Here is a 111,378-nt window from a genome sequence, read left to right as displayed (position 1 = left end):
CGGGGCCGCAATTTCTTTTTATAAATTGGAGTGGTGGACTTTCAATCTTCATATCTGAAGGTCTACATTTCTGGGCATGTAGAGCTTTCATGAGATCTATATTTCAGATTCTATACAGTGACGCCAAGAGCAACTTCACTATGTCTTCTAGTATTTGAATTTGTGCCATCATTAGCAACAGTTCAAGATCCAATTGCAGAGTTACTCAGATCTATGTTCTAGATTCTAGATTTGAAGAACCATAACTTCTCCAAACCCAGATCTCATTTCGTCAAAATCAACCATCCACTTGCCCCTAGAATTATCCCTGATCTGAAACTACTTAAACCTCTTAATTCCAAACTAAGACTCCTCATCAAATCACAATAAGATGAGCTGTAATGAAATGGGGCTTGTTCATTAGCATAATTGAAAGGGAGACTCAAGAAAGCGGTTGCTTCAAGTGGAGTCAACCATCGGACGTAACAGCCAACAAGAAAAGAACCATAGGAAAAGAGAGCTCAACGAATGATTGAACCTACACCAAAACCATCATTTATAAACATCCCCATTTGCCAATAATGGGCGATGGAAGGAAAAAGAAATAGAAAAACATATTTTTTCTTTTGTTTCTTTGTTGTATTTAACTAATCCTGTTTAGAGTCTTTAGACAAAGAAAGAGAATTTTTGTCAGTGTTCATCTATTTCAGTTTCGGTGGAATTTTTTGGAACTGAAGAATGAGTCATTGGTTGGTTTTATAAGGACTTACCCAGGTTCCAGCTGAAAGAACAAGCTGCCCTTCTCTTTCTTTTTGTATTGAGTTCATCAATTAAGGTTAACAATGTTGATTCACAATTTTGGTTTTTTTCCATCGTCCATCTCTTTAACCTAGAAAATTTCTAGGTTTTGGTTTTTACGTTTTTGTCATATAACCTGTGTGGCAATATGGTTTTATAAAAATATTTGGAGTCAAGTATTGACGTCTCACAAAAGGTGCATTAATGGGTGGCCCTATATATGTTATGTGGGGCCAACCAATAAGGTATTTATATGTAAGTTTTGAATGTTCATGGAGGACATTTGGCAAGGAGGTCAGGAAGCTCCTCAATGCTAGATTCATAAAAAAAGTAGAGTACCTGAATTGAATAGTCAACGTAGTGCTTGTCAAAAAGGCAAATGGGAAGTGGCACATATTATGCATTGATTATACCGACTTTAATAGAGCCTATTTGAAAGATAGCTTTCCACTCCCTATAACAAATCGATAGATAGATGTCACCTTGGGGTTTGAGTTACTTAGCTTCATAGATGCCTACTTAGGATACAACCAAATGTATATGGATCCTTTAGATCAGGAGAAAACTACCACAGTAACTAAGACTGACTTGTATTGTTATAAGGTCATTCCCTTTGGCCTTAAGAATGCCGAGGTGACTTGACTTACCAGCAACTTGTTAATAAGATTTTTTTTTATGATTTAATTGGAAATAAAGTATGAGTTTATGTAGATGACATGGTCGCTAAGAGTAAATTTTTTTGTTTGCATATTGTCGATCTTATCGATGTGTTTAATGTTTTAAGAAAATACAACTTGAAGCTCAATCTAAACAAATGTGTGTTCAGCATCAAGTCGGGTAAGTTCCTCTATTACATGGTTATTCGACGTGGTATCGAAGCCAATCTCGAGAAGATCTAGGCAATCCTGGATATACAACCTTTGAGGTCTGTTAAGAAAGTCCAAAGACTCACAAGTTGAGTCACCACCCTTAATTGCTTTATGTCCAAACTAGCATGACAGTGCATACCCCTTTTCTAAGTCATTAAAAAGCTAAAGACTTCCAATGGACCAAGGAGTGTTAGCTTGCATTTGACGAGCTCAAGCGATATCTCAACTTGTCATCGTTATGGGAAAATGCCAACAGCCTCAAATGGAAAAATGCCATTCCATAAGGAATGGGAATAGGATTGCGATTCTACCCAACTAAACAGTTAGCCATTCCGATTCCAATTCTAGACTCCTATTCCAATGAACCAAACAGGGCTGAAGTTCCATATGGGAAGATCACAGTTTATCCTTATTATTTATGTGGCTAGTTATGTTATCACTAGGGATGTCAATGGGTCGGGTTAAATGGTAAACTCTGTTTGACCCAACTCTATAGGGTTAGATTAGGGTCAACATATTTGGCTTTAGGGTCAGTTAGGGTTTTGATTCTTCAACTCGAGTTGGGTTCAGGTTTTGGCTTTTAACTCTAATACCCTAAAAGTTTAAAATTTATTTACATGTTGGTTTTGATTTTCTTATTTTTTTTTAAATGGGAAAAGTAACACCTTAGAATCTATGAAACAATTTCCTAACTTGGATTAATAGATTTTAGGTCTTCAAAATGTATTAAAAAAATACAATTGAAATGCTACGAGTTAGGTCGGGTCAGTATCAGGTTAGACCTTATAGGGTCAGGTCGGGTTAAAAAATTATGTGTTTTTAAGGTGGGTGGGTCGAGTTCGGGTTGAGGCATTATAGGGGCGGGTTAGGGTTGAGACAAACCCGTACCAAAACCGACCCATTGACATCCCTAGTTATCACCTCAGCACCTCCTTTCTATCTATCTAGGAGAAACATCCTTTCAACAAGATGCTTCGTTATACAATATGGATCTAGAGCTTAGAATCTGCATTTGTTTTTTTTTTAACTTTTTGAATTTCCTTTGTTTTAAACATTATAAAGCGAATTCAAACTTCATATAGGATTTGGTAGGGGTGCTCATGGTTTTGGTTAACTGAATTGTGGGCCTATTTTTAAAACCAAACCGGTATTATCGATTTTTGGAAAACTGGTAACCAAAATTGACCTATTTTTTAAACCAAACCAGTATTACTGGTTTTGGGAAACCAATAACCGAAGCCGATTGATTAACTGGTTGACTGGTTCGATTAACCATCGATTTTTTATATTTATAGTATATATTATAAATATATATAATAAAAAACTAGATATATATAATTATATTTTAAATAATAAATAATATTATTAATTATAAATATATATTTATATATAATACATATTTATTAATTTATAATATATAATATATGCATAAATTTATATAAATATATAAAAATATAAGTGTATCGGTTGGTTTCGGTTAACCGAAATTTTCGATTCAATTAAGTTTTTTTCTTTGGTTTTTCTTACTCACATACTAAATGGATTGGATCCGGACTAGAATGGATCCAAGTTAGACCGATTATAGCCCTATCTCGCAGTGCTTTCTTCTGAATTTTACCAGATTATAAAGACCAATTTCATCAGATTATTCATTTTAATTTCCATTGCATTAAATCTTTTGACATATCATGTCGCGAGGAAAAACGAAAACAAAACCTTTCATTTCCTACATTGTAATTTTTCAGTGCAATGTTTCCAATTGATGATGCGAAGGGAGAAATTAATGTCTCTGCATGTATAAACAATGAGGACCTGAAAGAATGTAGATTAAATATCATCAGCGCTGAGAAACTTACTTCCACGAAACAAAGAGAAGTCTTACATTTCCGCACGTTACATTTAAATTGACTAAATGGTGCACGCGCATTTACAAATTGACTATATAGTGCAATGCCGCCCCACATCTGTCGAATAGAAAAGTGAATAATAAAGGGAGAATGACGGTTGAGTTCAGGGTCAAAATTTTTAGGCCCAAAATACAGTTGAGGTGGGTGTCAGCTCGAAATTGATATTAATTTATGGGCGGGCATTAATTTATAAAGTGAGGGTTTTTAATATTTTAAATATTTAAGTTTTACAGTAAAATTCAGAAATCTGCATTGGACCTATCCATACTTCTCCCAATAAAACAACCCGTTCATACAAAATTGACTCGTAGTTGAAGACTAAAGACTTCAGAATTGACTCGGCTAATAATTAAATTCCCTCCTTTTTAAGGCTAGCTTTAGGCTACATATATATTAACCAAATAGCAGCAAATTAAACAGAGAAGGATGGAGATGAGGTGTAGTTGGTGTTTGTATAAGAAGATGATGTTGTTGTATTTCAACTCAGAGACTCACTACTCAATCATCCAAGCCCAAAAAAGGTACTACTGTATGGAGGACGAAAGGATGGTTCTTTTACAACTCAGAGACTCGCTACTCAATCATCATCATCCACAAGTGTTGTCAATAATGGATAAATGAGATAAAGGAGATGATTGTGGTAAATGGAAAGGGGTGGCGTGCGACTTATCTTCTACTCTATCCCCGGTGGTTGGGATTGATATTTCTTATGTGAGGTATGGTACAGTACTAGGAAAATGGTTGGATTATGCCAGAAGGTACATACGCAATTAATGTAATTTTTTGCTTCTAATATTTTTATGTACGTACATTAATTTACTATTTACGTGTTGTTTGGCATACCTTTTTTGAAAGATTTTTTGGCAAATTTGATAGCCAAAAGATGATGTAAGTTTTTGTATTATGATCTTATTTATGATTTTTAAAAACGAACCGGTGATCGAACCGATCAGGGGTCCGGTTATCGATTCGAATGGCCCGACCGTTCGACCCGAACGGCCAACCCATTCTGACAAAAAAATTAAAAAATTGGAAAACGGTCAAAACCGTTCGAACGATTAACCAGCCGGTCCAACGGTTTGCTGACCAAAATCAACGGTTTTGAGAAAAAAAGCGATTTTGAAGGAAAACGGAACCAATCACCTGACCAGTTCCCAATTTTTCTGGTCCGACAGTCCAGTTCAGTTTTAAAAACAGTAATCTTATTAATCTGAAGACGTAATAAAAAAAAGTTGAAAAACCCCATTTGAAACTTCCCGACAATAGCCCAAAATGGGCTTTGTGCGTCTTTTTAGTAACGATTAAATCTGTTTTCAACCAAAATGCGGGGTGCTGAACTTCTAAACAGCCGACAGCCTGCGCGGTTAAATATCACAATCGACTCATTCAATATTTCTACTTCAAATTAATTTCAAACAATGCTTAAATTAATTAGTATTAAAAATATTTATATATTTATTGACTTGTACAGCATTATGCCAATTGCACAATCTTAAGACATTGGACCTGAGTGATAACAATCTTGGCGATGATGGACTCCCTGAGTGTGTGTAGGGCGTGCTCTCCCCTCCTTGGAACAAGTGGACTTGAGTGGGAATCAACGTCACATCTCCTCCTCACTGTTAACAAGTGAGTAATTGTTGAATTTGTTGTCGAACTACTCTTATTGACAATCATACTCTGCTTTTATTTAACTTGTTTTTGGTGGTGTGTTGTCTTAGCACTGTGTGGAGCCAAAAATCTCTCGCTGGATCTAAGTCGAAATCTTCTAACAGATGACAGCAATGTTAATTAGTTTATTAACATTGCTAATTATAATGTATGCATATGCAGCTCTACGCAAAGCCAACAATCTCAAACATTTGGACCTGTCCTCCAACAATCTCGATTTTGGTAATAATGTTGGAAATGTATTACCAGTGGGTTGCTGATTATTCCGTAATCTGGAATCACTTGATTTATCATGCAATAGTATCAATGATTCATCAAATGTCTTTAATAAAAGTATGAAGACATTATTAGTTATTTAAAAGGGGTCATTGATCCTCTTATAAATCTATATTATCTTTAACATTAATTAATTAATTTATTTATAATGTCGATGGGTTCATGCATTATTGGGTTTGGGGTTTGGGATATATATAACACAATTTGTCTTTTATTGCATTGCAGCACTACCCCCTTCATATTATATCACTTTACTAATTATTGCTTTGCAATTAAAAAGTAATATCATCAAAATGTTTATAATACAACCATTTGATAAGCTCCCAAATAAAAAAAGGCATTTTTATCAACCGAGGGGTAGCTTAGCTCAGCTGGTGTGTTGGATGAATTATTCTAGCGGTGGTGTGGTTTTGAAGAACCTTTGGTGTGATGTTGTACCATTCATCAACCCCATAAGGGAGTCAGACAGTGATTAATAGCCACAACAAGGCCGTAATACTCAGCTGCGCTGCTGAGATTTCTACAAAACAAATGAAAAAGCTCCTAGGGTGGATTGAAGCTCTGCTTCCAAAACACCCATGCCACACCCAAAATAACCTACCTGTCACCTTCAGCATACAACCATATATCGGAAGCAGAAAAGGGGGAATGGTACCCCTGCATCACATGGTTCCCTTGTAGAGGGTGTTCAATTTCAATCCACTTTAATTGATAGCGCCTCACACCATGAACAGAGAACCATTACAACTAAAAGAATCTGCATTCGTAAGAGTTAAGACCATGTAAAGAAACAATTCGATTAATCCAATCCAGGATCCTATCAGCTGGAATAAATCCTTGCCCAAGAAAGATGGTAGAGTCACACAAATTAAGTAGGAAGCAAGCATAATTGCAATAGATTAACCTATTAGATCTCCCTTGCTCCGGGTCTAAGATCTTGAATTTATGACAGGCCTCATGCATATGTCTTACAATTTGGTTTCTTCCCTTAACTTCCACATGATTCTCTGCTGGTCAACCCCCTTCTATTTATAGATAACACCAAAGCAGAGTGATTTAGACTTGATAATGGTCACATATATAGAGACTTTTGGACTTTTTTCTTAATCTTTGGCCTTGAATACCAAGGAGTAATATGCCTTCACTGTCTACCTGCAAATTACTGGCTGATAATTAATTAAATCGTGGGATGTGGGTTATTCTCATTTCTTAATAAGTTTTCCCACTTGAGCCCTGTGCAGCTACAGTGGTGAATTAATATCTCTCTTCATTGGAAATAATCTACTTGTCACAAAATGAGCTTCAAAGTTTTCCAACAGATACCAATTATATCAATGCCATCTCTTCTCATTTAATTAAATAATTCATTAATTAAATGTTTCTTCAATTCCTACATATATATTGGAAATGTTTTTATCGATTTATATATATAAAGTGCTCTCTCTTTTTCTTATTCCAACAAACAAACAAACAATTACCTTTGGAATGGGAATATTTAAGTAACGTATTAAGGAAACATATGATATTAAAGTAGTTGAGACTGGATTCCTCACAAAATTTATCCTCACACCATCCTTACAACACTTACATCAAAATAATGAAACTTTAGGAAAAGTTTTTATATTTTACCCTTTATATTAAGATAATGGAGACATATAATATATAGATTTTTGGACTGCAATCCCCTTTAATTTTTTTTACAACCCCTCCTACTATACTAGTAACCCCTTTATAAACCATATCCTGCCCATGAATTTGGCATCAATCCACGGGCAGGATTCAGTCCACCCCTAGAAAATCTTAGCTCCACTTAGGGGTGGACTGAATTATAAAAACCCCTATAATAGAATGCCCAAAAATGAGATTACCCTGATTAGTTGGAAAGATTCAATCACGTTCCTCACTCAGTACTTCAGTGTAATGTATTTTAAGACTATTCATTCTCCACCAATAGACAGTAAGCCCAATCAAATCATATAACCTAGTAGGTTGTACACAAGTACATTACAAAATTGATTGTTCCGATTATTAGGGACAACAACAATAACGGGAACAGTTTTTTTTCTTTGGTAACAGTAAAGGATTTAAATGGCCAAAGAGTCTTTTGTATAACATGAGATTAAAAGCAACATCAAAATCAACCTATCTATTATAGAATTCCAATTTAATGAAAATTTTGACTTGCTTCTTTCACTCAAGTCCATAAAAGACCTTTCATTTTAAACTTAAACAAATAGAACTAAAGCTTGTTTTATAATTGTACAAAATAAATCAAAACAAGATTTCTCTATAGTTTGTTTCTATGATGGTTTTTAAAATCGGATTGGATTAGACGGTCGGATTGGAAAAACTAGAAACCAATTAGGTGACCGGTTCCATTTTTCCCTAAAACCGGATATTTGCAAAAAACGTTGATTTGGTCAGTAAATCGTTAATCCGAGCGGTTAAACCGTTCGAATCGTTCAACAGTTTTGATTGTTTTTTATTTTTTATTTTTTTATTTTTTTGTTAAAACAGGCCGACCGTTCGACTTAGGAACCAGAGCCCTGACCGGTTCATTCTTAGAATCGGTATTAAAAACCTTGGTTTCTATATAGAGAATCTTCACTCGTAGGGTCTTGTAGCATCCAAAAGAAACAACCAATTGAGAAAACTCATGTCGGTCCCATGCCCAAATTTTAGAATTAGTTTCCATAAAAGATATGATGAAAGCCTGATTCGTTGCTATGTTCAATATATAATGATCACTTTAAGAAAGAGAAAATAGTTTAAGCATAACTATAAAATTCAGATTAAATCTAAGACAACCAACCACATGAATAATTTTCTTCTGAAATAAAATATGAATAGTTGTTATTGATTTGTTGGATTATTTAAGACTACAATATGAATCATAGTGGAAACTTGCCTCCTTAAATTGCTCTCATAGGCTTTTTTTTTCACATGGATATGCAGAGTTTCTTACTAATAGTTTATATGAGAAATAAAATAAAAAAATCAGAAAAAAGATTTAGAGAGAAAAAATAAATCAGATAGGAAGAGAAAAAAAAAAGGAAAGAGAGGAGCTCAATATCTTCTAGAGGGCTTCTGCATGCGTTTCAGGTTGAATAAGCTTGGTTCCGTATAGCAGGACATAATTTAAGGAATGATAACCCGGCCAATTTTGTTTGTCCCTGATCATTCAACAGCAGATTGATAGTGGGCAAATGAAACACTTGACTGACGCTCTGACACTGAGCCAAAGAATACAGATCCGACCCAACTTGACTAAGATCCAAAATGGATTTTTCCTTGCAAAGCAGAGTTGAAATTCACACTTTCTCTAGAACAGAACCATGTGTGTGTGTGCTTCTTCTAACGTTTAAGAAAGTTACTGTTAGAGTGCTAACAGTAACAAATCTCTGCAGCATGGATTTAGGCGTACTTGGACCTATTCAGTCCGTTAAGTCAGAGACAAGTGTTCCCACTAGATAGGATTTTCTGCCCAAGCTTTCTCAACTACCTAGCCAAACCATTGATCATATCAAGCAAGTGGAGCTGACATGGCAACAGTATGTTTATCCAATAAGAGTGAATCAAGCTGTAACAGTAAATAACACAAGTGGAGAATAAGACCTATGCTTTATTTAGCAGTAGGAACATTTTTACCCATTGGTGTAGGCTGAGCCATCGGCCGTAGGATTTATCCATACACCAAGGTTATCCATTTGAGGGCATCTGGCCACTCACACTAACATCTCCCACTTGGCCATTTATGCCAGAGACATTTGCTAGTATTTGAGACCCAAACTGTAAATGTGCCTCTTGAAAGTATCACCTGCAATAACCTTTGTAAATGAGTCAGCTAGCATACCTTTTGTAGGCACATAGTCTACCTGGATTTCCTTCTTTTGGTAGATATCAAATAAATATCTGTACCGAAGTTCTATATGTCTTCCCTTGGGGCCAATTTTGCCATTCTTTATCATCTGAATTGCAATTTCATTGTCATTATATATTTGTGCTGGATCACTTTGCAATTCTCTTATTTTGAAGTCTTCTAGAAACCTCTTTATCCATACAGCTTCTGAGGCTGCTATACTGCAAGCTATGAATTCAACCTCCATTGTGAATTTTGCAACACATCCTTGCTTTTTGCTGGCCCATGAAACAGCTCCTCCTTCAAAAAGGAAGACATATCCAGTAGTTGACTTTCTTTTGTCAACATCCCCTACAAAATCAGCATCACAATATCCTAATATTTTTAAGTTATCACAACAATATGTTAGCTTAGTACATTTAGTTTCTTTGAGATATCTAAAAACTCTCTTTAAATCATGCCTAGTGCACAACATGGCGTACATTAGGCTGCCCACTACTTGAGCATAAGGTTTCTTAGCCATTTCATCTTTTTCTTGTTTAGTCATTAGATACATATCGTTGGTCAATTTTGTGGACTGAATTATTGGTGTGTCATCAGGATTACACTCATCCATTCTACATCTTTTAAGAATAGTATCTATATATTTTTCTTGAGATAGTGAAAGTGTTCTATTTTTCCTATCTCTTTCTATTTATATCCCAAGAACAAATGAGGCATCTCCTAAATCTTTCATTTCAAATTGGGATTTCAGCCAGTCCTTTGTTTTTTCTATCATTTCTGTCAATTAGGATATCATCTACATAAAGAGATAGTAATATAATGGAGCTCCCACTATTCAAGACATATACACAGTGATCAAATGTATTTGGAACAAAACCAAGTTTTATAATGGCATTGTGAAAAGTGTAATACCACATATGGGGAGATTGTTTTAATCCATATAATGATTGTTTTAGTTTATACACTTTTATTTCTTCCCCTTTTACTATATACCCTTCTGGTTGTTGCATATACATGTCTTCATTGAGTTCCCCATTTAAAAATGCAATTTTTACATCCATTTGAAATAGTTCCCAATCAAAATAGGCTACCATAGCAAGTATTATTCTAATAGATGTAAATCTAACAATTGGGGAATAGTTTTCTTCAAAATCAATTCATTCTTTTTGTGTGTAGCCTTTTGCCACCAATCTTGCTTTATATTTATCTATTCACCCATCAGGTTTTAACTTTCTTTTAAGTATCCATTTGCACCCTATAACTTTCCTATCCTTGGGTGGTTCCACTAAGTCCCAAACTTGATTCCTAACCATTGAGTCAAATTCTTCGTCCATGGCTATTTTCCAATTTTCATGATCAGTAGAAGTCATTGCCTCTATAAAATTTGGATCAGCTTCACAATCTGTTACATAATCATTTTGAAATGAGTAGAAGTCTTTATATCCAGAAGAGGGAACTCTTTCTCTTTGTATTCTAGTTATTATGTCCAAATTAGGAGGTTCAAAGTCAATAGGACTTTCAACAGCCTTTTCTTTTTTCTATCTCAAAAAGGTCAACCAACTTCTTAGGATTGTTAGGATCAATTTCATCTTCTAAAAATTCAGCATCCCTACTTTCAACTAGTTCAAGGGAACCATCAGATTTGTGTCTCACAAATCTATAACCGTTTGATGTTTTAGAATACACAATAAATGTTGCTCTAAAGCTTTTAGGATCCAATTTGTTTCTAAGTTGGTTAGGTACCCAAACATAGGTAGTAGATCCCCATATTTTTAGATTTGTAAGATCAAGTTTTCTACCTGTCCAGAGTTCATAGGGAGTTAGTTTATTAATCTTTGTAGGGACTCTATTTAGTATGTAAACTATGATAGATAAAGCTTCCCCCCAAAATTGGTACCTAAGTTCGAATGACTTAGCATAGATCTAGTCATGTCCAAGAGGGTCCTATTTCTTCTTTCAGTCACCCCATTTTGCTGAGGTGTGTAAGAAATAGTTAATTGGTGTATAATTCCGTTTTCTAAACAAAAACTATCAAATAGTTCGGAAATGTATTCTCCACCCCTATCACTCTTAAATATTTTTATTTTCTTTTCTGTTTGGTTTTCATTTAAGGTTTTGAATTCTTTGAATTTATCTAGAATATCAGATTTTTTATTTAATAAATAAATAAAGCCAAATCTTAAAAAGTCATCTATAAAAGTTACAATGTACTCCATCTTCCTATGAGTTTTCACATTAAGTGGTCCACAAACATCATAATGAATGATTTCTAGGAGTTCTTCAGATTTCTTAGCTTTTCCAAATGGTTTTCTATGCATTTTTCCTTGCAAACAAGGTTCGCAAGTTTTAAAAGCTATGTTCATTCGAGGTAACAAACTATTGTCACACATCCTTTTAATTTGTCACTATTTATGTGTCCAAGCCTCAAATGCCATTTGTAAGAGTCTAAATCGACAAAGCACAATCAACATAAGTAGAAATAGTAGAAATATTATTATTAATAGAAAGTCAGTACAAACCATCTTTTCTCACCCCCCATAACAGAATTTTTCCATGTTTTCCTATAGATACCTTCCCACTCCTAAAATGGACTTCAAAACCATTTTCATCAAGTCGAGGTACAGAAATCTAATTCTTCCTAAGAGTAGGAACATACAAAGTGTCTGACAAAATGAAATTGATTCCATCCTTTACAGGGATTTTTATGGTTCCTACTCCTAAGACATCACAATAAGAATTGTTTCCCCTGAAAAGCTTGTGCTGACCATGTTGCATTTCTCTCAAATCAGTAAAGAATTCTTTTGATTTTGCAACATGTTGAGATGATCTGGAGTCAATCCACCACGAGTTCAAACCAGGCTTTTGTTTTTTTTTGAGGACAATGGTATTTGGAATGACCCGGAGTTCCACAATTATAACAATTTATTTTCTTCTTTTTGTTAAAATTATTCTTTTTGAACCATTTACCCTTTCCCTTTTAGAACTTGGGTTTGGGTTTCTCACCCAATTTAAACGGTTCAGGTGGAGTAGAACTAGTTACTAAGGCATGGGAATTCTTCTTTTTATTTCTTCTCTCGGCTTCAATAGCAAGTAACATGGGTAAATTTTGCATAGTGACAGTTGTACCGGATAAATTAAGTGAAATTACTACTTGTTCCCATGATTTAGGTAAATTATGTAGAATAGTAGAAACCTGAATTTTGTCAAGTATAGGATTACCAACAGTAGCCAATTCTTTAGCAGTAACAGTCATTGTATTAACACTATCAGTAATGGAATCTTCTTCCTTTATCTCAAAACTATAAAATTTTTCAATGAGAAGCTGTATATAAGATTCTGTTACTTTTCCATATGTTTTAGTAACAACATCAAATATTGTTTTGGTGTTTTATGTTCTTCAAATAAGATTTCAACATCAGGTTCCATAAAAGTCAAAATAGTAGAACGAGCAATTTTATTATCTTTCTCATACTTAGCATATTTTCTAATCTCAACAAGAGAAGCATTTTCAATAGGATTTACAGGTACATCAGTATCTAATAAGTAATCCAAATCATTTTGAGCAAGACTGTGTCTAATCCTTCTCTTCCAAGTAGAAAAATTAGTGTCATTTAACTTCTCAGTTTTACTTAATTCAATAATAATAGCCTTACTTGCCATAATAGAAATAGCACACACAGGTGATCAATAAGTAAAGCAAAGAAGGAAGTACTTAGCTTTTAAGGTCAAATGTAGACTGATTGTGGACTGCCTTGTCAAGTCTCTACTTGGCGTCTGTCATGAACTGGTATTTATAGGTTCAAGCCACTCCTCGATTTAAGCCACTCCGCAAATTGATTCTCGTGTATATTTTCAATAGGTGCCAAACCAGGAATCAAAAAAAAAAAAAAAACAAATGTAAAGAAACAAATAAGTGGCTGAATCGAATATTTGTTTGAGTTTATTTAATTGGCTTAACAAACAGAAGTAAATAAGTAAATAATTAAAGTGGCCTTCGAACTTACAGAGTTCGTATTGGGAATGCTTGTCCACTTGGGATTTTATTGTGAAATCACTTGATTCAGCCCAACTTCAACCCAAAAAGGTTGGGAAATCTTGAACGAACAGATTAGGCGATTGTAGCAGTGTCTTCGTTTGTGATGGAGCTTTCAGGATCAGATTTTCTGATTTTCCAATTAACTTGCGGTGAAGAACAATGGCCTCTGTTCTGCTAGCCCCAACCAGATTTTCTAGTCTGCTTGTGACGAAGAAGACGATGCCTCAAAAATACCAAGGATGGCAGTGCAGCCTTGTAGTGATGATGGCTTACAAAACAAATTACCAAGCTGAGATTTCCACCACACTACAGGAAAATGGGGCTATAGCTACGGCACTTTAGCTACGGTCAGAAAAACCGTAGCTAAAACATGGGATATAACCACGGACAATCTAATGTCCGTTGCAAAAAGTTGAGCTTTAGCTACGGACAATTGGTCTGTGGTTAAAAGTTATTCTGTCCGTGGCTAAAAGATATTTATGGCCACGGTTATAATGCATCTGTGGCTATAAGTTATAAAAAAAGTAGAAATTAAGCTTTAGCTACGGTTAATTTGTCTGTGATTAAAAGTTATTCTGTCCGTGGTTTAAAGATATTTATAACCACGGTTATAATGTATCCGTAGCTATTTATCACTATAGCCACGGATAACTAAAACTCCATGGCTATAATTACGAATTTAATCATATTTAGCTACAATCATTTTATTCCTAGCTCATAAATAATAATCATATAATATTCATTTAAAATATTTATTATTTATTTTTTTTATAGTAAATTAATAATTAAGAATTTATTAAAGTAAATGAAAATAATTAACAAATTATTAGCTCATTATTATTGCATAACAATAATAATTAATGATTTCTATTTAATAATAATTAAACTAGAAAATAAATTATTAATAATTTCATAAGTACATTAATAAAAAGAAAATAATTTCTAAAATATAAACAAATAAGTATTGATTATTACTTGATTAATTAAAACTAATCATAAAAAATAATTTAATTATTAAGTAAATTAATAACTAATAGAAAATAATAAACTATATATGAAAACCACTAATAGTAAACTAATTAATTACCTATGAATGAAAATAATATTGACAATTAAACTAAGTTATTTAAATTCATAAATAAATTATTAGTAAAGTAATAGTTATACAATATAGATAAATAATTATTAATTATTATTTTATTAATTAAATAATAACTAATAAATTATTTCAACCACTTTACCAATTTTTTGCCTCAAAGTGTAATTTTTAACTTTTTTTATTTGTGAAAGATGAAAAACTAAAATAAAATATAAATAAATCAATATATTCTACATATTTCAAAACAACATTATTTATTCTGTATATAATAAAACATATAACACTAACCAATGTTTAGAAAATTGGACAAGACTAGCTAGTAAGATTATTGTTAAACCATGACCCAACCCTTAACCAATTCATTCATACACCTAACCCTATTTACTCCAAAAAAAGGCCAAAACCGTCCACCAAACTGGTCTAACCCAAGAACTAATGAATTGGTCTTGGGTAACTTTTTTGCTACCTATGTGTTTTAAAGTATTGAAAGCACCTTACCCTGCTATTTTTGCCATAAAACAAGGGTGATCGTTTTAGTGAGTTGGAAAATTTCGCTCTTGGACCTAGATTTTGTGTTTAAGCCCTAGTTGAGGCATGGACCCTCATTAGAGCCCCAAATTTTAGGGTTGGGCATAGGCCTAATACTTTAAACCTGCCTTGGGTTTAACTTGACCCACATATATTTAACTATATGTATATTATAGATAATATATATGTTTAGGTTCAACCCGACGAACCCAATGTTCATGAACTGATTAGGTTGGTTATGGTTCTAGGAATCGGAACCAATGAGTTTATTCTGGTTCCGGATATATTGTCGTGATTATCTGAAACAATTCAAACCTGAACCAAAAGTCAGATTTCTTCTCTTCTCCCCTCTTAGTGAAAGCTTTTTGTATTGCTACATTCTTATTCAGGTCATAGTGACCAAAATCTAATATTTAGTCTATAACACCGATGACATAGAGACAACAAACACATTACAACCAAAGGCATGGGTCATGGCATATTTGGTGTTTCATTTTCCATCTCAAAATGCAAATGTCATGCCACAAGCAATGAAAGATAGGGGTACTCAAATTTGGTTACCGAAATGAAAACTAAATCGAACCAAACTAAATAAACAAATTTAGTTTGATTTATTTGATTCTTGGTTTGATGGTGGCTTATTTGGTAGGATCTCTAGTAGTTGTAGCAAAGACCTAGGATCAACTTCCGTTGCCACTAGGGTTGGGGGATATGGTACCTCCCGTTGTGTAGCCCCTTGAATATATATGTATTAATAATAATAATATATTATTACCAACCACCCCATCAGTATTATAAATATTGTTATTATAAATTATTAATATAAGATTAGTGATTATAATTAATAATTACTGTTATTATAAATATCGTTAATAAATAGATATTGATATTAATTTTACTTTAAATTAAAATTATAAATACTGTTATTAATAAATTTAGTAATTATTGTTATATTAAAAACAATTAAAAATGTTATTAAAAGTATTGTTATTGATTGTTTAATAAAATATTATAATTACTAACTATTACTGATAAATACTGTTAATTTAATTTAATTTAGGTAATTATTAATTTAATAAATATTATTACTAAATCCTATTCATAAATTTAATAAATATTGTTATATTAAAAATAACCAAATCTTTTCAAAATCTAGAACAGTTAGAAAGTTTGGATCTTTCTCAAACAGACTAGATGGAAGGATTCCACCTCAAATAACTAAACTCCATTTTCTTTCTTCCTTTAGCGTGGCCTTCAATAATCTCTCAGGCAGGATTCCTTATGAAAGTAACTTTCTCACTTTTAATGAGAATAGTTATATTGGTAACCATGAACTCTGCAGACCACCATTGCAAGTCAATTGTTCGTTGTTCAAGAACCAGTCATCGGGATCCTATGGCAATGACCATTTAGGCCGGGAGAATTTGTTAGCCAAGGTTATGAATGGAGATTTGTTTTTCTATTCATATGTAGCTATTTGTTATGCATTGGGGTTTTTGGTGTTATTATTCCGCTGCTTGTGGGTAAAAATTGGCGTCGGAAGTACTTCAGTCACCGATGAGTGCATTGATAAATGTAGGGAGTAGCTCTTTTGATTTTGATCATTTTATGTATGGTGATGTTGCTTTCAAATTATTAGGACAGTGTGCTTATAAATATATAATATTGAACATGATAGATGTAGAGAATCTCAATAATTTAGGCCCCGTTTGGTTTGTAGGAATAAGGGTCTGGAATTGGAATTAAAATGATCTATTCCAATTCCAATTTTTTGGTTGGGCGGGATCAAAATCTCAGTCCCATTATTCCTATTGGAATGGCATTCCCCCATTTGAGAGAATAGCCATTCCCTACCCCTCTCCTGGGAATAAAATCCCATTTCTGTTTATTCCAATTCTCAATCTCATTTTTATCTAAACCAGAAAAATTTCAATTCCAATTCCAACTACAACCAAACAGGCCCTTATTTCTTTCTACGTTATGAATTGCACAATCCGTCTTTAATTGTTTGCTTGCAAAGAGTCGTTAAACCTAGATTTGTCAAACATTTAAAGAGCAGTCTTTATTAACTAGCAAGGGAAGGTCATCTTAAGCTTGCCATTTGCTTGTTTTGTTCCCAATGATTTGGGCCACATACGTCTTCTTGGATGAAGATTGAAGACTTAAGACCCTGTTGGATTGCCTTGCTCGAAATAAGTGTGGCTATACCCAAATATCAATATGACTAGATGCAACTTAACCATTAGATTCACTTACCACCTCAAACTGATTTTTGATTCATCTAAGGGTTGTTTGCCTGTATATATGATTTTGTGTTGTTAAGAAAAATTATAAATATTGGCAAACATAATGGTTGGTTTTGATTCCTTGAATATTGGCAAAAATAATGAATTGGCAATTTTTTACCAACTTCCTGCAACTACAATCGTAGATTAGACTAACTTTTTCTGTGATGGGGTTTTTGTCCCGAGCTGCTGCTGCCAATGAGATCTGAAATTTTCGGAGACTAATAATAATCCACAGCAATTGGATAACATTGAAACTAATGGTAGTAGACATTTCAAATCATTTTTCATTGAGTCATTGTTACAAAAAAAAAAAAAAAAACTCAAATCTAATTTATTGTTCCAAATCTCTGTTTTAAAAATTAATCTAGAAATAAAATCACTTCTTTTTTTCATAATAGGTCAGCAATTTAACCATTTTGATCAAATGGGTCAACCTATGACGATAAGTTAAAATAATAAGGGGTAAATTAAAAGCCCCCCGGTTAGTGACAAAGACCTTCCTATACTTTAATTTGCGACAAAGATCCCCTGAACTTTAGTCAATAGACAAAGACCCCCTTCTATTAGTGTTCCATCAGTTAACTTTGAAAAAGGTTCTCGTCAAATTGTTTAAAATTTTTTAAATGCCTAAAATACCCTTTTCTTTAATTTATGAAATATCTTACTTTTTTGGGTAAATTGCTGAAGTCTCCCTTGAAGTTTTTGACCATTTCTAAACCCTCCCCTGAAGTTTGGTAATTACAATCAATTCCCCTAAACTGTATGATATAGTTGCAAGTAGATCCCCTCTTGTGAGAATCTTCTAACAAGAGGCAAGGAAATGTCTAAAATACCAATGCAGCTATTATTGAGGCTGGTTTCTATAGAAAAAAATACAAATTTTATAAACAACAAAAAAATGAAACTTTAAAGTTGCAGCTTTACCTTTGAGTGATTGATATGAAGGGCAAATTTTAAAAATAAATCAATTTCAAAAAAGAGATTGAAAGGGTTTGGACTAACAGAAAATTTGAAAAATAAATATTTTGGTCAAAAGTAAACCATAGGTCTTTTGGACATTTTTATGTCCCTTTTTAGAGAATTCTAACAAAAAGGGTCTATTAGCTTGCAATTATGTCAAAAAGTTCAAAGGAGATGATTGTAATTACCAAACTTCAAGAGAAGTTTCAACAACCAAAAACTTTAAGGGAAGATTCAGTAATTTACCCTACTTTTATTATACTTTGTACTGTTCATTGTCTTTCCTTAAATTATTATTAGTATTTTTCTGTTCCTTTTTGGCTTTAAACGCCGAATTAATCTCAATATTTAGAACTGGATGCTAAACTCCTCCACCCATCAAGACCTAAGCTTCCCTTCGTCTTGGATTCCTAGACGAGTTTTCAGAGCAAACAGTTAATATTGATCATAGTCTAGTAGTTAAGTCAGGCACTTGTGTAGCTCATTAGAATTAATTAGTTTTGTCTACAATATTCCAAGAAATAAAAACAGCTATTCAGAAGTTTTACAGAACAATTTCTCTGTCTTCAGTTTTTCTCTTTTAATTTATCTTCCTATTCTTTTCTTATCTTTAGGAGATAAGATAAGTTACAATTCAATGGAATACAGATTTTTTTTTATTTCCTTGATCGGCAATTTAGAGGATCAAAATGAAGATTTGTTATATGAACAACAAAAATAGAAACTTGATATGTTTATTGAGAATGTACAAGATACATTGACCATCCAACAGAGGAAGGCTAATGAACAGAACTAAAGTGACCTCCACAGACCCCAACTCAAATCAAAGCATTGATGAACACCTATGTAGAGTCTGAATCAAACTCGAAGCATTTCTTCTAATCATCTCATTCTTACCTTCTAGTAATCCAAAACAAATTTCTTCACTGTCCTCGCTCTTAGCCTCCCAACACATTTTTTTGGCTGCAAGAACAGAGTGAGTTCAATGTGGATAGCGCATGCTATACACCGCGTGGACTTCCATTCAGTAACACTCTGACCAAAATCCAGACAGAACCATCAAACTTTTCATTACCAAATTCTGGCCAACAAGCTCAGAACCTCAACAACCCTTTCGATACTAGAACCAGCCATTTCGATCAGAATTGGCACCGATCCAAATTCAACAACTCTCCTCTTGTTATCAGGGAAGGAACATAGGGCGTAAAGAGCCATCACTGCTTTTTTCTTCCCCCTCCTGTTGTCATTCCGAAGGAGCAAAACAAGACCTCAAATTGCAAACGGGAAGGCACTGATGGTCCCCTTGTTCACTTCCACAATGGCTAGGTTCGTCAGCATCGTTGTTGCAAACGGGCTAAGCACAACAAAGTAGAAATAACCCGCTGACCCGTTAACCCAGAAATCGTTGACACATTGGAATGCACTGTCTATTCGAATTGAATGGTCGAACCATTGACCCAGAAAGCGATGGACAGAACAGTTTCTGTTAAGGGACAGATTTTAAAACCTTGTTCAGACGTGTGTTCTCCAAATTTTGAAAAAAAAAATGAAAAATTAAAACAGAAAAATTCCCATTAGTACCATATACTTTGGGCCTAGTGCTACTTTGGTCCCTGAACTTTAAAACATAACAATTTAGTATCCACACTTTCAAAATGTGTCAATTTAATACCTACCGTTAACCAGCCGTTAAGTGGCATTTTGAAAAGACACAATTGTCCTTCTAGTGTCATTTAATTTTCTTTATCAATCATCCAAACGTTGATAAAAAATTAACAGTCATAAATCCTTGCCTTTTATCTTCAAGAAAGTTAGAATCACTAGAATGCCCACTGAGATGTGACCCCAACTTTCTTGAATAGAAGAGGTAAGGATTTGGGACTGTTCATTTTTTGTCAACATTTGGATGGTTGATTAAGAGAATTAGATGACACTCGAAGGGCATTTGTATATTTTCAAATGCAATTTAATGGCTCGTTAATAGTTGGTATTAGCACCTGATTTTTGCTCAGTCCCTTTTTTAACTCATCTCCTGCATATCGGATGCCTAATCGGATCACACCAATCTTTTTATAACATGCCAAAATCCTAGGAAACCAAATTTTAGCACAAATGCCCATAAATCCACCGTCAAATCTATGTGATTCTATTTCAACGTATTTGACACTACGATGCTTTTCAAGCCTAAAACCTGTGATTTGTACATGCCTGACATGATCAAACCCTCCCAACAGCCCCACAATCCCAACCCATACCTACCTACCAAATGTCATCCCAAAATTCCCTTGTTTGACGTATCTTATTGATCAAAACTTACCTATCATGAATCTCCATCCTCCAAGCCTTGTTTGACCAATCATACCCCACCAACATGTTCAGGAACTCAAAAAACCCCAGCACATCTTAATTCACCCATTTGACCATTAAACTAGGAAAATGCCATTTCGATGCACCATATTGAATTGCCACATCAACTGTCCCAACCTAGGATCTCAAGAGGGCGGGGATTAATGTCGGCTCCTTACTTGACCCCATTAAAACACATAGACCAATGAATTTAAGCCTAAATAGTCTTAAAAATCTCAAAATACCAAAAAACCCCAACTTAAAACTAAGAATGGACAAAACCACATTCAAAAGTTCATCAAATTTATGTTTTTTTGCCATTGTCAGCCCCAAATATAGGGCTGCAACGTATAGAATGCCCCAAACCCTCGTTGGATGCACGAAATCCATAAAAATCCTTCCAAACTCGAGAAAATTTGTTGCACAAAGAAGAAATGGTCAATTGCAGGCCTTTTTTTCTCAAAATCTTTGCTTATTTCAGTGAAAGAACTCTACTGAATCATGAACACCATAACTGGACAAATTGCATACCAAGTTCCCTCTCTTTTCCTCTATAAATAGAAGCCCAACTCGAGCTGGAAGAGAGGAGGAGCAGTTTCCCAACTTCTATAATACACACATTTTACTTGAAATCCCAAAATCCCTGAAGACAAGCTCAAGTCTCAAATTTGTTTCCCCTGTTTTCCAGACTTACACAAAAAATGCTCAGCCCAGCTCCGTACCTTGCTCAAGCTTTGTTTGAAGTCTGTTTTAGCTATAGGAAAGTTTGTTTCAATGTTGCACATGAGAGGTAAGTCTCTCATCCCGTTGTCTCTCTGCTTTTAGTTTAGTTTTAGATTGCTAAAGTCTTAAAACCAAGGGAAACTTGCATTCCTAATTTCCTCCAAATTAGGAAAAAGAGGTAGAGAGGTGAGGGTCTTAGGGAAACCAGTACCTAAGACCTAATAACATCACCTTAAATCAATTTTGGGCGAAGTTGGGAATGTTATCGCTAGATTTTAGGAGCTTTGAGCAATCCTATTAATTTGTGTTTCGCTAGAATTTGAGCCCAAATTACTTTCATAATGGGCTGCTATAGCAGATTCAAGAGAGGGGTAGGGGTGCCTAACACCTTCCCTCTTTCAATCTTTGGGACCCAAAACCTTTCAGTTCAGTGCCTTTCCCATGGAGAATGAGGTCGCTATCAAAGAGATAAAGTTGAACTTTCAAATCTGAAAATGAAGTCCCATTTCCTCTAAAAATTGGTGGCGACTCCATCTCTTTGAGTCAGTCATGAGCTTTCTAGAGCTCACAGTTGGTTAACGGTAGGTATTAGACTGGCACATTTTGAAAGTTTGGGTACTGAATTGTCACGCTTTAAAGTTTGGGGGCAAGAGTGGTACAAAGCCCAAAGTACAGGGTACTAATCGGAAATTTACCCAAATTAAAATAGCTAAAAAACCAACATAGATGGCTCTATCTGTTTAAATGAGACGTGTTTTCAATTAACATTATTCTAGGAGTGGAGTTAACCACTCCTATTTTTTAGTTAGTAGATAGAGTTGAATTTTGAAGGTGGGCTTACCCACTCTCACTTTCCTAATTTCTTGGGCAAGAAAATTGGAGATTACCTTACTAGGTGGCAACTCCATGGTCTTCTAAAGGGAATCTTGCACCCCCTCTAAAATTGCTCCATTGGGATAATGGAGCACAAAGAGGCCATCTAACGTGGCATAACATTAATTTAATATATATAGATAGTATGGAATTTTCAGAAAACCGAAATCTTAGCCAAATTATATTGCCTAAACAAATTATCAGATACATATCACATCGTGATGTCGTATGACTTACTATAAATATTAACTCCATTGACACTAAACATGATTTTATCCATTCCTAATTACACTTCAGCTCAAAACTCCTATCATACATAACCTACTCTTAATAACAAGAGGATGATATCTCTCTCTGGCTTTCAACACATTTTGATGATGCTTGAACTGCTCCAAATCCCTATTGGATGACATCTTAGACAAAAATCAAATGAGGTTGGTAGGTCGGTTCTACAAGACAAAAATGCGTCAGAGAGCCCAAGGGGATGGGGAATCATAGTAGAAAGTTGTGTGCGTTCTAGTACGTGAACCTTCTAAAGGTGTGGAATAACCTTTATATAGATGTCGAGGCACGACGTTGCATGTCCAACACATTTAGAGACGATAGGGCCTATCTGCTTGTTGTTTACGGAGCATGTCTCCATAGTGTGTTTGGGAAGCGCTAAGCGAAGCGAGCGGATAAGGAAGAACGTGCCACGTAGGTCGGCTAGTTCCTCGGTTCATTGGAGTGGTAAATCAGTCATTGGAGCACTTGGGTCTATGCCCTTGAAGCGGCATAAGCCGAACTACTATTAAGAGATCTGTTGAGTTGTTGTCAAATGATGTCAGATTCATGGTGGGTGGCATAAGCCGATCTGCTTAGATGAGGTCCATCCATGTATGACATTAAGGTGTCATAAAACAGTTCATACTTTACATGTGGTGGTCCATAATTGGAGGGCCAAATTACCCTTCATCAATTGCCCCCCACTCCCGAACTCGAGGTGTATAGATCGGGCGAAAGGAGTAACTCTATTGAGGACGATTTTGGCCCAACGCTCTAATGCTGAATTCTCGTCAGGTCATGGATCCAAATCGATTTGATTCACCTTATTTGAACCATTTGACAGGTTGCATGGCGGGTACACGTGGACTTGACTCAAAGTTTAGGTGTCATAGATGTAAAAAAAATGCACTAAACTGATTTTTGGGCCTTGGAAGACAGACTGTCACACCCTTTTCAGCCGTTGGATCCAATTAATCATGACCATTGATGAGCCATGTTTCCCATCTATAAATAGTGGAGCCTAGGGGGTCCATTTTCACTTGTCTTTGGCAAGAACTGCATGGTAGAGAAGTCAGAGAAACTAGCATGTAGTAAGTGAGTTCAATGAGGTCTGCGGAGTCAGTTAAGTTCCTTAGCCCTTTTCGGTAAGTCCCTTTTTTCCCTTTCTCATTTCCATTATGTCAAACTCATCTAGTTTTGAGTCTGAGGGAGAGGAGCAGGTGGTCATTCCTACCGGGGAAGGGTCATCAACCTAGGAACAATGAGGATCCCATAAAGTGGCATCAACCTCCCACAACAAGAAGTCTGAGTTTGGTCAGTCTGAGTCAACTCACCGAAGACAATCTCTAGGGGTTAATGCAAAAATACTGAATCCCCAAGGAGTTCAATGTCTTACTCTCGAACCTCAAGATGCGGTCATAGAACCATGAACCGCACAAAGTCTATGTATACGAGCAAGCCTTGGTGGTCAGTCTTTGGTTTCCACTTTACCTTCTCATTCCCGAGGTCTTGAACTACTATGGGATAACCTTGGGTTAGCTCCATCCGAACTCCATCGACATCCTAGTCGGCACCATCTTGGTTTACCACCAATTTAATTTTCCTTTAAACCTCAAAATCTTCGTTAGCCTCTATCAAATAAAAACCCAGCCAGCGAGAAGGGTTTCTTTTACCTATCTTATCACCCTAAGCATAAGTTGTTGGGAGGCTACCCTTCTAAAGTGTTAGCCTAGAAGAGGAAGTTTTTCTACATCGTGGCTAACAGTAGGGGTGCAAGTCGGGCAGGTTAGGCCAAGTTTATGGTCAACCCCGATTTCCCCAACCTAAGCCTAGCCTGCCCTGTAATTTGATGTACTCGGGTTGGGCTCGAGCTCGGGCCGGGCTCGAGTTGGTCAATGAACCCACTCTAAAATTATACATATATAAATGTATTTATGTATGTATGTAAATATGTATGCAAAAAATCTATACGAATATGTATATATATATATATGTAAATATGTATGCAACATTTACATATATACACATAGATATGTATAAATGTATATAATTGGGCCAGGCTCAGGCCGGGTTCAAACTACCTAAGGGCTAGGCCCAAGCTTGGCCCAAAAAATAAAAAAGCCTAACTTCTCGGGCCCAAGCCTAGCCCAAGGACCAAAAATCCAAGCCCAGCCCATGTAAAACTCCGGGTCGGGCTGGGCCCACCCAAGTTGCACCCCTAGCTAACAGAGGGTATTTTTTCTCCCCCGAGTGGAAAATGACCCTTAATGTAAAGGAAGTTTCCCTAGGCGAGCAGCTAGAAGCTTAGGGGAAGGACTTAATGAGTAGGAAATTACAAGCCAGTGAGTTTTTGGCTAAAAAGGTGCTGGTCCAAGCTGGCCTAAGTCCTGTGAGTAGGTTGTCACACCGTACTTGGGAATTTTTTGTTGAATTTTCACTTCAGTTGTTTGGCTAACCCACATTTAACTTTTGTAGGAGAGGTGGTAGGAGTTAACACATCTGGCATCTTGGGAGCATTAAAGCGGAAGAAGAGGAAAGTTAAAGACACTTCCCAGGCTACAGAGGAAGAGCAGCCAAGGTCGGAGGAGCGGAGACATGGAGGTCATCCACATAGACCTTGTTGAGGAGGAGAGGCCAAAGAATATGCAGATGGAGCCTGTCAGCGGTGATGTCCATTCTAGCGAGTAGACTTACTCGGTCCCAAGCACCGAGGCAATTGAGATGTTAGGACCTGTCGTTGGCGTAACTAAGACATAGGCTCCTAGGTTGAGCCCAAATTGGACAATGTTGACATCTGACAGAATCTGGGACCCAAAGGTGGCACTCGAGCTGGGTAGAGGGTTCCTCCTCCCCAAAGATTTGAAGGACTATAGCAACTAGGCTACCTTAGTGCTCGATAGGAAACTGATCCGAGCTATCCTCATGGTGAGCCCAAATTGGACAATGTTTACATCTGACAGAATCTAGGACCCGAAGGTGGCACTTGAGTTGGGTAGAGGGTTCCTCCTCCCTGAAGATTTGAAGGACTACAACAACTAGGCTACCTTAGTGCTCGACAGGAAACTGATCCGAGCTATCCTCTTGGTGAGTACTTGGCATATTTTCCATTGTTCCTCTTGTTTCTTTGTACAAACTGAAGTAATCTAATCTCTTTTACAAACAAACAACATGACCCAAGTCCTACTGGGAAGGGTCAATACTTCTTCCCATTATTGTGAAGCTAAGAGGAAGGACACAAAGAGCCTTTGCGCACAACTGGTAGGGGCCCGAACAAGTGTCCAAATCATGGAGGTCAAGTTGGAGTACTGCCATGCAGCTCTAGAGCAAGAGAAGAAAAGGAGAGCTGAGCTGGAATAGTAGGACATCAAGCTGACAGAGCGGAGGTTGAAATGCACTGAAGACATCTGAGCTGCAAAGGTGAAGGGTGTCGAGGAATATCACAACTCTGACTTGTGCCAGCAAGAGAAAGACAAGTACTCTATTGGCACTTTGAGCAAGGGGTTCAATTTGTGCCATCAACTCTTCACTTCATTCCTCCCCAAGTTCAACGTGGACAAGTTGAAGACCTCAGCTATCATTGAGAAGATGGTGAAGAGGATCAACGAGGAGCCAGACTCCGAAGAGGAGGAAGAGGACGGCGAGGACGATGAGACTAGTGGTGGCAACGACGAAGAGACGGTGACTGGGAGAATGACCTACCCTTCACTGACGGATGACTTTTCCCTACCTCTTTTCTTGGACTTTGTAAATATGAACTAGACATGTTCTAGGCCCTCGAGCTCAGTTTTCTCCTTTTGTTTCTTTTGCTTAAGCAATGAAACGGACTTCTTTATTTAACAGTGTGTCAACCTGTGCCCATTTTCCTTCAATTTTTTCTAAGTAGTAAAATGAACTAACTTAGTCCAATAAAAAAATTGATGTACTGAGGTACTCGAAAGCAATATGAACAAATCTAAGTGCCAAAAGTGGGTCAATTAAACCAAGTTGTGTAAGCGGAGGTCACATAAATTGAGCCAAGATTCTCATCCCATGTTGAACAAAAACCGGTAACTACTTTGACAAATAAGTTGTAAGTCACACCAATGTGCTTAGAGCTTTAGACATAGTACCTTCTTAGGTTTTCAGCATTCCATGTATGGGGATGGACCTCCCCTCTAGGATTTTGAGCTCGTAGGTGCTAGGCCCCAATGCCTTAGTCACTTTGTTGTTGTGGAGACCTTCCCAATTTAGACCAGCTTCCTGTAGCTCAATTCAGGTACTATGACGTCTCGAAGTACAAGGTCACCAGCTCGGGAGCAACACCTTTTAACTTTGTTGTTGTGGCATCAAGCTACTCTCCGTTGGCAGGTAACAGTTCATATTTACAGTTGGTCCCATACTTCCTCTATCATGCCCAGGTTAATTCGGAGTTCATCATCATTCTCGTCTTCATCGTAAACTCAGACTGCAAGCTCGACACATCGATCTTTGTAAGGATGGCCTCTTCAGTTCCAAACGTCAGGTTGAAGGGCGTTTCTCCAGCTATAGTTCTCCTTATAATTCGTTATGCCCATAGCACGCTAGGGAGTCAGTGAACCCATTATCCCTTAGCTTGAGTGAGTTGCGCTTTCAGGCCATGTAAGATGGTTCTATTCGTCACCTCAGCTTGCCCATTTACATGGGGATGGCGACAAAAGTGAAGTTCTATTTAACCCCTAGCTCGAAACACTAGCCTTGGAACTTGATATCTTTGAATATCTTCTCATTGTCTAAGATCAACATGTAAAGGAGTTCGAATCGACAAACGATGCTCTTCCAATATAAGTTTCAAACATTTCAGGCTATGATGGTGGTCAGTGGCTCAACTTCCACCCACTTAGTAAAAAAATCTATGATGACGACTAGGAAATTGCATAGCCCACTTGCTGGTGGGAAGTGTTCAAGGATATCGATTCCCAATTGAGCAATCGGTTAGAGGCTAGTGGGGTATTGCAGGTTAGACACTAGTTGACGGGGTATGTTGGCATGACGTTGGCATCAATCACATCGTTAGAGAGCTTTCTAGGCAAGCTTTCTGCCCCCTTGGTGTTCACTGCATAACCCTTCGTAGATCTTCATGAGCACCTACTCCACTTCGGTAGGTCGAAGGCATCGTAGGTAGGGGAGAGTAAATGACTTCCTATATCATTGCTCGCCAATGATGACATAGCGAGCTGATTTCCACTCGATCTTCTAAGCTTTGTTCTAGTCAACATCTTGTGGAGAAGGTACTTCACAAGCAGATCCATCCAGCTCAGTTCCATAGCCTGCATGGCAGCGACCTCTACCTCTATCACATTCTCTATCCTAGGATGCATCGGGTCCTCAATATAAATTTTCCTCCATGTGTTGTACGTAGAGCTAACCAACTTTGAAAACACATTGGCTTGGGCATTCTCGAACCTCGAAATTTGATGGATGGAGAACGAATCGAACTAGTGTATGAGCTCATACACCTTTACCAGGTACTTAATCAACATCGGTTTTCAAGCTTCGTAGTGTTCATTGACTAGGTTGACAATGAGTTAGGAATCACTGCAAACCTCGATATTCTTTGTGTTGATTTCCTCAACAAGGGTTAGATTGATGATTAGTACTTTGTACTCAGTCTCATTATTCAATGCTTCAAATTTGAACCTGAGCATGTATTCCAGCTTCACCTCGTCAGATCTCAACAAGATGAGTCTGGCTCTGCTCCCTTTCTAATTGGATGAGCCATCTACGTGGAAGACTCCAGGCTCTTCTTCCCATTTGGGTGAAGGCCCCGCACTGGTGTACACCTCTGAGTTCGCTATTGGTTTGTCTAGTTTCGAGGTCAACATGCTGAATGTACACTACACACTAGTTCGACAGCCCACTTAGTCAATCTTCCTAACACCTCAGGTTTCTACAACACTTGGGAGAGAGGTCGATTGATGAGAACAACAATTGTATGGGCTTGGAAGTATGACCACAGTTTCTAAACTGATATTATCAACACAAAGGCAAGTTTCTCGATATTTAGGTACTTGGTCTCATCCGCGTGTATGACTCTACTTATGTAGTAAACAGATCATTGCACTTTGTCAACAATTTGGACTAGTACCGATTTGATGACTTGCCAATATATGCAAAATGAGTTAGTCCCTTGGCTCAGGCCTTGTCAATAAGGATGGCAAGCTGAGACATTGCTTGAGCTCGTCAGTTGCAAGCTAACACTCCTTGGTCCATTGGAAGTCTTTAGCTTTTTAATGGCTTGGAAAAGGGGTATGCACTATCATGCCGGCTTCGACATAAAGCAATTAAGGGTGGCAACTCAACTAGTGAGTCTTTGGACTTCCTTAACAGACCTCAAAGGTTGTATATCCAGGATTGCCTAGACCTTCTCGGGGTTGGCTTCAATATCACGTCGGGTAACCATGTAATAGAGGAACTTACTCGACTTGACATTGAACACACATTTGTTTAGGTTGAGCTTCAAGTTGTATTTTCTTAAAACATTAAACACATCGGTAAATTCGACAATATGCAAACAAAAAAATTTACTCTTAGCGACCATGTCATCTACATAAACTCATACTTTATTTCCAATTAAATCATAAAAAAAAATCTTATTAACAAGTTGCTGGTAAGTCACCCCGGCATTCTTAAGGCCAAAGGGAATGACCTTATAACATTACAAGTCAGTCTCAGTTACTACGGTAGTTTTTTCCTGATCTAAAGGATCCATATACATTTGGTTATATCCTAAGTAGGCATCTATGAAACTAAGTAACTCAAACCCCAAGGTGACATTTACCTATCGATTTGTTATAGGGAGTGGAAAGCTATCATTCAAGTAGGCTCTATTAAAGTCGGTGTAATCAAGCGATTTGACAAGCACTACGTTGGTTATTCAATTCAGGTACTCTACTTTTCTTATGAATCTAGCATTAAAGAGCTTCCTGACCTCCTTGCCAAATGTCCTCCATGAACATTCAAAACTTACATATAAATACCTTATTGGTTGGCCCCACATAACATATATAGGGCCACCCATTAATGCACCTTTTGTGAGAAGTCAATACTTGACTCCAAATATTTTTATAAAACCATATTGCCACAGGTTATATGACGAAAACGTAAAAACCAAAACCTAGAAATTTTCTAGGTTAAAGAGATGGACGATGGAAAAAAACCAAAATTGTGAATCAACATTGTTAACCGTAATTGATGAACTCAATACAAAAAGAAAGAGAAGGGCAGCTCGTTCTTTCAGCTGGAACCTGGGTAAGTCCTTTTAAAACCAACTAATGACTCATTCTTCAGTTCCAAAAAATTCCATTGAAACTGAAATAGATGAACACTGACAAAAATTCTCTTTCTTTGTCTAAAGACTCTAAACAGTACGATTAGTTAAATACAACAAAGAAACAAAAGAAAAAAGATGTTTTTCTATTTCTTTTTCCTTCCATTTCATTACAGCTCATCTTCTTGTGATTTGATGAGGAGTCTTAGTTGGAATTAAGAGGTTTAAGTAATTTCAGATCAGGGATAATTCTAGGGGCAAGTGGATGGTTGATTTTGATGAAATGAGATCTGGGTTTGGAGAAGTTATGGTTCTTCAAATCTAGAATCTAGAACATAGATCTGAGTAACTCTGCAATTGGATCTTGAACTGTTGCTAATGATGGCACAAATTCAAATACTAGAAGACATGGTGAAGTTGATCTTGGCGTCACTGTATAGAATCTGAAATATAGATCTCATGAAAGCTCTACATGCCCAGAAATGTAGACCTTCAGATATGAAGATTGAAAGTCCACCATTCCAATTTATTCAAAGAAATTGCGGCCCCGTTTGCAGTCTTTCGGCTGTTTACAAGATGGGCGGATCGAGTCTTTTCCATTTGATTTGACAAGCACTACGTTGATTTAGATCTTCCCAAAAAAATTTGCCAAACAGCTCATATATCAATCTTTCAAAGTTTTAGTGGGTACGTGTAGTCTATCTCAGTCTCAGGTGTGGTCCGTGTGGAGAGAGAATGTGGAGACAAAGAAAGAGAGAGAAAGAGAAATATTCAAGTGTGGAAAGAAAGAAAGAAGAAAAAAAAAAAGAAAATGCCATATTTCAAAATTTTAATGAATGGTTGAGGATATTTTTGTCTGTTACATTTTATCTTTTAAATTTAACCATTGAAAGGTCAATAATGTATATATAAGTAGGTTTTAAAAGTTCAAGGTACATTTAAATAGTATCTTAAATGTAAAGGGCATACATAAGTAATTAACCCTTTTTTTAATAATGGACATACAACAAAAACAAACCTAGAGAAAAGATAAAAGAAATACACTTCAACAAGATTTTTTTTCTTTATCTAGAGCTATTTGTTAACTTCGTCCCTAGATCAGGTCAAATTAAGATTGAATTGAAAAATGCAAATATAAAAAAAAGGATAAATTTTTTAAAATACGCTTATGATTTAGTTAATTGACTAAGTATACTCTTACTGTTTAAATATTGTCAAACGGTAACCTTACTGTTTATGGCAATTGAATAGTTCTACCCTTATCAAACGGTAACCTCACTGTTCATCACCCCGCTGCAAGCAGGGGACCCTCTCTCCCCTGTTTCTCCCAGCTTAGGGCACAAGTCGTATATCATAAGTTCTTCACCATGCATGTTAGGGAGTGGTGGGTAATGCTACCTACTTCTGTTTCCTCGTCATCACCAACACCTCCGCCTCCCCCACCACCACTGCTATCATCGTTCAGAGACAAGAGACGATGCCAACGAAGATTTCTTAGGGATGAGAAATTGACCAAGGGCTTGGAGAGACTTAATGATGTCACCGAAATTTTTAAAGATTTCATCAAAATAAATGAAAAACTGATTTCCTTGACCGTGGATTCTTGATTATAGATTGTTGATACGCTCAAGTTATCTAACAAGAGGGAGAAGGATCTAGAATAAGGAGAAGAGAGAGAGAGAGTTTGTTTGTAGAAAAGCCAATGCCAACTCCATTCATTCAGGCTATATTTATAGCCTTATGGTGCTACAAACTGGGAGTAGAAATTGGAACTACTGCCCCTTAATCTTAGGAGCTTATCAACAAAAAAAACAGAATGCACTTATCTAGGAAACAGAATGCACTTATCTAGGAACAGAATTGAAGACTTATCTAATGCACTTATCTAGGAAACAGAATGCACTTATCTAGGAACAGAATTGAAGACTTATCTATTCTAACGGAATTAAAACTGAATGGATAAGGCTTATATCCCAACTAAGAGCTAACATGACCGGGTCTTCTGCTGCTATCCACTTTGACTGGGTCTTCGGCTGCTGCATTCATGCACGTATCATTTTCCTCCCCCCCTGAAGGACCCTTGTCCACAAGGAAGTCGGGATAAGATTTTCTGAAGTGCCATTCATTCTCCCAGGTTGCATCCTCAGCTGGCGCCCCAATCCATTTGACCAAGACTTCGGATTTTGGGTGGTATTTGCCCTTGTGAATAATACGACGATCCAGGATTGCTTCCGGTTGGGGTAGGATGGTCGAAGTATCCGAGATTGGAGGAAGCTGAGTGGAAATAGGGGTGATGGGTCCCAAGTGCTTCCGCAGCAAACTGACATGAAACACATTGTGGATTTGAGAGCCGGGGGGCAAGGCTAAGCGGTAGGCTACTGGACCAATCTTCTCAATGATTGGGTATGGCCCAAAATAACATGGGGCGAGCTTCATGGAACGCCGAAACGCCACCGAGGTCTGCCGGTAAGGCTGTAGCTTCACATACACGAAGTCACCTGCTACGAACGAGACTTCTCGTCGGTGCTGGTCCGCTTGACATTTCATCCGGTTCCGGGCTACCTAGAGGTTATGTTGTAGCTCGCGTAGGATGATGTCCCGGTCACGCAAGTATTCGTCAACTGCCCCTACTCGAGCTGTACCCGGTACATAGGTCAGGAGACTAGGGGGTGGGATTCCGTAGACTGCTTCGAAGGGTGTCATTTTGGTGGAAGAGTGAGTGGAGGTGTTGTAGCTGTATTCTGCCCAAGGAACCCACTCTAACCATTTTCGCGGCTGGTCACCTGCAAAGCACCGTAGATATTGCTCCAATGTTCGGTTAACAACTTCGGTTTGCCCATCGGTTTGGGGGTGGTAACTTGAGCTCATACACAATTTCATCCCATGCATCTGAAAAAGTGTCTGCCAGAATGAGCTGATGAATACCTTGTCACGGTCGCTAACAATGGATGTTGGTACTCCGTGTAGGTGGACAACGTTGGCAACAAATGCCTTCGCGACTGTGGTGGCAGTGAATGGGTGTTTTAAGGGAATGAAGTGGGCATATTTTGTCAACCGATCCACAATTACCATGATAACCGTGTACCCATTGGAGGGAGGCAATCCTTCAATGAAGTCCATGGAGATGTCTGTCCACATTTGAGTAGGAATTGGTAATGGCTGAAGCAATCCCGTTGGTCTCATGCAATCTGTTTTGAAGCGCTGACATACGTCACATTGTTGCAAGAACTCCTTCACCGTCTGACGCATGTGGGGCCAAAGGAAGCTGTGCTTGATGCGAGAGAGGGTCTTATGAAACCCAAAGTGTCCCCCTACAGGGGATGAGTGGCAGTCCGCCACCACCTTTGAAATCAAGGTGGAGGCGGGGCTCAAATAAATCTTGTCCCCCTTGAACCATACCCCATCCCATTGAAGCAACTTGTGGGAGGGTCGCCTTTTCATCAATTCCCCATAAAAGGTGTCTTGTTTGACCTCTTCTTGTAGCGTCGGCCACCAGTCTGTGTGTGGTATAGAGATGGAAAGAAACTGAAATTCAGCCATACGTGACAAGGAATCCGCACCTTGGTTCTCAGCCCCTTTTTTATACTCGATCTCATAGTCGTAGCCCAGTATCTTTGGCAGCCACCGCGTTTGTGCCGGTGTGGTTATCCTCTACTCGAGTAAATATTTAAGACTTTTTTGGTCGGTGCGGACTGTGAATGGTTTCCCAAGCAGATATGGGCGCCATTTCTTAACGGCTTTGACAATAGCTAACATCTCCTTCTCATAGGTGGATAATGCCAAGGCTGAACCTTTCAATGCTTCACTAAAGTAGGCCACCAGTCGGTTTTGCTGGATGAGGATGGCACCAATTCCGGTTCCACTCGCATCGCATTCAATCACAAACCGTTGGGAGAAATCTGGTAGACGTAGGATTGGCAGTGAAGTGAGTGCCTTCTTCAATTGCTGAAAGGCCAGCTCTGCTGCCTCGTTCCATTGAAATCCCCCTTTGGTCAACAGTTGGGTTAAGGGAGCTGCAATGCTTCCGAAGTCGCGGATGAACTTCCGGTAATATCCTGCTAACCCGAGGAAGCCACGGACCCCCTTTGCTGATGTCGGTGTAGGCCATGCGAGAACAGCTTGTATTTTGGCTGGATCAACGAACACGCCTTGTTCTGAAATCACATGACCCAAGTACTCGACCTGCAAAACCCCAAATTGACATTTTGACATTTTTGCAAATAATTTGTTAGAGGATAATACAGTTAGAACAACTCTCAAATGAGATAGGTGGTCTTCCCATGATTTAGAATAAACCAGAATGTCGTCGAAGAAGACCAAAATAAATTTCCGGAGGTATGGGTAGAAGAGGTCGTTCATGAGGCTTTGAAAAGTTGCAGGTGCATTCGTCAAGCCGAACGGCATCACTAAGAACTCGTAATGCCCTTCATGTGTTCGGAAAGCCGTTTTAGGAACGTCTTCTTCTTGCACTCGAATCTGATGGTATCCCGACCGTAGATCTAGTTTGGAGTAAAATTTGGTGCCGTAGAGCTCATCTAATAATTCATCAATCACGGGAATGGGATACTTGTTTTTAATAGTGATTTCGTTCAGTGCTCGGTAATCCACGCAAAACCGCCAAGCTCCATCAGCCTTCTTCACTAGCAAAACCGGCGATGAGAATGGGCTATTGCTTGGTCTTATCAGCCCTGTCTGCAAAAGCTCCTTCACCATCTTCTCTATTTCGGTCTTCTGGTAATACGGGTATCAATATGGCCTCACACTCACCGGTCCTTTGTCGGGAAGCAATGCAATCTAGTGGTCATGTGGTCATTTAGGAGGCAGGCTTGTGGGCGGCTCAAACACATGGGAAAATTCGGTGAGAAGGTGGTCCATCTCGGGTGGAAGAAAACCTGGTTGGCCGCTGCTATGTAAAGGAACTATTTGAAAAAAAAAATCCCGTACCTTGTAACCCATTGCATTCCTTGTTGGTTAAGGCTTCGATGCTGGCTCGTCCCAATCCTTGGAAGGTGCAAGAGAGTCCCTCCTTTTTGAACGTCAAGGTTAGTTGTTTGTAATCCATCTCGACGGGTCCAAGCGTCTCTAGCCACTGTACTCCTAACACCAACTGGCATGCTGCGACGGGAAGAACATAATAGTCAGCGGTAACGGGGTGTCCTTGAATGGCGAGGGTGAGAGATCGGCACTGCCCCATGCACTCGATCTTTTCACGGTTGGCCACCATAACTTGAAATTTCTTGTCTCAGTTCACAGGCAACCCGAGCTTGGAGACGATGGCTTGGTCAATGAAGTTGTGGGTGCTGCCGCCGTCAATTAATATGGTCACGTTCTTGTTTTTCAGTTTCCCAAGAACACATATGGTTTGCGGGTGCTCAGCTCCTGCAATAGCGTGGAAGGAGATTTCAGGGATGGCTTCTTGGTTTTCCTCCTCTGAATCGACAGTCTCCGCGTCCGCCGATTCCGGATCCTCAATCATGAACAGTTGTGGACGTGCACAACGGTGGCCGGAGGTGAACTTCTCATCACAGTAGTAACACAGCCCCTTCTCACGACGTTCTCGCGCCTCCTGGTTGGTGAGTCGCCGGAATGTTGGGGAAGGAGCACTGGAAACCTGGTTCGCGTGCGAGCTTGGTGGAGGCCCAAGTACACCGGCCATGGGGTTGGGCGACGCCTTCTGGGTTGTCATGGCTGATGGGGATCGAATCAATTGGCTAGCTCTCCGCTGTAAGTGATTTCGTTCCTCAATTAACCGGGCCACTCCAATCGCCTCTATCAAAGTTCGAGGCTGCTTGATCTTCACATCTAAACGAATGTCATCACGAAGTCCTGCAATGAAACAGCCAATGAGAAAGCTCTCGGGCAAGCCGTCAACTTGGTGAGAGAGCCTCTCGAAGGCTTCTTGATAAGCCGTCACAGTGGTGGTTTGCTTTAGGCGGGTTAATGCCTCTGATGGGTCCTCGTAGTCGGTGGGGCCGAACCGTTGTAACACCGCTTTGGAGAGTTCTTCCCATGTGAGCGATCCGCGATGCTTGGTCAACCACCTGTGCCACTGTAAGGCGATGCCTTCCAAATGGAAGGAAGCTAGCTGCACCTGTTGGTTCGGAATAATATTTTGAAATTCAAAATACTGCTCCGCCTTGTAAATCGAACCGCTCGGATCATCCCCATTAAATTTTGGGAATGACAGATTGACGTGTTGATGAGGGTGGTCATGGGTGGACCTTGAACGGGAAGTATGGGGGTGTGAGGATTCTTCATAGGCGAAGGGGTTGGTCTCGGGAGTGGTATTGGGAGTGGTTCGTGAGGCTCGAAGGGCTTGGAGTTCAGTTAACACTGCTTGTAAGACAGTGTTCATTTGGTCGAAGCTCGACTCATGTCGTGCTAAGGTTTCATTGACCTCATTGTGGAACTCCGCATTAGTCTTTTCACGGGTGTCCATGGTCGAACCGGCTCTGATACCAATGATACGCTCAAGTTATCTAACAAGAGGGAGAAGGATCTAGAATAAGGAGAAGAGAGAGAGAGAGTTTGTTTGTAGAAAAGCCAATGCCAACTCCATTCATTCAGGCTATATTTATAGCCTTATGGTGCTACAAACTGGGAGTAGAAATTGGAACTACTGCCCCTTAATCTTAGGAGCTTATCAACAAAAAAAACAGAATGCACTTATCTAGGAAACAAAATGCACTTATCTAGGAACAGAATTGAAGACTTATCTAATGCACTTATCTAGGAAACAGAATGCACTTATCTAGGAACAGAATTGAAGACTTATCTATTCTAACGGAATTAAAACTGAATGGATAAGGCTTATATCCCAACTAAGAGCTAACATGACCGGGTCTTCTGCTGCTATCCACTTTGACTGGGTCTTCGGCTGCTGCATGCATGCACGTATCAATTGCCTGATACAATAGGAGCCTCGAAGGCTTTACGGCTGTGCAATGCAGAGAAAAGAATAGAAAGACACTTAAAAGTCCAAAGAGACCGTTTGTGTTAGGGGAAACAAACGAGTTTCTGTGAAGCAATCGTTGTGTCAAACCGGCTTGGGCGTTAATGAAAAAGAAGAGAAGAATAAGGAGTTCAAGGGAAACACGTGGCAGAGGAAACACATACCGCCATTAACCAAGGGCTTGAACGGCAACCCAAATTTAAGTATTTGATGGCTGGAAACAAAATTCCTTAGTTTTTATAGTAAAATGAAATGAAAGAAAATAAGAGAGCAATTCAAACCAGCTCGAATATCTGCAAGTGGGCTTTGGAGAATAACGATGTGCAATGACAATAAGAACAAGAAGAAGAGAAATTCAAAATGGGGTTGGTCAGTTCATTTTACTGTCATTAGGATACATTTGTAGAATAGATGTTGGGTTTTGACACGGTGGTGGGTTACCACATCTTCTTGCAATTAAAGGTGAAGAGAAGAACCAAAACTACAATTAAGGGTGAGCAATCAAAGAATACAAGGGCTTTGAACAACTTCAACAACAACATCTCCCCCCTCCAGTCAGAGAGAGCGGCGGTCCAGCGCCGAAGGTTGAAAGCGGCGTTTCCGACTGGGCACCGGAAATAGAATCGCTGCGTTACAATTTAGAGGGTGGTCGACAAGGCTCTCTCATCTTTTAGCTCGACAGCCTCTCTGTTTCAAGCTCGAGCCTCTCGATCTCTTTTATTCTCTCCCTTCTCTTTTCCCTCTTTCTCCCCTTCCTCTTTTCTCTCATGGCCGTCTACATTCTCGGCTCTACCGCAGATTTGAAGCCATTTCCGAAAACAGATCTGAAGCCACCGGCTCTACCATCATCAAAGCTCCCCAGTGAAGAATTAAGAATTGAGGCCGAAGCTGGTGGCGCCTACTCTTGAGGAAGTTTCAATGATGTGCTCTGAGAGCTTCTTCGCTCTTTGATATACACAGAATATCAATGAATTAGATTGGGGGTTTTTGACAGAGGAGAGTAGAGTTTGAAAAAACCTTGGAGATCAGACCCCCAATACACCCATTGTAGGGGCGTATCGGAAGGGTCCCGAAATGATACAATACGGGCCGATACGTAACGATACTTTCAATCTTTATCACAGCGTTTCTGATGCTGCTTGAGTTTCTTTGGGGCATTTTCTGTAGTATCGAATCTAGCGGGGTGTGGCATTTCAGAGCTCCACCCAAAATGACCTCCGATAGATGTTGCTCGAATAGTCACCAAAGAGCTACGTCTACAAGGTGCATGCTTCTCCGCGGTCTCGTGGATGAACGAAACCCTCTGAGCCATCTTGTTACTCGGCCAAATCGGCTCAGAGAAAGAGGAGAACAAAAAGGGGAAGGGGAGGAGAAAGAAGATCATCGCCGCTAACAGAAGTTAAAGCAGCAGCGGTAATTTTGATCGATGAAGACCAGATTGGACACGGGCGGTTAAGACCAGACAAAGGAAGAATGGGGGGAGCTTTTAAGGGTAAAACAGACATTTCATCCCTCCTATTAATATTTTAACGTCAATGGTAACTTCCCAAAACAGTAAGAATAGCATTAGACAATATTTAAACAATAGGGGTATACTTAATCAATTAACTAAACTATAAAGGTAATTTAAGAAATTTACCCAATAAACTACGAAAACGACTTATCACCAATCGACCGGTATTCTAAATGTGTTAATCAATCAAATGGTACTTGTCAAAATTCACAGGTGGGCTCTTCTACAATACCTTTCCCGCATCATAGATGCTCCCTACAAAAATACATTATCTTCCTTCACTCGTTTTTTCTAATAAATTTAAGTGCACCGCAATTTTTGTTTGTTACTGTATGCCTAGAGGCTTAGCCCTCACCCCTAGGTAGCCTCTACTTTTAGCACTTTCAAAAGCTAGGGGTAAAATCCATATTTAATAGTATCTTTTCACCCTGCTAGCAATGAAAAAAAAGGGGTTTTTACCGTTCAATCCACCTCTAAAATTCTAGTTCAATAGTACAATTGAGGGTAGGTGCCAACTCAGAATTGATGCCAATTCAGGGGAGGTATGGGACTTTGGGTGTAAAGTGTTATAGGTTGAAGTGTTCATAAATTTGAATTGTTGTAGGTCTGCATTTCAAATCTGAATTCTGAGGTAAAGTGCAGTCTAAATATCCTCCAAAAAAAAAATCATTCTACCGCCAAATATCATTAAAACTAAAATTAAGGTTGTGACAAAAAGAAAGGGATAGACTTAAAACATGATGAAGACTCCCCTCTGGTTTCCGAAAAGGTTCAAAATATCAATATATATCAAGCTGTATTGGCTGATACGTATCATATCGGGGGATTCCCGATATGCCCCTACAGGGTTGTTTCGGGTCATACAATAGTTCAAGGGTCGATCGGCCTTAAACCGGCCACTCTGAACCTGAAAAAAAATTAATAAAATAGAGAAAAAAGCACCGATACAGGCCGATATGCCCTGTATTGATATTTTGAACCTTGTTTCTGACAGGACTTCAACATTCCTTGTTAGAAATGAAATTATGTTATATTTATCAGAATCATGGCTTAATTGTAATTCGCTAGTAAATCACAGCCTTGGCACAACCTTTGCTCTCTCTCTCTCTCTCTCTCACCACCACCCATTCTCTTCTCCAACACAGGACGCAGCGGAGCTGACACCATTCCCCACCCCTCTCTAGTGCTTCATTGTTGCACAAAGGAAACCATCTTGGGCATCGGCAGCAGATGCAATGATTTTGGTCCTGTAATCTGAATTTAACCGATTCCTAACGGGTTCAAAAGAGAGGAGAGGTCTTAGTATTTAATTATTTACAATGAACTTCAAAGGAGGTTTTAAGTCTTTTAACCCCCCAAAAATTACTTCATCTTATAGATGCAAAATGGAAAAATGCGTAGTGGCCTAGAACTTCTATATCTAGACCATTCTTGAAACTAATAAAACCTTTTCCCTCAATTGTTTGTCAAATGTACCACTAATACCATATTTTATGATAACCACTACCATTCATTCGTTTCTGAATAAGAATACAACAGAAAACGGCATTTCAAGCGTCTCTCTGCTTATGCCTAGCTATACAACTTCTAAATAATTAAGAAAATTTGATCTGAGCAATATATTCCTAAAAGAGGAGAAAAAAGGCCAAAACGGATGGAAAACCAAAACTTAGATCTCTACCAAGAATAGCTTATTCACATAGACATGCCAAAATTTAGCATTACCTCCAATTCTCCAACTCTCCCCAATTTGAAACACAGCTGTCCAGTGCTTCTTCAGGAATTGTGGGATGGGATCCACCAAATATTGTGGTTGGTAGATATAGTAGTCCCAGTAGCAAATTTACTTTACAGTATTTTAATGTAGGAGACCTCCCAAGGACTTGCTGAATTACCGCCAACCATTCGACTTGATACCTATAGTTGTTTGTCTTGTTCTTTCACCTATGTTCTTCCTGGTGTATCAAACAACGGAAATTGCGAACAACTGTTGTTTCACATATCATGTCTTATTGACTGGTCTAGCCCATCCATAACTTTAGTACTCTATCCCTGCCACCCGAGGCTACCTTCTCACCATCTGGACTCCAATCAACAGCAAAAACCTTCCAAAAATAGAAAAAATGAAAGTTAAAAGTATTAAAAAAGTATGTAAGAACGTGTTAGAAACTATCAAATTTTTGGTAAGTACCTCATCTGCATGACCTGGAAGATCCTGTTTCAATTTGTGTGTACGAATATCCCAAACCTAGGTAAAAAAACTCCAATTAGCAAACGAATAAAAGTATTCCAGGTCATCTGCATGACCTGGAAGATCCTGTTACGACCCATTATATAGTCCACCACTGTAGACAGAACAGTGCTGATGATTATGCATTGAAAGGCATGTTATGACTTAACATAAAGTCCACTTAAATATTTACGGATTTACCATGCATATGTAGGGGAGAGAGGAAAAAAGACCTGTGGAGAGACACTCCAGTTGGGAATAAGAAAGGATGGCATACAAGGTGTAAAGGGCTGGAATGAGAAAGAAAAAGCAAACCCCTCAATTCCTACATCCAATAATAGGCCTATGAACCATAGATGTACTGAACAAGCCCAAAGTAACACTCCCCAAAGCCCAAGAAAACAATAACGCTGAGTAAAAAAAGCTTCAGTCCTGAGGAAACCATCTAACAGAGTATGCCATCTCTTTTGAGGGGACTTTTGCTGATATTTTTGCCCTAGTCTACATAGAGTGGACATACAGAGTAAATCTTGGCAACTGATGGCAAGGAAGGTGCTTACTGCTATAGTAATTGCTTTTTTATAATCGAAGTAATTGGCTAATTGTGTACAAAAACATGGACCATTAGAAGCTAGAGAGTGTCTCATTGTCCAAATCACATATTTCGCCAGGAGTGGAGTAGGAAGAAATGAATTGAATTAGGGTTCAGCATTACCTGGTCAGTGGATACTGACGAGTTCTTAAGGATTATAAGGAGTCTCAGGCAATGACTAGGGGTTTTGTGGCTGTTTTTCACTGTTGCTTTGTAATCTTATTCTCTATTGGGTAATAAATTTCTATGCTCACTAACAATGACAAAAAGAATAGAAGGGAAAGACCTTTTCATCTATAATATAATCTAGGTATTTCCCCAAGTTGGGGTGCCATTTGTCCAGTAACCCCTCTTGTGTTCTATTTTTTTTTCCTTTCATTAATTTCCTTCTCTACTCCCCCCACCTAAACTGGTGAGAGACTCGCCTTCCTGATTGTTAAGATGTAACCATCTTGCAATATTAAATAAACTATACAAGTTAATGAAGAATAAGGCATACCTTCAATGTAGAGTCCTTGCTTCCACTTAAGAGGAGCCTACTGTCAGCAGACCAGCTGTAGAGAAGTAAAGAAGGTGCATCTTAGCCAATGGAACATGGGAAATGAGAATAGAGGTAAGAGGAAGGAGAGCAGAGGGGAGTTATATCTGACCTTATCTGGTAAACTGGTCCCACATGCCCTCGAAAAGCTGCAACAAATTTCCCTGTGGTACCATTCCATAACTTGACAGACTTATCAAAGGAAGCACTTGCCACCCATTGCCCATCAGGAGAAAAGTATACATGGTTCACAAGCTACAAGATACGTGAACTTTCAAGGCTATGTGTTTGAACACATAAAAGAAAGAATTATGGTCCAAAGAGTAAAGATTTTTGCCCAATGCAGAACCAAGAAGCATTCCCACTTCAGATGAAACCATTTATTTTACAAGAAATGGCTTGATAAATAGATAATGACTAACTTTACCTGTTGGTGGCCTGTCAAACGAGCTTTTGGGTGCTTGCTAACAGCTGGCTCCCAAAGGATCATGGTAAAATCATCAGACCCTGAAACTAGTCTTTCAGGGGCATTGCCTCTCATTTTGTTGTACCTTTCTAGAGCTACCTAACATGGCAAACAAAACTACATAGTTAATTAGATGAAAGAGGGAGGGGTAGATCTTTCAGGTACTCTACAGAGAAAAAATCAAATCGTGGAACAAAAAAGTATTGATACGTGATGTGGGATGCACATGAGCTGATATTCATGGTTATTTGTGATTTACTTCAGCCTCAACTTGTAACCAGAGAGAAAACTGTCTCAAGCTCATCATTCAACTTATTCTGGGTAGATAAAAGGAAAAAAATGATCAATATGATAATATTTTATTAGAGGCAAATAAGAAAGTTATAACAGGGTGAGAAAGTTTTCCCCAAAATACAGTTTTACGGTTATGCCCAAAATATTTGATGTCTCATAGCCCCTTCTTTAGCTAGAGTATCCGCCATCCCGTTTACTGTTCTTCTCACCCATTTGAAAGTAACATTCAACTCCCTTACAATGCTCTCCCTAAATGTGTGCCTATAGATCCAAGGGATTTGGGTGCTACATCTTGTCCAGGAGATGACCACCTGTGAGTCCCCTTCCACTTACAAATTAAGGAATCCAAACCGCTTGGCAAACACTTTTTCTGCTGTTCTTCTATCAGTGCATCCTCATTTTCTAGAGACCCTGAATACATAGCTAACACCTTTCCACCTGAGTCTCTGAATACACCTAACCCAGCCACATCTTGGTTACCAAGGAAACTTTCATCAAAATTAAGCTTCACAAAATTTGTTGCCGGTGGTCTCCATTCCATAAAGATTTTTTCCTTTCCTTGTGCTGATATATAGTCACTTCTTTCCAAGTTCTCAGAATGTCATTCAATAAGAACACTTGGAAGTCCTCCAAAGTTTTCACCCAGTGAGCAGCTTTTAACTTTACTATTTCGAAGATTTCCACCACTGATCTACTTTTCTACATTGAAGATTCTTCCATTTCTCTCTTCCCAAATAGTCCATAACAAGGCAGCCCTAACTGTTTTCATAGCAATCTTCCTCTTTGTTTTGGTTGCCTCATGAAGCTAGGGTCAAAGACGCCCACCACCTCCTGTGGAGGATTCCACCTGCAGCCAAAAAGAGAACAAAGATGTTCCCAAACACAAAGCACAAAAGGGCAGAAAAGAAAGATATGGGAAACAGTTTCACCATTGCATTTGCAGAGGATGCACAAGTGAGGGGAAAGGCACTTATTTGGCTTTCTTTTCTGCAGTACAATCACAGGTGATGATCTTTCCAAGGAAGACTTCCCAACAAAAGGCCTGAATCTTTGGAGGGATTGGCTTACTCCAAACTTCTTTCACCAGGAAATTTGCCCCCAAGGTAGAAGGCTGAATTGAGAAGTTAAAGAAAGAAGCACAAGTAAAAAAGCCATTTGGGGACATTGACCACACCCTGGTATCCTCTACATTTTGGTTGCCTCATGAAGCTAGGGTCAAAGACGCCCACCACCTCCTGTGGAGGATTCCACCTGCAGCCAAAAAGAGAACAAAGATGTTCCCAAACACAAAGCACAAAAGGGCAGAGAAGAAAGATATGGGAAACAGTTTCACCATTGCATTTGCAGAGGATGCACAAGTGAGGGGAAAGGCACTTATTTGGCTTTCTTTTCTGCAGTACAATCACAGGTGATGATCTTTCCGAGGAAGACTTCCCAACAAAAGGCCTGAATCTTTGGAGGGATTGGCTTACTCCAAACTTCTTTCACCAGGAAATTTGCCCCCAAGGTAGAAGGCTGAATTGAGAAGTTAAAGAAAGAAGCACAAGTAAAAAAGCCATTTGGGGACATTGACCACACCCTGGTATCCTCTACATTTTGATCCAAGAAAACAAAGTCAAGTCTGGCCAAAAGAGATATGAGAGACTAACATTCCGATTCCCTAAGACCCCTACTGAACTCAAAATCCCAATTAGCACAAGTAAAAAAGCCATTTGGGGACATTGACCACACCCTGGTATCCTCTACATTTTGATCCAAGAAAACCGAGTCAAGTCTGGCCAAAAGAGATATGAGAGACTCACATTCCGATTTCCTAAGACCCCTACTGAACTCAAAACCCCAATTTAAACTAGAGGCAAATAAACTCAAAAACGTAGAAATGGGTTCAGATTTGTAATTGGAAAGTGCATAAAGCAAAGGAAATTGGACCTTTAAAGGATGTTCACCTATCCAAAGGTTTAAGGTAGAAAGGACAGACCTCATAAATTGCTTTCCAAGTTGAAGCTGAATTTTCATAGGGTGCCACCTTTGTCCCAGCCATTGTCTGAAATACCATGAATGCTAGCAATGACCTTGTGCCAGAGCCTATTTCTTTCTAGGGGAAACCTCCATAACCACTTTCTAGGAGAGCAGAATTCTGTTGGACTAAATTTCCTAGCCCAAGCCCACCCTTCTCTTTAGCCTACAAACTTGTTCCCAATTCACTAAATGGTCTCTCTTATCAACTCCAGGTTCCCAAAGAAAAGCTCTCATTAATTTTTCCAATTGCCCAGCAATTCTGGCAGGGATACGAAAGGTCGACAAGAAGTAAATGGGAAGGTTAACCAAGGTGGCTTTAATCAGGGTTATCCTTCCTCCCAAAGAAATGTAACTCCTCTTTCAGAGTGCCACTTTTTGTAACTCTCTCAACCACAAGCTTACAAAAGCTCTAATTTCATGGATTTCTGCCCAGGGGAGTCCTAAGTACTCTAGGGGCCAGTTTTTTACTTCACAACCTAAGGCCTCTGCTATTCTGACAATTTCTCAAAGGAGCTAACAAGAAGTTTCAAGTTCCCAAGGGCTTCAGGGCTGTAGTCACCACAGAAAAGAATTAAAATCATTCACAAACTACAAGTGGGTAAACACGACCTCAGCCCTTCCCACCCTCCAGTCCCTTATTGAATTTTCCAAATCTGCCTTACTAATCATTCTGGTTAGAACCTCAACAATCAAGGTGAAAGGGAAAGGGGATAAAGGATCCCCCTATCACAATCCTCGTTTAGCTAGGAAGAAATCTCTAGCAGCCCAAGTGATCAAAATTGAATAATGCATTGAGCCCATGCATCCCTTTATCCACTTTTTCCACCTTTCTCCCAACCCAAACTTTTCCATAACATCAAGAAGGAAAGGCCAATCCACCAAGTCATATCCCTTCTCTAAGTCTAGTTTACAAACAAAACCTTTTCCTCTTTTTTTCTTCTTTTCAGCTACACTTTCATTTGCTACTAAATTTTGGTCAAGAATTTGTCTTCCCCACACAAAAGCACCTTGAGCTTGTGAGATTATTATGGGCGACACCCTTTATAGCCTACTTGAAAGGACTTCTACAATTATTTTATAAAGGCTTCCCACAAGACTTATTGATTTAAAGCCCCTTGGAGTTTTGGCTTCCTTTTTCTTAGGCAGTAACATGATGAATGTGGCATTTGTTCCTGATGAAACCTACCCTTTTTGGTGAAACTCATCAAACACTTCGTTTAGGTCCAAATACTTCGTTCTATTTTAGACAATTGAGCTTCTCCTGTATTTGACCATTCACTTGCATCAACCAACCAGGATTTTCCACCCAATGCCACATCGTCATCTTCTCCCTCTGCTTGCTTCCAAAGCTCAGACTCCATTGCTGTAAGGATCCAAGCTTCATAGACTGTTTTTTCTTTATTTCTTTTGAAGGGCTACACAAAAGGAGGTAGCCCATCCCCCAACCCAGGTGCAGGCATGATTCGATCCCAAGTCTCCGCTATGACGAATAGGAGACCTTACCAACCAGCTGGTTGGCACCTTGCAGCTTCATAGACTGTTCCATCTACCGTAACTTCAACTATTCATGGTACGCTTTTTGGCTTAATCCCTACCAGGATTGAACGAAGCTGCTTGAAGGTTTGAACAGTTAAGCTCCTCAAGCACACCACTACATAACTGAGCTATTTTCTTAAAGCTCGAGACAACCCAGTGGTGGAATGGCAGCCCCACAATTTTCACCTTTGGGTTTTTTCCATTGCAATAGAGTTAGTAGCAAGGCTCCATCTTTGGACACTCATAGATCCTTGTTCAGTTTGAATTTGGACTGCAAAAGAAAAAATCTCTCGGAAGGGTCTAGGTATCTAAGATGACCTTCCAGTCACAGAATGAAAATATTGAGAGATTTCCTTTAATATTTATCTCCTTTTAATGGCTTCAGCAACCTTCTTCCAATCACTTATTGGTTTACTTGCTTCGGAAACGAGTTTTTTGCTCCAGTGGTCCCTTAAGTCAGTCATTCTAAGCTTGGATGATTTGACACAATAGGACAATTGGATTTCCTTGCCCTTCTCTTCTTCCGATACTGGAGTTTTAACTCCAATAGAATGTTGTTCCATCTGAAACATTTGTCTCTTGCCCTGAAAGTTGTCTTGTCTGTTGGCATTTTGGATCATCATCCCTCTATAAATTCCTTCCCCTTATCTGGAAGTCCTGTAGATTTTCCAAAATTATATTCCATCCTTTTTTCTGTTTTCCCATCGAGAGGCATATTAGTTGCTTCTTGTCTTTCCCAAACCATTTTCCTAGAATTTCTCAGGTTTTTCTTCAATTCCTACACTCTGAATGATTTGCAGGCCCCTACTAGAAAGCACATAAGCCACAGTAGAAATTCCTCTGCTAGAAAAATCATAGCCATTTTTCCTTCTCACATCTTCAGCCACGTCTGACCTTTTGATCTAACTTCGAGAATGAATGTCTTTGCCTCCACCCTCACTACTCTTCTCTAGTTTCGTGTGGGCACGAAGATGTCTTCTCCATCCAACCTTTGTAAATGGAAAAAAAAAAAAAAGAAAATTATTGAGGTTGTGTTTGCTTCTTTCTGAAATGGACATAAAATTTTTCAGGCTGATTATTTCTTTTTTGATAAATCAGGATGAAATTTTTTGGTTATTATCTTTTCCACTTTTAAGATGAAAACTTTGTTTTCCCCGCAATTCACATCAAAACAAAATAGAAGAGGTGGAAAACAATGATTTCTCTATAAAAAGGGGGTAGAGATAATTTTAGTCTGAATGATTTTATGTCCATCTCAAAAGGAAACAAATGAAGTGTTATGAGAAAAGAGTGGGAAAATAATATAAGAGCAACATTAATTAAAAGGGGGACAGTAGCAATATAAATGGGGAAACCACATGAACAAGAAATAAAGCAATGTCATGTAGAAACCTTCTTAATAGTATGCTCCAAATGTTGAGGCTGATCCCCATGCTCTACCAACCTGAAGCCTACAAAAAGCATTCTCTATATCTACCTCAAACTTAATTTAGGATAAATCTATAGATCCCTTGAGGCTCTCCAAAAAGGGCCAAGTCTTACAGTACCATTGGATTCACCTTCTCCAGTGGAGTTTGAAAAATGCTCTTATTGTTGCCCATACAAAATTCAAACACCCAATAAGTAGTCGGCTAAGGTTGTCAAAAGAAGATCCCTCAAAATTAATTTTTGCAGTGCATATAGGAGGGAAATCCATTGCACCCACTTCTCATTAATATGACAAAACGTGAGTAACCAACTCAAGCCAAGGACAATATCTTCAGGATTAAGTCCCTTGAGCTTTGGGCACCAAAAGCAACTCTAATCAAGGATCTTCCACTAAACCATTTACATTTATGTCATATTTTTATTTTTATTCTTGTTGTCAATTTCAAATAAAATAACTGCCAACATATACCTCAAAACAGATGTGGCCCTTTTTCCAAATGGATAAACTACACCATTGACAAGCAAGCTCCATGATGTCCTAGGGGAGTGCCCAATGGAGACCAACTTAAAAATGCAATACCAAATAGCATTAGCCACTTTGCAGTCAACAAATAAATAGCTGGCCATGGCACATGTGCATCAAAAAGACATGGAAGGTCGCAGCATGTTGCAACTGTTAGTGTTTTGTGGTAACCTTGTCAAAATCACCATGAATTGAGCAGAACTAAAACTGGAAGATGGATTTGCAAAGAGAGAGGGAAGGTGCAAGTGGGCAGCCAACAAGGAGAACCAATTCTCATGTCAGGTTCATTAGAAAACATGTGTATCTTAAAGAGTCAAAAAGAGATCAATTTTCCATTTCAAAGTCTTTTATATCTCCATAGAAGTTGAGAGGCCAAAAGATTTCAGAATAGGAGGGTTTGGGGAGAAGAACTAGGAATAATAGGATTAAAGCAACCTTAGGACAACAAAATCTGAAAGCAAACATGAATCGGACATAGAGGGAAATACAGCTACACAATACATCCTTACAGAATTTGATAATACTCATCTTTCATATCATTCAAACAACTTAGAAAAATTTACACTTGTGAGTGTTAATAAAGAATGTCCTTGTCTACACTTCAAATATAAATTAACAAGAAAGACGGTATTATGTATACCTAATAGCTGTGTAAATCCAGAAAAAATAAGTACGCATGTAGAGCATGCTACAAATTGTAATTGAACAGCTAATCTGCTTGACTACATTCCCCCACCCCATGCCCAAAAAAAAGAAATAAAGAAAAATAATGGTAGAGTGAAAGAGGAGAATATAAAAGAAACCACATCATGCTATAGGTACAAATTAAACCACCAACCAAGGAAATACAAAATTAAATAACAAAATTCACACCTTCATAGGCTACTAGAGTTGGTACTAATTTACTCGTATAAAAAAATTAAATTCATAGTAATATCAAGAGTGTAATATAATTATCAAACCATATAAAAGAATTACCTGCTTCATTTCCTCTGGAGACGAATATTGTTTTCCAATATGGTCAAATGCCCCTGTACGGAGCACATATTCTGTGCTCAATGCAAGAGAATTAACCCAGTGTCCATGTCCCTGAAATCAAAATCAATTATGCAGGAAAATGTGATATTGGAAGAGTTGTGAAACACATATGCAATAATTCAAAAAATATAGAAAAAGAGAAGAAAAGAAAAAAATAAAGGTTTCAGTAGAGGTTTGTGGAAGAAGGAAGAAGAAAAGAAGGGAAGAGAAAAGTGAAGAGTTCAATCCTTTCTCTCTATCCCCCCCAAGATATCTTTTATTCTCATAATTCTACACTCAGTACAATTCCCTAGATGCCCTTTATGGGGTGGCCAGCACTAAAGAAATAATAAAACAGAGGCCCATAACTGAAAGAACATAAGCTTATAACATAACTTAAAAGAAATAAAGACACTAAGGACCATTCAGCCCATTCTCACTACACTCCCCTCAAGCTGAGCATAGATGTCAATCATGCCCAGCTTGTTTACTTAATGTTGAAGCTTTGCTTTAGGGACTCCCTTAGTTAGAAAATCTGCTAGTTGCTCTTCTGATGCAATGAAAGGAAGGCACACCTCTCCTGAAGTCACTCTCTCATGTATAAAATGTCTGACTACCTCGATGTTCTTAGTTCTATGATGTTGAACCGAATTGTGTGCAATGTTAATAGCAACCTGGTTACCACAATATAACACCAATGGCTTGTCACATGAGACACCCATCTCATCAAGGAGAGATCTAAGTCATAACAACTCAAAAACCCCATGGGCCATATACTCTACTTCAACTGAAGATCTAGCAACTACTAACTGCTTTTTACTCCTTAACGAAACAATATTCCCAACTACCATAACACAATAACCTGATGTGGGCCTCCTATCATCATTACCTGCCCAGTCAACATCTATATATGCTTCTACCTTCATGTGAGCAAGTTAAGCAAATAGTACACCCTTCCTGGGAATTATCTAGTACCCTTTCTATAGCATCCATATGTGTGTCTCTAGGTGCATGCATGAACTGGCCGGTTACAATCACAGCACACGAAATGTCCTGATGAGTCATACATAAGTAAAGAAGCTTCCCTAGTAATCCCTAAAACACTCCCTTGTCAACTAAAAGTTCACCATCATTAGTTGCGAGTTTATGATTCACATCAATAGGGGTGGAGGCAGGTTTATCACCAAACTTCCCTATCTCAATAAGAAAATCTAGGACATACTTCCGCTGCAAAATAAAGATACCTTCTTTGGACCTAGCAACCTCACTGCCCAGAAAATACCGCAACCCCCTAAGTCTTTAATCTAAAAATCAGAATTGAGGAACTTGATATCTTTAACTTCTTTTGTATCACTGCCAATAACAACAATATCATCCACATAAACAATTAGAAATATGACCAAAGTATTCTTCCTCTTAACAAAGAAGGTATGATTTAATTTAGTCTGAATGTAGCTGAACTGAACAAGAGCAACTCCAAACCAAACACGTGGAGATTGTCTCAAGCCATAAAGTGACTTCTTCAATCTGCACACCTCACCTTGCATCCAATGTTATAAAACACGGAGGCATGACGCGAGGGCATTCCACTACCCAAAGGCATGAGGCGTAGTTTAAAAATGTAAGAGGCATAAGCCTCTTGAACAAAAGGAGGTGTAAGCCTCCTTAAGAGGAGGTGAGTCAAGAGGAGGGAGAAAGGGGAGGCACAAGAGATCTTTACCTTCCCTTTCTTTTCTTTTCTTTTCCTTTCCTTTCTTTTTTTTTCTTTTTTCTTTTCTTTTCTATCTTTTTATATGAGTTGTGCATGAGGCACATGCACATGAGGCATACGACTCTAGCATGCCTCATGAAAAAAGTTTATGAGCGTAGGCCTCTTGCACCTAAGGCGTACACCTCAGAGGTCTTAGCGCCTCACCTAGAGGCACGCCTCTAGGCATACGCCTCCCACGCTTTTTAAAACACTGCTTGCATCTCCTTACCATATATACCAAGGGGAAGGGACATATATACTTCTTCAGTGAGATCACCATTCAAGAATTCATTCTAACATCAAAATGATAAAGAGGCCAATCACAAGTCATTGCTAAGGATAAAAAAACTCTCACAAAAGTCATTTTAGCATCTAGATGTGCCTTATATCTCTCAATTGACCCATCTGCATGATACTTGATAGTGTAAACCCACTTGCACCCAACAGATTCCTTCCCAGCTGGAAAGTCAACAACAATGCTTTAAAATGCAGAGACATGACACAAGGTGTTCCACTACCTAGAGGCATGAGGAGTTGTTCAGAACATAAGAGGCATAAGCCTCCTTATGAGAAGGGGGTGAGGAGGAAGGGGAGGAGGAAGAAGTGGAAGAAGGATCTCATTTTGCTTTATTTTTAATAAAAGTCTTTTATATTAAGAATGAATGAAGATGCATACAACTAGTTGAAAGGGAGAGTCTAGTCGAAGTGGAGGTGAGCAAGTCACATTTTTTATAAAATACTTTTATATTGCTATAGTCCCCACCTTTTAATTAATGTTGCTCTTATATTATTTTCCCACTCTTTTATCTTAACACTTTATTTGTTTCTTTTTGAAATGGACAAAATTTTTCGGACTGAAATTATCTCTACCCCTTTTTATAGAGAAATCATGGTTTTCCACCTCTTCTAATTTGTTTTGATGCGAACTGTGGGGAAAACAAAATTTTCATCTTAAAAGTGGAAAACAAATTGGGCTACATTAAAAGGGGGGTTATGCGTCGCCCTAGCCAATCCTTTTCTTTTCTTTTTCTCTTTTTTTCTTCTCTTTCTTTTTCTTTCCCTTCCCTTTCTTTTCTTTTCCTTTTTTTTCTTTTTTCTTTTGTCTTTTTATATGAGGTGTACATGAAGCACACAAGGCGTACGCCTCTAGCACGCCTCTTGAAAAAAGCATATGAGGTGTACGCCTCAAAGGTGTCAGTGCCTCTAGCATATGCCTCAAGGCATTTGGGGGGCGCCTCCCACGCCTTTTAAAACACTAGTCAACAATATCCTAGGTATTACTTTTATGAAGTGCTTCTATTTCAGTCCTTATAACATCCCTCCACTCTAGTTTGTCTAAGGCTTCAGTCACTGACTTTGGAATGGGTTGAGAGGAAGGCTAGAAAGTAATAGTAGGATGGGGACAACAAGCTATAGGAAAGGTGTTTGGAAATGCAATAAATTGTACATTTCCTCTTATCCTTTCTCAAGCAATGGCTAGGTCAAGGTCTAGAAACGAGGGTGATGGTGGTGGAGATGTCAGACCTACCATGGAAGAACCTAAGACTCAACTAGAGATGTGGGACCAACCTATGTTTGCCATAGCCTTCGCCATCAATACCACCTCTAAAGAATAGGATGTTTGGTGAAAACTAGAGGACTAGCAGGAAGAGGGGGAGGAGAATGAATGGAAGACCTCGAAGGAGAGGATCCCTCCAATCAAGAACATGAAAGAAGTCTTGCTGAAATCAAAGAATGCATATTGACAAGGACTATTTCATTATTAAAATCTTCACACTTGTTGGCAGATTACTCCTTTGATGACTTAAAGAGAAATTGGGCTGCAGTGGCTGCTACAGTCTCCACCAAGATCAAATCACAAGCTGAATGGATTCCCCCACCGGATGGTGTGGTAAAATTGAATTTTGATGGAATCTGCCAAGGTAACCCACCAGAGCCATCGGGAATTGGTGGGATTCTGAGAGACAAAGACAACAATATGTTGTCTCTAATTTCAGGACCAATGGGTGAAGGTGATTCAATAAGGGCAGAGCTACTAGCAATGGTACAAGGTATACAGATGGCTAGTCAAAGTGGAGTGACAAATCTGCTAGTAGAAATTGATTCCAAGGTAGTAGTAGGCTGGCTAATTAGCCCAGAAATAGCTTGTTGGGGCTACCGGGATCTGTTAAAGAAAGTTAAATGGATGACAAGAAACATGATTGTCAGGTTTCAGTGGGTTAGAAGATTAGCAAATGCAATGACTGATTCTTTGGCCAAGCAGGGGGTGTCAAGGGGAGATCTATTTTGGGCTACTTTGTAATTGTGTCTCAGGCTTGGGCAGTTTTGGTGTATATGGTTCAGTCCTAAGGGGGTAACATCCCGTGCCTCCTCCTAGGCTGATTGTATTTTTGTTATTTGATTTAATAAAATTACTCTCATTTATCAAAAAAAATAGAGCGGGGGCAACTATGGAGGGCTCAACATAAGAATCAACTGGAGTTGGGATGAAAAGGATGAAAAAACAATTCAAGAGAACTCTCCCCCTAAAAAGGATGACTATAAAAAGGGACCGACTCTGCAAAGGTGACATCCATGGAAACAAATCGAGTGCCACTAATGGGATCAAAGCAAATAGTAACCTTTCTATGTGGAGGCATAACCAAGGAAGACATGCAAAGGAATGTCGATATAGCAAGTGCAACAAAGACACGCAAAGGAATGGAGAAAACCTCAACACCAAGAAAGAGCACTACAAAAGGAGACTTTAACCCCAAGACTCGGGAAGGCGTATGGTTAATAAGATAACTGGTTGTTAAAACTATATCACCCCAAAATTTCACAAAAAATTGAGTAGCAAAATTTCCTCTCCACTACTTTATTTTGTTGTAGAGTACGGGCACAATAACTCTGATGAACTGCCCCAAAATTTTCAAGGTAGGAGGTAATATACTTCTCAAATATTCCTTAGCATTGTCTAATCAGAATATTTTGATGCAGGTATCAAACTCAATATATATTCATGGAACTGTTGCACAAGTTTAGACACTTCAACACAAGAGCGCATAAGGTAAATCCAAGTATATCATGAAAAGTCATCAACAAACAAAACAAAACACTAGTATGTCTAACAAATATATCCCATTAGCCTCACGGCCACTCCCAATCATCTAAGATTTCATGTCCTTAAAAACACAATATGAAGGGAAAAAGTCACACTGCAATTCAGGGGTTTAGTTAAACTACTAATTGAAAGCAAATTGGTATTATTAAGTACATGAAGAATAGATGATAAGGTCAGGACATGTGAGGTCTTAATGTCTCCCTTTCCCGTGATAGGGGAAATGGAGACATCACTAAGGGATATCTTGTCCTGACCAGAAAGGAGTTGGTAAGAGGTGAATAACTATGAAACACTGGTCATATGGTCAAAGGCACCAAAATTGTTTATCCAAGGGATTTTATGAGTACCTGGATTAGTAACATGATTTGCAGTGGCACGAATACCTGAATGTGCATATGCAAAGGAACTATCTCTAATGAAGTAGATGTTGTAGCAGTAGGCTCCAAATGACTGATTATTCGGCCATACTTCTCACACTCATCCATGGCAGCTAGAAGTTGCTCTCCGACTGATTTCTCACCACTTTGCCCCTATCTATTCAATGAAGAGGTCGCTACATTTGCATTTCCACCTTTTCCATTCTCAATCCTTTTTTCTATTGTTTCCATTCTTGAGTCTAACAGGAATGAGATCTAGGTGCAGCTTGCAACAGGTATCTTTAGTATGTTTAGGCTTCTTGTATCACTCACAAATAACATTTTTCTTCCCAATGTTTACCTTCGGCTTCATCCCAACATTAGCATAGTGATCAAGCTGCAACTCTGCAAACTAAACTTGTCCTCTGCTCTTTTCACTACTCACCATACCATAAGCCTTAGAAAAAGTCACTTCATCCATTGTCGAAACATTCTGCATCCTTTGTACAACCCCAAACAACGGCCTCCATCAAATCAATCTCCTGCCAAAGAGATTTCAGCATGGAAAAGTAGACGGATAAGGGCTTCTTCCCTATCTCAGATTATTCACATAATTCTTCAATTAGTACGGCTGGGCAACATTTAGCTTTTGGGAATAGGTCTCCGTGACACTTAACCACCTTTTGCAGTTGCCAACTACAAATAGTGTTGACTAATATCTAGCTGCATGGAGTTCGCTAACCAACCCACTACAATGTAGTTATCTTGCATCCACCATTCATAGGTAAGGTCATCCTCCGTCGGTTTCTTATCTCTCCTGGTAATGTAACATCATTTCCCTCTACTACATACATGTATTTTAATTGACTGAGACCAAGATAAATAATTGGTTCCATCCAACTTTACAGTAGTCACTACCCCTATAGTCTCCACTGGCCCCCCATGTCCAAATCCAGAATCTGTGGGATATTTGGTTTCTCCTCCAATTTGCTTCATTAGGTGGACAGATGCAAACGAAAATCAAATTAATGTTTTACTAAGCTAGATTTTCTATTCCAAGCAAAGAACTTCAACCACCTAAAACAAGGGTTTTAGAGGACCCAGCAAAATGGAAGAATGAGAAAAACTTCAACTGCTACTACCAGAGGTTCCATAACTCTATCCAGCTTCAAACTATCTCTAGGGTTTTCGGGAAAAATCTCCAAGAACCTGCCATAGGCTTCAACTAAGGATGAAAATTTCCACAAAAAACCCTCTGAAAACCTCCTAACTGGGCTACATAATTCACTAATTGATCAGCTGATCAGTTCTCCATATACATTGTGTATGGGGTAAGAAAGGAGAAAGATGTTGAAGGTGAGAACCTGCTCTGGTACCAAGTTGTGAAGCACACCTGCAATAATTCAGAAAATATAGAAAAGAGAAGAAAGAAGAAAGAAAAGTGTCAACGTAGGTATGTGGAAGAAGGAAGAAGGGAAGGGAAGAGAGAAGAGAAGAGTTTGATCCTTTTTCTCTAGCCCCCCCCCCCCTCCAGATATCTTTTATTCTCTTGATTCTAAATTGAGTACAATTCGCTGGATGCCCTTAATGCGGCGACCAGCACAAAAGAAATAATAAAACAAAACAAAAGAGGCCCATAACTAAAAGAACATAAACTTAAAACATAACTTAAAAGAAATAAAGACACTAAGGCCCATTCGACATTCTCACTACAGGAAGTTTACAAAACATTTGAGGGCTTAAAACAAAGCCCAACCAAACCACCATCTATAAACATGAAGCTAACTTATCCAAAATAAAAGAAAGGAGACAAGTGAATAAATGACTTAAGCCAGCAAAAAAGCTGAAAGGACCATTCAAAGGTCTGAACAACAATCATGGTGCAAGTACTCATGACAGATCTTCTCAAGATGTGCAACAGTGGCAGGAGAAAAATGGAAACATGCTATAGAGCTACCCATAAGATTCAGTACTGTCTATAAAGGAAAGACATTCAGATGCACATGGGACTGAGCAGACATCCAGGAGAAGGGCAACTAAAAGAATAAGGTGCCACTAATTGCTGCCTGAAATAGGAGAACTGAAACCTATTCAGATATGGTACTGATAATAGTTAATGGAACTTCCAACAATAACAACTTGCAATTGCATAATAATACACAATCAAGCACTGAAAAATAAATTCACCTATAAGAAGAGATGCATTTACCTTCAATTCACGGATCAGCTTCCCTTGTGAAGTCTCCCACACTTTAATTGTACAGTCCTGGGAGCTGCAAGAGTTCAATTGAACACTTCCAATTGTAAATTTAAAGTTACAGTATCATAAAGATTAATCGGAAAACGTAGCAAACAACCATAAATTAGTCAAAATCACACCAATCAAAAATAAACAAACAAACAAACAAATTGAACTCAAGTGTAAAGGAATTCATGTTCAAAACATGAATATATGAAGGAATTCATGTTCAAAACATGAATATGTGAGTCTTACAGTGTAAACTCAAAACAAGGCAATCAATCTAGTTCCAGTTTCCTTTATCCTATTTTAGGATCAAACGGAACTGGGAGAAAGCTGACTTAATGATCAAATTCAAACAATCAAACAGGCATCATACCAAATGTTCATTTGGAAATTTACATTTAAAAACCAAAAGATGACCAATTAGGGAAACTCTGCTGTTATCACCAAGTAAATAAACCCAAAATTGTGGAGCCCTTGCACCCACCCAGTGCCCAGTAGATGATCAGACAGTATGAAATTAGTATAATCCAAGTTAGCTTTCCCAAAGAGACCAGCAAGTTACCAAGTCTGCTCTCTCATAGAATGCCAAACAGTTCACTAAGTAGAAAAGTTATTTATCTCCCACACAATAAAGTATTAGAAAAAGAAAACAACAGTTCATTTCGGGCACTTGGCCAAAATAATGGCTATATCAAGGATGTATTCACTTATTATACATATCAAAGTAGGAATAGGGACTCACTTACCAGTGTATAAATAAGAAAAATCACCCATGAATAGAAGCAATATCAAACCACTAGTTCATTACCAATAAACTTAATGATCAAACCAATAAATATTTGTCAACATAAATTAACATTCAGAAGTTGTTTTACCTTGTATATATCATTCCATCTCCTCCCCATTTCACACAAGTTACTGCAAGTGTGTGACCACTTAGGCAAATAACACATTTCCTTAATGAAACATCCCAAATTCGTGCATCACCATCTTTACTGGAACTTACAAATCGGCGACATGGAGCATTCAGATGAATTGGTTCCCATGATATGCCAGTAATCCACTTCTTGTGGCCCTGAAATGTGGTAAAGCCATAAATTAAATCTCTTAAAAACTAATCAAAGAAACCACGTTTTAGCAACACATAAGAAAGACCAAAAGGGGATGTCCAAGAATACAAGAGGTCAAGGCCCCAGGACAGTGGTGAATCATGTGGCAGAGCATAAAAGGGGCATTTGTGGTAGCTCAAGATGTTCCATTTCATTGGGTAAGGTGGTGTCGAAGTCAGTTAGGGTGCTTTCTTTTCTGTTTGGTAACATTGGTAGTGTCATCAGTTCAACTTATCTAATCTCCTGTGGTTCAGTGATTGTATTGAAGACATCAGAACAGGTTGTTTGTTTTTTTTCCCTTCTGACAGGATGGGTCTTTCTTTTGGGGTTGTTTGCACTTTGCACAATGTTGATGATGTACAGGGTTGTAGGTTGGCAGCATGGCCTTTTTTTCACAGTTGTGCTGTTGCTCTTTTCCCATGTTTTTACTGGAAATTGTGATCAAGAAATTAATGACATATTTCCTCTACTATCAAAAAGAAACAGGCATCATAAACACATTCATTAAAGCATGTAAATGCCATGTAAAAAGGAAGAGAAATTCTAGCAATAAATCAACATAATCATAACAAACATAGCCCGTGTCTTGAAGTATGGATTGAACACAAGTGTTTGACATGATTATTAGGAATTAACACTCAATAGCTAATTTCTCCTCAAGATTATTCATTCTCCAGAAGCAAGATCTTCCAGCAGTGTCATGTACAAGTTCAACTTTCCCTAAACCCTAATCACTAGTGGGACTTCCAAACAATGAAGCAGAAGGCTGAAGCCCCTATATAAGGAACATAAAAGACTTTCCAAAGCCCAAAATAACACAGGAAGACTCAAGACTCCCTCCGCACAAACAAATCAATAACCCCATGAGCCACTCAAGAACTCTTAGTACCACAAAGAAGCCATAACAGCAAGCCAGCCATCAAACTTCAGTGATAGCTCTTCCCCCTACCTCCTCTTCTAGTAGAAGAAACTTTACCTGTCCCTCTACTTCCTCCACTTCTAGCAGAATATACCTTTTATTCTAGAAGATCCAAAAATTTACCAATGTCTCCCTTTTAGGATTCTCTTTTCCGACTTAGCCTTCTTAGTTCTTTCCAGGCTACTGAAAAGACTCTCTTACAAACCCTACAACTTTCATCGATGTTCAATTGATAATCTCAAAATGGGTGCACGCACTAGCATGCTGCCGTTGCACTGGCTGCGCTACTGCACAACGGCTTGAGCGCTAGCACTCAATCCGTTGCTTGTGGCCTGTTTGACTAAGAGGAACATGGTAATGAGAACTATGTATTCAGTCATTGCTGTCCTGTCCAGTAGAGGAGTACAACTTAGCAACAACACAGTATTTTTTCCTTCTTACTATCAGAACAGCCCTCCCTTACCTCCCCCCACCCCAAAAAAAGGGGAAAAAAAAAAACTCAAAGGTGTAAAAGAAATTACAAAAAACAAATGGAAGATGAACTTCTGCAATCAAGATTAAAAGCTAAAAACCATATTGCAGACCAAAATGAGGAAAGGAATATCATTTATCTCTTTTGGGTGTTTAAAGGCATCTAGTTGCCAACTTTCCAGATTGATCAAACCAACAAAACATTGCCACTTTTATCAAATATATATATAGAAACACAACTAATGTGAAAGGAGTTCGGGGTAACTGACTTTTCCAGGGAATTGATGCTTTTGCCTGGTTATTAGCTATGGACAGAATGTTAACTAAAGAATCTGAAATCAAGAATTAAATGCCAAGTGGGTTTGTAATGTGTAAGAGGCAAGAGGAAAATATGTTGTCTGTTTTCGTGTAGCAGTTTGGTGATCTTTATTTGGGACTTTTATTTTTTTGGTGTTCAAGATTCAGGGTTCAGGAATTCCAACTCATCCAGGAGAAATTTTCTCTTTCTAGCCAAATAATATAGGTGGGAAAAAAGGAAGACCTTCATGAAGCAGCATTGCATTTTCTGTTTGTTGGGGGAGAGGAAGGAAAGCAATAGGTGCATCTTTAAAGAAAATTTCAGGTAAAGAAGAAAAATTGTAGCTGGTATTTGTTCATTTGCTGCTGAATGGGCTTCGAGTCACTGTGAATATAGAGGCATGAATAGATGAGATCTAGGTGAAAAGCTTATAGGACTTTGTAAGATGAATGCTGAGGGTAACCATCTTTGGTTAAGGGAGTAAAAGCTTTTTTGATTTCCTTCAATTGTAATTCTTGTAGTGATAACATCTCCAAATAAAAGCTTTTAACTTGTCTCTCTTTTATATTAATGAAAGTTTCTTTTTTACCTTCACTATCAAAAAAGAAAAAAAGTCAACAAAAGGAAAACAACAAAGATGATAACATGAACTTCATAACAAGCTATCAAAACAAATCAAAGAACGGTAAAAAGCTAACTCAGGAGAAAACACCAGTATTGATTTTTCCTCCCAAGCCCTCCCCTCACAAGACTTTTAGCCAGTAAATTGTTCGACCTCAAAGAGGCTCCAGAGCCTCTTTGATGAAGTGTCTCAATATCTATTGTTTCTCTGAATTTTACAATATCTATGGGTTAGGAGGAGCAGGTTGCAGTAGGGGACCAATCTTCCATGGTTCTTACATTGTTTATAACGGCCTTTCTACCTTGTTGGACTCCTCTAATGCATCAGCTTATACAAAAGGCTTCAAGGCATCTGAGGAGTCCAACAAGGTAAAAAGCTCTTTATAAACAACATAAGTACAATGGAAGCATAATTGTCAAAGCGACTATGTGCTCTTGGCTGGGCACCTCACCCAAACGCCTTGACTTATAGAAACTAGGCACTCGCCTAGGTGACAAAAAATGACAAGGAGGGCACCTTATAACAATATCACTTATATTGGTGTGTCTTATTAATATGTGTTAATACATTTTATTATATGCTATATATACAATTTATACTTTGTTTTAATGTTCTACTATTGAAATTTAAAAGATCAAAGGGTTTTGAGAAGAGAAAAAGAAAAGAAAAAAAAAAGACCAAAAAAAGAAAGAGGAAAGGAAGAATAGAAGTATGAGGTTCTTTTCTCTCTCTCTCTCTCTCTCTCTCTCTAATTAAATAAAACAGAAACTCCATCCTTGTTTTTTTCTATTTTACTTTCCATCTTGAATATTTATCATATAAAGTTAATAACCTTCTTTAGCTGCTAGTTGATATGAAATTGCTCTATTAAATACTTATTATAGTAGTATTATTTTTGAAAATAATGAAATTAATATATGTAAGACTTTTATCTTTTAGATTTGATGACTTTCCCACATTTTTTGAGCAAATGTTATGTTCTTAATAATGAGAATTGCTATTTTTTCAATTTATATACATGATGAGTGGTATATTAAACTAGGGAACTATCTAAAAGTTAGTTCTTTATATTATATAATTATTATTGCCTAGGCAACTAAGTGACTAGGCACCCCAATGTCACCCACAATTGCCTAGACACCTTGAAAAATATGCATGGAAGATTGGTCTCCCACTACAACCTGCTCCTCCTAACCCTTCCCTTGGCTAAGTTGTCAACCACCAAGTAGGAAGGCCTCAGAATTATCAGATCATGTTCTTTCTGGAACTCCAAGTGCAGACCTCACTCAAGAAACAGTCACACATCCAAGATACAATGACCAAGTCATCCTGTTACGTGCTTTAGGAGAACTCGCCCCTAAAAGCTAGTTGTTTGAGGAAGGGAACCCAAGCACATATACCCCACAACAGCATCCCATACTACCGATGTGAGATATCTCATATTAGCAACCCATACTACCAATATGGGACAAATGGATCATAACATTCCACCACGCTCCACAGTCCCGATGCCCACACGGGCTGCCTTTGCACTACTCCACCTAGTCCCAACCGAACACTACAATATCATCGTCACCACCTACGCCGCATAATTGCAACTAAGAGGCATAGTGTAGGCTCTGATACCATTTGTCATGTGCCTTAGGAGAACTCACCCCTAAAAGCTAGCTGTTAGAGGAAGGGAACCCAAGCACATATATACCCCACAATAGAATCCCATACTACCGATATGGAATATCTCACATTAACATCCCATACTACCAATGTGGGACAAATGGATCGTAACATTCCTTAGCCGGTGAAGCTGACATTCGTTCGATCTGCCCTACCAAAGCAAAGAGTGTTTCCTTGATGCCCTTCATCTTGTTGGTGGTTTTGTGTAATTCAACCTCTATTCTATCGACCCGATCGTCCAACACCATCAACCTTGTGTTGGTCATCGGAGAGCTAGGCTCTAATACCAATTGATAAGTCCACTTCAAAGTCAAAACAAAAAGCTGGTTCAAGGGAGCTCACCCTCCTGAAAGGCCGAAACAGAGTAAGAGGAAAGAAGGAGAAGATAAAGAGGAAGAGAAGAGAAGGGATAATAGGGTTTCTTACTTCATGCCATGGAGATCGGATTACATAGTATTTATACATCACTTGCACATGGATGAGATGTGATGGATAACTAACTTGGGCGACGTGGCTTCCTTGTATAAACAAACTGCAGCGGAGCAGTCACATAGGTACTTTGTCTTCCTAGGCTGGGCTTAAGTGATCAGCCGGCTGCCTATCACATCCACAATTTCAATTCACCCATAACCCAAAGAGTGCTTTGTCTTGAACTATTTGAATGTCCTACCAGTCTAAAATTCACAGTAGAGTAGCATTTATACTCAAAAATCTTCTCCATTTCTGTCAATCTTTTATAAAGGAACCGTATTTGTTATTCTTTTTCCTTTGTTTTTGCACTTACAATCAAAAGATATATAATAACAAGGATGCTCAAGTCCAAGTGGAACGGACAGTCAGTTGGTATGCACCAGCAATGGGCAAACTTCAACTCAACTTTGATGGATGCAGCTTTGGGAATCCAGGACATTCAGGGATTGGAGGTTTGATCTGGGACCATAATGGACAAATACTAATTAGCTATTCTGATCCTATGGGTGTTGGAAACTCTCTAAGGGCTGAACTACAAGATTTGAATCACGGGTTCAAATTGATTACAAAATGAAAAATGTGGAGGTTGAAGGAGACTGCAAACTATAACTTTTGTTGGATGAAAAACAAGACATGATTCCTTGGTTGGTCAGGCCGATGGCGAGAAAGGCAAAATACTTAAGCTCCATATTGAATAGCTCATTCAACACCTGCCTAGAAGGGCACATGGACTAGCAGACTCTCTAGTCAGGGCAGGGGTGGCAAGGAACCAGCTTGAATGGGGATGTCCATGGCCGGGTTGTTGTAATGTCCTTTTACTTATTTATTTATTTATTTATTTAAATTTTCTTGAAGAATCAAGAAAATTTTTCACTAAAACAAAAAGATTACATCCTAACACCCTTGGTTGTCAAGATGACACACCAAATACATTCTCAAAGCTTTAAATTGAAAAGGATTCTGCATTACAAGGAAATCTGTAATGTCCATTTATTGTTGTAATTAGATGTCCATGTGAATAGGAGCTGATTTTGTATTAACAGTCATTTTTTTAGGAATACTGATTTTGTATTAAAATTGAACCTGTTTCACCAGCTTTAGCTTGCTGCTTTCTTTTCTGACCAGTGTCGCAGTTTTCCTTGATGAAATTTTACTGTTGATTATCAAAAAAAAGGAAAAGGATATTTGACCCCAAGATGCCATGAATGAAGACTTTGAATGGTGCAAAAGACTTTACATATAGATAAATAAAAATAATTTAATGCCATGAATAGATGTTTCTATCTACAGCTAAAAATGTTCAAGTACTAGCACAAGTAATTGTTGTTGATGGAACGATTTGATTGCTTTACACTAAATAAAATAAATGTGAACGTGATAACATGTGAACTTTACAATAAGTTGCTTGCCCGATGGCTTCCCAGTCTGTGGATCCCAGCACAGAAGTTCTCCAGCCTTACTCCCACTCACAAGATGCTTACCATCAGGGGACCATGCAATGCAAAGAACCCAATTTTTGTGTCCTGAATAAGAATGAACAGAATAATATTATAGTTATTCAACAACAGTTTCTAAGGTGCTGTATCTGCCATAAACCTTTTATTTAAAATGAAAGATACAGTATAAAACTTATAAATGAAAGATAGTTTGCATCCAGAAGGCAAAATATAGTAAGGTTAGTTCCAAAACCTATACAATTTTGTTAACTCAGTAAAGAGTGGCAAAAGAAGGCCCAACTAATATTGTTTTTCTGCAAATTCAATTATGTTGCTCAAGCCATGAGGAAAATAATTCAACTTCTTTAAAAACCACTTTTTTTATAACTGAAAATGATTTCATTATTCAAGAGAAATAAGATTTTACAAGAATCACTTGGAGAGGCACGAGATGCAGCCTCCCCTAAACATTACAAGAGATCAGAAATCAATTACAATGCTGCCCAAAATAAATGATCCCTAGTATAACCTTGTTTAGCAAGATAATCAGCCAAGGTATTTGCCTCCCTACACCCATTGATATCTACATGTTATGTGCCTTGTCAAACATTTAACTTTTTTGATTAGGTTCCTATAACTCCAAACAACTGAGCCTGGATTTGACAGCCAGCCCACAATCACCTTAGAATCCCCTTCAATTAATAGGTTCTCCACTCCTAGTTGATTAGCAATCTGAATTCCTTGTATTGCAGCCAATATCTCAGCTCTTGTAGAGTCCCCTATCCCTATCGGACCTAAGAGTAAGGATATGATGTTACCATACTCATTCCTCAACACTCCTCCAATGTCAGACAGTCCCGGGTAATCCCGACAGGCCTGACTGCTTCCATCAAAATTCAGTTACTGTAGTGGCTCTGGTTTTTCTAACCGAAGTGAGTGCAACTGTGGCCCAATTCCTCCAGATATCATCAAATGAAAAAGAGCTGACAGAAACAAGGATTTCAGCCAATGGATAGCCCGGGTTAAGATACATTCCTTCACTTTTGTGAAGGACCTGTCCATAGTTTTCAAGGCGCCAAGGTGAGGCTAGGCAACAGGGGGGCGCCTTGTCGCCTAGGTGATGGATTTTTAAGTAAAAACATGTTATTACCCTAGGTTACATGATCATATTTCCTTAATAAATATCCATAATTTTCATAAGAAAAGTATAAACTTCATGTTAAAGTATAGAAAATCAGCATATTCCAACATATTCATGAGAAGAAAAAGAAGAAAGAAAAGAAATTTCAAAAAATATAGGGGCTGAACCCCTATTTCTGTTATAGGAAAAGAAGAAAAGAAAAGGTGGAAGAAGAAGAATAAGAAGAAATTAGTAATATAAACACACAAAATTGGTAAAGAAAAAGAAAAAAATGTGTTGATTGGACAACATTTTATGTTCTTCCTTACTTATTGGTTCAGGTTTTGAAGTCTTTGAGGGTTCAATACAGCATTTAGCAATGTTTGTGTTGATTAAACCCTACAAATAAAAAAATAATAAAAAGAAATTAGTATAGAAGCACACAAAATGAATATTTTAGTTTAAAAATGTCTATTTTATAATTATAACCTCAAAAAACTAAGAATATAAAAGTTTTTTATAACACTATAGAAAACTACTTGGCGATTAGGCGAGGCAAGCCTCCAAGGGCGCCTTGTCACCTAGGCCTCCAAATTGTCCATAGGGTGACTGCTCTAAAACATCAAAACATACTCCTCCCTCTTTTTGTTGGGCAAGCAAAGGTAGTTGGTGAGAATAATGATTTTAACTCTGCTGGTTGATTCCACCTACATCCAAACAAAACAAACATCCAGTCCCAAAGAGCTACAACAAAGGAACAAGAAACCAGTAAGTGGTAACAGTCCCCACTATGAGAATTGCACAGTACACACCAGTTTGGGAATAAACAAATGAAAGGCTTTTTCTTTTGTAAGTTCTCCAAAGTATTACTCTTACCAAGGTACACTTCCCAACAAAAAAACAGCAATTTTGAAGGGCACTGACTTTGTCCACGCTTCTTTCACTAGGAAAGGCTCAAATGAAGAACTCAAACAAAGGGATTTGAAGAAGGATGCACAAGTGAAAGAACCTTTTGGAGTAGAAGTCCACACCCTTTTATCAGGAGAAGAGGCGTCCAAACAAACACTCTAAAATGGATAGAAGTTCTGCAACACAAGAAAGCTCCTCCTCCCTTAAGCCCCTACAAAAACCAAAGTCCTAGTTCAAGGATAAAGGTAAAACTGGATGAGGAAAAAAGACAGAGATAACCTCCTTTTTATAAAGGGAAAGAGCATACAGAGAAGGAAATAGATCTTTTAGGGGTTGATTACCCACCCAAGCGTCTTCCCAAAAAAGAACCAAATTTCCGGAGCAAGCGTCATACCTTAGAAATTGAAGGAAATTGGGGAGGACGCCATGTATTGCCTTCCATGGTGTTGTTTAGGTAGCCCAATGAGATACCACATCATCCCGACCAGAGACAAAACAACCATGAATACTAAGCACATCCCTGTGCCACAAACTCTCTCTTTCCTGAGGCCATCTCCATAGTCACTTCCCCAATAAAGCTTCATTTTTAAGGACCAAATTCCCTAATCCTAGACCCTCTACCTCCTTACTCCAACAAACTTTCTCCCAATTAACTAAGTGATCCTTTTCTCCTCCCCTGGTTCCTAAAGAAAATCCCTCATCAATTTTTCTAACTTCCTAGCCTCCCTACAAGAGATCCTAAACACAGAGAGATAATAAACCGGTAAATTGGTAAGCATAGCCTTAATCAAAGTTACCTTCCTCCCATCTTTTTCATGTTGGTGTTTAAAATCCCAGTGAAGATTGCTAACAGATTAGAGAAGATAATGAGAGATTTCCTATGGGAGCCAGGAGAAGAGAAGAGGGATCATAGAGTTAGCTGGGAAATAGTGTGTAGGAGTAAGTCGTGTGGTGGCTTGGGGCTTGGGAGTATTAGAAGGAATATGACTCTGCTGGGGAAGTGGTTGTGGAGGTTTCCTTTGGAGAAGGAGAAGCTATGGGCTAGAATAGTGGCAAGTATTCATGGGCTGCAGCACAATGGATGGGACGCTGGAATCAGAGCTAGGATCACAAGCAATTCTCCTTGGAAAGTCATTCATGACCTGCTACCAGTTTTCATTCCTAATATCAGGTATGACTTGAATTCCGGTAACTCCATAAAGTTTTGGGAACAAACCTGGGTGGGGAGCGCCCCTCTAAAGGATTAGTTTCCGTCTTTATATGCCCCTTCTGATTTGAAAAATGAGTCGATCTCGTCTTTCACCACCCCGTCCTCTTCCATTTCTAGGATTGGGTGGAACTTGGGTCTAAGAAGGGATTTGAGGGACTCAGACTTCAACTCTATTTCAAGCCTTCTTGCACTTCTTGATAACGTTGTCTTAGACCCCACTAGGGCGGATTCTAGAATTTGGACACCTACCCCCAATGGCTTTTTCTCTTGTGCTTCGTTCTTCAAAGTCTTAAGTCAGTCCACCAGTCCTACCTTGTCCCCTTTCCCTGTTGGTGAGGTTTGGTGCAGAGCTATACCTCCTAGGGTTGGTAGTTTTTGTTGGGAAGCCTATCTGGAAAGAATCAACACTAGTGATCTACTCCAAAAGAAGAGACCCAATACTTGCTTGTCACCTCAGTGGTGTGTTCTGTGTAAAGCAGATGGGGAGACTGGTTTTCACCCAATGGTGTCTTGCCACTTCGCGAGGTCATTGTGGGATTGGGCTTTCTCCTTATTTGGATGCAGCTGGAATCCCCCATCAGACATGCAGGACCTTTTCTCCCCTTCCTTTTTTAGGTGGTGGTTAAAAAGGGGAAGGACAATGTGGAGAGGACTAAGGGCTACAGTATGTTGGACACTGTGGGAAGAAAGAAACTCCAAGATATTCTCAGAAACTCAGAAAGGGCCAGCAGATCTGAGGGGCTAACATACACTTTAGGGCGATACAGTGGCTGAAATCTTTGGAAATATTCACAGATTACACTATGGATGACATGTTGAGGAAGTGGGGTGAAATTGCAAATTGCATGCAGACCAAGTCAGTTAATGAGTGTGGCTTGGACCCCCCCCCCCACCTAGTGGATTCTTGAAATTAAATTTTGATGGATGCAGTAGGAGAAACCCAGGACAATCGGGGATCGGGGGTGTTTTTAGAGATGATAATGGGGTCATCTCTGCTATGTTCTCAGGCCCAATTGGAGTGGGTGACTCCCTTAGAGCTGAGATATGTGCAGTTATGGAAGGAGCCCGGAAAGTTAAGGAATTGAACATCAGGAAACTTATAATTGAAGGGGATTCAGAAGTGGTGATAGGGTGGCTGACTAAAGATCAAAATGATTTATGGAAGTATAATAATGAGAAGAGGAAATTCAAATGGCTGGTGCGGGAGATGGAAGTTAAGACATGTTGGATTAAGATCAGCTAATTCCCTAGCTGACGGTTTAGCAAAACGAGGGGCAGAAAGGGATTCTTTGTTTTGGGCTAAGCTGTAACGGTAGTGTCTTTGTGTCTTTGTGTCTTTGTATTTTTTCCTTTCTTGAAGTTCTTTGTGACTTTTAGAAGATAAGTGTGTTTGTCTTCCACTTGTAAACTTTCTACTGATGAATTAATGAAAGTGTTATTGATCAAAAAAAAAAGTTACCTTCCTCCCATAGTGATATAATTATTTTTCCAAGCTGCCAACTTTCTTTCAAATTTCTCAACAACTAGGTACCAAAATCTGCTTTTCCTAAGATTCCCACCCAAAGATAACCCAAACAAGTCAAGGGCCAAGAAGAAATAGAGCAGTCCAAAGAGTTTGCAATTCACTCCACTTCATTGTCAGCCAGATTGACCCCTACTACCCAAATCTTTTCAAGATTGATATTTAGATTGGAGACTCTCAAAATTGATCTTTGTAAACCACTATTAACTTCAGCCAAGGCATGATGACTATCAAGCACCACAGAACTCCAAAATAAGGCAGGCTCAGCAGCAGTTTTTTCCACTGTTGTAAGAACATAAAACTGTTTTTCTCACTGGATCAAATAAAATGCAAAAAGAAAGAATAAAAAATAGAAAGTAGTTCTAGATTATATTTTTAAGTCATCTTATGTCAAAATAAGCTTAAAACAATAAATAATGTCAGTTATAACAGATCTTAATACATATATCTCACTAGATTTAACCAAGTCAACATTTCTAAGAACCAGACATCATAAAAACCATTCTGGCTGTTGGTTCCTGGTTATGACAGCTGACATCCAGAATGATACTTGGTCTGACAACACTTTTTCTGCTAATAATGTGAATAATATTGAAAGGAAATGGAAGCATAAAAACATTCAAGCACCAAATGGGAGGGAAATCCAGCAACCATGATCCAAATAGAAGTGCCAAACCAAAGACCACTATAAAGAAAAACTAAAGCAAAATACAAATAATAACCACATTTTTTCGTTTCAGTCCAGCCCATATTTGCAAAGAATCACATCATCTTATTGGTTGTCACTTTGAAGGGACTAAAGCCATTTTCCCAGTGAGACAGATTATTATTGATTGTTTTACCAGAACTTATACCACCTCACAAGATGGTATAAATTGAAAGAAGGATATGATGCAGACAAGAACGTCCAAAAAAAATAAACATGACTGGACTAACCATTATATCAAGAAGATGCAATTCTTTGCCCATGCTTGCCCACAAGGACATTGATCTGGTCCTTTTGTGTTTTTTTTTTTTTTTCATGTTTCCAGTGGGGAATTCATCACCCAAGAGGGAAGGCTAGATATATCAAATGCAAACAATCAAATCAAACCCATTGGAGTCAGCATTTCTAATAATTTCCTACCATGAGCAACACATTGTGTCTACCCAGATTAAAACTTTAGCTCTCAACCAATTCCCCAGAAGAATAAAAACAGTTCAAATATTTTCTCCAAACATATTAATATGCAGAGAAAAGAAAAGATACCTCTAGTCTAAAGGAACACCACATTGTCTAATACAGAAAAGGTGAGGAAATATATTATTCAAACCATATCCTATACTCTGTGTACAGTAGTTAAGGATGGTTAGGCAACATCTGGATGTTTTAGCCTGATAAGGAAAGTTGATGCCCAGGCAACAACTAGGCATTGCCAAAGTGATCACTCTAGGACTCACAATACAGAGTGAACCTAACATTTAGCATTTTCTGCACAAAGTGACCATTCTAGGACTCAAACCCATGTTCTCACACTTGTTGGCTCAACAACTAGGTGTTTCCAATCACAAAACATGTGCATATTTTATGATATATGTACACAACCATGCACAAGTACAATGGAATGCTATGCTAATCATAATCTATTAACCATGAATTAAATCAGAGTATAAGTAAAGGACTGTTATCAGTCTTGAACCCTAATGGATTTCAGGTTCGAAAATAAGAAGAAAGGTAAAGAGAAAAGAGGAGGAAGAGGGAGGAGAAACAGTAGAACACAAGAGTTGAAAAAGGAGGAGCAGAAGCTTAATGTTCTACCGCCGCCACTTTAATTAATATTTATAGGTTATGCTCAGTACATGGAAAGGACAGATCTGCCCTTAGTCTTTACATAACAAATAGAGCAAAAAAAGACTGAAATAAATAACAACTGAAACAACTAAATGACCAATAACTAACCCTAGGAAGACTAGAACACCTTCTACCCAACGAGCACAGTGGGACCGTAGTTGTGGGTTCTCTACACTCCCCCTCAAGTTGGGAATAAATGTTTATCATTCCCAACTTGGATAGATCCTCCTCTAGCTTCTTCCGTGGTACAGCTTTGGTGAGGATATCTACCAGCTGCATGTTGGAGGTGATGTATGGGAGACACACTTCTTGTGATGAGACCCTCTCTCGTATCGATCAACTTCAATATGTTTAGTTCTGTCATACTGCACCGGGTTGTGTGCTATATTAATAGCCGCTTGATTATCACAATACAGCATCAGGGGCTTCTCATACTCAAGACCCAACTCCTCAAATAGTGATCTCAGCCAAATAATTTCAGCCACTCCGTTAGCCATTGACCTGTACTCAGCTTCAGCACTAGATCGGGAGACAACACTCTGTTTCTTACTCCTTCAAGAGACCAGGTTACCTCCCACAAGAGCACAATATCCAGAGGTAGACGTTCTGTCACCAACACTCCCAGCCCAATCGGCATCCGTATAGACTTCCACCTTCATGTGGTCATTGTTCGTGAACAGTATACCTCTACCCGGGCATCTCTTCAAGTATGCTAGTATTCTTTCTACTGCTAGAAGGTCCGTGGTTCTAGGAGAATGCATGTACTGACTGACAACACTAACTGCATAACTGATACCTGGCCAAGTGAGGCATAGATATAGGAGCTTTCCCACTAACCGCTGGAACATAACTTTGTCTTCAAGCAGCTCCCCACTCTCTGCACTAATCCTGTGGTTCTGTTCAATGGGTGTATTTGCAGGTTTGACACCCAGCTTTCCAGTTTCAGCCAACAGATCTAGAACATATTTCCTCTGAGAGACAAAGATCCCCTGTTTAGATCTAGCAACCTCAATACCCAAAAAATACTGTAGTGTACCCAGATCTTTCACCTCAAACTCTTGATGAAGTAGCTATTTGAGGGACTCAATCCCATGGCTGTCATTTCCTGTCACCACAATATCATCAACTTATACTGCAAGTAGTGTCAATGAGGACTCCACCCTCCTGATGAACAGTGTATGATCTGATTGCGCCTGTACATAACCGAACTTCCCAAGGGCTAGCCTGAATCTGTCGAACCAAGCTCTAGGTGACTGCTTCAAACCATACAATGCCTTATTGAGCCGGCAAACCTTCTTACCTGCCTCTGTATCATAGAATCCAGAAGGCAACTGCATGTAAACCTCTTCCTGCAAGTCCCCATTTAGGAAGGCATTTTTAACATCCATTTGGTACAAAGGCCAAGTGTAGCTTGCTACAAGAGATAATAGAACTCGAATGGTGGTCATCTTGGCTACCGGGGCAAATGTCTCCAAGTAATCTATACCATAAGTCTGAGTGAACCCTTTTGCAACTAGTCGAGCTTTGTACCTCTCAATGGAACCATCCGCATTGTGCTTCACAGTAAATACCCATCTGCATCCAACTGGTTTCTTTCCTTTGGGCAAGTCAACTAGCTCCCAGGTATTATTTTTCAACAGGGCATCCATTTCAACTTGCATTGCACCTCTCCACTCTGGGACTGATAGGGCTTCTTGCACTGTTCTTGGAATAAGGACATTAGCAACGAAAGTGAGATAGGACCTGTAGGAGGGAGATAAGCGATCATAGGACAAAAACTGGGAGATGCAGTGGGTTGTAGATGTGGTGCAATGTCGTTTTCCTTTACGGATGGCAATGGGAAGGTCAAGGTCATCTGTAGGGGGTGAGGTAGCAACAATGGAAGGAGTCTCTGTGGGCCCTGGGACTGTAATATCTTGACTTGGAGCCACAGAAGAGGTTGGAGCTGGCCGGAACTGCTGATGACCGGGATCAACCAGCCTGCATCGCCTGTAATAGACTCTCAACTCCCGATCCCCCTGACCACCCTCGCTACTGCAGCCCTCATCACCCACTAAAATAGGTAAGGGAACAGCCCCAAAAGTATTAACCCTGCCCTCGCTGCACTCCCCCTGAAGAAAAGGACCCAAATCTCCACGCTCACTACTCTCCCCCTAAGGAGAGACTCGAGAATAGTAGGGTGTCTTCTCAAAGAAAGTGACATCCATGGATACAAACTTCTTCCCTGAGACAGGATCATAGCAGCAATAACCCTTTTGAGTTTGTGCATAACCAAGAAATATGCATTTGGAGGCCTTGGGTTCGGACTTGGAATGATGGAGACCAAGAAGCTGAACAAAACAGGTACAACCAAATGCTTTGAGGGGAACAGTGAACAACTCCTCATCTGGGTATAGAAGGGAAAAAGGAGACGACATATCAAGAACCCAGGAAGGAACCCGATTAATAAGATATACCGCCGTGAGGATAGCATCAACCCAGAAGCGAATAGGGACATTGGAGGTAAACATAATGCTTCTAGCCACCTCCAAGATGTTCCTATTCTTCCTTTCTGCAACCCCATTCTGCTAAGGTGTATGAGGGCAAGTGCTCTGGTGAATAACCCCATGAATAAGAAGGTCCTTTGCATTATCAGACCTAAGAACTTTGATTTTGGCATCAAACTGGGTTAGGATCATTTGGTGAAAGTTTTGGGTCAAGGCGGGAACCTCATCTCGTGAACGCATAAGATAAGCCCAAGAAAACCGGGTATGGTCATCAACAAATAATAGAAAATATCTGTACTCACCCATGGAAGGAATGTGACATGGCCCCCAAACATCCATATGCACAAGATCAAAAGGACGATTGCTCCTTTTATTGCTCAACGAATAATAGTGTCTACAATGTTTAGCAAACTCACAGCTTTCACATTGCAACTGGGACAACTCAACAAACTCAAACAAATTAGGAAACAGACTCCTTAAGGACCGAAAAGACAAATGACCCAATCGGTTATGCCAAAGCATAACCGAACTCACACTCTGGGAAACAAGTGACTTCTTATCCCCCGACTCTTTCCGACGAGAACTCTCCCCAAGCAGATAGATCCCATTCGTCTCACGGCCAGTCCCAATCACCTCTTCGTCTTCAAGTCCTGAAAAACACACCGGTCAGCAGTTCATGTGTTTGGTAATACTACTAACTGAAAGAAGGTTAGTATCAAGCTTAGGGACATGTAAGACAGAAGACAAGGAGATGGTATCCGATAGCTTGATGTCACCCTTGCCAGAAATGGGGACAAGAGAGCCATCAGCAATAGATACTTTATCCCTACCAGAAGATAAATGATAAGTGGTAAACAATGAAGGCAAGCTAGTCATATGGTCGGATGCACCTTAACCTATTACCCAACAGGGTTCAATGGTGCCTGAAGCTGAGGCATGGCAGGCTGAGGCTCGAGTACCTGAATGTGTGGAAGCAAATGTGGCGGGGGCTAATGGTGACTGCGGTGGCTAAGCTGAGTTCCCAACTTCCCCTTCCAACTATATAAGAGCAGCCCGAACTGCGGCTAAGGTCTCTAAGAATGTGCCTCTTGTGCTAGACGAGGATGCTGAATTAGTATGCACTGCCACATGAATGTTACCCTTCTTGCTTCTTAACTTTGTCGGGACCAAATAAGGATGTAGCTTCCAACATGTTTCTTTTGTGTGTTTGGGTTTCTTACAATGCCCACATACCACATAACTGTTGTTCCCAATACTGCCTTCTGCCTGATTCTTAAACTCCATTTCGGTCAAGAACCAGAAGTCTCAAAATTAGGGTTACTACAGTCAAAAACAGCACTTGGACTATCAACCACAATCAAAAAATCAGTATAGAACCAATCTGTACTCACAGTAGATGTACATGAAACAGGTATAAAACTGATCTGAAATCAGTAACCACACACAACAGCAACAGTCCGAACTGTTTTCACCCCCTTAGAAGAGTTCGAAACCCCAAAAGAAAACTAAAAACAGTTTGAAGAACACTATGATATGCTGAAGCCGAATTGGGGTTTTAATCAGTCCTAAAAGCAAATTCTCAGTCGTACACTCCAGACAGTATCGTACGGATAGGGCTTGTAGTAGGGTTAATATGAAACCCTAAAACTGATCAATGTTGAGGAGAGAACTATTAGGGTTTGCCGCAGTATTAGATCACAAGGTGCAGTCCCGTACTAGGGTTTGCCGCAAGATTAAGACAAAACCCTAGAGAATAGAAAGATAAAACCCTAGAGTGGTTCGGCCGCCCTTGCTAGATAGGTCCAACCTATCTTCTCTAATAGTATTTCTCTCAGAAAATAAAAAACTTACAATAGGATGTTGTTCGCTGCCTTCCAAGGTTACCCGAACCCTAGCCTTCTCTGATTCTTCCTGATCACCAACTCGCTGCAACTGTGGCAATTCTTCAAACAGCTGCTAATTCTCTGGAGATCTCCAAGAACCAGTCAACGAACTCTACTTTCTCAGCTTTCAGCCTTAGATGGTTCTCATGTGGTCGGCTGGACTAGACTCACATGAGAAACCCTAGCGCTGATACCAAGTAGAAGTTCAGGACTGTTATCAGTCTTGAACCCTAATGGATTTCAGGTTCGAAAATAAGAAGAAAGGTAAAGAGAAAAGAGGAGGAAGAGGGAGGAGAAGCAGTAGAACACAAGAGTTGAAAAAAGGAGCAGAAGCTTAATGTTCTGTCGCCGCCACTTTAATTAATATTTATAGGTTATGCTCAGTACATGGAAAGGACAGATCTGCCCTTAGTCTTTACATAACAAATAGAACAAAAAAAGACTGAAATAAATAACAACTGAAACAACTAAATGACCAATAGCTAACCCTAGGAAGACTAGAACACCTTCTACCCTACGAGCACAGTGGGACCGTAGCTGTGGGGCTCACATCAGTGTTCTCTACAATCAGTAAATGATAAAATGACAACTTATATTTGATTTTCAAAAATCTATACTACTTATAAAAGTGTGAATATGGTGTTTTCTGGAATTTTCATTGGACATAAATTACCCCTTAATCATTGAATTTCTTGGGGACAAATGTGTGCTTTAACAAAGCACCATAATTAAGACAGTTAATAGTGTAATAATTTGAAATGAAAGGGCTATTAAATTGCCTCGATTGATTGAAATAAAAGGGCTATTAAAAAGTAGCTCCAACCCAAAGCAATTGGACTTCTTAAGGGATTTTTCCTAACTCCTATATTTAAGGTGTTAAATCTTGTTCTCTATGATCATATCCTTTATTTGAGGTATTTTGATTTCTCACTAATAAATTATACTAAATAAATTAATATCTAATAATTTTAAGAATACAAAACCTATGTATTTAAAATTATATGAAAACATAACCATCATTTAATTCAAATGGCATGTATGTAGTTAAAATCATCAAATTAAATGGGTGAACCCATGGTCTCATATTTATAATATTAAAAAATAAGTATGATAAATAAGAAGAATTATTTACCAATGATCGAATTGAAATATAAAATTTAAAAACTACCCAAAAACAAAACATTTTCCTATTCAAGTATTGGATTAATGGTTTAACCTTTTAGGTCAAATGGGTAAAATAAAAATTTTCAAAAAGATAAATGCATAGAATTACTAGAGATATAGGAATTTTTAATAAAAAAAATATGTATCTATCATGTCAAAAAAATAAATGTGATAAATAAAGTTATTTTTCTTAATGATGGAAATAGAATAGAAAGTTAAACTAACTCGGAAAGAAAACTGCTTTCTATCTAAGTAGTGGTCAACGGTCCATAGGGGTCTACTTAGGCAAACCCAACTTGAGTTTGGACCAACTTAGATTGCAATTTAAGACAAGCAAGGCTTGGATTTTCAGTCCTTGGGTTGGGTGGACCCAAAAGTTTGGCATTTTCTATTTTTGGGGTTGGGCTTGAAGCTAGCCCTTAGGTAGCTTGAAACCAGCCTAACTATATACAAATAGAGACATATTCGCATACTTAATCACATAACACCAAGACTATAACTAGCTGTTAGAAAATCCAAGTCATTAAAATCCTAAAGCAATTCAAGAAAGGCATTCATATCTAACCTGTACATGTGTACAATGGAGTTTGTGTGTTAAGGTCCCACAGACGGACTGTTGTATCACCAGAACCACTGGCCAATTGCCGCCCATCAGGACTAAAGGCAACAGAAAGAACGGCTTCGGCATGACCTACAATGAAAGGAAAAAAAAAACATTATTTTTATCATTAACAGATCGGAAAGACTTACTAATAAAGTAATAATTTATAGAAAGGTACACAAGTACAGAAACAACTGAGCTTTTAGAACCTTCAATTATGTAATAAAGAGCCCTCTGGCTTACCTAGCCCTTCATAAAACTACCTATCCTTGAATGGAAGTCCCCACATAAAATCACACCCTGTTGACCCCTTCCCTAGCACAAGTATCAGCTAATATTCTTGCTGACCTTCTAACCAATCAGAACAAGATACTCATATTTTTTTGTAAATAACTGAATACATGTTATTAAAAGAAATAAGCAATGAATATAGATTCCCTTAGGACATGCAGCGAAACTAAGTTGTAAAAATAAAAATAATGGTATTCCAATTATGAGGCCTTAAATCTATTATTTGGAGGATAAAACCACCAGGTTGAATGAAAACTCATATCATCAATTTCCAACTGCCAGTGTACTTTTTGGTGCTCAAAGCTCCTTGAAAGTGATATAAGGATAATGCATTATCTACTTTTGGGACCAGCAAATGATAAGAAGGTACACCTGATTAATTGAGAGACAGTCTATAAGAAGCTAAGAGATTGGTGCCTAGGCAGCATAGGTTTCCTTAGAAAATGGTTGTGGAGATTTCCTAAGATATGTCATTCCATGATTAGAAGCACTTAAAGGGAGAAGTCCAATGTCTTGGATACTAATCTAGCAGCATGACTTCATGAGCAACACTTACCCCTCCTTGGATGGCTATTTAAGCTATCCTAGATTCCATCTAAGTACATAACATATGACCTTTGAAAAGGAGGTAGGATCATGGTTTCAAATGTTGCTCAACATATGTCGATGTCGAGGCTCACCGACATGAAAATGGATGGTAATATAAAAATTACATTATTTCGGTCGACATTTCTTATATTTCGGAAATGTCAACCAAATCAGTCCAAATAACCAAAAAAAAAGACAGTTTTTCCTATTATGTCGATAGGATGTCGACTAATAAACATTAATAATATAATATATTATTAAATTATATTAATATAATACAGTATATATGACCTTTGAAAAGGAGGTAGGATCATGGTTTCAAATGTTGCTCGACATATGTCGATGTCGAGGCTCACCGACATGAAAATGGATGGTAATATAAAAATTACATTATTTCGGTCGACATTTCTTATATTCGGAAATGTCAACCAAATCAGTCCAAATAACCAAAAAAAAGACAGTTTTTCCTATTATGTCGATAGGATGTCGACTAATGTACATTAATAATATAATATATTAGTATATTATATTAATATAATACAGTATATTAATATAAATTATTCCATTAATAATTTCTATTTAATATTCAAATAAAATATTTATAAAAAAGAATTAACAAAATATAAAAACAAAGGAATAAATTAATTACTTTATAATATAAAACATTAAATATTTTTCAAGTAACAAAATATTAACTAGTTAGTATTTTTTTAAATATTTATTAAAATCAGAGAATGTTTATGAAATTTTATAATAAATCATATTCTACATTTAATTTAATATAAAAATCAGAATAAATTTATTAAAATTTATACTAAATCATAATTTATTATAAATTTAGAATTAAAAATCATAATAAATTCATTAAGTTTTATAAGAAATCAGAACTTATCATAATCTTAATACTACGAAAAGGAGAATCAGTTTATGAAATTTATAATAAAACATAATGTATTATAACTTTAAAATTTAAAAAATCAGAATAAATTTACTTCTATTTACTAGTGTGAAATAAATATATTAGAATTTATAATAAATCAGAATTAAAAATAAGAAAAGAAAATATCAGATAACCTTGTAAAAACATCAAAATGCATAATAAATCAGTAAATCATCATTTACTAATTTGTTAATGATCTTAGTTTCTTAGCTTTATATAATGGTTGGGAATAAGATAATAGTCTAGAATATGTATTAATGCTTCTTTTACCATTTTACAAAATATCATTGCATATTTCCACACATTTCATAGTATTTCCACAATGTCTCTAATTTTTACAATATTTCCCCTCGACATTCCGACATATGTTCTATATTTTGGTAAGCGACATTTCCATCGACATCGACATTTTAAACCTTGGGTAGGATCAGGTTCTGGGAGAATCTTTGGTAGGAAGACACCTCCTTGATGTTGAAGTACACCAGGTTGTACTCTACTTCTCTCTACAAAAACTTCTGTGTAATGGACTATAGTTTGACAATATTTCAAGCACAACTGGATAATATCGTTTTTCACCATTTCAGTAATCCATAAAATGAACTCAATCTTCATGTGCAAGGTGACCATGGTTTCTTCTCACTAACTGTATAGTTTTTTGCATTTCTCAGGGTCATCCCCTGTTTTTCCTTACTATATTAATACATTTTTTGGTAATCAATAAAAAAGAAAATTTATTAATATAAAAAAGTACATCTGCAAGTGATGAGGTATCACTGGAAGACAACACTACAAAGGGAAGCACAAAAAGAGGAAAAAAACACAAAGAAAGAAACATAAATCATACAGAATACATGGTTTATACAAAAAACAAAGGGAAACAAGCAATGATGCCAAGTAAAGTATTCCAAAATCCAGCACCAAAATCATCCTTTGTAATTCCTTCGAACTATGGAAGAATCAGAATCCAATCCATGATTTGTTTGCCACAAAGAAGTGTTATATGTTCCCTTGAGCGAGCTTTCCCATCAAAAATTCTTCTATTCCTTTCCTTCCAAAGTTCCCACCAAACTACAAAAGGAATGCAACTCCACGTGATCTTTGCCTTGTCATTTCAAGCTATCTTAGGCCATTTAGAGAATATCTCCACCAAATTGAGAGACCCACCAGATTTGAATGGCCTGAAGAAAAAGCCCCAAATGAACTTGGAGAAACAGCACTCAACCAGCAAATGAAAAGCATTCTCACAAAGATAGCACCTACTAGCTAAGTGAAAGCCTCTGTCTTGAAGATGATTCAAAGTCAAAATACTATCAAAAGCCACTAGCCAAGCAAAAGCTTCCACCCTTGAGGGAAAAGGGTTTCCCCAAATGCCTTTGAACCCTGAAACTTCTCCACTTGACCTTGAGAGGGATTGTTAGAAAGATTTGACTAAAAGCAAAATTCTTTACACCATTTTGAATATTTTCTTTCCACCTGAGGCTCAACAGATTGTAACTTTGCTAGAAGATCTCTACACACTCTTGAATTTCCCAATCAAATAGAGAGCTAAATTTTGGACACCAAACTGCTCTACCTTGATTAATCTCAAAATTCTCTTCAATGAAGCAATTCTTCATACTCAATCTATACAGACGAGGGTAGTGATTTAAAAGGTGTGCCTAGGCACACAAGCGAGGAGCATTTTCAGGTAAGCACCTCGCCTAGGTCCTAGGTGCAGCCCTTTCAAAAGGCGCACACCTAGTGCGCCTAGGTGTGCACCCGATGCGCCTTGGGCCTCAGCCCAAGCATGCACCTTTTGAAAATTTCACGTTTTTTTGCTTTTTTTGAACCTAGCGATTGGGGTGGGGGCTCCGCCCCCAAACCCTCGTACCACACCCCTCGAGGCAAGCCCAAATAAGATCTGAGAACCCCCTATTTGATAATGTTGTTCATTCATTCACCCTAATAAAATATCTTCTTAACAAGCAATTAAAATTATAAAATCATTAGTTTTTTCTACGAGAACTAAGAATTAATACCCTAAAATGAACTTGTTTGAGCTTTGCCTCAAGGGGTGTGGCAAAGACGGCTTGTAGAATCAGGAATGTAATATGTTTTACATCACGTTAGCTAATTGAAGTAATGCAATTGAGGAAAAAAAGAGATTATGGGTTTTACATGTTCGGAAATGTTTTATATGTTTGATTTTATTTTTAAATTTTCATTTGAATACGCTTTACATGTTATGTTTATGTATTTTAATTTTAGATAATAGGTTTTCTAAAACATTTATTTTAAAACTTAAGTTTATCTTTTTTATTAATATTATGTTTAATATTTTTTATTTTATTTGCATTTTTTGAATTTTTTGGCATTTTTTCGATTATTGTACATTGCTTCAAAAAGGTGCATTCCTCACCTTGTGCCTCGGGCGCAAATTGGTCCCTACACCTTGCGCTTTTAAAACACTAGGTGAGGGCAATGATCACACAGCTTTCCAATACCCAACCAATCATCCTCCCAAAATTTAATTGTTGATCCATCACCAACTCTAAAGGAAACAACCTTAAGGAAAGCTGACTAGAAACTCGTAGTCCCTTTCCACACACTTACCCCATAAAATGTCTTCACTTCTTTAGGGTCCCATCCGAAGCCAAAAGCCCCATATTTGCAAACCACCACCCTTCTCCAGAGTGTCTCCCTCACTAACCCAAATCTCCATAACCATTTCTCGTAAAGGGCTTTATTAAAATCTTCAATTTTCTTATCCCCAAGTCCTCATCTTTTTTTCCTTGCATACTTTATCCCACTTAACTAAGTGGAATTTCTTCTCAATCCCTTTAACTCCCCTAAAGAATTCCTTTTGCAATTTTTCAATTGAATTTATCACAGGAGAGGGGGCCTTTAAATGTGGGAGGTAATAAACCGAGAGGTAGGACAGAGCACTCTTAATAAGATTAATCCTTCCACCAGGAGAGAGATACCTCCCCTTCCATCTTGCTTGTTTTTTATCAATCCTGTAAAGAACCGGTTGCCAAGTAGATGAGACCAAAGCTTTTGCCCCTATAGGGAGACCCAAATAAGTAAAGGGGAACTCCCCCCACCAAACAACCCAAAGCTGAAGAACAATCCTCCAGTAAGGCATTCGGGATATCACCCATCCCAATCATCACACTCTTCTTCAAATTGATCCTTTGACCTACCAGCATTTCATAAAATTTAAGGACCACTCTTAAATTCAGCACTTGCTCCATTGACGCACCTAAAAATACCAGTGCTTGGATTTATTGGCAAAGCTACAGGTTTTGGAGATTAATCCCTCAACTACAGACATCAGGTTGTGGAAAGAGTGTAAGGATGGGAAGCTCACAGTGAAGTCAATGTATTCGGCTTTGAACATAAATCAAGTGGAGGCTGATCCAGTTAGGGGTGTTTGGGGGAAACCAGTGCCACCAAGGGCAGAACCTTTGCATGGCTGATTTCTAGAGGTTAAATCTTAACTCAGACCAACTTAAAGATCAGAGGCTATCAGTTTCCATTTCCAAGTAGGTATTTGTTGTGTTTAGCTGGAGGAAGATGTTCTTCATCTAATGCTTCATTCCAGTTTTACAATTCCAGTTTGGTCCTATTTTTTCAAGCTGTTCAAGGTGGACAGGTGTTCCATATCAGATGCTGAAATCTTAAGCTGATGGCCAAGAATCTAGGGTGGTTGTATTCCCTTTGCTGTTAGCCGGGAGGTCTGGAAGGAAAGAAACAGAGAATATTTGAGGAGAAAAAGAAAAGAAAGGAAGAGGTGGTGGCAGTTATTAGTTCGACAGTTATTGGTTGGTTTTGCTGCTTCCAGAGTTTCAAGGACTGAAAAAAGAAGACTTTGGTGCTGACTTCTGGTGTTCTCTGAATTCGTAAAAGGAATCTTGCTGTCTATGTATTTGTTTCAATGAAGTTTTTTGTGGTTTCTGTTTTGCTTCACTTGTAGTTTGGTGGGGGTGACCTCTTGTCACATAGTTATGCTATACTTGCTTTTTAGCAATAAAAAATACCAGTGTCATCCACAAACTGAAGATCAGTAATGGAATATCCAAGTCTTCCTGCTTTAAACCAATGTTTTTAACCGTCACCTAGTCGACTTTCCAGGTTCGGTTCTTATAACACCCGGCATTGCCCCAAAAACCATTGAAAAGTCAACAAAACTATCGACCCAGACGGTTGACCTGTTGAACCGACGACCCAGTCATTGGGTCAGGGGTTGCATACTAACTATGTATGCAAACTTCGGGAGGCCATAACTTTGCACTCCGATGTCCGATTGAGGTGATTTTTTTATTTTGGGTAACCTTTCGATATCTATGCATCCCAAGGTGCCAAAGGTTCCTTGCCCCGCTATTGTCACAAAAAAAAATATATATACTTTTTTTACCTCAAATCGCAATTTTAAATATTTTATACTTAAAAAAAATTAAAAACATAAATTAAATATGAAATAATACATACATCATGTCTTAAATATAATTATACATTATTTATTTGATAAAATATGTATTTGTGCATATATATACATACACACACACACATATATATATGCTTAAAATAAATAGATGCTGACATGGCACGATCCGACCCGCTCGACCCAGATAGTCAAACCAGTGACCCGCGACCCAGAGGCAAAAACAGTTCAACCTCTAGGTCAGTTTTTAAAACACTGCTCTAAACCCTTCCGACATTCCAACTCCTGCTCCTTCACAAAATAAGTGACTTAAGATTTCTGCTACCAAGACTAACAACAATGGGGACAATGGGTCTCCCTATCTCAATCCACTGTGAGCTTGGGAAAAAGGTCTGGATATCCCATTAATAATAACTGAAAAGGAGATCGAAGAAATACATGCAATCACCCAACTTCTCCACCTCTCCCCAAAACCCATCCTAGCCGGGATATCCTCTAAAAAACCCCAATCGACATTATCATAATCCTTCTCAATATCAAGCTTGCAAACTAAACTTGGATGACCACTTCTCAGCATTGATTCAACACATTCACTTGCAATCATCACCTCATCAAGAATTTGCCTGCCTTCCACAAAAGCCATTTGGGTTGGGTCCACAACATCATGCAAGACCGATCTTAGTCTTCTAAAAGAACTTTCAAAATGATTTTATATAGGCTTGAAATTAAGGTGATAGGTCTAAAATCTTTGATTCTAGAGGCCCCTTCCACTTTCAAAAATAGAGAAATGAAGGTTGCATTAGCATTTCTCTCAATAATTTTTTTCCTGCCAAAATTCATTGAACATCCTCAACACATCTCTTTTAGCACATGCCAACAACTTTTGTAGAATGAAATATTAAACCCATCAAGACTTGGAGCCTTGTCACCCTTCATAATATTAACTACCTCCCAGATTTCATGTTCATAAAACTCCCTTTCCAACCAACCCCTTAAGCCCTCCCCAATCCTTCCCAATTCTACATCACCCTGGAAAACTTTTCTACTTGGGGTAGCCCTATACATATTGATATGGAAACTTCTAATTTCCTCCATCACTTCTTTTGGATCATCAATGATTTTGGATTCTTCTTCCAACCTAGAAATGAAGTTATATCTCCTCCTGCACCAAGTTTGTGCATGGAAAAAAAAAGCAGTATTCTTGTCTCTTTTTCTTAGCCAAATTGCTCTTGACTTCTACCTCCACATAACTTCTTCCATATGAATCACCTCCAATAACTTTTTTTTAATCAATAACAATAGATTTCATTAAGAAAAATTAATGATACAAAGGGGGAAATAACCTTTCTTATCTCCCCCAACAAAAAACAAACAAAGCTGAAGCATTACAGTTGAAACCACAACAAAGTATCCCTGTTTACCCCTTGTTTTGCTAACCCATCAGCAAAGGAGTTTGCACACCTCTTGACCCAATTTACTTCAACTTCCATGTCTCTAGTTAGCCACTTGAATCTTTTCTTTTCATTGCTGTACCTCCACATCCCATTTTTGTCTCCCTTCAGTCAGTCCACCACCAACTTGAAGTAGTTGGAGTCTCCTTTGATGATCAGCTTTCTTAAATTTAACTCTTTATGTCTCTGAACACCTTCCAATGCCACCAAAATCTCGGCTCTGAGAGAGTAACCAGCTTCAATTGGACCTGAGAACACGGCAATTATTATCCCTTTCTCATCTCTTAGAACACCCCCAATACCCAATGGCCCTGGGTTGCCAAAACTGCTTCCATCAAAGTTCAGTTTGCAACAGCCACTAGGAGGGGGGGACCAAATTGGGACTGCTAATTTCTGACCTGGGGCTGAAAAAGTAAATTCTCTCCACTACTTGCTTGACAGGCCATCCATTGACACACTGTTAAAGAGCTCCATAGATTTAAGCCAATGTATTACCCTGATAAAAATTACCTTTTGAATGGCTTCCTTGCTCTTCTCCTTCCAGAGAATATTCTGGAATTTCTTTCTTCCCAAATGGTCAAAATAACAGCAGCCCTTACACAATGCCACATCACTCTTCCCCTTTTCTTTGGCAATCTGAAAAAATGAAGGTGCGAACAAACTTTTCACATCTGATGGTGGGTTCCACTTGCAACCAAACAAAGAGTAAAACTGTTCCCATAAGCCTTTCACAAAAGTACAAGAGATTAATAAATGGTAGCAATTCTCACTGTCAACCTTACAAGCCATGCCTGTTTGATGAAATTTAACCATACACCAAAAGAAAAATACATATAAAAAATTAAAATATCAATGATATCAGAGGGAAGCATGATCCCCAATCTTTAGGCCCTTATTTCAAAACATGCTTCCAAGGAGTGTGAGTGTATATATATAAGCTCTTTGATTTGAATTATAATAACATAAATACATTGTATACAATGCATGTAACTTGGTAATAAGCATCAACTACTGGAATTTCAAAGAGTGGCCTCTATGTATTGCAAGCCTTTGCTATAACCTAGGGCCTATTAATTGCCTAGACCACTAAGTTACTAAGGTCCATTAACTAGTTCAGTATGTCCCAGTTATCCATCCATCAAAGTGTCATTCCAAGTTAAAATCAAGGTTTGAAGTGTTGGAAACACAAGGTGTATCAGAAAGGTAATTTTAAGAGGCGTATCTAGATACGCTTTGGAAACGCATAGATACGGATGAAAAATCAAGATACACATGGATACACTAGAAAATTCAAAAAAAAACAAATCCTTAGAAAATATATTAACAACAATAAAAATGAGTTTTATGTGATTATAACTAATTTATTTAAACATAAAAACCATATTTAATGATTTATATAAAGTATTGGGACATAATTAGTAACCATTGAAAAATAATAGAACTTAATGTTTGTGTAGATATACGAATGTTTATTAGTTAATATTTTTTGAAGTCATTTATTAATTAATATTTATTATATATAGATGTATATAATATTTATTATGCATATAAGTTAATATATACCTTAATTTTTAAAAAATAAATATAATTTGTATTAATCTTATTATTATATAAATTTTAATAATCAAACTTTAGCATTTATTGAGAAACATCCACCAAGAGAAGAATAATTACTTTAAGAACAAAAATGGATGCATTTAAGATAAGCAAGGTTGGCATAGTGGCAAATTAGTTGTTGTTGCTGTTGTAAATAAATGACTAGGGTTCAAAACTTCTTACCTTAAACTTATGATTTTAACAAATTATTTGACTTAATTAGCATTTAATGGCACCTTAAATGTTTTAATTAAAGGTAACTCAAATGAGCATTTAATTAAGGATAAATTACAGATAAGTACCCTGTACTTTGGCGGTAGTACAGATAGGTACCCTGAACTTTCAATTGCAGTACTTGAGTACCCTAACCTCTCAGAAATAGACACTTAGGTCCATCCGTTAGTATTCCATCGATTAAAATTACATAATGTCAAAAATACCCTTCTCCTGTATTTCTGAGATCATTCTCAGGTAACCAAACATCTCCCCACAATGACATTCACACATGGACAGCAAATAACATATTCAAATTTTCTGACGACAACATTATCTGGTGATGATTTTACTTTGTAGAATGATCTCAAAAATACACGATAAGGATATTTTTGACATTGTGTAATATTTAACTGACGGAATACTAACAGATGGACACAAGTGTCTATTTTTGAAAGTTTAGGATACTCAAGTGTTGCAATTGAAAGTTCAGGGTACCTATCCGTCACTACACCCAAAGTACAGGATACCTATCTTATCTGTAATTTACCCTTTAATTAAATAATATTAGCATTTAATGATGTCTCAAACTTAAAGGCTTAATTAAAAGTGATATAAATAAGAGAGAAAGAGAGAAGAGATAAATTAAATTTAAATTTGAATTTAAAAGTAGAAAGAGAGGGAAATTAAAATCGGCTGATACATAGTGTGTATCAGTCCATTTCGGTACTTTATCGGTCAATATATACCCGAAGCGGTCCGATGCGAGACCGATACAGACCCATATCGGCCTGGTACAAGAGAAAAAATACAAAACTATTGAATTCTATATGTTCTATGTATCAGATCTCTGCCAAAATGATACATATCGGTCGATACTGGCTGATACATTATGAAATTTTAAACCTTGGTTAAAATCTGAGGTCAAGAAAATGACAAAATGATTTCTTTTTTTATGTTGTCAACAAAACCATGAAATAATTGTGTATAATGCATTTATGCATGATCCTCATAAAAACATTATTTCGATAAAAGCATTGAAGCTAATAAAAGAAGCAACATCTGATAACAAATATTATTAATGCATGACCACAGACACAAAAACCATTCTGACAAGATCTAAAAATCCAAGAATAGCATTTCCAGAACACCCAAAATAGACAAATATATGATGCTTACATTTATTATTTTGGTAGTAAGACTGAAACAACTCTTGAATGTGAGAGAATACACGAACTAGTGAAGTGGCAATAAATCAACAAATGAAATAGGATTCAATACCAGCAATAGTTGCAGAACACCGATTAACAGGACGGATTCGAAAAACTGCTTGAGGTTGGTAAACTATGCGCAACGCCTTCTCCACAGAAACTGCAATTTTAGTCCACAAACAAGAGGAGAAAAAAAGAAAAGAAAATCAGCTACCAACAAACTCATGGATTCACAAATAATATGTTGCACTTGTGCAAACAAATCAGCAAGCATTGCAAACTAAAAAGACAGAAGTTTTTTTTAATTCATCAACCTTTGTTCTTCTCTAGATAAGATCCAAGCTGCACTACAAGCTCTTGATCCGATATGTAAAAAGAGTAAGGCAATTTTTCCTCCTGAACAAACCAATGAACACTAAATCTCAATCCACAAATACCAGTATGGGTATGTCCCCAACAAAAAATACAAACATAAACAAATAAATTAGCAACCTTTCCTCTAGTAAATATAGTTTAACATTCGCAAATTTCATCTTCAAACTAACCAGTAGATAATGGAGGAAATCCTTAGGGCTCAGTTTGGAAAGAGTACAAATACAAATATGTACAGTACAAATACATACAAAATAATATAAAATAGAAGGTTTTGCAATCTACATATTTGAATTTGTACTCCTTCCAAACTGAGCCTAGATTACAAAATTTCACTCGTTATAAAAAGGTTATAACCAGGACCAGATGCCTACCACCATATTACTTTCCCTACAATCAATGAAGATTTCACTAATACCTCAACTAGCCTCTCATGGAAATCATCAATATGATTTATTCAATTCATGAAAACATATATTCCTAACAAAGAAACAAATACATATGTTCTTCGCTTCTTGCTTTGAGCAAATAAGATCATTTCCTAGGGTTAGAGCAGAGAAAATTGAAAAAAAAAAAAAAAACATGCATGATTTCGTTTGGGCAGGTTGGGAGGGCATGGAAAAGCACCACTTAGTAAGCTGGAACCAGATATACAAACCCATCTCCCGTGGAGGGCTGGGTATAAGAAAGCTGAGAAGCTCTAACATGGAACTTCTAGGGTAGTTGGCTCTGGCATTTTGTGGCTGAGCCAGATGACTTGTGGACAAAGGTGATTGCTGAAAAGTGTAGCCAATGGGTAGGATAAAGAAGGCTCTCAGGTGTCTTATGGCTGTAGTGTCTTGACTCTTGAGGGGAATCAATAAAGTTTTTGTTGTAATATGTAGTGTGGCCTAGTAGGGGCATTTCTGCCCTTTCCTCTTGTAAATTCTTATGAGCTGTCGCCCTAAGTATATATACCAACTTAGGTGCCGCCAGCTTTAGATCTGAATATACAATTTCTTTTCTCTCTTCTCTCTTCTCTGTCGACTACATTGTATCAGAGCATCTCTGATCTGGGCGCAAGTTCTCTCTTCTTCTCAGATTGTGATTTCCTACCTTCTCTGGAAATCTATTTTTTTCTCAGATCGGGTTTTCTTCTTCTGGACGCAACCTTCAGCCCTAATTTTTTTCTCTTCTCTCTTGGTTGCTGTACCAAGGAGAAGGATGTGGTGGCAGCCGAATGCAGTAAAAGACATCTCTAGATCTGTGGTGGCAACCGAATGCAATAAAGTGATTTTCTGGGTTTGTGGTGGCAGCCGAATGCAACAAAACTTGATTTTCTGAGGAGTTTTTCTATGTACTGTGGGTCATGGAAGACAGGTATGCAGTATTACATTCACACGTAAACATTTGACCACTGAGAATGTCACAGTTTTGATGATTGTACGGACTGGTTGTCTCTTCCTCCTGGAAACCGAAGTGTTTCATCGAAAAGGTATCACCTACAGTACTGTTAAACTTTGTTTTTGGAGACTCCTATCTTTCTTTTCAGACAAAAACCCTCCATATCAGATTCAGTTTGTTGAAAAAACAGCAGTAGATTTTCTGTGAAAATGGCTACTGAGGATTCAGCAACCTCTAGTATTACTTCCCAGCAAGGAAACTTAAATGGGGGGATGGACGGCATGAATTTCTCCATGTCCATTACTCCATTTGATGGTCTGAACTATTTGAAATGGTCCAAGGGCATCAAACTTTATGTTACAGCTAGGGGGAAGGCTGGTTATATAAGTGGAAAAATAAAAGAACCAAAGTCCAGTACTGCTGAACATGATCAATGGGATCAAGAAAACAGCATGGTTATGTCATGGCTGTTAGGCTCCATGTTACCTTATGTAAGAAAAAAATTCATATGGGCTGACCCCTGTGAAATTTGGGAACAAGCCCAAGGCAACCTATTCTGAACAGAGGCACTTTGTCAAGATTTATCAACTTCAAGCAGAATCATCTACATGTAGACAAGGGGACCGTAGCCTATCTACATACTACTCAACCCTTACATCTGTCTAGAAGGAGTTGGACTATTATCAGACTATTGACTGGAGGAATGATGAAGATGCATAGGACTATAAAAAACTTGTCTCCCAACAGCGGGTTTTTTCTTTTTTGCATGGGCTGAATCCGGCTTATGATCCTCTCCAGGTGCAGATTTTGGGAACTCTTTCTACATGCAGATTTTGGGGTCCTTAAGATTTATTCATATGTATAGAAACTCTTTCTACAAAGGACCATATTGTATACACTTTTTGATACTCAATACTAATTACACTTTACCTTCTTCAAAAGAAAAAGGCAATTTCATCTAATCCTTTCCTTTCTTGTATCTAGTCTCAACAAATCAAAAGATATGAAGGTTACAACAATAAACTGAGAGGAAGTTATAACTTGAAATGGACTTTCACAACAACCCCACAAGAAACACATAAGCAAGATATACATTGAATATTTAGAAGTTAAAGCAGTAAAACAAGAACAACAGAATTGAAGCTATAAATGAGAGAACTTATCAAAAAAAAAACTTTAAATGAGAGAATTTTACATTATTGAGGAGTTTATTGACGATTTGTTGGAGCTGTAGAGGTCCAGCATTTTGAGGAAGATACATGGGAGCTCCAAGGGGGGTGCCTTCCGGGTCCATTAAAAGGCACATCACGTTATTCATCTCTTGCTGGCCTTCAACTTCCATTGTTGCTTGAAGATTTAAAGCGGAGCCAAGGCTGAATGACAAACCAAAAAATAACAAAACAGACCAGTGAGGCCTTTGTTCTTGTTATCAGTCTGATGGTTGAGAATTTAAAAATGGGACCATAAAATGGGAACCAGAAAGAGTAAGGGTGCAACTTGGCAGGTTGGGTTGCTGTGAGGACTCCAGGTGACTCACTTGAAGCTGATATGGAGTCACCACCCATCATTTGAGTGAAATGGAGGTGATAGACCCTCCGGGTTAATTTTACTTGAAATTAGTTTAGTCCTAATAACAACTCCATATAAGGCACAAATTAAACCAGTTTGGGTAAAGTTTGAAATGGGAGAGGGAAGGGGTTAGGCACCCCTCTCCCATGTCTAGTAGATGGGACCAAATCATATGGGTAAACCCAAAAGGACACAAACAAGATAACAAGATTATCCAAACAAATGCAAAAAATGAGAATTATCAACCAAATACAAGATGAAAATTATGTAATAACACAAGAGACAAAATCATCTAATGACAAAAGGATAATTAAGATGGTAATTATTCAAGTTAACTAAAAGACAGATGTGCATACTAAGATGAAGAAGATTATTCAATATCGTAACAAGTGCATACTAAGACTTAATGAGAGGAATCATTAAGACGATCGTGCACTCAAACTAAGAATATCCATTAGCATGTGATCGAAGTTATTAATGACAAGAGGATCATTGAATGACATAGGATGAAAATTGTTCAATAACCTAAATAGAAGATAACAATTCAATGACTTAATGGGGGGATTATGTTTTCACATTAGATGGAAATTATGCATGTTAACCAAAATGAGGATTAGGCAAATCAACTAAAATATGAACATTACCAGCAGATTAAAATGCAAGCTATCTACTAACCTAAATGATATGAATTGGTACAGTATGACAAATGTGAAGTGAGATAGTGATTTAAATGATAATGGCAATTATTCATAAAAAAAGTGTCCAAGAATTCCAATTACCTAAAAAAGTAAAATAAATGAGGTTTATCAGATCACAAAAAATAAAACAAAAATAAAAGTTATTCAATGAAAATTAACTATAATGAGAATTATCCTAATGAACCATTCACTACCATTTAACTGTAAAATAAAAGAAATTGATAATTGATTAAACAGGCCATGCACTGCTCATTTTGAACAAAGCTAAAGATAGAGCTTATTCATGGGGAAAAATTCTAGCAACTTACTTCAAAAACAAAGAGAAGAAAACAAAAATTAGAATTGCATTGATTTATTTTTAAAATGTCTAAAAGACAATGGATCTAAACTTATCTATAATGACAAATGGGCTTATTATCTAGAAAAAAAATAGGTTTAGTTTTCATTAATCATGTTTATAAATGTTAATGACATTCTACAGTATTATCAGAAAGTTATAATTCACAATTTTTATTGGAAATGGTAACTTCCATTCAATGATTAATAAAAGTCATTACAAATGTCAAGAACCCAAATTAAGGACTGCTGACCCCATACAAGAATCCAAAATTACAATGCAGCCCAAAAAAGTTCTCCACCAGCTGACCATTGTTTGGCTAAACAATCAACCAGCCAATTGGCTGACTTTCTAATCCATCTAAAGTTTACACCAATCTCCCTTGTTAGACATTTGGTTTCCCCCATGGCCTGTCTGTGGGTCTAGATCCCTAGATTATCTGCCTACATCCAACACATCACCATCTTGAGTCCCCTCCACTTCGAACTATTGGAAGCCCAACTGTTTAGCCAACCTCAAGCCTTGAAGGAGGGCCATCACTTCCAACTCTTAGTGAGTCTCCCACCCCTATTGGCCCCAAGTATAAAGCCAAGATTTTTCCTCCTACATCCCTTAAAGCTCCCCCTATATATGATGGTCCAGGATTACCAAGTGAGCTTCTGTCAAAATTCATCTTATGATGGGGCCCAACTCTCCTGGATTGTAGGCTTTGACTTTAAAGAGTTCGCTACCTCTGATTATATCATCAACTAAGAACTAACAAATCAATTGTTGTTACCCAATGTGCTACCTTAATGGTAATACAATCTAGAAACTCGTTCTTAGATCTTTCTAGTCCTTGAAAATTTTGGTTCCTTGGTGACAGAGTGGGGAGGATGGAATTCACACCAGCAAGGAGATGGAGAAGAGTTCTGAAGATCGAGGCAAAAACGTTTGTCTTCGAAGAAGTTTGGACAAGAAGAGGAATTTCCCTGAAGGTAGTGGAGCTGAGAAAAGCTTCGCTGATCCTTGAAGAGAAGGCAATCTCCTGGTTTCAGGGATTCCTGAAGGGAGCAAAGAGAATTTTGAGAACAATAGAATGGAAGTGTAGTCTTGTGGAAGAGGGAAGAAGGTATTCTGCTGAAAGAGGAGAAAACAAAAAAGGAAGACTTGTGGGTATCTACGAATATTATGGGGAGGGTCTAAAATAGTTCACTTGCTTCCCTGAAGGGAGAGAAGCCTCGGGTTGGGGTAAACTAATACAAGCAATGCAGGATTTTCTGGTGTTAGTATATGAAAGACGAAGTTCTCCATTCAGAAAGGAAGAGGGTCAGAAGAAACTTGAAGAGAAGATGGAAGAAACAGAGCGGAAGGAAAAAGAAAAAAAGGGAATCAATGCGGATAAGGATGTTCAGATTGATGCAAGTTTAGGGTCAATGAGAATGTGGATCAATAAATCCAAAACAGAGTGGGAGAACAAATTAGTATTATCCATGAGTAAGGATGTTACAGATTGGAAAACCCTGGGTGAAGAAATTCAACAAATTTTGAAGGTATCAGAAACGCTGCAGATTATTCCTATTGATGGGCAGAAGGCTGTGGTATCTTGTAGAAATCCCTGGCCGAACACTGAAGCTGTGCCGGCAGTAACAAAGCAAGGAATGGCAGTGGTAGGAAGATGGTCCCCAAGTTGCAATGCGAAAATTGTAAACCCAAAAGATAGCATTGGGATGAGAATTCTGGGGCTGCCTTATCATCTATGGTCGGATAAGATTTTTAACAGAATTGCAAAGTTGTCTGGTGGGGAACTCACAACTGTGGATGCTTCAGACCTCCAAGCTGTGCTTATAGATGCGAATGGTAGGGGTGCAAATGGATCGGATCATGATCCGATCCAATCCTATTTGGTCAAATTTGGATCAACTTTGTTTGGATCTTCGGATCGGATTCGAATCACCCCTATCCAATCCAATATATGTTATATATTTCTAAATATAAACATATATAATATATATGCTATTTATTTATTTATAAATAATATTATTTATATTGTATGTTTTTAAATTTGTTATATTATTTATTTTTTATAAAAATTAGGTATATATATGATGAAAATACTTAAAAATACTTGTAATCTTTGTTTTTTTATTTAAATTGGTATATTTTATTTTTCTTTTAATAACTTGTTAATTTTCAAAGAAAACAAGTCGGACCGAATCAAATCCGAAGATCCAACTTACCGATAGGATTCGAATTCAAATCGAGGCCTATCAGATCTAACCAGATCTTAGGATCGGATCGGATCCGACACGAACAGTGTCAGATAGGATTTGGATATACCCTTATTCAAATCTAATCCAATCCATTTGCATCCCTAGTGAATGGAGCGAAGCCAAAACTCATCCCACGTTCTGTAGATGTTTTCTTGGATGGTCGGATTTTCAAAGCTTGGATAGCTTCCTCTATGGAAGCTCAATGGGGGAAGGAAGGAAGGGCTAGAGAAGAAGAAGCTGGCGTGACCAAAACCTCGTCTCAAGGAAACCTTGGAAAGAGAGGAGAACAGAGAAAATTGGGAAGTCTCATGAATAAGGAAACTAAAAAAGGCTAAGAATTGGAAAGGTGTAAATTCACTTACCTCTCAGTTTGGTAATTCAAAGCAGTAGATCAGAGTTTCAATGGGTATGTGTAAAACCTTTGCTCAAGCTTTAATGTGTTCAAAAGGTCGAGGTGTGGCAGGTTCAAATTCAAACAAATGGTCGATGTTGGGAACAAAGCGAGGGATGTCTGAAACGTAAGGGTCGACCTCACGTTCTTCCTGACCGACCTGAGGTTGGAAGGTAGAGGGGCCATATGAGTACTGGTCAGTTTTCATGGGCTCGTTGCCTCCCTCGAGGTCAACGACAAGAGGAGAGGGGTGCGGCGACCTCACTTCTTCTCCCTAGAGACTGCCAACATTGAAGCCATGCTCGCCATATCTAAAGAAGATAAAAAATAGTTAGTCGAGCTAATTATCAAGGAAATATCAAATGCAGATGAAGAAAACTCAATGACCAACCTACCTATGCGACTCAGGTCGGCTTGTATAAGCATAGGCTCGGCCAGAACACTCTCTACTTCGATCTTTCGGTTGACAAATTCTTGAAACACAACGCACAGCTCCTCATCCTGACTCTCACCAAAGCTCTGACAGTTGCTATACCAGACGGTGTTCATACCCCAACCACCGTCTCTAGAAAGGAAGAAAAACTTGCTCTTCCACCTCTTAACTTTATTGGGAAAGTCGGTCAACACCTTGTACCCACTTCGGAAAGGAAGATAGAAGCAGAAAGGGCCAGAAACTCTCTTCATATTACACAAGGTAGAGAAGACGTCAAGGTTTAGAGGGAAGTTGTGGTGGTGGGACAAGCTTATCAGCCCCACCAAAGTCTGGATCGCGTTGGGAGCAAGCTAACCCAAAGATACACCATAGTACCTCAACACGGAAATGATGAAAGGGTGAAGGGGGAATCGGAAACCAACGACCAGCGCCTCCTCGTAAACGCACACTACATCTCGGTGTGACAATTATATTCACTTGGGATCTGATAGGTGTGACACAACTCAACTATCCGCTCCCCAGACAACTTAGTCGGACCAAAAATAGCTATAACCTGCTCAACTTCGTGCCTTTTCCCTACTAGAGATCCAGCACAGTATTCCCCATAGGAGTCCTTCCCCGAGGAGCTTGCCTCACTTTCCGACCTCTGGTCGGATGACCTACTCTCAGACGGACTGTGGGACATCAGAAGAACTAGAATACTCATCGAAAAAGGTAAAGAAGACCGGCGATGGCAACTAATGGAATCTCAACAAAGAGGAGAACTCGGACCAGGACCTCCTCTAGTCAGACACCACCCCAGAAAGCTCCAAAAAGAAACAGTGTAAGTGGGACCTCAGTGGGGACCCCTTACTTATAACCCATCGGACAAAGAGACGAACGCTGCAAATGCATCTACAGCAAACCTACAGCTAGTAGCACGCGCGAAATATTTTGAATTCAAAATTTGTGCGCCCACGGAGGGTGCGCTTTTTCAAATTTGAAAACAACGTGTGCTTTAAATTTCGCAGTGGGCACCTCTTTCCCGGACTTGAAATTTGAAAAAATTGTCATGGTTCTGCTCAACTTTAGACCGGATCAAGAAAGCAAGTCGGGCAACCTACAAACCAGTCGGACCAATTACCTAATTAGAAACTACTCCCTTCGCCGAGCTGACGTAGGCTCGAGAGTGGGGGCAATTGATGAGGGATAATTTAGTCCTTCTAATCGTCTCGCAACACGTGGCCTTCGAGTGACACCTTGACGCTGAGTAAGCAAACTAACTCGGCAAGTTAGCCTGAAACACCTCGCCAAGGCCAACCTCCACCTCGGCCAGGACGAACGGATTGGTTCCCCACAATAGTTTTCAAGGCGCCAAGGCGAGGCTAGGCGACCACAGGGCGCCGCCTAGGCGTTGGAATTTTAAAATATTAATTTTCTTGAGTTTTTACTTTATCCATGCTTTTGTAAGCTATTTTAATGGTTTTGTGTGCTAACTAACAAGCATGTACACTAACTATTAACTCTATAAATCATTCAAATGAGTATAAAAATATAAATTTCATATAACTAGCAAGCATGTACACAGTACACTAACTATACACTAACTAGCAAGCATGTACACTAACTATTAACTGAAAATAAATAAATAAATAAGTGCAGGAACTACGAAGGGAGGAGAGGAGTATAGGGGCGGAAGAAGAAGAGGAAGAAGAAGAAGTATAGGGATTTGGGGCAGGGAGGAGTATAGACCCCTGTTTTTTCAAAAAAAAATAAGGGACTGAGAGTCTGAGACTATCGACTGAGAACAGTCATGGGCGGAGAGGAGTATAGGGGCTCCGCCCCTGTTTTTTCAAAAAAAAAAAAGGGACTGAGAGTAGGACTAGCGACTGAGAAAAATCAGGGGCGGAAGAAGAAGAAGAAGAAGAAGAAGAAGAAGAAGAAGAAGAAGAAGAAGAATGAGTGGAGCTGTGGAGGAAGGGAGGAGTATAGGGGTGGAGCCCCTATTTTTTTGAAAAAAAAAAAAGCAAAAAATGACTGAAGCTGGGCTGGAAGAAGAAGAAGAGAAAAAACTTACCTGCTGAAGCTGAGGTGCGATGGAGTTCGGCTGGGGAATGAAGTCTTCGGTTCTCCTCCCTCTCCAATCGAACCGAAAAAACCCTTGTGCATGTAACCGAGGAAGAAGAAGAAAAACGCTTTGCATTGTTGTCTTCATAATAAAATAATGATAATATGTAACCGGTTTTATTTTAAAAGAATAAAACATCTAATAAAATATCAAAATAACAAGTTAAAAAATATATATATATATTAGATGTACGTAGGCGCCCGCTTAAGTCTCTGGGCGAGTGCCTATTATACAAAATCCGGGGGTTTTGGACGAGCGCCTAGGCATTCCCCGGGCATAATGTAACAGTCACGTAGATCTCGCAACCGACATATTAACGTGTCCAATCAAGATATGAGACATTTTGCAAAAGGTTTTGACTATAGAAACCTATATAAAGCACTCACTTCTACTTGAGAAGAAGGTACATACACTCCCTAATTTTTTTAAAGAAATCTCTAAACACTTTCTGACTTAAACATTGGAGTGCCCTTCTTGAGTAAAAACAACTCAAACACTCTAATATCTTCACCTGCAGAAGCACTTTAGTTTAGTCACCACCAGCTCGACCCTAACAAGGAATCACCTGAATCAGCGCCCGAATTATCTGACACGAGGGACCAACCAGATCGTGCAACCTCAATTTCGTTTGTATAACTGCAGCTAGTTCTTCCCAAAATAGGACCATATCTCTACATGAATTAGGGCCAAACATAGTTGTCAGCACCCATTCTCTTCCATCACTCACATTTCTTGCTTTTATAGACAAAGAGAATTGACCAATCACCTCTTCTTGGCACTCCACTTCCCCATTCTTCCAGGCTGTAAGTATGCCACCTAAGGCACCCCTTGAAGGGGCATAAGCCCAACTTAGGCCTCTACTACTCCAATGATCCTTATCCATTGCCTGTCCAATTCCTGGAGTTTTGTTTCTTATACATCACTACATTCGGTTTTTCTTTTGTCAGAACATTCCTGATACAATCCAGCAAATAATATTCTGAATTACTTAAAAAGACCCTGTCATAATCCCCCCAAATACTAATCTCTCCTTTTTTCTGTTTTATGACTCATCATTCATATGAGACTCCACTAACATGGAAAGTCATAATTCATAATTCATAATTGCTATGTTTTGTTTAAAAATACATATCATAAAGTTGGTGCGTTTAGAATTAAAAACAATAAAGTAAATAGAAAAAAAAATTACAAAACAGACAAATCCACACCCACGGCTTGTTACTAATTTTCAAGACTTGGAGAAAATATTAGATAATCCATAACTAATGTATTTTGTGCTAGGCCTATATCTAGTCCATAAAGTGCAAACAGGTGCATCTCCTTTTTTATCTGAATTGTTAAGTAAACAGAAACATTCAAATTGAAAATTTATGTCAAATTTCAGTCTCAACCATGCAATTAATTTAATGTTATCAACCCTTCCCTGATTTAAATCATATCAAATAGCCCTACAGATTCGGTAATCACCCCAAACAACCTTCCGGTTTAAAATACAGCATACACTCTATTGAGATAACACGGCAAACATCATGTCTGAGTGAAACTACTGTTAATGAACAGATCAATTTTCATACACATACCAATCTTAAATCATCAAGTTCAGCAAAAGGAGCGGTTACGCAAGAATAAAGATCACCGAAATTTGAAATTTATGACATTCCCATTAAAACTAAATTTCATCCTTAAAAGAAGAAGAAGAAGAAACCATAGCATAATGAGAATGGGCAAAACAATCAAAGCAAACGTCTCTTACATAAGGAAAAAAATCAATAAATAGTTTCTACAGAATAGGGACCCAACTTTGTCAAAAAATCACGGAACCAGTTCAGCCGGAGCTTCACCACCGGCTTTGGCAACCCAACTTTGTCATCCCATATCAGAACGAGTGAAAAAAAAAAAAAAAAAAAAAACACGAACGAAGAAGTAAAGGGAAGATGCTACGAGATTAGAGCTGACCTGGGTCAGGCTTCGGCCTTCCCGGACCGCCTCGTTTGAACAACAATATGATGAATGGCTTTCAACCGAGAGAGTGTTGGGACGTTCGAGCTGCCGCTGCTACTAACGATACGGTGACAGAGGAGCAGGGGAAAGATCTTGATCAGTTTCAGTCACCGACTACTAGCTTCGAACGGCAATGACGACCGGCGATGTAACAGGTAGTTTGTGTTGGTTGGGCTCCCTTCCCACGTGGAGGGCCCACAAACAATAAAACAAAGTTGGATTCGAAGAGACTCATTGGATTCAAAGACACTCATGCAAAGCGACTTCTCAACTTCGCATGCGAGAGAAGTGAGGAGCGTTAAAAGAAAAAAAAAACTTAGGCGAACAGAAAATAGTCTACCACCGAAAACAGAAGAGAGAGAGTAAGGGAAAAGAAAAAGAAAAGTTTTGAGTTCTCATGAGTGAAGAATACTGCTTTGATCCTTTCTCCAATCGGCTTGGGATTTTAGTATGCAGTCAACTACGCCTCAAGTTGCGTATCTACTGCATTGATTTGTTATTCCTCTTCTCTATTATTTTTTTGGTGAGATTTATTTTTGTCTCTGAGTTATTTGATAATATGTGATGAAATCTATCTTTTCTTGGTTGAATAGTTGATGCTAATATCCTCTAGATTTACTGGTAGAGAAGAAGTTTGTTGTATCCCATTAAATTTATTAGTTGAAGTTTTATGTGGCTAATTGCCTGTGGTTTTTCCCTTCATTTTGGAGGGTTTTCCACGTTAAAATCTTGTGTCATTATGTGTGGATTGTGTTCTTGTTATTGCATACACTTTCTATTTGGTTGATATTGTTTGGCTTGCATGCTCATTTAATTACACAAAGAGGGAATGAGAATTACTTTGCTTCAATTCAGATTAAGTGTTATTTGGCTATTGTGAGATAGTAGGCTTATTCCCAACAGTTTGGTGGGAAGAAACAAACTTCTGGACTCAAGTTCTGCCTTTCAGAGAATCAATGGTTTGCCACCATTGCTACGTCTGTTTCGAGTTTGGGAGTTTGAGGACAATGGTGAATAATGATCCAAAGCGCAAATATAAATGATGGAAGGGGTGAGGGAAAGATATCGGGAACACGAGGGAGAAAAGGGAGTAGAATGAGAGAGAGAAAGAAAGAAAGAGAATGTGAGGAGGAAGGGAATGTCACTGCTACTGGGAATTGCAGCGACGGTGACGTCTGAGAAAAACAGGGGACGGTGGGAGGGGTGAGAAAGAAAAAGAGAAGGGAAGTGACGAGAGAAAAGAAAATGAAATATAGAAGGCGAGGGAAAAGAAATGAGAAGAGAGAGAATGGTAATTTTGGATTTAAAGAGTCAAATCGTGATTCTAAGAGTTGTTGGGTCAAAGATTGAGGGTTGAGATGGTTTAAGTATAAAGAGTGGTTTTGATTTGCATATGCGGGTTAATAGGGGGATGTTTGGAACCGTGGCCATTTAAAAAAAAAAACGGTGCTACATCAGATCAACATAGGCGTTTCAACAAACGCCCATGTATCTCATTGTTTGGTTCAGTCGATTATTAAAAAATCGGGCATGTCTTGAAAATTGGGACCCCATTGATGTTTAGCGTTTCATGTATTGGTGAATCGTTTCCCCCAACAATTGACTGATGTATATCCTATGTGGTGCTTACCTGCCAACACATACATAAAAAATAGTGATAAAAATCACCTTACCAAACAGCATACTATTACTTAGTACCTACATGGTAGAAGCGCTTTTTTTTTTTTTTGAAAAATAGGTCTTGGAAGCATGGGCATTTTTTTCTTGAAAATTGGTCTTAAAAAGCGCCCACGCTTCCAAACACCATGAAGATTGGCATAAACGTAATCTTTTTAGTTGAATGGCTAAATAAGGTTATTTTTTGCTAAAATTTGGTAAGGAGGGGTTTCTGAGTATTCTTGAATGAATAGTGAGGTCGGATTTCCCCAATTGTGCCTAGATCAGGCAGACATGGAGGGGGAGTAGCTCAATTAATTTGAGGCTTCGAAACAGAATCTTAGTGAAATAAAGGAACAAACAAATGTATTTTGGGCTTAAGTTTTGTAAGTAAGGTCTTTAGGATGCCTAGGACCTAATGGTAATATCTAATTGGTTTCGGGGGGTCAAAATCACAAAAATTTGGGTCAATGAGTGTAAGGGTACCCACGGTTCAATTAAGGGCCTATTTTTTAAATTGAATTGGTATTACCAGTTTCTGAAAAACCAATTAATGAAATAGAGTCAAAGTTTATCGGTTAACCAATTGACCAGTCCAGTTAATCATCGGTTCGGTTTGTTGGTTTTCAATTTTTTATATTTATAATATATATTATACAAAATTTATAAATATATATGAAATATTATATTTTTAAATAGTAAATAATATATTATATATTATAAATACATATTTATATATAATGCATATTTATAGATTTATAATATATAGAAAATAATATATATATATAATATACATATATACACATAAAATATATAGAAATATAAGTATACTGACCAATTCGGTTAACCATTGGTTTTCTGTATTGGTCAATCAAAACCGAACTGGAACCTTCGGTCTTTTTAAAGACTGAACCGATTGAATAACAAGTTTTGAAAAAGGGGTAAATGGGGGAATCTTGGGTTGAAAACTTTATGAATAGGTGTTTTGGTGTGTTCAAAGTTCATGCGTACAATCTGATTGGTTTAGAGGTGTTAAAATCAAGGAGATCTGGGTTATAGGTGTTTCAAGCTAACGAGAAGACTCGAAAGGGAATATTCATTTCATGAAAGAGGAAACAAAGGAATCTTGGGTTAAAATTTCACGAGTATTTTAGTAAGTCTTGGGTCTGATTGTGGTGTTTGATCTAATGGTCGAGGTATAGACAAGAGTTAATAAGGGCCATCGTGTCGGTATCACATAGGTTTAACGATGGGTTTGAAGACTTTTGGGTTGAAATTTTGGATTTTAAAGTTTTTTGGTGTTTTGGAAGGATCAAATAGGTTTAATCGGGTGTTCATGATAGATTGGGGTTTAAGCGGCAGATTGAGCAATAATTGGGTGTTGATAGCTACCCCTTTGTGTTGTGAGGTAGCAGGATATGAAACCTTACAAAATCAAGGTATAGTTGTCGTAAAGAAAAACAACAAAAGTAATTCATGACGTGAAAACTAATTATTTTGGCAAAGTAACCCCACCTAGGTATGAGAAACCTTACGAACTCAAGGTATGTTTACCCTAAAAAAAACATTAGAAAACAACAGTAAAACCAACTCAGAAAATTATTTTATTTTGGCAATAGTGCCCTTTCCAACAATTATGGATGATATTGTGGAGTGAGGTCAAATATGTGCTATTAGGTGTGAAAACATGAAACTTAAATCAATAATGTATCATACGATGATAAAAAATGACAACAAGACCTCGATTAAAATTGTGGTGTGCTAACATGGTGAAAAAAATGTGTTGTAGAGTGGAGAATTCGATGATGTGCTATTGAAGCATAAAATTCGTGTGTTGTAGAGCGGAGGATATAGATAATTTGTGGATGTGCTTATATGGCGAAAATTTCATGTGCTATGCAACGATAAATCAATAACCAGTGATGTGCTAGAGTGATGAGCAAATTTCATATGCTATAGAGTGGGAGATCTAGGATCCATGATGTGCAAATGTGGCAGAAAATTTCTTGTGCTATAGAGTGGAGAAATCAGTGATTTGTAATGTGCTATTGAAGTGGAAAATTCATGTGTTGTAAAGTGGTGAATACAGATGATTTGTGATGTGCTAGTGTGGCAGAAGAACCTATATGATACAAAGCAGAAAAAAATTGTGACTTTTTTCTACTAGAGTGGTAGTACACTTATGTGTGCTATGAAGTGGAGAAAAATGGTGATTCATAGTGTGCTAATGTGGCAGAAAAATCATGTGATTTACGATGTGCTATACAACAGCGTAAACATTGATTCATGTTCCATGCAACAATGAAAGTATTAATTCATGATGTAACATAGGGAAAGAAAATCTATGTATTATGAAGTGGAAAAATTTTGATTCATGATGTGTCAGAGGGGCAAAAAACTCATGTGCTATGCAACGGAAAATTATAATTCATGATGTGCTAGAAGGGCGAAAAATACATGTGCTATGCAACGAAAAATTCTGATTCATGATATGCTAGAAGGAAGGAAAACCCATGATGTGCTTATAAAGCGGCTAAAACTATAAAAAGCGTATATTGTAAAAAACTGATGAAATTTAAGATAAGATTATGACGCAATTCAACTTGTTAAACTCGAGTACTTGTGAAAGACAATCATGAAATTTATGCAATTCATGATGTGCTTACAAAGCATTTATTCTAATAAACTCATATGCTACAATGTGATAAAAACATATTTGAGACTGATGACGTGCTAAGAGCGAAAAAAATGGTGGCCTGATAAAGCAACAAAATCAATGATATGATTGAAAACCATGATTCATGATGCAGAATGCAAAGATAAGATGATGAAAATCAAAATTTGCAACGTATTGTATAATACTACAGACAAAAAATTATCATAAAACCAAACAAAAAAATATGATTATCATGACAAAATGATGACAAGACAAAAAAAAAACTCTATGATGCAATGAAGAACACCATCAATATGCCAAATGTAATTAATGCACAATGCGATAAAGATTCCACAACCACCATCCCAACAATTTAGTTTAACTGCTATTTCTCACTTGATCATTCATCACAAACTTTCACTTTCCTTCTTATTACTTTTTATTTATTCATTTATTATTATTATTTTTCTTTTTTATTATTTTTGTTATTTTTCCTGGTGTACAATGAGCAACTGAAATCCTTTATTATAATGTATTATATAATAAATATATTATATTTTTTCTTTAGTTTCTTCTCCTTTTTCAAGTAATCATGAGATCTTTGATTTTTTTTTAGGTTTTGAGATCTTTTAATATAAATAAAATAGTTTTTTAATTGAATAAAAAATAAAAATAAATTCCAAATTTCTAATCAAACTTGGGGTTGGGCTTGGGCGCGAGCTCAATACCTAGGCCTGATGGTCAAGCCGAGCTCGGGCTCAAGCCTAAGCACATTCTGTTAATATATAGGTAAAGCCTGGCCAAGCCCAGCCCATGAATAGGTCTACTTATAACCCGCGAATGGACCTTAGCCCTTCTTTCATGAACCATGAAATTTGACCCCTAAACCATTTCCTAAATTGAATAGCTCGCATTCTTAATCCCTTTAGACAACATGAAAATTTTTAAAAAGAGAATTAAGCAAGGTAGGGTCTTCTAGAATTTTCACCTATGCCTTAGACAAGGGGCAATGAAAGCCTTAAGGGTAGGCCATATTTAGCCTAACAATTTTGACCTAAGGGGTCAACTTTGACCTACCTTTCCTTTCCAAAACCTCGAAAATGTTTAAACAAAAAAAAAAGAAAAGGAAAAACCCAAGAAAAATCCAAACTTATTTTCCTTTTTACACCCTTTCTCCTTAAGGGCCTTTTGAGAAATACTCACCAACCTCTATCCACACTAAGGCAACATGGTCATGAAAATAAGTTTAATTTTGAAAAAAAAAATCTTAAAGAAAGCTAAAAATGGAAAAAAAATTATAAAAAGAAAATGCATGCATAAGTCAAGTCAAAGTTGTAATCCATCATGACCACAACTATCATGTCACTTAATTGAGGTAACCCCTCAATAGGCCCATAGGTTTCACATTCAATTTGAACCTTTTATCAATTTCTTTCTTCACAACCTAAGCAACATTTCGTCTTAAGTAAAAGTCTTTCTCGGACCCTGGGCAACGAAAGCCTCAAATCAAAGGAGATAATTTGTGCGACTCAAAGAAGCTTCCTTGTTTAAAAAAATAGCCTTACAATTCTCAACAAGTAGGTGACTCTAAACAATTACAGCCCATTGTCCATTAAAGGAACCTTATATCCTCTATCTTTGAGCCTTTTTATCCTTCATTTTCTTTACTTAAATGCCAAATCACATTTCATCCCAAACAAAGTATTTTCTAAACTTCATCAGGTTACCACCCACTCATGATCATAATCAACTTTAACCAAAACTACGCCGGCTTGATCCCACATTGTGTATGCAAGTAATCTAAACCTTGGTCTAGATGCAGTCATTCCAAAGGAAGAACATCTCTCTAGTTCGTTGAGACAAAAATCCAAAAGAGAGACTCAAGAAAAAGATAGAGAACATAAAAAGAAAAAAAAAAGCAAAAAAAAAAGGCAAAAACAATAAAGGAAAGAAGTCCCAATCCTTTCTAAATGAGATTACAAATGAGAGATATACAAACTACACATAATTGAGGATGAAAAACATTCAATCCAAGGGTATGACTTATGTTAAACTTTGATACACGAACCAAAATTGTGAATGATTAATCTTGTGACAAGACCTAGATCTAGGCATACTTGGGTGACATTTATATATTAAGATAAGAAAGTGGCTAAGCTCCTAAGTCAATAGTTTGGATCATTTCTTTGTACTGATAGCATTTCAACTACTCAAGTAATGCTTATGAGCAAGGAAGTTTCAACAAAAAAAAAGTATTTTCAACAAGTCATGCATTCACACTTCACAAAAAAATGTTTTCATCATTTCTTGTAGTCCATCACCACTATATACTCAATTACACTTCTCCAAGACAACAACTTTATCAACATCAACTATTGAGCTTACGCCCCTTAATCCTCATATTAGGTGGTTGATCCAACTTCCAACATCAAAGCATATTAACTTGTCAAAGTCATACATGCATGGTTTGGGTGTAGGAAACTAATGGACGTTTTTTAATTATGCTTCACAAGGAAATATATTGAAATGACTTTCCCGCATTTAATAGTAAGAAAGATTTTTCTTCGTTAACAAAAATCACCTTTTCTTTTTCATCATGCATCCCGAACGCTTTGGGTGAAATGGTGAATTATGGTTAATAAGATAATTAAGTTATTTATGTGATAATAATTAATTTAGTTTATCTAAATTTAAAATGAAAAACTTGATACAAGTACAATTAATGAAACCACTATTAATTAATGGAAATGGGTCAGATTTTTGGCTAGATACACATAACTTGGCCCATTTTCACTTTTTTCTTAACCTGCCTCAGTGCTACATTGTTTGCTCACACAAAACTCAAGTGGAATTCCATTAATTAACATGGTCAATAGTGGATATGGAATTCATTGATATACACAACTCCATATGGAGTTTAGCAACATTGTCAACATGGAGTTCGGGCTGAGATATCCAACTGAAGTCAACAATTTTATTGAGTAATAGAAGATGTTTATAGGACGTTTTGAAATTTCAACACATAAGGGTTTCATCTGGGCTCTCCTTCACCTTCCTCCTAGTTTCTCTCCCTCCTCCCTCTCTCTTTGTTTTGAGAGAGCCTCCTTATCAAGATTTCTTGAGGTTTTTCTCGAGTTTTCTCAAGGTTTTGTTTTTTTTGTATGTGGTTTGATGTTGTTCAAGGTTCTCACTCAAGCTCGTTGTTCGTAGGCGAAGACAGTCTTTGGTTTCCTCCTCTGTCAGTTCGCGGTTCTCCAGCAATTGCTGTTCATGGTAAGTCTCATTCGCGGTTTTCTGGTTGATGCTATTCATAGTGAGTTTCCGATGATGGCAGTTCTCCTCTGTCAGTTTCGTTCACGGTCTGTGGTGGTTCGGTGGTTTGGAGATGTGTTTACTTTCTTTTGTTGGTGATTTGTCTTTACCGTTTTCTCGTTTGCAGAAGATCTTTAGATCCTCTTTCATCCATTGTCTTATTTTATTCTATTGAGAAATTGTTCCTGAGTTTTCTGATTGGTATCATCGGCCTTTTTTTTGTATCAATTTCTTGATTGAATGAAATATAATGCTTGATGCTTACGAGTGATTTAAAAAAAAAAAAGAAATTTCAACACACAGAAGACATCCTATTTATGGAGCAAGGTTAATTTGTCTGAACCCAATGGCTGCTGGTTGGTTGTAAAACCAATGATATAGGTTTACGCCACTAATAAAATACATAGGCCCGCACCAATCGCAGTGAAATCTATGAATTTATTACTGGCGTACAACTTTACCATTGGTTCCACATCTAGCCGAACAATCATCGAGTTCAGCTCATCCGAATCCCTATTTATGTACCCACCGTTAAAATTTCCTGTCCAGTTCTATGTCACCATAATTGCTTATAAAGGGCATTTTTGTATCTTAGACGTTTTTAAAGATTTCATTTTTAAACTGAAGGTTATGTGGCTGCTCATTTGTAAAGAATGAAGAATAAAAGATAATGGCAGAGAAAAAAAGTAGCAATAGAGGAAGAAAAAGAAACATAAACTATGTAGTTGTTGGTTTTGATAAATACATTAGGAAGAAATAGGACCGTGCCTGCTACTTCCATTTCTACCTTTCAAACGTAAAAAATCCTGCTAAGTGATAGAACTAACGCAGGATAGATAATAGAGAGAGGCTTTTGTTTTTGATAAGTGATGAAAATAGAGAGTTTGACTAAAAAAAGACGAGTAGATAGGGGTGAGCAAATTTCGATTGAAACCGAATAACCAAATCGAAATTATGGGATCAAAGAGACTGATAACAAATAGAGATCGATACAGAGGAATTAATAAAACACGGAATCAACTGCTTCTGAATAGGTTGAACCAAATCTGCTTCGAGATAAACTCTTTTTAATTTCCTAATATGTCATGTTTCTTGTTTTAAAAACACACTAACATTGAGAAGTTTCCAAAGAGAAAGGGGAAAGTGGGAATGTAAAAGAGAAAAAAAGAGAGTATTGATGCAGAACCACAAAGAGAGCTATAACGAGGAAAAAGAGAGGCATTATAGGAGAATAATGGGGAAAAGAGAGAAAGGAGAGACCCACTATTGTGGCCCAAATTGCTTTAGTATATATAGGTTCATATAAAAAAAATGTGATAAATAAAAACTATTATTATTAATGTGACAAAAATCGCTAAAAATATTAAAGAAAACCGAAAAGGAGAATTAATATCCAACTCATGATCCACTGAACAGATCCAATAGCTATCATGTGTCAACAAATTATTAGGGGAAATGTCATTCCGCCCCGTATGGGAATTGGATTCCGATTCTACCCAACCAAATGGCTGAAATCGGAATGGACTGATTCCAGACCTCTGCGAACCAAACATACCCTCAACTCCTTGCGCTGGGAGAAAGCAGAGGCCCATGATTCGGACCAGTCTAAAATGACTGTTTGTACCAAATATAGTCATGGTGTGATTCTCAAAAAAATCACTGTGGCCCATTGGTACTTTGTAAAGAGCAAACAAGGTAAAAGCCAGGAAGGACACCCAAAATTATCAAGAAGACTGGAAAAGCTGGGAACCGGTCAGGTAACTGGTTTTGGTTTTTCATAAAACCAGAATTTCTTCAAAAAACGTAGATTTTGGTCAGCAAACCGCTGACCTGGACTGTTAATCATTCAAACGGTTTTGATCATTTTTTATTTTTTATTTTATTTTTTGTCAAAACGAGCCGATCATTCCCTCAAACAATCATACTGTTTGACCCGGTAACTGGACCCCTGACCGATTCGATCTCTAGGTCGGTTTTAAAAACCATAAAATCAAGTATTTAAGTAAATCCAAATTTATTTTGTTTATATGTGGATTCGAATCAATTTTTTTGTCGGACTTATATTTGAATCAAATAATTTAGGTTGTGATCGTGATGAGATATTGAATAGCGTGGATAAATTAAACTAAAATTGAAGAAAACATTATTATATCCTTGATAAAATGAAATAAAAATGCTTTTGATGTTCTTATATAACGAACTGGAAAATAACTTGTTTGAAACTTGATCTAATGGATTTTTAGTAAACATACTATTTAAACCAACTTTGCTAATAAATACAATATAAATTTCAGATCGTATCCCATTTGCAACCTCATCTAGAAGGGTTCTTCTCATAATAAAATTTAGAAAATGGGCCACATTGAAATTCCGGTTCGGGTTAGTTGATAGCTTGGGCAAACAAATCCGGTAAATGATGTCTTTAAATTTAGAAATAAAAATTATAAAGATGAAATGCTTGCCCTAATTTTAATGCAAGTAAATAAATCAATTAACTTGTATATTTTTGCCCTTTCATATTTACTTGCACACGCCAATTATTTAAAATTTGAAGACAGATTCTTTTAATCAAAAGTCAAAACCAAGTGTTTATTACCAAAAGAGGTATTGTACTCCTAAAATACCATAACCTTGTCCATCCTAGAATATAGGATTTAAGTAATGAGGACATTTTGGCGTAAAAAAAAATAATAAATAATGAGGATGAACCCTCACGCTCAATTTGGAAAGTGTATAAATATAAATATATACGGTGCAAATACATACAAAATATAAGATTTTGCATTCTACAAATTTGTATTTGTACTTCTTTCAAACTGAACCCCAGTTTAAAAAATTGACTTGAATATATCCTAAATTTTATAAGTGAACTTAAAATATTTTCACTCTGTTATGTTAGTAGATTTAACAAAAAGATGTTTTTACCCTTGATAAAACAGTATCATCTTCTAATTGGATTTTCCCTGCTACATATATTAGTCAAAAGTCAAGATTACTTATAGTGGAATCCCAGTCGTCAGGAATTATTGTTATCGAAGTGTTTATATAATCATATAAATGATCCTCCTTGAGGCTGTTAATCAAGTCTATGCCCAGAAAACCCAGCTTTCTATAAATTGCGAAGGTATCCAGGACCGGCATGTACATAACCCTCGTTGGCTTGTGCAAAATCATCCCATTTCCTCCACTGTATCATTAATTCATGTAAAAAATGTGTTGTCTTGCGATTTCGAAGACGTAAATCAGCTGAAAATTACTTTGTGTAACCATTGCCTTGATTGCAGATAAAGAAAGATACTATCATTCAATCGTACTCTGAATTTTAGTTCTACCTTGTTCTAACTGCCTTTGTTCTTCCTCCAAATCATTTTGATATCCTCTACGGGTGCTGCACGTACGGATAAACCCGACCCCGAGTCATCATGTTAGGGTTCAACTGTTCAACCATTCGGGTTTCAGCCCGACCTAACCTAGCTAAATTGCACCCCACCGTAATCAGTTCATCAGTCTAGCAGGGGGTTGCCCAATCTCATGTCCCTTGGCTAACACAACAGTAAATCAAGTTCAGTCATATCGAGATAGAAGCTTTAGGGTTTTAATATCAATAAAAGTAATACTTTTAAAAAAATTCAAAAATAGGTTAAATTTTTAAAAATAATATCAATTAAGGACAAAAATATTGTTTATATTTTTCTTCTTGTTCCTCTGCCCAATGCCGTCACCTTTGCCCACCAGCGCCGCCGCTGCTGCCACCTCTGCCTCCACCCACCTTTGGCAACGTTGCCAGAGGCGGAGGTAGAGATAGGTGGAGGCGGCGACACTGATGAATAGAGTGCAAGAGGAAGATGAATAGTGTTTTGTCCCTTAATTGGTATTATTTCTAAAAAATTAACCTATTTTTTATTTCTTTTAAAAAATATTACTTTTATTAATATTAGGACCCAAAAGTTGACTTTATCTGCTATAATCTATACTACTAATAAAAGAGTGAATAGTCCCATTTTTTGGATTTTTCATTAAACATTTTTATCCCTTATCTAAGCAACATACAACGGGCATAAAAAATGCCGTTACTCTCACTCCAAAAACTGCCCTCTTATAAATATTCAAAAACTATCCAGTTATAATAGTTAAGAAAATGACCCCGTGCAAATGCATATACACGTTTACTAGTCCAAAAAATCAGAGATTCATTTGATTAGTGGAATTGATAATTCCCAATCTGAAAGCAGTTAAAGGACAATCCCAAACCATTTCGTAGATGCCATGTGCGCGGACCGATTTACCTATAAATAGCGAGCATGATATTCTTATTCTCAATAACAATTAAGAAGATGAGAACTCTCTCTCGCCTTTCTGCTCTTATACTGCTCGTGGTTTTCTATGAGCATCAGAATCAGCCGCAGTTGATCCTACGAACGGGTTCACTGAGCTTCCTCTCAACAAATCTAACTTTCAAATCCAAAAGCCATACAACTTGAACGTGAGCCAACGCTACAACTTCATTAATGGAGTCCACAAGTTTTGGGTGTTCTCCACAGACAAGACTATAAAACAAGGCAGTCCAACGAAGCCTCGCACCGAGATACGGATCCGTGTAAGCAATTCAAAACACACCATTATCTACTGGTCTACTGTCCCGAATGCAAATTTTTTGTTGTGATAAATGCATAGTTGCAATTCTCTTACTTTCTTTCTGCAGGGATATGATTATACTTCAGGCGTATGGCAATTTGAAGGTGATGGGTATGTGCCAAATGGGGCATCCGGCGTCTGCATAATGCAGGTTTTCGGTGCAACTCTCAGCAACACAACAATGATTCTAACAGTCTACAATGGTTCACTCATGTACTACACCAAACAGGTTCTGGTCCAAGACATCTACGATAAGTGGTTCCATTTAAATGTTATCCACGACGCTGATGCTGGAAAAGTAAAGGTGTTCATTGATGGGGCTCTTAGTTTAGAGGTAAATGACCGTGGGAGAGCCTCCCATTACTTCAAATTTGGTGTTTATGCGCAAAACAGCTCTTCCTACTACATGGAGTCCCATTGGAAGGGAATCAAGGTCTACAGAATGTGATTAAAACGTCTGTATCCAGTGAATAATGGTGAGAAAAAATAAATATAATGATGCCTTACAGTTTTCTACCCTGTTAACATTGAGATGATCTTGTGTTTCACCATGAAAACAGAGCAGTTTAATTTGCTTCAGATTGTTTAAGTTAATAGATATCTTTCCTTAAATGAGTAAAAAAAAGTAAAAATGCCCCTGAACAATACTAATGTTTTTCTACAATCGTTATTCTCGATCGGCATATCATGTACTTATGGACTTGTGGTATTCTATGAGATCAGAGGTCTCTGGGGCATTTCCTCGAACGGCCTTGCAGCCTCCTCTATGAAACCAAACCACGAGTAAAAATTGGCAAGTCCAAACACAGTC

The 111,378-nt window shown here is 37.9% G+C and overlaps 1 protein-coding gene across 1 annotated transcript; it reads right to left on the bottom strand.

The window, feature by feature from the left end:
* Positions 1-39,718: 39,718 nt before the first annotated feature.
* LOC104599919 (WD-40 repeat family protein / notchless protein) lies at positions 39,719-96,411 on the bottom strand. Its single transcript, XM_010262671.3, has 14 exons — positions 96,257-96,411; positions 89,716-89,893; positions 87,080-87,161; positions 86,836-86,925; positions 76,017-76,142; positions 63,286-63,413; positions 57,202-57,401; positions 56,291-56,354; positions 48,834-48,944; positions 42,017-42,154; positions 41,702-41,844; positions 41,551-41,605; positions 40,421-40,477; positions 39,719-40,334 (listed from the first exon to the last, which is right to left on the bottom strand). The coding sequence occupies exons 1-14, from the start codon at positions 96,346-96,348 to the stop codon at positions 40,251-40,253; spliced, it is 1,548 nt and encodes a 515-aa protein (XP_010260973.1). The 5' UTR covers positions 96,349-96,411; the 3' UTR covers positions 39,719-40,250.
* Positions 96,412-111,378: the final 14,967 nt, after the last annotated feature.

The sequence above is a fragment of the Nelumbo nucifera genome, chromosome 5 (assembly GCF_055504915.1).
Source record: "Nelumbo nucifera cultivar China Antique chromosome 5, China Antique-T2T, whole genome shotgun sequence".
Taxonomy (NCBI): Eukaryota; Viridiplantae; Streptophyta; class Magnoliopsida; order Proteales; family Nelumbonaceae; genus Nelumbo; species Nelumbo nucifera.
The sequence above is the reverse complement of the archived record's forward strand: the minus strand, read 5'-3'. Positions and strand labels throughout refer to the sequence as shown.

Excerpts from the sequence above, each read along its gene's own strand:
- LOC104599919 (XM_010262671.3), bottom strand. The coding sequence starts at position 96,348 with ATGCACAAGGGTTTTTTCGGTTCGATTGGAGAGGGAGGAGAACCGAAG. Across the intron at positions 56,355-57,201 it reads GATGGAATGATATATACAAG|CTCCCAGGACTGTACAATTA; the intron begins GTAAAACAACTT and ends GAACTCTTGCAG. Across the intron at positions 40,335-40,420 it reads TTCCAGGTCATGCAGATGAG|GTTTTTGCTGTTGATTGGAG; the intron begins GTACTTACCAAA and ends TATTTTTGGAAG.